Source organism: Marmota flaviventris, chromosome 20 (genome assembly GCF_047511675.1).
Source record: "Marmota flaviventris isolate mMarFla1 chromosome 20, mMarFla1.hap1, whole genome shotgun sequence".
Taxonomy (NCBI): domain Eukaryota; kingdom Metazoa; phylum Chordata; class Mammalia; order Rodentia; family Sciuridae; genus Marmota; species Marmota flaviventris.
Window position 1 is genome coordinate 1646668 of NC_092517.1, and position 140317 is coordinate 1786984.

Sequence of the window (140317 nt, forward strand, 5' to 3'; positions counted from 1 at the left end):
TCCGGCTGCTTGCCCAAGTTCATAGCTAGAAGGTACAAAGCCCGGGTTCCAAACCACAGGTGCATCAGACGGAGCCTTGGTGGAGTGCGAGTTCCTGCCTCTGGAGCCCATGGTGGAGGGAGGCTGTGCAGAGCCCTGGCCCATCAAGGCCTTTTCCTGACCCTTGGGCCACACCTCTCCTCCAGGCCAGGACAAGGACCAGGCACCCTTGGGAGAGCCTGAGGGACACACCCCATGCTGGGTCCCTGGGACCTCAGCCTGGGCTTAGCCCTGCTGCTAGCTCAAAGACAAGTTCCTGCCTTTCTGTGGCATAGACAGCTGGCCAGAACAGGCCAAGGGAGGTACAAGAATCCAGTTAAATTTGAAAATAGCTACAACTGCCAACCTTTTATAATTTATTTATTTGAAAGCTGAATACAGGTCACTGAAGACATCCTAGAAAAAGCTGCATGCAGGGGACCAAACACGTCTGGTAGATACGGGACACTGGGCAAGACAGGTGCCAGGTCCCTGCAGGGGCAGCCGGGACAGTAGTCCACACCAGAGAAGCCCCTGGGGGTCAAAGGTGCGTAGAGACAGGTGTCCATCCATGCAGAGCTGGGCCCTGCTCAATCTCACGGCCTTTCTTTGGAGCAGAAGCTTCTGGGTCAGGCGGGGCTTGGTCTGCAGCGTGCACAGAAGGTGCAAGTCCTAGGAGAGTGTGTGGCAAAGACTTTCCTGACAGCCTCCGGCGGCCTCCAGCTCCGAGCCCGCAAAATTGGTTGAGGAGGACACCTAGTGGCCGTCCTGGGTTACTGCAGGCGGGAGTTTGCTGGGCTGACCTCCTTCTCCTCCGGCAATGCTGTGTGCACAAGCAACTGTCCGTAGCCCTGCAGGAAACAAAGGGAGAACAAAGCTCAATTCCTAATTCCCATCGACTCCACGGAACCAGCTGTCTTCTTGGGGAAGTGGTTTCCGTGTTTAGAAATAGCATTTTTTATAAAACAGACATAATTGTAACCATCTCATAGAATTACAGGATTCTGTGTGGCTGGGTGCTTCAGGGGTTAACGGAGCGCCCGGAACAAAGGAAACCCCTGGAAATGTGTCATCATCACTGTTTCTCAGGTGGCCCAGCAAGCCGATGGACCATAATATGCCACAGTATCAAATTAAAATACTAATGAAATTTAAATGCTAAATTTTAATAACATTTCATAGTCATTGGGTGGCAAGGGAAAAATTCAGGTGAGGTGAGGGAATCTCTCAGTGCCCAAAAAATGCCCCCATTGGCAAAATGAACCTTTTAGAAAACCCAAATTTACCCTAAAAGACCATGATGAACAGAATAGAAAAATGGTGGAGGAAGACAGGATCAGGTTACCGATTTCTCCTCCACCTCAGACTCTGAGATGGCTCGGCTTGCTCTGCCCTGTGCTAAGGCGTAGCAACTGGAGGGGACAAGTGTCACATGTGCTCTCTCCAGAAGAGGACAGAGCCCAGAGGAGCTGCCTAGACACTGCCCACGGCCACATGGCCAAGGCCAGGCCAGGAAGCCCCTCCAGGTGCCAATGGTCACGGGCCTCACGCTCCTCTTCCTTTCCATGCCCCTCCGCGGGCAGGTCAGGGTCAGGTCTCCTATTCCAGGGGGCAGTTTTATTGGTGCTGTGTTTTGCAAATAAAAACAAACAATGCCCGGTTGAATTTGAACTTGAAATGGACAGTGAGTGATTTCTAGTGTGCAGCTGTCTGTCCCATGAATGTGCTTTACCTGGCTGGAGTGTCCCCCTCTGCCCCATCGCCCAGGCAACCAGACATTACAATAAATAGAGCTTGCAGTTTCAGAATGGTGTGGGTCTGCTGGATTAGGCGGCCATGCCTGCACAGAGCACGGGTCAGGAATAACAAATGGCTTTAATAGAGCAGGAAGGGTCAACACTTAGGATTTTAGGCTTAAAGGCAAAGCCCCTCTGTGGCCCTGGCTGAGGGGCTGTGGTATAAGAAATGACAGGTCCGAGTTGGAATAAAATAAGGGAACTGCTTCCGGTTTCTGGGCTGCCGTCCTGCAAAGGTCCATTAGTTTGAGATCTTCAGCTCCAAGCAACGTCAATTATTTCTTTGGCAGAACAATATTCTCAGCCCCAATGATTCGCTTCCACAGTGTAATGGGAAAGGCTGAGCACGTGTGAAATCCGTCCTTTGGAAATATTAAGGATCACGTTGCCCACCTGGAGCCCAAGCGTCAGCAAGCCACAGCGCTTGGAGCTCAGGGGGTGGAATCCATTGTCAGTGACTTGTTCTTCTTAATGCTGCTGCACACAGACGGAGGAGAAAATATTTCAGGGCTGGTCTGAATAATTCCTATAACTGGAGAAAATTTCAGGAACGAGTCTCTCTCTCTCTCTCTCTCTCTCTCTCTCTCTCTCTCTCTCTCTCTCTCAGCGGGGAATGGGGCTTAACCACTGAGCCACATCACCAGCCCTTTTTATTTTTTATTTAGAGACAGGGTCCCACGAAGTTGCATAAGGTCTCACTAAGTTGCTGAGGCTGGCTTTGAACTCTCCATCCTCCTGCCTCAGCCTCCCGAGTTCCTGGACTTACAGGTGTGTGCCATGGCATCTAGAGAGAGGAATTAGCTTTTGAATGATGGAAGAGCCTAATGCACATGTTTGATGGGGGTTAAGGTAACTGCCCGATGTGAGCAGCCATTGCAGTTGGTGATCCGAACCGTCTACCCAGCGAGATGCCTCCAGGTCCCTCCTGAGTAGACAGACGCAGGGCACCAACCACGGCCTTTAACAACTACCACTCTCAGCTGGCTGGTGTGGACCTGGGGTTTTCCTCCCCCGAAGGACTCCAGGCTCCCAGGGACCGGGGACCTGCCTACGTAATCACGTGTTCCCTTCTGAATGGAGACAAATCCCTTGCCCAGCCGGGTGGTGGAACTGCGCGGGTCGTACATGCTGCTTCCGTCGGCTGGCACTGCTGTGGATAGAAAGCCACCAACCAAGTGATCTGAGCCACAGCAATGGGCACCAGGTGCCAGTGTGGGTGGAGATGGAGGCACCGAGGGCAGCCCTCGAGGGCTGAGGTGGCTCGGTGGCGCCCTGCTTCTCCCGCTGGCTGTCCATCTTGGTCTTCCTAGGTGTGGGGCACCCCCTCTCTCCTTGTCTTCACGTGGCCCCTCCCTGCCTGTTTCCCGACCCCAGCTCCCCCTCTGGTGAAGACAGGGTCGTATTGGTCCAGGGCCGGCCCTCATGACCTCTTATCTGTTAAGTTCCAGCAGAACTTTTGGGGGACACACAGTTCAACCTGTCACACGCCCAGGGGAGAAAGACACCCACACCCACAGGACAGGTTGAGGTTCTGCAATAAGATGGAACACAGAGTGATGGAGGCAGACCCCAGAAGAGGGACAGCCAGGTGACCAGGGACACACCTGCAGGCCAAGAGTGCCGAGGCTGGTGGAGAGTGAGCCAAAGCCAGGCAGAGAGAGGTCGGACGGCTCCTTCCTTCGAGGTGCCAGAAGGACCCACCTGGCCAGCTGCCGGATCCAGAGTTAAAGTTCTGCTTTGTTTCACATTGTAGACTAACGGGATCTGGCTATTTTAAAAACCCTTCTCAGCACCTTTTGGCGTTTTTTCTTTGGGCCATGCTGGGTGGAACCCAGGCCCTGCACATGCTAGACCCGGGGCTGTGCGCCTAGCTGCACCTCCTGCCCTTTATTTGATTTTGTCTTGAGGCCGAGTCTGGCTAAGTTGCCCAGGCTGCCCTGGAACTTGTGATCCTCCTCAGAGTAGGGACCACACAAGTTGCGTGGACCGTGGGCCTTTAGCTTTCTTCTCTTTGGGGGACGGAAGAGGAATTCTGGGAATAAGTCAAATCTGGGAAGTGGGAAAAGGCTCCTGTGCGTGCTGAGCTGTGCGACCATCACATGCAAATGGCTGAAAAGCCGAAAAGCCCAGTTCCCGCTGCGTGGAGGCCTGGGCTGTAGAGAGAGAAGGTGGCCCAAACGGTGACGGGAGACCACAGAGGGTCTGCCTGGCCGTGCAGAGAGGCTCCCTGCAGCTCTCCTTTCAACCTCTCCCTTCCCCGGAGGAGGTACCGCGACCCTCCCACTTCACAGGTGAACTCACTCTGGCCTTGTGAGGTCCCTTTCCCATCCTGCAGACAGGAATGAGAAAGCCGGTCCCTCTGAGAAGGAGGCAGGGACCGTGCAGGTCCAGTACCACACAGAGCCGGTGACCCATGCCCACGGCTGCCCTCCCTGGGAGTAGTGCCACACAGCCACTTTAGAAATGAGCCCTGCCTGTAAAGATCCTCTTTAGTTACTTATGGTAACCAGATCCTTTGACTAGAGTCCCGTTTGGAAAACCCCCCTGAAATCCATGTTTTTAATAAGCTAACAGTTCCAGCTCTGGCTACCACCAGCACCTGGCTCATCAAATGGTCATTTACAGGTTAGATGCATAAAGTGCTAGCCCAGCCACCAAGGGCTGGCTTTTCAAAGGTCATGGGACATCTCCTGTGGGATAGGACTGGCTCGGTCTCAACAGGGGGATAAAGTGGCCTGGGCATCTACCAAGACTCTCAACGGGTGCAGCCCTGTGTCCCCGCCAGGCAGTATTGAAAGCTACCTTGGCACAGACTAGCCAGCTAATCGCAGAGACTCTGAAGGAGAAAGGAAAGAGTTCCAAACTCAGAGTCCCTAGATTCTGATCAAAAATATACTTTAAAAAAATACATGTACTTTTATGTGGTGCTGAGGATCAAACCCAGCGCCTCACATGTACTAGGCAAGCACTTTCCCGCTGAGCCACAACCCCAGCCCTCAACAACGGACTTCTAACAAGTAGAACAATGACTCCAACCTGGCCCTCTGCCTCTGGTCATTCATTAGTAATTTACTCATTAACAAAGCTACTGTTATCCCTTCTTATAATCTGAGAAAGACTGTACGTGCATGTATCATTTTAAACAGGCCAATGTATCAATGATCAATAAACATGTACTGATTATTAACTCATTATTAAAGACTGATTTATCAATAATGATTCCCTGGCATAGACTGCTCTTGAATCAACAACAAAAAAAGCCAGTCTGAAAAGATCAAATTTTGGGCATGTTTTTTTTTTTTTGAGGGGGGCAGGTACCAGGGATTGAACTCAGGGGGACTCAACCACCAAGCCACGTCCCCAGCCCAGTTGTGTATTTTATTTAGAGACAGGGTCTCACTGAGTTGCTCAGTGCCTCCCTTTTGCTGAGGCTGGCTTTGAACTCACGATCCTCCCGTCTCCACCTCCCAGAGGCTGAGATTACAGGCGTGTGCCACTGTGCCCGGCTAATTTTGTGCATCTTGATTTTGTAAAGTCACAGCAGCAAGAGGACTGTGGCAGATGGCTGATCCAAGGGAAACACCTAGCTGCTGTCATCAATCTGACTTCTCCACCTGTGTGTGGTCTAGTACAGTAAACGTTGCCGTGTTCCTTGGGTACGTACGGCCACAGGTTTTCGACCAATAGTTGCCTGATGGCACCAAACATGCTCTAGCAGCTTCCAAAGTTCCTGGTGAGCGCGCTGGTGCATGGGTACAGAACAGCTCCTCCTCTCCCAGACAGACGTTAGGGGAACCTCATCACCTGCTGCCTTTGTCCTCTGGTACCTGGGTGTTCCCTGGGGGCCCCTCCATGTGTCCCCTCGTGTCCTCTGGATTCCCAGTACTGCTGACATTTTGGGTTGGTGAAGCCTCAGCACGGGAGGCAGGGCTGCCCATCTGTCTTGCTGAGCCCTCACTGTCCGCTCTGCCCACGGTTAAGTCATGGAGGTTTGGGTTCTTTGCCACCTGCCTGGGTGGACGCCTGCCCCACCAGGTGGAGCTCTGTCTTGTGCCCCGGTGCTGAGTCTCCCATCCCCCAAGGAGGCTGCCTTTTACAGACCACGACAAAGGGCCGGTGCCTGCTGACGTCCACGGGGGTTTGGTCCTTGGAGACGTGGCAGGAACAGGGAGCTGGAGAAGGTCTTCTTCCTTGCCACCCCCAGCAGCTAGGCCAGGTGCACTCTCCGCCACAAGCCACACCTCCGGCCAGATGGGTCCTCCTCCTGGGTGACAGCTCCTTCCCTGAACTCCACAGCCCCCCTCCTGCTGCCCCGTGGGTCTGAACGTGTGGAAACCTCTCTGTGCCAGTCCCCCACCTCTGCCTCGAGGGTACCACGTTTCCCTGTGATCCGATTTGTTCATCACCTGCCTATTTTTAGCCGCCACAGTCCCTCAGAGGGCCTTGGGATCATCCAGGTAGATGATGGCATCGCAGTCAGCCAGCACCTGCCACACAGCAGGCACTAAGAAGTCGTCTTGCCAGGAGCAGTGACCACGCCTGTCATCTCAGTGGCTCCGGAGGCTGAGGAAGGAGGATTCCAAGTTCAAAGCCAGCCTCAGCAACGCAGCAAGACCCTGCCTCAAAATAAAAAGGGGCTGGAGATGTGGCTCAGGGGTACAGCACCCCGGGTTCAGTCCCAGCACTGCGGGAGGAGGAAGAGGGAGAGGTTGTGCTCTTATTTGTAAGGAGACGGGGTGAAAGCAGCAAGCTAGTTTTCTTGGGATGTGACCTGCCTACTCGTACTTCCCCTGTCCTGCCTCTTCTCCTTCCTGTACCTCCCCCTCTCTCTTCGCTCCACCGCCAGCCTCTGAGGAGGCGCCAAGATGCAGAGGGAGCGTCAGGAGCTCTGAGCTGGACCTGTCAGGGCCTCGTCTTGGGCACGGTGCTCTTACCTAGCAATAAATATACTCGCTCTTTCCTTGCTGTTGATGCTGCATCTGTACTCCATGGGTCAGAAGTTTAAAAGGAGAAAAGGGGTGAGGGGTACCCCAAACTCCTAACGGTAGTTGCATTATGGCTCTCCACAAATGGCTTTCATGGGGCTGAAGACCGGCTTCACCCCAGACACCAGCTTGATTGACAGTAGCTGCCGGCCCGAGGCTTGGTGAGGGAACACCATGATGGATTGGAAATGTCTGCCTCAGACATGACAGAAGCCCCTGGCAATCCAAGTGCCGCGTACTCTCCATGCCTGATCTGAAATACAAGCCTCGGCCGCTGGTCGCAGTTGATTTTCTGCTGGGTCATGCCCTGACCTGGCCCTGGAGACTGAGCACACACTCTAAAAGCAATTGGGAAGTTTTGCTGCTTATCTATCTAGACTAATGTACAAGAACTAATTTTATACCGATTGGAATTATTATTTGATTTAAATAACTGGACAATGAACAGACAGTATGTGTGTATTTGGGCTCCTAAGAGGAGTTTGAGATCATACATATATTCTGATGCCAAGAAAGGAGAAATAACTCTTAGGACCAATGCAAGAGATTTACACTAAGTCAAAACACACTCGTGATTGTTATTTTTAGGTTTCCACGAGACTTTGGAATGCCATATCTCTTCATTCTTGAAACATGATTCAAAAAGAGGACGATCGTGATGATAGACATCTACAGGCTCTGACACGTAAGAGCCCCAAACGTAATTCTAGGCAAAACCACAACAGAATAATTTGTCCACCCCAAGTATCATCTGCGCTAACGTTCAAACCCTGTGTCCTCCGCCCCGCCTCTCCCCTGAGCCTCTCCCGGTGTTGCTCTGGTTGCTGGGTGGTGGTTGCTAGATACCATCTGATGTTCTGTAATCCCCAGATTGCATTTCAATGGATTGCAGTTGGACACAGATTTTTTTTTTTTTCAATTTTAGAAGCTTCCATCATACCCATAAGTATTTTTTAAGGTGACACCAGTTTGTGTTCCTTGGAAACCTTTGCTGGGTAGTCAGGGCATGTCTGTAAACCAAAGGCAGGAAGCGAGGGTTATAAATCCACCTCTTAATGATGTTTTCTGGGAGAAAATCTGAAGCCAACGGGGCAAAGTTTGTTTGGAGGCGTCTAGCATATGCCACTTTCATTCACTTAAAAATAGAAACCAGGAACTATGTGAAGTACTTAGGGAATGACATCCGTCACAGGATTAGGGACCCAGTGACAGAAAAAAGAAAATGGCGGTGGGGGTGGGGGGGTGACCACAAATAACTCTGTGGTTCTGATTGTCCCCGGTAGTTCTCGTGCCGATTCTCCTTGGGAGGGTTCAAGTCTGACCTGGGAAGAACAGACATTTCCAAAGGTGGAATTCTGAAGATGGTGAGGGCTGTGTTGTTAGAGGTTGGCCGGGGCGTGTAATATGAGCCAGCAGAACTGGAAAGCTCCGTGATAACCTTGCCTTCTGACTGCGCCTGCAGAACACAGGGAAAGGGGCTCAGACTCTCCTCTGTGGCATTTTGTCACCTCTAATTCCACAAGTTTATCTGGATCGACAGGAGCACGCAGGGTGAGCCAGCGCGACTTTTGCAGCTCAAAGCCTAGCTACAGTAAGGCTGGCATTTTGGGGCGTTGATTGGTTATGTGGGGTCCGAGCTGTTTAAACGAGGTCACACCCGCCCGCTGTGTAAGCCGACACTGGCTCCTCATGTGGCACAATTGCAAGGTGAAGATGTGTCTGGATGGCGTGGGAGGTAAATTCCAACACGCGCTCAGCGGCACCATTGGGCTCTGAGAAGGGCAGAAGCTGATGCAAGGGGTGGATTTCTTAGTGCTCCTCCTGAACTTGCAAACATTTTTTTTGGGGGGGGCGGGAGCGGGGGTACCAGAAATTGAACTCAGGGGCACTTAACCACTGAGCCACATCCCCAGCCCTATTATGTATTTTTATTTAGAGATGGGGTCTTGCTAAGTAGCTTCCACCCTGATTTTATGGAGGCTGGCTTGGAACTCACGCTCCTCCTGCCTCAGCCTCCCAAGCCACTGAGAGGACAGGAGTGCACCACCATGCCCAGCCTTGATTTTCAAACTTATCAAATTATTTTTTCTATACATATCTTGCATTTCTCCTCAAAACTCCTGAGTGACTCATTCATCTATTCAGGCAGAACATTTAATTAATTTTTTGATAGTTTTATAACACGTTCAACCTTGTTGCTGCTGTTCTTTGGCACTGGGGATTGAACCCGGGGGTACTTTACCACGGAGCTACATCCTCAGCCCTTTTTATTTTTTTATTCTGAGACAGGATGTTGCTAGGTTACCCAAGTCGGCCTTGAACTTGTGATCCTCCTGCCTCAGCCTCCCGAGCGTCCGAGATGACAGGCCTGGCTGCTGGATGACTCTTCGTAGGTGCTGAGCTGTGCAAAGACTTAAAGAACTGGTCTGGCCCTTGTTGTTAGGAAGCCTTCGGGTCCTTGAGACACTGGCAAAACTTTTGTTGCGAAGAATGCAAGAAATGACCAAGAAAGATGGTTTTGCTAACCGTTTTCTTCTATCTGTTAGAATGTCATCTCTCCTCCCTTTTACACCGTGAGGAAACGGGGCAGAGGTGTTCACTGAAGTCACTACTATTCAGAAAACATCTGCTGACCAAGGGCACGCCTAGGGCTCCCTGTCGGGAGGGGTAAGAGGTGATTACCAGTCCACGCTAACAGCTCATGCCACAGAAATCATCAAACATGGCAAAACTGACGTGAGAGAAGACAGCAGAACCCCGAGACAGAACCAACACCCAACAAAACGGTCAGCGAGAGGAGTCCTCGCGTCCACAAAGGTGCACCGTGAAACCCTGTTCTAACAAGTGGACAGGCTGCCGGGTGGGAAGAACAGGGGAGTCTCCTTGGGGAGTGAGTGACCTGGGTCACTCCATGACATTCAGATTGGCCACCTGGGGAGGTGGACCAGTGGGGTGCAGTCCAGAGGCGTGGACAGGGGAGGGCGAGAGAGACGACTTCTTCAAGTCCAAAGCCGTGGGGATCCCTAATCCTGCACCGGTAGCTTCTCACCATGCCCAGGTGCTTGCTGGGCAGACTTCATGGGTCCCGCAGCCCCTAGAGGGTGTGGGCCTTTCACAGTGGGGAAGCTCACTTTGGGAGGTGATTTGCCCAGGGGAGCAGCTTCTGAAGAGGCCCCGCTTAGCAGGTCGCATTAACTGGGAAATGCAAGGTGCTGTCTGCTGTGCTGGATGCTCATGCACAGTGGGGACAGGAAGACAAAGACTGATCCTGAAGCCCTCTCCAGAAAACCTGACTCCACCCACCCACCGGGAGCGTTCCCCTGAGTGCTGGAAAACTATTAGATTTAAAAGTGCCACCAAAGGGACTTAAACCTCAACAAAAATGTGGTCCATTTGAATTTGACATTGGGAAAAAAAATTAGGGATTCGCATGTGCACTCATTTCTTCACTGTTATTTTGCTTGGGTGCTACGTTGATGCTACTGAGTTCAATAATCTAACATGCCACCACCCTTAGTCTAGAGGGAATGGTGTGACGATAAGTGGGTGTGCATGCAGAGGACACCTGTTGTACTTTTGACATTGAGCAGGGTTTGCTGCCCGACATGCACAGGAGCCCAAACCATGGCACCAGGCTCTGCAGAGAAAGGGATTTGCACACACTATTGGCAAGGAGGCCAGGAGTGCTAGGCTCATGTCCGCCTCCCCAGCCAGCCAGGCAGGAGTGAGGGAACTGATGATAGGAATCGGTCGCCCTCGGGCAGCTGCAGGTCACACCCCATCAGTCCTGCTAACCAGGCTCTGGGAGCCCCGTCAGCTACTGCCTGAGAACACCCAGAAGCAGCCCACTCTCCTTTGCATGGTGACCACTGCAGCCTGCGGCACCATCTTCTCCACAGCAGTCTCCTAAAGCTCTTCCTGTTTCCACTTTTGTCCCATGAAGCCCGTTGCCTCCCTGCCGAGGGCTGATTTGTTCATTTTTGCAGTACTGGGGGTTGAACCCAGGGGCGCGCTAGCTCTAAGCCACACCGCCAGCCCTTTCACTTTGTTTTTTCAGTTTTGAGACAGGGTCTGGCTAAGTTGCCCAAGCTGGCCTCTACCCTGCAATCCTCTTGCCTCGACCTCCCGAGTTGATAGAAATACAGGCGTGAGCCACCACACCAGGAGGATTTTCTTATACAGATCATTTTGCTTCTTACGGTGGCTTCTGATGGCACATAGCATACAAGAGGACTTCCTCACCATGTCCTCCAAGGTTTTTCATGGTCGGGCATCTTCTCAGCTCCCCAAATTTGCCTCACATCGTTGTCGTCCTCACTTAGGAGCCCCCACTGTGACTGGAGAGAGGTGGGAGGGAGGCACAGGAACAGCTACACTGGGAAATGACAGGTGCTGTCAGCATCAATTGTCCCTCAGGAGGTGGAGATCCACCCCACTCCAACACATCCGCTTTGAGCCTGTTCCTTCTGGGAACATTGTTACTGGGGGTCACAATGTCCTGGGGCAGCCACAGCCTCTGGAGAATATTTAACAGAATACACCATCCGAGGCTCAGCGTGGCTCTCGGGCCTCAGGACAGAAGGAGGGGAGCGGCTCAGCCGGGTTTGGGCTCTGCAGCAAGTGGACTTTCAAACTCCTGTCTGCAGGGATCCATGGCCATGCTTCACACACAAGCACAGCCAGGAAGAATTCATTCCCAGGAAAGTACCACTCCCTGGGGCTCACAGAACACGCGCCTCGTCACAAATGAAAACCCAGGGCTGGTCTCCCCGTCCGACCACGGATTCATCTTTGCAGAAGGAGAAGCTGAGCAGAGCCCTTGCGGGGGGCACCATGGGTCTGTGCACAAACTCGATTAATCACAGAGTCAGAACGCTCACTCCTCCCAGGAAAGACGGCCACGGGTTCCCCAAAGTGAGAACAGACGGCACGGGGACAAGATTGGAAACAGCCTTGAAGGACGAAGTCGTGACATTGATTAAGAGCATGGCGGAAAGCACTCCAACAGGTTGACAGTGAGCACTCTTGTGATTTTAATTTTTCCTTTTTGCTTATACGCATTAGAAGATATCTTTTTTTTTTTTTTTATAATGAACATAGGTGACATGTACTTAAAATCAAGTTATTTGAAAGACCGAGGAAGCTTGCCTCTGGTGACCTTATCTTTCTGCCACGTCTCTGGAAGTGGACCAGAGGAGGGTTACAGGTCCGTTGGTAAGATTTGATAAAATTCCCCAGACGCTGCACAAGCGTCAGGTTACTCTTCTAGAGTTTCCAGAAGCTTCGGCCTTTTCTCCAGTGTCTTGGGTGCTTCTTGAGTAACACAGTTGGGTGGCTCCAGCCCTCTCCTTGTGTTTCAGTTGACTGAAGTGGTCTCGCCCCGGGTCCTCGGGTGTCTGTGCCAACAGCCTTGAGATTCTTTTTTTTCCACCTGTCAATCGCCTACTTTTTAAAAAGTTTCACCTTTTGCTTACAGTTTTATTGTCCCTTTGCCCTGCTTGAAGTGTCCGCATCACAAGTGTGCAGATAGATCCATCTGGCAAACGTGCTCACCGCTGCAGCCGGCACCCCAGTTAAGACTTAGCTGGTGCCCCCCCCAAAGCCCCAGTCAGGTGCCAACCTTCCAGCCCATCCCAGCTCTGGGAACAGCTGCTGTGTGCATCTCCGACTCCAGGGTCTCACTTGCCCGCTCTGATCTCCACCTGAGCCACACCCTGCCGCCTGGGCTCTTCTGCCTCTGACTTGGCTCCGTCTCACTGCTGCAGATCCACGGTTGGTTTTAATCGCTGAGCAGTCTGCCCTTTTACGCCTACAACACAGTTGGTTTCTCCATTCCTCTGTTGATGGACTTAATGCTATCAAATTTTTATACGAGTTTTTCTATTCTGAAATAATATAAAAATGAATAGGACTTCACTTATACAAGCAGACTGATCACCTGGCTTTGCTTCAATCATTTTTGTTCAACATCTTTTTCTGATCTTTTTTAATTTCAGTGAAAGATACATAACCAAAAAATGGACTACCTTAATTTTTTTAAAAAAATTTTTTAGTTGTCATTGGACCTTTATTTTATTTATTTAAATGTCGTGCTGAGGATTGAACCCAGTGCCTCCCACGGGCTAGGTGAGCGCTGTACCACTGAGCCACAACCCCAACCCTTTATCTTTTATTTTTCCCTTCGGTCCTGGGGCTGGACCCTGAAGGAGCTTGCTGTGCTCCAACCCCGAGCTACACCCTGGTCCTGTGTTAATCATCTTAAGTGTACAGTTCAGAGGTGTCAGGTCCAGCACTCTCATCGCTGTGCTCGGATCTCCAGAACCTTCTGCAGAACTGGAATTGCACACCCATTAACTTCCCCCCAGCTCCCCACTCCCCGTCCTGCCACCCACCATGCTACTTGTTTTCTGTGTGGTTGACGGCTCCGGGGACCTCGATTCCGCGGAACCATCTGGGGTTCCTCTGGTCTATCTCACCCAACGTCCTCACGTTCACCCACGACGCTGTGGCAGGTGACAGGGTCGGCTTCTGTTTTGAGACAGAGCCCTATTCCATCCCCTTTACTTGCACGTTTTGCTCATCTCTTCATCTGTTGATTGACGCTTGGCCGCTGCCCTGCTGGCTGTCGTGAATGACTTGCTGGGAACATGGACGTGTGCGCTGGGGACCCTGGCTTCAGCTCTCGGGGCTGTCTGCCCAGAGTGGGGTTGTGAGGGCACGTGGAACCCTCATGCTTCATTTTTCTGGCAGAATCACCACACTGATGTCCAGGGCGCCTGCACCCTCTGTGCCCCCCCCAACTGGGCTCAGCTGAAGGGTCAAAAACCCCAGTGAGGGTGATATCCCGCCCGCCCCTTGCTCTGCCCAGAAGGAGCCGCACCTCGCATGCTTCTCTGTGGACGTTTTATGTCCCTCTGTTAGCCTTTTATGTCCCTCTGTTGACTTTTTATATCCTTCTGTTGACTTTTCGTCTGTCATTGTGGGTGAAATGTCTGCTGCCGCTCAGATTCTTGATGTTGTGGAAATGTGTTTTCTCTTTGGAGCTTGCTTGGAAGTTCTGCAGATTTACTCCAAGGTGTCTAGGTATCACCAGGCGGAGGTGTTTTAAAATTGTATAAATGTACAAATTGGTTTTGCCTGGAATGAACAAATGTTAAAATGCTAAAAATACTGTTTTTGTTGATTATCAGTTTTTGTGACCATATAATTTGAACTCCTGATCCACTTTACTTACTGTCTTCTCCTTAAAAAAAAGAGAAAGAAAGAAAAAGAAAAGAAAATGAAGAAGAAAAAGAAAGAAAGAAAGAGAATAGCAAGTATTGGAAGAACATAGAGACTTGGGAATGTGGGGTGTTGCTGGCAGGAATGTAAAATGGTGCGGCAGCTGTCTGAAGCAGGATGGTAGTGCCTCAATAGAACTGAACATAGCTGGGTGCCGTGGCACACACCGTGACCCTAGCAACTCAGGAGGCTGAGGCAGGAGGATCACAAGTTCAAGGTCAACCTGAGCAGCTTGGTGAGGCCATGTCTCAAAAAATTCAAAGGACTGAGGATGTAGCTCTGTGGCACAGCAGCCCTGGGTTTAATCCTCAGTACTGAAAAAAAAAAAAAAAATATATATATATATATATATATATTTTTTTTTTTACTTAATTCTTGATTTCATTTAAAAGACAATAAACAGAAGAACCCACTAGCTCCCTCATGATAACACCAGAATGGCCTACATTTTAACAACATCAAACAGTCCCTACAATAAAATCACCTGTATGTGAACACACACCCTTAAAATATGGTTTCAGGTCTTCCTCGTCTTAAGAGCACATCTCCATCAGAAAAATATCCAAATTACCTAAAAGGTTTAAGAGGAAAACCAAGATCACTGTTAAGGAGTTTGCCGGGCCCTTCACTGTGCTCAGGTGTGACATAAATTAACACATACAGACTATTTTTATTTTTGTGACAAAATATCCCATTTTATAAAAAGCAATGTTTACTTAAGTTGCAGGTGCCATTTCATGCTGAGTAAAGCTCAGTGTCAGTGTCACCAGTCGACTTGAGGGCCTTAGGGGAGGGACTAGGACGAGGTTCTTTCCACCTGTCCACCGTCGTCCAGGGTCATTGCCGTGAATGTGGTGAGCACCCTGGGAACGCCCAGCTTGTGAGACCATTCAGAACGGGGCATTCCTCTAAGTGCGTGGGTCACCTTGGTGTTCAAGCTCACAGGTTCTTCTGATGCCACCAGGTACGTTGGCACTGTTGCACGGCCACCTGCTGAGTCAGACGTGAATGCACACTCATCTCGCAGCTCCACAGAAGCAGCTCGTCCTGGTGAAACGTGTTAGGACAGCACTCGAAAAATCAAAGGCTTGCCAAACATTTAAATATCATTTTCAACTATTTTAGCATCTCCGCCTTTGAGAAGGTGACCTGATGTCCAAGTAGTTGGGAAATCCTTGTTTGTCATATCCTTGAGGTACCAAAAAAAAAAAAAAGTTGGATGTTTACCTGCTGGGTTTACAAATGTCATAGAAACATCATGGGTTGTTTTAGGAGATGCTGAAGATTTAAGGGCTAAACTATTTGAATCTGCAAATCTGATCAGATTGCATCGATTTTTCTCCTGTTTTCTTAGGATGCTCATAAGCCCAATTTGGTAAGAAAAGGCAATTATTCTGAAATTGACTTAAAGGTGATTTGGGGTTATTTTCTGTGTATTAAAATGTAAACAACATTTAAATGTTTGGAAACACAAAAAAGGAGTGCATCAAAAAAATGAATAAATTAAAAAATATTGGTAATCCCTTCCCCTGGGGTTTTAACATCTTACAACATTTCCTACCAGTCCTATTTTCTTTTTTTGAGACAATATCTCAAAAGTTGCAGAGGCTGACTTTGAACTTGTGATCCTCCGGCCTCGGTCTCTGGGGTTGCTGGGATTATAGGTGTGTGCTATGAGTACATGTACTATGAGTACATAATGTAGATATTTCCTCAGATTATTTACTTGCACTGACATTTCACAAAATATTTTCTAAGAATTACTGGTCTTATGTCCTGTGGAAAAAAGTTGGGGGTAGCCGTCAACCTGAAGATGGTTTTCTTGCTGTAGAAACGTACACTTGCTATTGACATCAGCAAGCCCTGTGGTTGAGAGCACTCTGACTTCCTTCAACTCTACACTCTCCAGACTGATTTTATCCAAGAATCATTTGTCTACAGCGGGTCTCTCGACAGACAGGACTTGATGGCGGTAACATTGCTGTGAATGATTGCTTGACTCCATTTCCGCTGACCTGTGACACTTCTTGTCTGCCCCAATAAGCAGAGCAGTCACATTAGGTGCTTTGTGGCTCCAGCTTGTAGGCAGGCAAAACGCCGAGTGGACTGGACAGATGGGAAGCCATAGGGGATGCGGATGAAGAGCACGGACCTCAGGGGCAGTAGTTCAAATGCCTGTGGCCCACCTCTGGTTCCTGCCAAAGGCAGCTACCAACGGCATGCATTTCAGGTGCGTGTGAGAGATGGACGAACATTTAATTGTCATCCCATGCTTAGCGGTGTCGGCCTCAGCAGTGCAGTGGGGCGTCCACACACACAGGAGCAGCAGTTGCAATAGTTGTCGCGGTTGCGTGGTTGCAGCGGTAGCAGCTGCAGCGGGGCGAGCCGTGGGGGTGCTGACGTGTGGCAGTGACCTGGTATTTGATCTCGTGGCTGTCTTAGGAGCACTGTAGTAACATCCTCACACCCCACAGAAGCATATAAAATGAATGCATTTGATGTTAAGACAAAATCAGACTCACTGAAGGATTTTGAGATGACTTACAAATCAAGGTAAAATAATAAATTTCCTCTTGCAACCTCAGCTGCCCTGGGGTCTGGTAGGAGCAAGGTGGGCTGGGTACGCAGGCTGTAAGAAGTCTTCCTGTCCCAGACGTAAAGCCCATCCCGGGGCCTTGCAGCCAGGGGCCAGGGAATTTGAGGAGGGAGCCAGGCATGTCTACACTCACGGAGCCTCCGGGCCATCTGCGCCAGGAGGCAAGCTGTGGTGACCCAAGTGGAATTGCACAAGAGAATAGCCGGCCACCAACAGGACAGAGCGGATTTATTTAGTGCCATTTGGAAACCGTTCTCGTCATGTCCATTTATAGCCAGTGGATGGAGCTGAAGGCGGAGATGGAGTGGCTCACGGTCACCCTTCACAGGGTGGAAAAACAACGGGCACCCAGCAAGGAGGCCTGCTTCCCCACCAAGGCCTCCCTGAGTGGGTCAAGCTGCCCCGTGTTTTGGACCTGCACTGCCGGTGACGTTTTAGAAAACAGAAGAGCCGTCATTTTTCCGTTCTGAATATCATTTGGTGTTGGGCATTTTCTAGGCAGAAGAATATGATTATTTATGAAAGTATAATAAGGGCTGATGTTTACTATTTTCCATGGATTATCTCATTCAGTTTTTTCAAACACCCTTTGAAGTAGAACACGCCTAACCTCATTTTTACAGGGTAGTAACTGAGAGAGAGCTTGATACCCCAATTCCCACTGCAAGGACAGGGCAGTGCTGGCGTTGGCAGTCAGGCACCCAAACCCGAGCGTCCTGTGAACCACCGGCTAGGCTGCCCGGCTCCGATCATGTGGGGCACCTGAGGCAGAGGGGAGGAGGAACTTCCAGTTTTCCCCATCCATGATGCAACCAGGATTTATACCCGGATTGCCTGACTCCCAAGTCCTGTTGACTTCCCGAGCTCAGGCGTCCAAGGCAAAGGCCCAGGGAAGCAGATGTCTCATGTATCCGGTTTCCAGGTGGCAAGACCAGATGAAGGATTTACCCTGAAACGCCTCCTGTTTTGTGCAAAAATTTGGATATTCCTATGGTGGAAAATTTAGATATTCGCTGAAAAAATTCTGTTATCACCAAATACTATGTGAAGTCCCCTCAGTACAGTGACAAACAAGGCCACCCTTGTCCTAAGGCAGTTTCAGCCCTGAGAGGAAAGATTGGCCAGTGAGCTGGCAGGGGTAAGGCCATGGGAAAGTGCCCAGTTCTCAGCAAGGACATCAGAAGAACCCCACGCCCGGTTCTCAAGATCAGGGAGTCTTCCTAGAGGAGGTGACTCCAGAGCCAGATGAAAGATGGGGGGCAACAGGTTGGTCCACCCAGGGGAGACGGTGCGTGAAACCTGGGCGTGGCAGAGAGCGGCACCCCCTGGAATCCTCAGGTCGGCTGTGGATGGGAGACGTAGATTGATGAGAAACCGAAGGCCCACGTCAGGAACCGCGGATTGACCCTGTGGCCGCAGGAACTCTTGAAGGGGCTTCAGCAGAGCAGCAAATGGCATCAGGACCCCCCCTCAAGCTGCAAGTCACCAGCCAACCAGTTCACAGGAGCGACAGCGAGGGAAGCCCTAGGCCCACGGAGCAGAAGAGACAGGCAGCTGTTTTCAGAACCCAAGGGGTGGCCAGTCTCTCTCTCTCTCTCTCTTTTTCTTCCCCAATAATTAAAATTTTTTTTTTTTTTCCCAGAACTGGGCATTGAGCCCAGGAGTGTTGTACCAGGGAGCCACCTCCCAGACAGGGTCCTTGTGGTCCTCCTGCCTCAGCCTCAAGAGTCGCTGGGATTGCAGACCTGTGCCACTGTGCCCAGGTAGAATGGCTCCCCTCCCTCCCTCCCCCTCCCCTCCCTGCCTCCCCCTCCCCTCCCTCCCCCTCCCTCTTCCTCCCTTCCCCTCCCCTCCCTCCCTCTCCCTACCCTTCCCTCCCTCCCTCCCTCCTCCCCCTCCCTCCCTTCCTCCATCCCCCCCACCTCCCCTCTCCCTCTCCTGTGAGTCTGGTGGACTCTTTGCTGGGAGGGTGTGGAGGAGGGATGTGGCAAGCAGAGCAGTCCACACAGATCGGAGCTCTAGATGGAAACACCGGGGATTTTTTAAGCTTCATGTGTGCCTTGCAGAGTGACACGCCCGGACCTCTGAGGTCCCACACACTGCACTGGCTTGACCGTCACAGCCTTCAGAAGCCTGGTCTTCACTTACTCCCTGGCTCTTCTTACCTGCCACCCGACTTCCCAGCCCTTTAACCAGCAGCCAAGGCCACCTTGCAGAAAGGCCACCCACACTTGCTTGTGTAGGAGCCTTGTGGGGGGGGGTCCCAGCCACTCTCAGGAAGACTCAGCTTCCCCAGGGCAGGATGGCCCACCTGACCCAGCTCTGCCCACCTCCCTGCCCGTCTCCTGGTGGCACAGGACAGTCTGGTTCCAGGACACCTCCTAGAACATCCCAAGGCTTTGCAGACCTGGATGCGCTCTGCTGAGGGGAGGCTTTCCCTGGCTCCCGGCAGGGGCTGCAGTCCTCGCTTCTCCAATGTGCTGTGCCCGTCTCAGTGTCCAGCTACCAGCAGCTCGTCCCTGCTTGCCGCCTCGTGAGAAGGGACTGTTTCAGTTGCCCCTAGCCCTACCCTGGCACCGTGTAGGGCTCCGAGCCCACTCAGCAAACACCGTCCAGTGGGTGAATGAAGAAACCTATGCCCATTCTCCTAAGCTGTCCAGTCCCGACCCATAATGAGTACCTGGCACCCCATTTACACATCAGGATCCCCTGAGAGCTTTCCAAATATACGACCCAGGTTGAGAATTATGATTCCGTAGCTTCTGGGTGGGTCCAGGGGGTCGATTCACTATAACTGCCTCCAGACACTCTGGCACGAAGCCCGATGACCCCTGACACCCTCCCGGCCTCCTTCCTGCCATCGACTGTCCTCCAGCCCACCACTGCCTTCTGCTGTCATAGCCAGATTCTGATGCGAGAAGCTGCTGAGGCGGCAGCAACAGAGCGTCTTTAAGAGAAAGCACGACTAAATCATCTCTGTCAAAGGAGGCTAACTACACCAGCGAACCCTCCAAGGCAAGATGCAGAGGGAGAGCAGCTGGCAGAGATTGGCCCTGCGTAGCTGCCTTCAGCAAGAGGCGGTCCCGTGAAGCAGCACCCGCAAAGCAGCACCCTGAAGCAGCACCCTTGCAGAAACTCCCCAGTCAGCTTGGCCCGCAGGAGCAAGGTCGCGCTCAGAGAAGCGCAATTCCTCAGAGCAGACCTGGAATTCGAAAGCACCCAAGCAAACACTCAGGTGCTGTTCTTGGAAAGATTCACATTTATATGCACATCGTGGGTTTCTATTTTCTTTATATACCATTGCCTCTAAATGCCCCTCGGTTGTTTTCTGTAAAAGCAACAAGATTTTAAAACATTCTTTTGTTTATTGCTGTTTATAAAATGGTTTCTGTCATGGAAATGTTTTTTTCTATTTTTTTAGTTGTAGATGGAAACAATTTCTTTGTTTATTTATTTTAGTGCTTCATGCATGCGAGGCAAGCACTCAACCACTAAGCTACAACTCCAGAAATGTTTTTTTTTAAATAATTGTTTTTGTGTTTCTTTAAATGCTTCTGTGGTTATCCCTGAATTATGAGAATAACAATATTTAACATTTATTGAGGGCTTGTTCTGTGCTGTGCACTTTCCTACTTAATTGTGTATGCATATATTGCCTCATTTAAATCTCTCCATAACTGCTTATTGTGTACATTATTATTAGCTATGGACCCATAGGTTGCTCAATAGCAGGAAGTTAGTTAATAAGAGGTGGAGCTGGGATCTGGCTCCAGGTGGACTCCCCCCAGGTCCTCTTCATTTCTATTTGGATCAGCATTTCCCAAAGTATAGATATTTTGGAAAGTTAATGACATGGAATATTAGTAGATGATTTTAAAAGGTTGGGAATATCAGTTAAACACATGGGTTTCTTTAGTGTAAGGTTTCTTGGAGTCTCTAAGTGCAAATGCACTTTACAAACGTCTAAAATGCAAAAAAGCAGAATATAACATTTCCCAGATCTCTTTTCAGCTGAGCCTCTATTTATTTGTGGTGCTAGCAACTGAGCCAGGGCCTCAAGCATGCTGAGAATATATTCTAAACCTTGAGCTACAGCCCCAGCCCCTGTGGGGTCTCTCTAGACCACTGTTCTGTGAGCCAAGTCTGTGAAATGATAGTCTACACCACGGTCCACAAACTCGGGTGCCTTCCTGCCCCCCGAGGTATTAGAATTTATTTAATATCCACTTACAACTGCTTACATTCTTTTTCACTTTTGCGAGTTTTGAGATTATGTAAATGCAGCTGTCCCCGGGTATCTACAGGGACTGGGTCCAGGATCCCGTGAAAATACCAGGGTCTGCAGATCTCGACTCCCTCTCATGAGACAGCACAGCACTTGCACATGACCTGTGCGCTTCTTCCCTTTGGCCTCAGACAGCGTCGCTGCTGTGTAAATAGTTGTTATGCTGTATTGTACAAGGAAAATAAGTCTACATGTGCAATTTTTTTCCCCCAAATAAATTTTTATTGTGTTTGGTTGGCTCGGTGGATGCAGACCCCTCTAGTGTGGAGGGCTGCCCATACATAATATCGGAACAGTAATGTGTGTGTAATGTACACAAATGATTTCCACATCCTGGGGATGGGTGCAGTAACATGAAGGGGTGTCTTACCATACACGTGTGAAGTGTTCACTTTCTTCTTATTCTTTGACCCAGCAACTTCACCTTTTGGCATTTATCCAGTTTAGCCTAAGGAAATAAATTGGCATGTTTTAAACATATTGGCTACAAGGATATTTATTGGAGAACCAGGCTTGTGACTAATGAAAACAGTCTAAATATTCAATAATTAAGGACTGGTCACATAAACTATGCAGTTACAAACAATAACTCTTAAAAACTCTTAAACAGGGAGATCTTAAAAACTAGTAATAGAAAATATAATGGCATAGAAAGCCGATTCCTGATTTTTGTCAGTCAAAGTCAGACAGGGCTCGGGTGAGCTCTATGGAGGAGCACTTGCCAAGCAAACAGGAGGCCCCGGGTTCAGTTCCCAGTCCTGCAGAAGAAAGCAAAACAAAAACACATAGAGGATCACAGAGTTGGCTGGCCTAAAACAAACAACTGGAATCATAAACTGAAATGTCAACAGTAGGCTCAGCAGTGAGATAGGGGAAACTTTCATTTTTCCGTATCTACCCTTATCCTAACTTCTGTGTAATAAATGCATATTTCTGAATAAATATTATATTTACAGTAAAGTTTAAAATTTTAAAATAAAGGGCTGGGGATGTGGCTTGGTGGTAGAGTGCTTGCCTGGCATGCATGAGGCCCTGGGTCCACTCCTCAGCACCACAAACAAACAAACAAAAAAGATTTTGTTTTTTTGCATACCTCTTCTAGATGTGTTATGTTGGTGTCTTTTCTGTGTTTGCATATTTTTTGTTTTAAGTTGTAGGTGGACAAATACCTTTATTGTATTTATATGGTGCTGAGGATGGAACCCAGGGCCTCACAGATGTGAGAAAAGCGCTCTATGGCTGAGCCCCAGCCCCAGCCCCTCACATTCTCCTTTTTATCCGTTGACACATAAATACCATGTAACACACAAGCCTTTGTGCTGTGCTACATTGTGTCAACTTCTACACCTGCGACTTCCTGTGGGTGGGAGCCTCCTGCATTTCTAGAGGTAGAATTCCAGGGTCAAAGCAAATGTGCACTGGTAATTTCGATAAACTTTGCCTCCTGAGGTTACCAAAAAATAATAATAATAATAATAATAATAATAATAAAAATGTTCTCATGGTTTCTTTGAGTATTTTAATTGTCTGAGATTTTCTTTACATTTCACTTTCAATCCATTTTAATGTATCCAGGCTTCATGAATGCTGCATAAGAAAAACAAATAATTTAAGACATTAAAATCCTCGCCGGTCGTGGAAATTCTAGCTCTGGTTATCCGCATCTGTTGGATCACAGGATCCTGGTGCAATAAGGACACCTCGCCAGGGTTCAGCTTACACAGGGTGGAGAGCTGCTTACTCTCCCAGGCTGCCCGGCTTCCAGGGTCAGGCAGAAGCAAAGCCCCAGCCCCGAGGACCCCATTCACCTCCTCGTGAATTTTCTACTCCAGGAGAATTGAGGTTGGTGGATGGGTTTCCCTTCGGACAGCTTGTAAGTTGTTTTCAGCACTTAAATACAGAGGAGTGGGCTCCCTGGAGGCCCAGGGTGCGCAGCTGAAGCTGCACTGAGCCCCTGTGGCCATCTGAGGGCTCCTGGGGAGAGGAGCTTATTCCTGCAGAGACTTGTGGACCCGTTGCTCAGTGGCGGGCTTAAGCAGCTGTGCTGAAATGTCAGACGGATTTGCACAGCTGACCGAGTTGCCCAAGAGAGAGCAGCGTAGTAACCCCATCAACTGACCCCGGGCAGCCCAGCCCTGCTTAATATAGATCTGCCGGGGCTGAGCTGCAGTCACGCCGCTCGGCAAACCCACTGAGGCTCCTGGGGAGAGATCTCAAGGTGGGTTGACCTGCTCACCTGTTCACCAGCAGGGCTGCTTGGAGTGCCTCTGTGTTCCTCTTCTTTTTGAAATCAGCTTTGATAATTTCTTCTCTTCTAGTGAAATTAGAAACAAACAGGAAAAAAAAAAAACAGACCATGTCGGGCCACGGCAGGAATTCGGATCAAGAGGAGCTGGGTGAGCTGGACGAGGATGAGCTCTTGGCCAACCTGTCCCCCGAAGAGCTGAGGGAACTGCAGTCGGAAATGGAAGTCATGGCCCCGGACCCCCGCCTTCCCGTGGGAATGATCCAGAAGGACCAAACCGAGAAGCCACCGACGGGGACCTTCGACCACAGGTCCCTGGTGGACTACATGTACTTGCAGAAGGCCTCCAGGCGCATGCTGGAAGATGAGCGCGTCCCCGTCACCTTTGTGCGGTCTGAGGTAACCAGCACCTGTCCTGACAGGTGGCCCCTGGCCGGCTGTCGGCTGTCCGTGTGTCCCCTGGGATTGCTCGGGGCGGCGGCGTTGGGTCCTGCGGTTTTGCCCCATCCTAGCGTGTGCTGTAAGGTTCGACCCCACTGCAGACTGGAACTTTCTGAAACCCCTGGCACAGCTGCAAGGGGAAGGCGGGTCATTTCTCATCGGCCTCTTGGTTTTGCTTGCTGGAAGGCCGGTGGATGTGGCCCCGTGCTCAGGGGCCCCAACTCGTGACCAGGAGCAGGTGTTCTGAGCACCTACTTTATTGAATTTATTTATTTGGCGGGCAGGCCCCCTTGAGGGGCTCACGGGAGCTCTGGGTCCTCTCTCTGGCACGTCCTCACCTATGCAATACTCCACGCACAATGTCAAAGACCTCACGGTACCCCAGAGGTCTAGCCCATACCCTGCAAGTGACCAGGTGAAACAACCAAAAATGTGTAACGTTCCCACCATGCACTGGGTATCCGTGACGACACTTAGTAAGTGTCATGGTAGTAAGCTGTTTCTAGTTTTTCTCAAAATTTTTTAGGTCGAAAAAATGGAACTGTTACTGATTCTAAAATTTACTTTGCATTAGCATAATTTTTTTAAAAAAAGTTCCACTTAAAAATAATTTGGCAGAAACAAGACAGTGGCCATCCAGGTGAAGTCTCTTTCAGGTGTGCTGGCTGACAGAGCTGTGCGTTGTCACATTACTGTCCCACTGGCTGGCATTCAGGGAGGTGGACAACGGGTTTCACATTCAGGAGAACTTGGACACGCACTCAGCTTTGGAAAATGCATGGCTGGCTTGATGAGGTTAGAGCTGAAGATAAAATTCATACGCCTTTTACGTCGGAGGTGATTCTATGTGAACACCAGGGTTAGAGGGAACAAAAGGAGGACTTTCAAACACCATTCCTTCTGCTGGTGTACTTTAAACGGCTTGGTAGTGGCTCCCCCTGCTGGGACAGGTGAGAAGTGCGGGGGAAGGGGCCTTAGGTGGTGAAGGGCAGGGGTCAATGGTCCATCCCCACCGGCCACATGTCATGAGATGGAGTTTGTGCTCAAAGAAGCCTGCATCTCTGATTGCTGCACTCACTGTCAAAATGACACCCATGAGGTACACATCTTGTACAGAAAAGCACAATAATGCATAAGTCTCTAAAAACACTGACAAGGGACAGCTACTTTCCTCCCCAAACCTGCAATTTCTAGATCTCTGCACAACACTCTTGCTTGTACAGTGGCTCTTCCTTCTAGGCACTGTTCCTCAAAAAAAAAAAACAAGAACAGTGAGCTGGTTTCTGGAACAACCAGGGCAGTTTTCACAGAGCTGAGCACATGAAATCCAAATCAAGGTTTCAAAAAAAAAAAAAAAATACGTATTCCAAATTGCCAAACTGCTCTCATTTATCCCACATTATGTTATAGTCTCAGGGAAATGGGATCTACACGTTATATAATATTTGCAGACATTTTAGGCATGTAAATTTTAGAGCAATAAGGAAACTACTGTGTAACCCAGGGTTATGGAATACAAAGACCCTATTCAGCTATATGTCAAACAAAGACTTCAATGTGTTGATAAAAACTGTATAAAGTTTGCAAAACAAATAACCTTTACTGCTTCTGGAACTGAAGATTACTTTAAAAATAAAACAAGGCTGGGGTTGTAGTTTCGTGGTAGAACAGTTGCCTAGCATGCACAGGGTCTTGAGTTTGATCCTCCCACACCCCAGCACCACACATTCAGATAAAAACCATAAAAAATAATTTTTAAAAATCTGACAATAAAGTGAGCTAGGTTTTATTTTTATTTTAATTACAATTGGCCCTCACTATCCTTGGGGGTTCACCTTCCTGGACTCAACCAACCATGGATTAAAAATATATATATATATTAAATTGAAGCCAAAAGTGGCGGCACAGGTTTGTACACCCAGCTACTTGAGAGGCTGAGGCAGGAAGATCACAAGTTGAAGTCCAGCCTGGATAACTTAATGTGATCCTGCCTCAAAGTAAATACCACATCCTCCGGTGGTAGCGCACCTACCTAGCATGTGCCGGGCCCTGTGCTCAATCCCCAGCACCACAGCAAGGAAATTTTTGCAAGTGGACTGAACCGGGACAGGTTCCTTGGGGTCATTATCCCCTAAACAGCGTAGTATAACGACGACTGATACAGCGTTTGTGTAGTGTTAGTTATTATAAGTAACCTGGGGAGGACGTGAAGAGCCTGTCCTTGGGAAGATCTGCCTAGGTTAGGTGCAAGCACTACGCCACTGTATAAAGGATGGTGCACCCCACCTCCTGGAACCCTGGTGTGGGTCGCCGAAGGATACCCAAGGACCACTAAGTAGGAGATGAGACAGACACAGCTGAAATCGTCACTGAAAATGGGTCTTTGTTTTGGTTGCCAAGAATATGTGAGGTTTCTTTACATAGAAAACTCAAACACTCTAGAATTATACAAGGTAAAAGTGAAGGGCCCCCAAATGCTTCTCCTCCTTGGAGTTTCTTAGGGGTCGCCTCCTTCCTTAGGAGCCTGCCGACTGTTGCTCTACCTACAGTCACAAGCCTCTGTGCACAGGCAGGAGAACCCCGTGCCTACCAGCGCTCTGTGGTCCTGCGGGTTTCACCTCGTGGTTTCTGACGGAGCCTTGTCTCTCTCCTGTCTTTCCTGGTTGCTGTGGGCTCTAACCCACGTGAACTCTCTCTTAGGAAAACACGCCAGGACGGCAGGAGGCCAGAGACCCAGGGAATAAAAACGTGCTCCGGTTCCTGAAAGAAAAGCTCAATGACGAAATCGCGGCACATAAAAGAGAATCCGACAGCAGCGACGGTGTGCAGGAAGCGGATGAGGAGGATGGGGAAGAGGAGGAGGAGGAGGAGGAGGAAGAGGAAGAGGAAGAAGAGGAAGAGGAAGAGGAGGACGACGGTGAGCCGGGAGAAGCACAGAATCCGGTCGGAAACGGCGAGAGCAGCAGCCCCCAGACGGCCACCAGAGCTCGGGAGGAACACGGAAACCAACCCGCAGCCCAGGGAAAAAGTGAGAAGAAAGTCTCCAAGCTGGATCCCAAGAAGCTGGCTCTGGACACCAGCTTCCTGAAGGTCAGCGCGAGGCCCTCGGGGAACCAGACGGACCTGGACGGCAGCCTGAGGCGCGTGAGGCAGAACGACCCCGACTTGAAGGAGCTGAACCTCAACAACATCGAGAACATCCCCCGGGAGATGCTGCTGGACTTCGTCAACGCCATGAAGAAGAACAAGCACGTGAGGACGCTCAGCCTGGCCAACGTGGGCGCCGACGAGAGCGTGGCCTTCGCCCTGGCCAACATGCTGCGGGAGAACAGGAGCATCCGCACGCTCAACATCGAGTCCAACTTCATCACGGGGAAGGGCATCGTGGCCATCATGCGGTGCCTGCAGTTCAACGAGACCCTCACGGAGCTGCGCTTCCACAACCAGAGGCACATGCTGGGCCACCACGCCGAGATGGAGATCTCCCGGCTGCTGAAGGCCAACCACACCCTGCTCAAGGTGGGCTACCACTTTGAGCTCCCGGGTCCCCGGATGGTGGTCACGAATCTGCTCACCAGGAACCAGGACAGACAGAGGCAGAAAAGGCAAGAAGAACAGAAACAGCAGCAGCTCAAGGAGCAGAGGAAGCTCATAGCCATGCTGGAGAACGGCCTGGGGCTGCCCCCAGGGATGTGGGAGAGGCTGGGGGGGCCCATGCCCGACCCCAGGATGCAGGAGTTCCTCCAGCCGCCTCCCGGGCCTCCCGGCCCTCACGGCCCCCACGGCCCCCATGGTCCCCATGCGGTCCCCTTCGGCCGCAGAAACGAGATGGCGAAAAAGCCGTCTCAGCCTCCGCAGTACAAGACGGACCCCGATTCCTTCCGGGTGGTGAAGCTGAAGAGGATCCAACGCAAATCCCGCATGCCGGAGGCCAAGGAGCCGCCCGAGAAAACCAACCTCAAAGACGTGATCAAGACGCTCAAACCCGTGCCCCGAAACCGGCCACCCCCCCTGGTGGAGATCACGCCCAGAGACCAGCTCCTGAATGACATCCGTCACAGCAACGTCGCCTACCTTAAACCCGTAAGTAGAAGGGGGGACGGTGAACCCGCCTCGCATGACCTGCGCCCCAGCTCCCGTCTGTCCCCTGCGCCCCAGCTCACGTCCCTGGCATCTCCACCCTCGCAGACACCAGTCCCAACTTCCTGGGGAGCACAGGGAGCTGCCCCGTGGGTCTGAAGCACCAGCCCTCCCTCAGGACTACACCTGAATGAGTGAGTTCTGGGACACGAATCCGAGCAGCTCTGTCTACAGAGCCCTTCCCATGAGCCGGGGCTGAGTCACAGAGTCATCTTCCTTCTGTAATGTAGGTGCCGTTGTCCTCCCCACTTTATAAAGAGGAGACGGAGGCTCAGAGATGCTCAGCGCCTGTCTAGGGGGTTCAGCTCGGAAGTGGCAGAGCCAACTTTGAAATCACTCCCCTTCTGAGTTCAGGGTCAGGCTTTGATTCACCCTGCTATTGTGAACCCCCAAGTACAAACACAGAGCTCACAGAGATCCCCGAGGACCTGCTGGGAGGCACAAAGAGGAAAGAGGATACGAGGTTAGGCTTCTGGGTAGCTGGGGAAAAGGCCCCGGAGTCGATGCTTTGTACAGATGAGGAGACGCCACTTGAGCTGCATTCACCCTGTTGGGTGGGCAGAGACGGTGGACTTCGGCTGCTGTCCGTGAATCCCTGCAGGTTCAGGAGATCTTGCCAGCATTTCAGTTTGCTGATTCAGTCTCCCACTAGGAGAAGAAGCTGTATTCCTTGCCGCTGAGGTTGCACAAACGAGAGTTCTTTTGTCATGATGCTGGTATTTACACAGGCTCAAGAACATTCCACAGACGGATACGGGACTGCATTATTTCAAAAATCTTGCCTGTGATTTAGCCAAGAGGTCAGATGTATGATTTCAGCCTAGAGGGTCACAGTTTTTTGTTTTTTTTTTAAGATATACATATCTTATATTTTTTTATATAATCTTGTATTTTTTAGGTAATCTTGTATTTTTATACAGTCTTGTTTTTTTTTTCCTGCTTTAAAGAGCTGTTCTAACATAAGACAGTGGTTACTTCCCTAGCCCTGCATTCAAAAAAGACAACTGCGGCTTATTCACATGCACACACACATGCATTTCTTACTTTCATCTCTTAGGAGCACAGTGATCAGTCCTTCATTTTCTAAATCCGACGTGAGTTCCCTCTGAGTCTTGGAGGGCACCTGAGTCCTCCTGGGGCAGGCACCCGGGGAGAAGAGAGGTGGCATGGAGTCAGGCGGGCTCTTTGCCTGACTTCACCTGCCACCCTTCGCTCATTGACATCCCTCACTTGGCCCCTGTGGAAGTTCCTATTTTGCTCCTGCTACTCAGGCCTTGTCCACAGCTCTGGGTCGCTGTGGCCCCAGCACAAAGCAGAGGCGCAAGGCTGGCCTGGGCTCCTCCCTGGCGAAAGTCAATCCCCCCACTCTTCACCCGGCTGCGCTTCAGCCCCTGCCGCCCCGCCCCAGGAGTGTTGGCACCTTTCACTGAGATTCAGAGCCCACTGAGGCCAACTCGCATTGCCAGGAGCCCCCAGGTTCCACGCGGGGCAAGGACATTCACTCCAATTGCCTTTGGCCTCATGTATCTAGTTCACCTCTGAACTGCTCCCAGGCAATTGGCTTAAGGACCCTGCAAAATGACTGCAGTATGTTGACGTCCCCTGCAGCCTCCCTCACCCTAAGGCTCCGGAGTGAACGAGCACCTGCTGTGATTGTTGACTTCAGATTCCAGACTTGTGTACGTAATCCCAGCGGCTGGGGAGGCTGAGGCAGGAGGACCGTGAGTTCAAAGCCAGCCTCAGCAAAAGCAAGGCACTAAGCAACTCAGGGAGACCCTGTCTCTAAATAAAATACAAAGTAGGGCTGGGGATGGGGCTCAGTGGTTGTGTGCCCCTGAGTTCAATCCCTGGTACTGCCCCTGCACCCCAAAAAAGATTCGAGACTTGAGCCTTCATCTTTGCCTCTGGCCCTCCTTGTTCGCCTCATTTGTACGATCTTCTTTCTCTCCTGGCAGGTTCTGAGGTCCTATCCTTTTGCCGGTTTGTTCCCATCTTCTCCTTTTGTGTCAGTACCACGTCATCCGGGACGGTCCCCAGTGCCCTTTTCCCTGCAGGTCCCCAAGGTTCCCTTAGCATTCTTGTTCAAAGCTTCCCCAAACTGAGTTTTCCTGTTTGGTCCTGGATATTGTATCTAGTTCCCAAATTTTCTCGGTGTCATGCTTTGAGCCTGCAATGTGTCCCCAAAGGCTCAAGGTTTGACAGTATGGTCCCCAACGCAGCCAGTTTCTGAACTGGGGCTCTGAGGAAGTGACCAGATCCTGAGGGCTGTAACCTCACCAGCAGATCCAGCCCTTGTGGACTTCTGGGGACTGTCCCCTGTCCCTGGCCGCCTCCCTCTGCTCTCTGGCTGCCGTGAGTTGAGCAGCTCTCTTGACCACACCCTAATTCTGCCTCACTTGAGCCCAGAGCAAGGGAGCCAACTGCTCGTGGACTGAAACCCCTGAGACTGTGAGCCAAAATGAATCTTTCTTCCTCTGAGCTGTTCTGCCAGGTGTTTGGTCGCAGTGGCCAGCATGTTTGGTGTGTGCGTTTTCTCTTGCATTCAGATCTAAAACCTTAGAGTTACCTCCAAAGTCCTTTTTCCTGCCCCCACAACAGAAATCAGGAGAACCTACGAGAGCCAAAGCTGAATGTGAACCATAACTGTGAAAATGCTGTGATCCTTAAAAAGGGAGATTGCAGGAAAAAAAGGGGGGGGGGTGACATTTCAAGGTCACCTCAAAAGAACATCTATAATCCAGGAACCATTTAGACCAGAGGTTACCTTCCCATAATAAGTAGCGGGAAAGGTTTTTGATATAAAATCTTCTAAAGTCTATGTGGAGATGCTCAAGATTTAATAGACTGCTGGGCCCACCCCAGAGTCTTGGATTCCATAGGCCTTAGGTGGGGCCTGGGGATTCCCAGTCTTCGCTGGTTCTCTGGTGATGCTGGTGCAGCCTTTTCCTGGACCCCATTTTGACAACCGTGACCTTACGACAATGTTGTATAGTTAAGTGCCTGACCTCTTTGTTGCTCAGTGCTCTTAATGATCAGTGTTTTCCATGGGTGAGCCCCACGAGGTACAGCCAGTCCCACCCCTCCCAAGGGCACAGGGCGGCAGTTCACGGGGGACCCTTGGCTTGAAGCTGGGCAGATGGCAGCACATACACCTTCCTCTCAGGTGGGCAGGGTGCTGGGTAACTCTCCTAGGCAAGGTCGTGGGCAGGACCTGGCTGCGGGAGGAGCCTGGGTGGAGATGGACCGTCCAGAGAGAAACAGCCTTGGTCATTGCACAGAGCATCCCCTTAACTTCTCTTAGCATCTCCTGGAAGGTATGTACATGAGTCACCCTCCTGAGACGTGGGTCTCCAGTTGGTCTGTCTCTTTCCGATGATCATCATCACCAGGGACTGGAGTTGAGAAGGGTGAGGTCTTTTAATCCCCCGTCTTTACTGGTGCAGTTTAACTACACATAACGGTGGGACTCGCTGTGACATATTTGTACACGTGTGTGAGAGACAGAATGTAGTCAGCAGCATTCCCCAGTGCTTCCCCATTCCCTCCCCAAAGCCCTTTCCTCTGCTCCGCTGATCTTCTCCAGGAAACAGGAGTAGGAAGCAGGTTGGCAGTTGGACTTACATTACTCTTTGTGAATTTTTGTAATATTTTAAAATTTTACTGAGCAACAAATGTGTACCTTTCCAAGAGGACAAATAATATATCTTGTGGCGGCATGTTTATAGACAGAGTTGGTCCAAATCCTGATCTTGTACTTCCTAGCTGTGTGTCCTAAGGGAAGTGACTTTCTTTTCTGAGCCACTTCCTTCTGTGCAAGGACATCGTAGGATGTAGTGAGATGTTTTTAAAAGTCAGTGTTACTATTGAGGACTCTCTTGTATTCTGTAACTTAATCTTTACCCTTGTGAGTGGATAGTTATTGTCACTTTACCACTCAGGAAATTGAGGGCTGGGGCTATAGCTCAGCGGCAGAGCAGTTGCCTAGCATGCATGAGGCGCGGGGTTTGATCCTCAGCACCACATATAAGTAAATCAATAAAATGAAGGTATTGTGTCAACACAATTAAAAAATATTTATAAATAAATATTAAAAACAACAACTACTAGGGAAATCGATACTCGGCACCACCCGTACCGTAAATGTGGGTGACAGCTTTGAACTGAGGCCCAGGCCAGCCCTGGTCCCCTTGTTTCCTGTGATGACATTTTCCATGTGCCCAAAGACCCGGACACACTCCCAGTTGTTAGAAAGAGCCCAATGCGTGGTGGCCGAGGCCGCTGCCGTTTTATCGTGATTTGGTTTCTTTCCTTGTTAGTTTTTGGTGGCGCTGGGGACTGAACCCAGGGCCTAGTGCATGCCAGGTGGGCACTCTACCGACTGAGCATGTCCCCAGCCCCTCTATCGTGACTTTGGAGGGCTCTCGGGCCAGGATCTCTTATCCATTCTGTATCCATGGAGGCCTGGGTTTGTGACTTTTGCTGTGAACTTCTTGAATTTCCAGGATTCATTCCAATGCTTCAATCACAGGTGCAACTGCCAAAAGAACTGGCGTAAGTGGCAACAGAACGATCTAGAAGAACAAGAGACGGAAGCAGCGGCTGTGGGGTTGGAGCTGGGGGCTGCTTCAGCGGCACAGCTGGGAGCATGTCCCCGAACACCTGGGGCCCGCGTAAGAGACTCGAAGCTCGGGCCACGCAGGAAACAGGCAGAAGAGGAGGGTGGATGGAGAGAGAATCTAATATTCGCGGGCCACGCTTTCTACTGCCAATCAGCCCGGGTGACTGGGGCGGGATTTGAGTCTGGCTTCCAGAAGCAGCAGTTTGAGACGTTTTTGTAAACATTCGCTTTCTTGTGGTTGATAACAATAAACGTGACAGGGGTGTTGTCTTGGTGCTCACGCTGTTCCTCCCGCCAGCCCCTGTGCTGTCACCCGCCACACACCACACAGGGAGGAGGCCACCTCTCCCAGACCTGTGAAGGGCAGGTGTGTTCCTGGCCCACCCAGGTTTGGAAATGGCTCTCTCCCATGGAGACCCCTCCATGCTCTGGGCTATTCTTCTGAGAGGGCTATCTCAGGAGCACCACCCCGAAGCCAGAGGATGTGGACCGAGTGTCACCAAAACAGTAATACCAAGAGTCACCCTTGCTTCTGTGAAAACGCTTCCCGACAGCCTTTCCGTATGTGGCAGCGGGGGACAACCTGCAGCTCTGTAGAGAAAGAAATAGGGAGATGAATAATAGAGGTGAGGGCTATTGTAGGTGTATGCACACATCCGCTGCCTTGACTTCCATCTCTGAGTCTGACTTGATCTTGCTCACCTCCAGACCTTCTGAAGGAAGCTGACGGGGTTGAATTCCCCAACCTACCCTTCAGAGCTCCCTTGACTCGCCCCAGAGGGCTACCAGTCTCCTGCCCCACAAGCCCTTCATGCTCCTCTTGGTAAAGACATCTCTGTATGCTCCAGGGCCTTTGCACAGGATGGTCCCCAAAAGGCTTTTCTCTGCCCCCACATATGAAAGCCCCATCCGGTCTCCAAAGCCGGTGCCCAGTTCCGATGATCTCCACAAGGACATCCCGGGCTGCTCCAGCCCCATTCCCAGAGCCCTTACCTGTCCATCCTGGTCACTAGGTGCGTAGAATCAATCTGAGGCTCTATAGTAATAGGACTGACCTGAGCTGGGAATCAGTCGGCTCTTTACCTGGGTGGACAGACTCCGGGCACGGCCTTCCTCCCCCTGTGGGGGTCACGGCTGATGCCCAGCAGGCAGAGCAGGGTGGGAGAGGACAGCTTCAAAGGGGGCAAACAACACGTGATTTGGAAGGATGAGCCAGGATAAAAAAAAAACACGGCGCGTCTGTTTTGAACATAATTTGTGCAAAAGTAGCCGAATTCAAATAGTTTCCAGTCCAGTGTGTAACTTAAAATAGACAACAGCCCACAGCTTTGTTCTTAACAGGATTGTTCTTAACAGGAGTGTTAAGAAAGGGCTGCAAAAATAATGCTTCCTAAGTAGTTGGCACATTCTGTACCAAGACGAACCTCTGAGGACCAGCCCTGTAAACACGCTTAGAAACAGTCTGGATGTCACAGGCAAAGTTCTGGGAGCCCCGGTGCCTGCTGACCACAGCAAGGTCCAGGCTTTCAGAAGGGCTACCGGTAACCCGAGGATGCTCCAAGAAAAGATGATCCAGCTTCCCGATTCCCTGCCTCAGTACCCAGGTTTGGCAAGAAAGGAACAGCAGCTCACGGGATGGTTTTTCTGCTGACCATTCCCAGGCTAAAGAGCCTGGTTGAAGAATTTAACCTGCTTTTAAAATGGGATGCTAACTGACACCATGTACATGTCATGGTGTTCTGCATCTGGGATCCTAGTGGTATCACAGGGCTAAGCAGACGCTCCGGGATGGCTGAGAAATTTGCAAGAAGAATCCAGAGCAGGAAAATGCCAGTGCTCTTCACTCTAGGACATGCAGAGAATTTCCCCAGCAAGTGCCTCCCCCATGTCTGCACAGTTCCAAGGTAGGAAAGCCTCAGGGCTCGCTTCACGGATGGAGTTGTCCCATCAGCAAGCCCACATCCTTCGTGATCTGTTTGTAAATACATGGCAGTAAAGGGACACCCAGACTCACGCTTTCTTACCCCTAATGTCTGTCAAAGCACACGGTTGTCACGATTGCTATCCCAGATTGTTATGGAGTGCAGAAACCAGTGACCATTTCTCCTTTTAGAAGCCTCTCACCTGGCTGTCTGAAGACGCTTTTCAAACTTCAAACAGAGGAGTTATCCTCGGCTTCTTTGTGCCCCCAGGGAATTGATAAAAACGCACGTTTCTTGTGTTTTCCTAAATGTTCCAGTTGAAAACGAAACCATGGGAAACTTACAAGAAACATGATCTCGGGCACCTTTTTCTGTGTGTTATAACAACAACAAAAAAATGTGCAGGGCTGGGGATGTGGCTCAAGCGGTAACGCGATTGCCTGGCATGCGCGGGGCGCTGGGTTTGATCCTCAGCACCACATAAAAATAAAATAAAGATGTTGTGTCCACCGAAAACTGAAAAATAGATATTAAAAATTTCTCTCTCTCTCTCTCTCTCTCTCTCTCTCTCTTTAAAAAAAAATGTGCAACACACGGAATCCAAGTTCGGTTTTATTGTGTCTTTTAACAAGTCTGTCAAGAGTGACACGGGCTACCCAGTGTAACCACCTTAGGGAAGAGGACATTCAGTTTGCAGCAACCACCTGCTGGTGAAAAGAAACAGGACGAGCGTTTCCAAAAAAATTTTACAAAACTTTAACAAAATATCCTAAACAGCTATCTTTATATTCGTAAACAAAGTAGAAAGAACTGGCTTGACCAGCGTTCACTGCACGCCCAACAGGTGGCCAGGTGAGAGAGATCGCCTCTGATTTCAGAAGAATAACAATACAGACTAAGCTAGTTTGCACCCCACGCGGGGCCATCCCGGGGGCTCTCGAGGGGTGCGGGAGGGGACACAGGCTAGCGCGGCGGGGTCGGCCGGCCGTCTGGACGCTCTGCTGCGCTGGCTGGCTGTGGAGTCCACGGGTGTCTTTCACAGACACTTGGGAAACCCCGAGGCCAGCAGGAGGGTGGTTTTCTATGGTGTCTGAGAGCCTCCCTGGGTACCGTCGGGGCTGGTAGGAGGACGCCCGTGGAGCATGCTGCCATACAGAGCTGGCTGGTAAGACGGGCACCTCCTGCTCAGACACTGAGGAAAGTGGGCGTGGACCGGGGGGACTGCGGCCCAGGGCAGCGGCCCGGAGCCTGGCTCCCGGCTACTCCTTCACTTTGCTGATGAACTCGGTGAATTTGCCGATGTTCTCCTCCTGCTGTTCCAAGGCGTCCAGGACGATGCCCATGGGGGTCCTCTTCAGACCGATCCCCTCCATCTTGTTCTCCACCTTGTTCTTGAGGTTCCGCAGCCGCAGCGAGGCGTGGATGAACATCACTGCGAAGAAGGGACCCACGGTCAGCACAGAGCCAGAGCCCTCCTCTGCCACTCCTCTGCCGCTCCACGCCCCACGGCGCGGCCACACTGCAGCCAGCCCTCCCTGGGCCAAGCCCCCGGGGCCGCTCCGACTCCCTGCAGCTCCCATCTCTGCGTGTGCGGCAGAACCTGGAATTCAGTAGCGAGGTCCAGCACCTGGCAGCCACCCCGCTCCCTTCTTCCGGACACCCTCTCCTTGCAGATGCTACTTAAATGCCACGACATTCAGCGTGAATCCAACCCAACAGAAACCCGCGTGGCCGAGGTGTTCCAGGCAGGGACTCCTGCTCCCTCAGGGACGCCGCATGCTCCCTTGGGGAGGCACACAGGGCAAGCCACCCTCCAGGTGTCTCCTGGGGTCAGTTTTCTGGGGCTGGTGAGCATTAGGAGCTGCCCACTCCCTGCCAAGTATTCATCATCAGATTCGTCGGCTTCTCTCCTGGACCTGCTGACCCAGAGCCTGAAGTTAAGGGAACCTGTATTTTAAGCCAAGGCCCATCTGACCAGCAGCTGTCATGTGACCTGCACCAGTGACCTGCACATCCAGGCACGGCAGAGTCTGCAGACAGACAAGCCCCACTCCCCACACCCCAGATTCCAATGGAGAATGAGGTGGGGCTCCAGAATCTACCCACATATGATCATATTTATTTAATTTTTGTGGTGCTGGGGATGGAACCCAGAACCTGGCTCGTGCTAGGCAAGCGCTGACCACTGAGCAGCATCCCAGCCCCGGGGTCTCGCTCACAGCCTTGGGCTCGTATGTGGAAGGGTGCTAAAGTGAGGGTCTGGTTCAAACAGAACCACTAACACGAGCCTCTACCACATAAGGAAAAGCTGAAGACACTTCACAAAGTCTGAATTTACTCATTCTGTCCTCCAAGGTTCAGAATCCATCCGTAGAGGCTCTGAGCTTAACCTCACCAAACCCCAGATCAGCCGGTCACGGTGCACAGGTAAGATGCTATTTTAAGTTCAGGGGACGTTCCTGCCATTCTTCATGCACTAGAACTTCCATCAGATTTCTGCTGATGAGACAGGGTTCTTATCCCTCCGCTACCTCAGGCTGCCAGTGTGTGGAGTCCGAGTACGGGATGCGCGTCTAGTTTAGAAAATGGCGGGTGCTCTTCCCCAGAACCAGAGTGCTTGGGTCCAGTATTCTCGTGGACTCACCCACCCTCGGGCACTAATACTGATCTCAGTAAGAGGGGAAGTCGTCCACTTCCTCAGGACAAGCATGTTCAGAGCTGCGTCAGGCCAATGTGAAGGGTGGGCAGGCTGCGGCCGACCGCAGAACCAGACACACCTGGAGCCCCGCGAGGCTGCGCCAGGTCCTGCTGTAGGACTCGGGGCTGGTCACGGTTCTGATGGGAGGTGTCCCCAAAAGCTCATGCCTGAGGCAACGCGAGAAGGTTCAGAGGAGAAACGACTGGGTGGTGAGAGCCTTTACCCATCAGTGACTGACTGGGCATTAACTGGGTGGCCACTGAAGGTGGCCAGAGGAGGTGGGCATTGGGAGGTGTGGCTTCGGGACCTATTTGTACCTGGCAAGTGGGGTCTCTCTCTGCTTCCTGATCACCACGTGAGCTGCTTCCCTCTGCCACACTCTCCCACCACAATGTCCTGCCTCACCTCGAGCCCCGAGGAACGGAGCCTGCTGTCTGGGGACCAAGACCGCTGAAACCGTGAGGCCCTAAACAAACCTTCCTCCTCTACAATTGTGCTGGTCGGGTCTTTAGGTCACAGCAGTGAAAATGGTGACTACAGCAGGGCTCCTGGGAGTGTGGTTCATTCTTGTGTCCCCAAAGAGCAAGTGTCCACGCGTGTTAGTGGGCACGAAGGAGCCACTGGACCCTGATCTCCCATTTTAGGAACCTCCAGAGGGGGTGGGCCAACGGGTTAGGTGACCCCACGGGACAGTGGTGCTCGTTTTCCTTATGACGTGGGAGAAAGAACACTCAGGGGTTGGGGACAGAGCTCAGTTGGTCGAGTGCCTGCCTCGCGGGTCCCAGGCCCTGGGTTCCATCCCCAGCACCACAAAAAAAATTTAAAAAAAAAGAAAGAAAGAAGGAAAACTCGGGCCGACTTACGCAGCAGAGGGAAAGTGATCCCGAACACGAAGACCATGACTCCCCCGAACATGGAGATGAGGAAGTAGCTGGCCACCATGACCACCATCACGAAGGCCGTGGGGTACTGCTTCTTGGTGCGGCGCAGGACGTCCTTATTGTGGGCCGCCCACACGAAGACCGTGAACACCAGCACCACCACCAGTCCTCCCAGGATCATGTTGAAGGGGCTCAGGAACCTGCAACACGGGGGGCAGGGGGTGAGCCAGGGGCCCAGCACCGGGGGCAGCGGAGGGGGAGGGGGTGGAGAGCAGAAGTACTCACCGAGCACTGCCCAAGCCCTTTACCTGAATCAGAACCTTAGCCTTCCACCTCGTGGAGTGGACACGGTTAGTACTTCTCTCTAATAAGAACCCATGACGCCCAGCTCCCTGCCGGGCCTCTGGCTCCCACTCACGCCTCAGGCTCCCAGCCAGGGGCCCCCACCTTCCTGAGGCCCAGAGTTGTAGTCTGAGGCCTCTCTGGGAGGCGGCGTGCCTGGCTATCATGCCCCCCTGGGCCGAGGATGCAGGGCGCTGTGCTTCCCAGCTCTCGGGGCACCTTCCAGTCCTCCCAGGACGGGCCCCGTTGGCTGAATGTAGACTAGCAGCCACACTAGGGCCTCCAGGGGCCAGATACACTCTGCGGGCACATTTTTGTTTCTCCTATACAGTGGGTTTTTTTTTTTTTTTTTTTTTTTTAGTTGTAGATGGACACAATAGCTTTATGTATTTATTTTTGTGTGGTGCTGGGATTCGAACCCAGTGCCCCACACATGCAAGGCAAGTGATCTGCCACTGAGCTACAGCCCCAGTCCCACCGATACAGTGTTTTTTAAAACTTGTACTTGAAGCCCCATCTATGTATTAAAAACACATCCAGACAACCTGGCATGCCTGGCTCCTCCTGGAACGAGACGATCTAGGTGCTCCGGGCCCACTTTCCTCCCTGCCGAGAGCGGGCTGGAGCACCTTCCACCTTCACACTCAGAGGGAACACATGCTCCCCACGTGGCCGCAGCCCTCACCCTCTCTAGGGCTAGCTTGCGGCAGAGGCCCGGGGCAGACTGCCACCTGCCTGCGTTTCTCTACGAGCTGCCTGAGTGGCCTCTTGGCTACGACCTTCCTGTCCAGGGGGCACTCGAGTGCCGACTCAAGAGTCAAGAAGAGGCCGTGGTTGTTACCGATTGATTGATTCGTCTGTTCATCTGCAGGGTTGGAGGTGGAGGCCAGCACCTGTCACAGGCCAGGCCAGGGTGCCACCACGAGCCACATCCCAGCTCCGGTACACAGAGCGGTTCTAAGAAGCTGAAGTGTCCTTAATAATGTGGGAAGACACTGACTAGACTACAGCAATCCCTCTTCTCCATGAGAGGGAGTTATCATCCAGGGGAGTCAGTCCACGGGAGGGACAGCTCTCATTTGTATACGACTTTGTAATCAGAAATAAAGTGAACACTTAAAGAAAACACAAAAATAAGAAAGCATCCATTCCTCAACCCGCAACCCAGTAGGCACGATGGTCCCCACCTACCTGTCTGTTTCTCCAAGGTGGGATTTAGCTCATGCACCACCAGGAAGCTGAGCCTTCTGCAACCCAGACCCAGTGCCCCAGCTCCTCGGCAGACCCTCTCAGAGCCAGCCTGCAGCACGTGGCCCCCCAGGATGCCCAACACCCCACGCCCCGAGCTCCCTGTCTGCCGCCTCCCTCGCTCCCACCTCTGAATCACCCCAGGCCACCTGGCCTCTGCACTGCTATTCTTATTTTATCTTATTTTAACCTGGTTTATACCTTGTCTCTGATGTAACCCTGGAACTGATTTGAGAAAGACAAAAATTTCCTAACAGGCCTGAAAAACGTCAGGAATGACATCCTCATTAGCAGGGGCCGGAACCTGAGCAAAAGAGGCCCAGCAGCCTCCCCGACCCATCCCTCTCCTACACGCAACATACGGAGGGAGAGAGCAAAGAGACCAAAACACGGCGGTGGGTCCTGGGTAGGGGAGCCAAGGGGTTACTCCCAGTTCGCCTGATCTTTAAAAAATGACAGAGAAACACAGCCCTTTATAGAAGCCTCTTGACTTGGACCTGGCAACGACCTAGAAATGTTTCTCAGCTGTACTGTAAAGCAGAGATCAAGTTAACACAAATCGGAGAATGGGGGTTAAAGTTTAGGAAAAGCCTCTGTGTAAACTGCAAACAGGGGCTGCCTGGCGGAGGGCACCAATGTCCCCCGGGCGTCTTTCCAGAATACTCACTGAAACAACCGTTCAGGATGATGTCATGAGACCCATGTCAAGATTCTCCTTTTTCTTTCTTTTTTGGGGTCGGGGAGGTACTAGGGATTGAATCCAGGGCGTTTAACCGCTGGGCCACATCCCCAGGGTTTGCTTGCTTTATTTATTTATTCATTTATTTATTTATTTATTTAATGGGGTCTCGCTAAATTGAATTAGGACCTTGCTAAGTTGCTGAGGCTGGCCTCACACTGGAGATCCCCCAGCCTAAGCCCCCCAGGTCACTGTGATGACAGGCTGGCCACCCTGCCCAGCAAGCTCCCCTTTCCCTCTGCACATACAGAGTGGACATCTAGGCTGAAGGTCTGTTGGACAAAGGACAGGAAAAGTCCCACTTGACTCATGCGATCCCAGACTGGCTTTCCACCTGCTCCTGTCGCTTGCGTTCAGGGGAAGAGCAGAGCGAGCCTCCTGTGGGCTGGAGTCAGCTCACCGCGCGCCCAGCAGCAAGCTATGATTAGAAAGTAACTGAGTTTCCAAGATGGAAGAAACTGGCCAAGCCACTGGATTTTATTCCACGTTCTGATTACATGCAGCCTCATCCTGAGACGGGAAATGCACACTGCACCACGCCCTGGGACCCGCTCCTGGAGCAAGATCACACACACACGTAGACACACACGTGTAGACACACCACACCACAGAGACACACCACACACAGACACACACATACCACATACAGACACAGACACACACCACACACATACACATAGACACACACACACACATGTAGACAGACACACCACACACAGAGACACACCACACACAGACACACACATACCACATACAGACACAGACACACACCACACACATACACATAGACACACACACACACATGTAGACAGACACACCACACACAGAGACACACCACACACATACCACACACAGACACACACCACACACATACACATAGACACACACACACACATGTAGACAGACACACCATACACAGAGACACACCACACACATACCACATACAGACACACACCACACACATACACATAGACACACACACACATACAGACAGACACACCACACACAGAGACACACCACACACAGACACACACATACCACATACAGACACAGACACACACCACACACATACACATAGACACACACACACATGTAGACAGACACACCACACACAGAGACACACCACACACAGACACACACATACCACATACAGACACAGACACACACCACACACATACACATAGACACACACACACATGTAGACAGACACACCACACACAGAGACACACCACACACAGACACACACATACCACATACAGACACAGACACACACCACACACATACACATAGACACACACACACATGTAGACAGACACACCACACACAGAGACACACCACACACATACCACACACATACCACATACAGACACACACCACACACATACACATAGACACACACACACACGTAGACAGACACACACACACACACCACAGACAGACACACACACATAGATCCTTCAGCCTAAGCCTCACATAGAGACAGCTCACAACACACCACATACAGACACAGACTCACATATCACACACATACCACACACCACACACATACACACTCACCATATACAGACACAGACACAGACACACCACACACCACACACACACACCACACACAGACACACAACACACACATACACACACACCACACATAAACACTACATACACAGACACCACACACAACACACACAGACACACCACATACAGACACAGATACACACCACATACACACACCACACACACACACACACACACACAGACACCACACACAACACACACACCTCAGACACCCCACACCACGCACACACACCACACGAGTCCATTTTCCAGTGCAGGAATTTGGGGCGCAGTTCTTGGGTGAGAGGCTTTTAGCCGCAGTTGTGCTGTTGGTCACACCCGTCCAGACAGCCCCAGCGCGTCAGGGATAGGAGTTTCCATAAACCCGGCCTCATCCTTCCTGAGGACGCGGCCACTGCGCTTGGTCAGGAGCTTCACTCACTGGCAGTCCATGGAGGAGGGGGAGGACGAGAGAGGGAGGAGAGGGGACAGGGAAGGGAGAGAGGGAGGAGAGGGCAGGACACGGGCCTCCTCCTGCAATTCCAAGCCGGCAATGTGTTCTCTATTGAGTCAAGAGACTCGGGTATAAATCACCCCATTCCGATAAACCACTGGTGAGTTCCTTTCTGCAATAGTTTTAAACTCTGGTGGAATCCTTCATGGTTGCAGAAGTGGTCAAGGTTCCATCACACTTTTTTTTTTAACTGGGTCTTAAAGGATGAGTCAGCCCTACTGTGACACCCACCAAGGCCCAGAGAAGTGAAGAAACATCCTCCAAGGGACCCGGGAGGAGGGAGAGAGAATCGGGGTGGGGCCACTTGCCAACTGTGACCGCGGTTCACAGCATGACCCATCTGCAGTCAGCTCTGGGGCCCCCTCCCTGTTCCAGGCCACCTGTCCCTGCAGTTGGGGTCAGCAGCTGAGGATCATGCTGGGAAGTCCCGGGGCCAGCTCATTCCTCCCAGGGAAAGTGGCTGGGAGAGGGTGTGGCCTGGGAGAGGCTGTGGACGCATGCCCTCCACTTGCTGGCATGATTCAGCTAGCCTTATCTACCGCACCGGTGGCCCTGGGGATCTGGGCCAGTCACAGTTTGAGAGCTTGGAGACATCTTGAAAACTCACCTCCATTTACACACGAGCAACCAAGGAGTCGGTGCCCAAGGCCACCAACCCAGAGCTGAAAATCAAAGCTCAGCGATCCTCAAGGCCACGGCCGACAGGAGCTGCCCAGGGCGTATTTCCCAAGCACAAGCAGCTCTGCACAGAGGTCACTTCTCCAACCTCAAAAGCCACTTTTGCAATGCGGTTCCTGGGGAATCCTGACTCACTAAGTTAAATAGAGGCTGGCCAGCCTCCACCCTCCACCAGCTCCTGGCTGTGCTCAGCCCACCGCTCCCCAGAACTCACCTTCCTGTGCCCAGGAGTCACCCCCATCCCCTCCAACCCCCTTCAAGTCTCACACAGCCAGCCTGCTGTCCGTGTCCTCCACAGGGACAGCACACAGGCCTCTTCCCCAGGTGCTCACCAGAGCAGCAGTTTCACGTTTATTTGTGTGTATTGAACAGAGGTCTCTGGCCCCTCCTAGACACGAAGCTCCGTAAGGCCAGGCACCATGACATATTCGGCCCCAGCACCTAGCACCCTGCCTGACACAGAGCAGGTATCCAGTAAGCGTGTGTTCAGAGAAAGAAGCTTCAGAATCCAGCACATTTGCATACTATCACATATGGTCAGCGAGCCAGCACAGGGGCCCAGGCCTGCAGTCCCAGGTACTCAGGAGTCTGAGCCCAGAGGATCTCACATCCGAGGCCAGCCTTTAGCAAGACCCTGCTCCAAAATGAAAAAATAAAAAGGGCTGGAGTGTCGCTCAGTGGTAGAGTAATGTCCTGGTTCAACCCCCAGTAGCCCCACAAAAGAATTTCCCTTAAATAACTCGGCTAGCTTCTCCAGCCATGGGTCAGGTGACATGAGGTTCACCTTGGACAAACTACAATTATTCTCATTGTGCACTAACAAGTGCTAGGGAAAGAGCCCCTGTCTCTGTCCCCTCCCAGAGCTGTGATTAAGGGCAACGGTGAGAATTAACAGTGGGGAAATCACCTGAATTCCCATGCAGATGTAAGGGGTGACCAGCGCAGGGGAGTGGATGGGGCAGGGTCTGTGGCAGGAAGGGGCACTGAGGGTCAGGGAGAGTCCTGCCCCGAGACCCATCCCTCTGCAGGCGCCTCTTGGTCCCTCCATGGACCTCAACAGCCTCCTGTGTTTGTCCTGGTTTCCCAGGGCAGCACCTTGGCAAGATCGGCCTCTGACTGTGAAGGATAAATGTGGCTCTGGACGCGAATTACTCTTGAGTAAATGGGCCAAGGATCATGGGGTAAAGGAGACTTCAGAGAAGCTCAGGTGGGACAGGAACCCGGCTCTTTAGTCACAGCTGCATGAGGGAGGCCCAGCGTATTTATTGTGTGCTCCATATGTGCAAATATTTAATGGCGCCCTAGGTCCACCGTGGCACCACCAAATTCAACACCCACATCCAGTGACCCACGGCCCACAGCAGCTGGCACCTCAAGGCACTCTCATACGGGACATAACCTCCAAGTTTCGTTTTGCGCTTATCTCTCTAACTGCTTGTTTTATTTTTAATAAATGACAACTTGGATCTGAGTCAGAAGAGGTGGCACATCCAACACCTGCCCTGGCAGTGGGCATCAGGACCCTTACCAGGCTGCAAAGGTCCTTCTGAAACTTCTCGTCACAGCACATTTGGAACACAGGCAAAGTCGGAAGGCTGGTACGCTGAACCCTCCAGAGTATCTGTCACCGCCTGGGCTCAGCGTTACTCACGACCTGGAGTTTTTCAGAACTAGTGTGGGAAGACATTTGTTTGTTTACAAACTGTTCTCCCCGAATGCTTTCAGCAGAGTGAAGTTTACAAAGGAAAGCTCTTGAGAATGGTTACTGCACGGCAAGTTCTTACAGAGCCACAGAGAACACAGGGGTTGGACAAATGCTCATGAGCCTGGTGACATGTGACACCCTCCCATGAGAGTTCCTGTTCCACCTGCACCCACGCTCACTTTTCCTCTAAGACAAGAAGTTGTACCCACAGCAGCAAAGCGGATCCGCAGAAGTAGGAACCACGTTCTGGTTTTCTGCTTTACGTGGGCGTCTGCCTGCCCGGTGCCTCCGTTAGCCAGTGCTTAATGGAAGGGAAATGGAGAAATCCTACCTACTTGGGTAATGTTTGCAGAATGGAAGCTGGCCTGCAGATTTCGTCTACAGTCTCAGGCCTTGAAAGCATTCTCTGAACAGAAAGCCAACTTACTGCAAGAGACAGAGGAGGGGTCAGGGTGAGCATTTTGAAGATAAGTGACAAAGGACAGAAACCCATTTGTCGAACAGGAAGTCTTGATTTCTAATAGTGCCTCTCTTCAGTTTGGTTTGAAGTAGACAGGCCGAGAACTGGACCTTGACCTCTCAGATCTGGATTCCTGTTCAGAGTTCTGTACCCCGAAGTCGACCGACAGCTTCTGCCTTCTAAGAGAGGGGTTTGGGAATCCCGGCGATGTGTCGTTCATTTGCACGCTTAACCTAGAAAAACCGTAAGCCCTTCCCTACGGAACGGAAACAGGCACTACCAACCAGAGTAGGGCTGGGGTGGGGAGGAGCCAAGAAGAGTGAGCTACAAAGTGTCAGAAGATGATTTAATGAAATCCAATTCTTATTCGATGAAGAATTTTTAATAGACCCAGTGTTAATAGACCTCTCTTAAAGCCCTGCACTCAGAAGAAATGCATGAGCTATCAGAAGGAATCCGACCCATCTCCTGTCACAGGGCAAGTGCAATTAGAGAGGCTGGGAGGGGGAGGGCCTTTACCAGGGAGGCTGGGGAAGGCTGGGCGGAGCTGTTCTCCCTGCTAGCTACCCTCCCAGGCCTCACTGCTGTGTCAGGCACTAGATAGGTGCTCAGTAGCAGCCATCTGAGCTGTGGGTGAGAAAAGTAAAATTGAATAGCCCTTTCCAAGGTCCACACATTCAGTGTCCCCTCTAATACCAACACCCAGGAGTTCTGGAATTTGGAATTGCACGGGGTGAATCAGGTGGGAAAAGGTGTGTGTGTGTGTGGGGGGGGTGTATTTCAGTGTGCTTGCTGTATTTGAATGAAAATCCATTCTAATGTTTCCAGTGCTGCCTTGCTGCCCCTCTAGAGGAAGGAGGCTGGGATCATAGTCTTATTCTCCCCCAGGTCTCCTGGCACAGGTCTGGGAAGTTGAATGAATGAAGGAAGGAAGGGAGCAACACACGTGAGGGTGATAGAGTAAAAGTGCAGTTGCAGCTGGTGAATGTAAAGGGCTTGCCTCTGGCTTCAGCCTGGACAGACTGCGACTCCTTGGGCGATGCTTCCCGCAGGCCTGTCCGGAGCCCCCCGGAGCGGCCTTGTCCTTCTCTTCCCCGGCCACCTGGGAGCCTGGTTCCTCATCCTGGCAGCATTTAAAAGCACAGACCCTGGGAGCACTTCTCAGTGCCAGACACCCACAGCCGCCGGCTGCGACATATTGCAGAGCCATGCTCATGTTGAAGAGCACTGCGGTAACCTGGTTTTAAACCCAGGGTGACGAGCCCTCCAGAAACCCCTTGCCCCCCGGGTGACAAAGCAGCAGCTGTGGAGCCCACCTTCCTGCCCACCTGCCCAGCCAGACCACCCCGTGGCGGTTTCTTTGGCTCATTCACGGGGCAGCGACACTGCTCTGTCTCAGGGGAGACCCGAGGTGGCCCCGAGGATAGGTGTGCCCTGTCTGCGGGAGGAGCAGCGGAAGCACTTACTCGGTGCAATTCCTGTGTGTGGTCGGTGATTCTAGAGCTGCACCTCTCTTCCGGTGGCAGAGAGGAATTTTTGAGAGTGAGGTGGGCAGGACGGGGCGGATGTTAAGGGTTGGGTATTCTGTTAGATTTAGCTCATCAACAGCTTCAGAAAATGGGCAATATGGTTTAAATGAAAAATCATCTCACCTCCTAGCAATGAACCCAGCTACTGTTAGCACCTTTAGCCACCTGAGCTCGAGCCTTTATACTTCTTAGGAGGGCCGATGGCTCTCCTCCTGAACTTGGAGGCATGTGTCTCAACAGTGTGGGCAGTTAGGGGAGGAGACCAGCCGATCGATGGCCGGAAGTACGCGTTCAGAATCTCTGAAGGTTCACCTGGACGTACGGTGTGTGTCTTTAAGTTCTGCCAGTCTTTCTTTTCATCCAGATCAGTGCTTCTGAAATTTTAACGTGCCCATGAATCATCTTAAAAGGTGGGGTCTGACCCGAGAGGTCTGCTGTAGGGTCAGAGAGTCTTCATTTCTGACAAGCTGACAGGTCAGGCTGCTGCTGGTCCTCGGCCCGCTCTGGATAGGATTTTCCAGTTAAAATCTTTTGGCTTTCGACCAAGCACACAGAAGCTCCCGCAGCGCGTCACATGCTCGTTTCTTACACTGCAAGTACAATTAACTGTCGCCTTGATTTTTCACTTTACAAAAAGAGGCAGCGGCTCGGATTGCTGTGCACAGTGTGAACGCAGCATGTTGGTGCCGAGACGTCCCATGCCCAGGACGCAGAAGGCGTCACATTCTCCTTCGTCACTGGAAGGAGCTGAGGCTGCTTTCAGCAAAACAGCACTGGCTAGCTTGTTACTCCGGCTGTTTCTTGTAAGTCACTCAGTCCCTTCTGCACTGAGGCCTGCAGCCCCCGACAGGAAGGAAGTTGTATAAGGAACATAGCTTGAAGTGGCAACAGACACACCAAAGGGCACACATCCCCCCACTCCCCTGCCTAAGGGAGCCCCCGAGGCATGGGCAGGAGAGGGGCTTGCAGCCTGGGATGTTACACAGGGACATCAGCAGCAGGGCCGGGGCTGCCCTTGCTCACTACGCCCTAATGTTCTTGGTCTTGATGAAGTCTTTCCTTCCATCCCTGTTTTAGAGCAGCAGAACTCCAGAGCAGTCAAGGCCAGCATTCCGTCAGAAAACAAAAAGACAGAGCCTCAGAACCAGGAGAGACCTCAGGCAGACTAAGGGAAGGGAGAGGACATGACAGGTCGGAGCTGGGTAAAGCTTCAGGCCACTCACCCCTCCCCTACGAGAAAATTACGAGCTGCTTTTGTAGTTTGTTACGAAGAAACTAGTGTTCAGTGGACGGCAGGAATCGCCCGATTTTTCAGGTGGTTCTCAATCACCGGCAGCATCTGCAAGCACCTCTGCTGTGGTGACTGGAGGGTGTGTGGCTGGGAGACAGCGGGCAGAGGTCAGGGAGGCAGCTAAGCACCCCACTGCACGGCACGCACCCTCACAAGTCTACACGGTGCAAAATGTCCACAGTGCTGAGGTGGAGAAGCCTGACCGCAGAGTACCTCACCAGGATCTTAAAACAGAGCAGTGCAGTCTGACATAATCTCCTTAAGTTAATTTTGACACAGCTGCCATCACGCTGACCCATGCGTATGTACGTAGCACAGTGCCCAGGCAATGACCCAGTGGCCATCCGTGTGGGAGCATGCTGCCTCAGCTATGTGTTGGCATGCTCCTGTGAGCTGCCCCATGGCCCTGCGGAGGTCTGGCCTCCACACCCTGTCTGCACTCACCACGTTGGTATGTGCAACACGGCAGCCTCAGGATGCAGAGAACCACAATCACAACCATAAAACACAAAGCAAAGGAAAAGCTGTCACCACCAAAGCCTGCGGCCTGGCCTCCGAAGAGTCCAGAGTCCAGAGCAGAGAGACACTTGAAACCCCGTGGGGTAACAGGAAGCTGTAAGCACAGGTTGGGGCCCCATGACACTGGTGGGAGGGAGAAAGAGGCGTGGCCTCTGAGGGGTGACCCAGAGGAGGCCGCAGTCTGCAGGTGCGTGCGTGAGGAAGCTGAGGCAGGGCTTGGGGTGGATGGAGTCTGGGCTATAAGAATGCTGTCTGGAGCAGGGCACAGGAGCACACACCTGTAATCCCAGTGCCTCCCGAGGCTGAGGCCGGAGGATCACAAGTTCAAAGCCGTCCTCAGCAACTTAGTGAGTCTCTAAGCAACTTAGCAAGACCCGGTCTCAAAATAAAATCTAAAAAGGGCTGGGGGTGTGGCTCTGTGGTTAAGTGCTCCTGGGTTCAATCCCTGGTACCAAAATAAATGAGTAAATAGAAGGCACGCCTGCATTTCTCAGCCCCCTCAGTTGGTAACGCCGACAGAGACAACCATAGGGGAAAACATTTTCTGGAGCAGAGTCCTGCTCCAGACTGGACTGGAGCAGACTCTCCAGGGCAGCTGGCCCTGCTCTGAGAGCATGGCCTGCATGCACTTGGCTGGTCCTCAGAGTGGGCCAGCTGCGGCAGCACCATCAGCCACGTCAGAGGCTCGGCTCAGCACGAGGCTGCATAGCTGGCGTCCTGCAGCTGGCACTTGAACTCAGTCTGGTTTCCAACCACTACCTGACTTCTCAGGGAGCAGAAGAGGTGAGAACTTCCAGGAGGGCTAGGCGCTAACAGGCTGGGCTGGGGTTCCTCTCACACACACAGTCCGCTGCGCTGCTGTGGCTCAGGTGCCTGCCCAGCCTCCCTCTTAGGAGGAAGACCAGGCTCACCAAGCCCCGCCCAATAAGGACCTCACACCCAGATCTGTCCCCTCCTGAGCCCTCTCAATCTTCACCGGGGAGCAGAGTCCTCCCGGTGTTTCTGGGTCGAGTCCTGGGGCTGCCTCTCCCTTCCTGTGATCCTGACCAGTGGTCTCCTCCATCCTCTCCTGACCTCCTTTCCAACATCAGAGAGTCACCCAGGCTACAGGCCTCCAATGCTGCTCCCCAGGCTCCTCCAGGTGAGCACCTCCAAACAGTCCTGGCCTTGGGCAACAACTGGGTCACGGGAACTATCAAGGGCGAGTTCAGGAGCTAGGCTAACAGCCTCCAGCAGCTCTGACCCGCCCATCTGCTGCCCTGCAGAACAGGAGAGTTCTCTCCAGCATGTGAAAGGCCCAGAATCAGCTGAGCAACCTGGCCCTGAAGGTATTGGGTTTCCTCCAGCTTTGAGCAACTAGCATGCCAAAACTCATGACTGCGAGAGAGATGTCACGGTAGTTAAGAGCACATGCCTGGGTCTTCGACTTTGAGTAACTCATTTAACTTCTCTGAGCCTCAGGTTTTAGAGTAGTGATCCTTTACTTATTAGGTCCTCTCACATGATGCAGATGATTGAGTAATCAACACGCAGACCCCTCCATACATGTTTATTTTTGTTGTTTTTGATTGTAATGAAAGAAAAGAATGATGGGGGAGGACTATAGAGTACGTATTTTTAGGTGCTAGAAAACAGTTAAAGGTTATATACCAAAACTTTTGTTAGGTTGTGAAGGGCATTTACCATTTTACATACACTCAATTTTTAAAAGAACTTTTTACTATGACTGCCCTAAATCTATCGTAAATTTTAAAAAATAAGAATAATAAAAACTGCAATGGGTACTTTTCACTTTTTCCTTTGAAAATGTCACTAGCAATTAACATCTTCTACTTGGAAAGAGAAGAGCCAACACCCCCAAACTGGAGGCACCAGTGCCCTAAGGCACCACAAGGAGGGAGCTATATTTAGTCAAGGGGCTGGCCCTGGCCTTCGCAGTGAGTCAAAGCTGCAAGGCTGCCTGAGCTTGCGGCTGGTTTGGTCAGCATGACTTTTTGGGAAAAAAAAAAAAAAAAAAGATAAGAAAACTGCTCTTTGTTTTTGTACATTTGATTGATGTGTGTCAAACTTTGCCTTGTCTCTGTTCTTGGAGTTGCCTGAAGAAAACACCCACATAACTAGATCACCAGATAAGACGCCCTGTCTTCTTTACCAAGGAAAAGGACGCAAATGCAAAACTTACTTTCTACTTTTTTTTTTTTTTTCTTTTAAATGAGTTTCAGAAAAGAAGCACAGAGCTGGGGGGAGGTCCACCTCAAGCCATCCCCAGGGAGGAGCCCACAGACCGCTGGGCTCCCACCCGTTGGCCTTCTGCTTCTGCGGGGTGACCACTCCGAGCCACACCGGGACACTGAACTCTCCCCTCCTCTGTGCTGTGCCTTTGCTCCTTGAGCTTCTCAGAAAATGCCATGTGTCCCTGGGACAGGATTCAAGTCTGATTCATCTTGCTGTGCTCCAGCTTGGTGTGGGGCCTGGTGCAGGGACGTAGCCAACTCACAGCGCGGCGCCAACTTAACACCCCATCCTGCTCACCCTTTCCCAAACCCTCCAACTGCGAATTGCTCACTTTCCTTCCAAAGCAGAGCTGTAGAAGTAGAGATGTCAGACACTTGTTTAAGGGCAAGTGAGTCCTTGCATTTTAAGTCTTGGGATGGCTTTTTCTTTAAAGATGTGTAGGAGATGATCACATGGAGAACACTGTCTCCCATCTGGCAAAGGTGGGAGAAGCATTTTTTAGAGGGCGAACTGCAAGGCAGTGTGGTTTCTAAAGAATGTGTGTGTGTGTGTGTGTGTGTGTGTGTACCCGTGTGTGTGCCACCTTAATTAAACCAGGGCAGTTTTTCAACATCAGATACGCTGAGACCCCAGGAAAGGTGGCCAGGCAGGCAGGGAGAAACTGACGGGCCTGCCTGCTCCCAGAGCTGCCCCCACGGGGGTGTGTGCCCTAGGAGACAGGCACCCTCTGCTCCCGGGTCAGCCTTGCCCTAGAGTCTGGCAGGCCTAGGGGACAAACCGGCGGGATGCCCCTTTAGGACACACTCTGGGTGTGTCCTCTCTGGGTGGCGCCCAGGCAGCCCCAGGACAAGGTTACACCACTTTCTTCTTATTTTTAAAAACCTGTACAAATATCTCCTCAGCTAGAGCTTGATCCCAGCACAGGGGGAGAAGAAATTTCCCTGCCCCCGGTGGGCAGCGGTGCCCTACCAGCTCCCAGGCCCCAGGCCCAGCCCTCCGGGGAAGGAGCCCAGGCCCCGGCAGGTGGCAGGGCCTCCAGAGAGCCAGTGTCTGCTCGGAAATGCCTCGCCTGGCCTCCAGCCTCTCCGCTGACCCGCAGGGAGGGCGCACCCGGTGGCTGAGGGCGGTGTCCCCTCGCAGCTGTGGACAGACCTGAGCCAGGACCCCAGGCCCTCCGGACTGGCCGGGAAGGCACACCCGGTGCTGAGGGCGGTGTCCCCTGGCAGCTGTGGACTGTCCTGCCCTGGCCTGGCCCCCCAGCCCTCCGGAGGCCTGCAGCGAGGGCAGGGCAGTGTCCGCAGCCCCGTGCCGCCCCGCCCGCCCGCCCGGCCACTCACCCCACGACGGAGACCATCAGGGCGGCCACCACCAGGTAGTTGGTCTGGTAGTAGAGCAGGTTGCTGACCACACGGTTGTTCCATTTCGAGATGTCCCTGAAGTCCGGGCGCGCGAAGCGGTCGGAGCCCGGGAAGAAGTCGTCCCAGGCGCGCAGCGGGGCGATGCTCACGTCCATGCTCGCGGCCGCCGCTCCTGCCTGCCCAGCGCGCGCCGGGCCGCGGTGACGCCGAGGTGACAGCCGCGTCGGCGCGTTGGGCTCTGCGGCTGGCGCGCGGCGGGCGGGGAGCTGGGCGGGCGGTGCGCGGGGCCCTGCGCTCCCATTGGCTCCGCGCGGGGCTTCGGGCACGGCCGGGCGCAGGGCCGGCCGCGGGGCGCAGGGGGTGGCCGCGGCCTCCTCCGCCGCCCGCTCCGGGTCCAGCCCGCAAGGGCGGGTTTCAGAATTCGGGGTCACCGTCCCCGCGCCTCCGCAGGCGGGTCCCCAGCTGTCTCTGCTCCGCGGTGCGTCGCCGCAGGAGATCAGAGTGGCAACTCGGGAGGGAAACCCTGCACAGCACGAGCCCTGGGTTGGCTTTTCTCTCTCTTTGTCCTCCCTTCTCTTCACCCACGGCGGAATGACCGAACTGCTGTGCCATCTTAACCAAGTGATAAGCCACTCTGTTCGCTCCAGCTCCCCAGTATGTCGTTTACATCCTAACGTTAACAGCCTCTTTTCAGTTAAGGGGCCAAATACTACAATAAATATATTTTTCCTTTTCTTTCTTTTTTGCTACTGGAGATTTTAACCAGGGAGGAGTGTGCTTCAAGCCACATCCCCAGTCCTTTTTATTTTTTGAGACAGGGTCTTGCTAAGTTGCCCAGGATGGGTACCCTTGCAATCCTCCTGCCTCAGCCTCCTGTATCACCGGGATTACAGTGTGCACCACTGTGCCGGGCTTAGTGGATCTCTTAGGTCAAGTACATGAAATAAAAGTACAATCATCTCTCAGCATCTAATTATTTTCTGCCCCCCCCCCCCCCGGCCATATTTAAATTGAAAGCTGCTGAAATTTTTGTATTTAAAAGAGCATAGTATTTACACATACTCCTATAGGCTTTAGATCATTTGTAGATCACTTATAATACTGAAAACAATAAAACTGAGCATGGTGGTACACACCTGTAATCCCAGCAACTTGGGAGGCTGAGGCAGGAGGATCACAAGTTCAAGGCCAGCCTCAGCAACTCAGTGAGGCCATAAGCAACCTGTAAGACCTTGTCTCAAAAAATAAATAAAATAAAAGGACTGGTGATATGGCTCAGTTGTAAAAAGCTCCTCTGGGTTCAATACCCAGTACTCAAAATGGAACAAAATAAAATAAAAATAAAAATAAAAATAAAAAGGCTTTATATTTTTACATTAATGCAATGCATTACATAAATAGTTGTTATACTGTATTGTTTAGAAGATAATAACACTAAAAATGTTCATACATGTTCACAACAGATAAAATTTTAAAATGTGTTTTCTATCTGTGGTTAGTTGAATCCACGGATAGGACGATGGGGATAGGGTGGACTGTATTTTGATTAGTTTCATGGTGTGGTAGACAGAATTCTAAGATGATTGTGCCCAATACAACAGTCTCTAAACCTGACAGTCGGACTGTTTCAACACATTAAATCCACTCTACTCAGATTGCCAACTTTCAAAAAATTGAAAAGCAAAAACAAAAAAGCAAAGTCTACAAGATATATATATATATAATTGCCTTTGTTTTCTGAAAGCAGCTAAGGAACTTAGAGTGTAGGAAATCACTACTGCTACTGATGTTCAGGACTTTGGTAACTGAATCAAATCAGTGCTAAGAGACATCTTGGTGTTGCTTTTTAATAGCATTTAAAATGTGTTCATGTTATCATGTTCCTGAGTGTTCACGTTTTCTTGGATATGAGAAAATAAGAGAGTTTAAGTCAGAAGAAGCAAAATGATCATTCCAGATCCTCAGTCCCTGACAGGCAACCTTGGGGACTTCACTCAGTCTCCCCCCAGCCTCAGATTTTCACGTGTAAACTGGGCGAGAACATCTCTGTCACACAGGTGGGGCTGTTGGGGAAGTGCCTGGTGTAAAGTAGATGCTCAGAGGTAGATGCCACTCATTGGTAATGACATCGGGTCCGTGATTTATCTGGGTGGTATTCATAGTGCTTTAACCTGCTCTGTTTCCTGTGCTTTTTAATAAACATCCACATTGTCATTTTATTGGGATTGCATCTGGGTGTACAGGGAGAAAAGGCGGAAGCTACGCAATACAGGGTCAACCCATCTTTGGCGTCTTCCAGGTTCTGTGAAAGCCCGGTGGGGGATAAGACAGGAGAGAGGTGCTGCCTTGCTTGGCCTCCAAGGACCCTGAAAGGTGCGGAAATACTCCTCTCTGTGGGACTGTGAGGAGGAGAGCTAAACAGAGATGTTCCAGGCCTCCTGCTCAGTTACAGGAAGTCAGAGGGAGGGGAGGGATCCCTGGGCTTAGGGAGTCCAAGATGCCGCAGTGTGGGCAAGCTGAGGGAGAGATCTTGGCCAAGACCAGGGCAGCAGCCCCAGGGCTGGGGCTCTCGGATCTTACCAGCCCCACACCTGCAGCAGAGACCTGTGAGCCTGGGAGTGTGACAGGTGCTTTCACCCCTCGCTGCTCAAAACCGCATGACCAAAAGCTGCTGTGGAGTGTGCATTACTCACAGTGTGATTGATCCAGGGCCATTGGTATCCAGCAAACCATTGGTATTCAGCATGTTTTCTCTGATTTGCTTAAACCTGCGAAGAGGTTTAAAAGCAAGCAACAGAGAAGGCCCATAAAACTGTCTGCAGCAAGATTCCCTTCTGCCTCTCTCCCAGCGTTAACCAGTGTTAACCTCGCTTCTTGGCACTGGGGATTGATCCCAGGGGATTTAACCACTGAGCCACATCCCCAGCCCTTTTTTTATTTTGAGATGAGACAGGTCTCACTAAGTTACTGAGGCTGGCTTTGAACTTGCCATCCTCCTGGATCACCTTCTGCAGTCTGTGCCGTCACAGGCATGTGCCCACTAGGCCCAGCTTAGAACCCTTTTAAGTAAAACGAACACATACTGAGTCTGTTTATCACTGTTTGGAAGTGACCAGTACTCCCCATTCTTTCTCTCTCTTTTTCAGGGGTGGGGGAGGCAGAAGTGGACAGATTTACCATAGAGGTCTTCCTGGGGCTTCTATGGGGGACATGGGCTTCTAGATAGAAGCAGCCTGTCTGTCTATAAACCTAGCGGATAGTCTAAAAGTTTATTGTATGTTCCTATCTCTGTTGCTGTCAAGGGCAGATGGCTGGTTCTAATCAGTCAGCTTGAGCCAGTGTGTGCCTGGTGTCCTCTATCAAAATGCCTCCGCTGTGAGTCAGGGTGTCAGTCCACGGCAGGCAGATGAAGGGCAGGTGCCTTTGCATCATCATGGCCCAGCTCCATACAATCCCTAGGCCTGTTTCTTCTTCTGTAAAATGATTATGAGAGGATATGGGATTCCTGAGGTTCCTGCCCATAGGACAGGGGTGTGTGTGATGCTCACTGCCACCAATCAAAGGGCATCCCCAAACCAGCTTTGTTACAGGCCTAGCCCACAGGAGCTCATTTTGACAAACAAATGGTTTACTCTCAGTGGTTTCCTTCTGTGGAATTGTCTGGGCAGGTAAAAGAGGTTTCTGAGTAGAGGTTGAGAGACATGATCCAGAGGGGGCTGGTGTCTCCTGGCATGCACCATGAGCTCTGTTCCTGCACCCACCACCTGGCATGGGCTGATCTCAGCTCAGTGAAATGCTCTTGGTGAACCCAATTGTGGTTCATAAAGGATAAGCCCTCCTTAAAGTGTGATGGAGAGTAGGACAAAGAGGAGATTAAATATCACATCCATTGGAACAGCTACCTTCACCAATAGGCTTTGCTTTACTCACACCAGTGGTTTTCAAAATTTACATCTGTACAATCATCCCACGCTTTGCAGGAGGCTGGAGCAAGGGCTGCAAATTTACATTTGTGACATATTTCCAAGAGGTGCTGATCAGGGACTATATTTCGAGAACCAATATGAATTTCATTCAGTTCTCAGTCTTATAAGGCATATGTTGTCATGCTCAATTCACAAATAAAGGAACAGAGGTGCCCAAGATTTCATTGTTAATAACTGAGGATTTAAGTTCAGTTTTTTTTTTTTTTCTGACTCTAAATATCATTTTTGTCCCACCCTTAAGTGCTGGGATTATGGGTGTTCTAAATCACGTTTCAATTTTTGTGTTTTCTGCTTGACACTTTTCATCTACGTATTATATATATCTTCCTAAGATACATTTATCACCTGTATGCCACAATTCTGGTACTGGACCGAATGATGCGACGCTGAAGTATTGATTTTCACAAAAATAGGAGCCCTGCCTCTGCAGGCTGCCATGCCCACAGAGGCCGACCGGACGCGCCCCATCCCGGGGTCGGGCAGTCGTTTCCGCGGTCGGGATCCACATCTTGGGCGGCTGCCGACGAACACGGTAACGCATAGACACACAACGTCCCACGTCCGCATCTTTTGCGGCACAGCAACATTGCAGACGGCACAACCTTGCCGCCTCCTGCGGCCCTCCCTGCCTCGCCTGCCACCGGCCACGCCCTTGCTCCAGACCCCCCTCGCCCTCACCCCTCCCTCAGGTCCCGCCCCTTTCTCCCGCCCTATCCTCCTTTCCTTTCCTGTAGGCCACGCCCCTTTCTCAGACCCTTTTCTCCTTCTCTTCCTCTCTGGCCACGCCCTTCCTTTTCTCCCCGTAGGCTCCGCCTCTTCCTCCAGCACGGCCCTCCCTTTCCTTCCTGTAGGCCACGCCCCATCCTGAGACCCAGTCGTCCTTCTCCTCCGTAGGCCCCGCCTTTTCTTTTAAGCATTTCCCCATTGGCCCTGCTCCTCTCTCGGTCCCTGCCCTTCCTATCCTCCAATAGGCTCCTCCCCTTCCACGCCCCGCCCTCCTTTCCTTCCTGTTGGCCCCTTCCCTCCCTTGGGTCCCGCCCCTTCCTCCTCGCCGCGAGGGTCCCTGGGAAGCGGCGGGAGCAATATGGCGGATGGCGAAGAGCCGTAAGTACCAGGGTTGGCTGGCCTGCGCGCCGGGCTGGGCTGGCTGTGAGAGCGCGGCGGTGGGCGGTTGCCGCCGCCGCCGGGGTCCCCTCCCCCGCCCCGTCCCCTCGCCCCATCCCTTCGCGGCGCCAGTGTGCGGCGTGATGCTGACCCTTCTTTTATTCTCTCTTTCTTTTAGGGAGAAGAAAAGAAGGAGAGTAGAGGAGCTGCTGGCTGAGAAGTTAGTGCTGCCGGGAGGCCGGGGCCTCTCCGGGGACCCCCGCCTCCCGCCCCGGCGCGGGGACAGCCGCAGCGGCCGGGGGGCCGGGGCGGGCCGGGGCGGGCCGGGGTCCTGCCGCCGCGCGGGGGCCGCGGCCTGCGCTGCAGCCCGGGGAGCGCAGGGGGCCCGCGGCCGGCTCCCCGCGCTGCGCGCCGGCCGGGCGGGGCGGGGGCCGCGGGCCGGGTCTCGCCGGCCAGCCCCGCGACCTCCGCGCGCCTGGAAGGGGCCGCGGCCCTGGCTCGGTGGCCATAGTGACAAGCCACCCCACCCTTGCTGCCCCCGCAGCTTGTGCATGGAGTGACAGTTGCAGGTCGGGAGCGCACTGTGTGCCAGGCCAAGTGCCAAGGCCTCTGTGGTCGACCCCTAAAAGCTAGCTAGACCGCCTGTAGATGAGGTCTGTGGCTGTCAAGGGATCTGCTCAAGGGGACAGCGTTAGTTGTGCAGCCGAACCCAGCTCTGCATAAGAACTGAGATGCTTCCATCATCATTATTATTATTTAGTTGTTGATAGACCTTTATTAGTGGAGCCCCATATTCAGTATCCTGGAAGGTTCTAGGTGATACTGCCTCTCGAAATCCTTTTCTGTGTGTGTTTAGTGACAACCACCACCTGACAGTGTGATTCTTTTGTTTTTTTGAAAATTGGAACCTCTGTTTCTTTCTGAGAAAAATGTCTGAAAGTTCCTCTCGTCAAAAATGATCTTTAAATCACACCATTCTGACTCAGAAAGGTACATAAGCAATAGTATAGTGGAAACAACACAGTTCTGAAAGTGCCCCCAGGTATCTCATACCTCCTGATCCAATGTTGAAGGCATAGACTGAAAGTTTGCAGTATTCTTTTGTAAGTGCCAAATGCAGAGAAGTCCATTTGTCATGGAGAGATCAGTTTGAGCCTGGGTTGCTCTAGGAACCCAGAAATAGGCTGATCTGTTTCATCAAATGGATAAAATAAAAATAGAAATAAACATCCAGTTCTTAGTTTTAAATGAACCAATATAATAAGCAAGACAAACATAACCACATTGAACATTTCCTATTCTATTTGAGCAGGTCTGGTGTGGTTACCTTTTCATTCCATAAAACCATAATAGTTATAGGTGTGACTTTTTCATACTGATCTTTGCAGTTGAATTTACTGTGTTCTGTGCAGAATGGCTGTTGATGGTGGGTGTGGGGACACTGGAGACTGGGAAGGTCGCTGGAACCATGTAAAGAAGTTCCTCGAGCGATCTGGACCCTTCACACACCCTGATTTCGAACCAAGCACTGAAGTGAGAAACATTTATTTTTAAATAATTGCTCTAGTAGTTTACATTTTGAAAATAATAAAATGCTTCCTTTTTAATTTGCTCTTATAATGCAAATGCTGTTTGGTGAAACATTTATCTTGAAGTATTAAATAGAATATTTAAATGTTTTTATTTGAATGACTAATACATGAGTCACTTTCATATTATGTAAGTTGAAAATTTTCAGTTCATAACTTCATTCAAGTTGTTACACTTTAAATTCTTAAAGCTCAAAGTAATTTCTTAGACACTTTTCCCTTTTGTAGCCTTGTTATGAGAAATTAACTTTTGATAGGAATATAGATATGCTTGTTTAAGTTTTGAAACTGGGCTGGAATGAGCATCTTAGCATTGACTGTAATGAATTGCATGTTAAAATGTTTGTGCTGTAATAGAATTTTGAACTGATATGTCTGACTTGAAGCTAATGTTCAATTAGATACAACTTGCTTTTCATTATGAAAAAAGGATTCTTTACAATAAATTTTTATGTACTTTTGTGTTCAGAAGAGGTATTATTTTGAAATAGAAATATTGTGCTACTCCTAAAATTTAGTGTGCAGAATTTTGAGTTTGGCCCAGGGTCTCATCTTTGAGTAGTTGAACAAGAATCGATAGAGTTACATCTGCTTTCTTTGGATAATACACCATACTTTCTTGTACTTTTAAAGTTTTATTTGTTTTGCTTGATAATTTAAGATTGTCCCTTCTGTTAAAATTATTGTTTCAAATTATTTTTTGCTGATAAGGAATTTTCTGAGTTCCTTCTGTTTTTTCTTCTGTCATCTCATGTTTTATTTCTCTTACTGTGTTCAAAAGCATCTGTTATTCTTCTTATTTCTTAAAACTTTAAACACCTTATTTAATGCTCTATCATCGCTTTGTAAGATTTTTAAACTTTTCTATTATTTAGGAAATCAATTAAGTAACTGAATTTGATGCTTTCCCTACTCTTTCAAAAGTTAAAGAAAAAATAATTAGGATAGCTTTTCCTGTTAGAAATAGCCTTTTAACATTACACAGTAAAAGTCAATTTAAAACTGTGAAATCATTAGTATTTTAGAATTTCTGGATCTGATTCATAAATTTGAAGTAATTGGTCAAATGAAAACTGCTCTTTATCCTTAATTGTATTTTTCTTGGGTACATCAGAAGCTATCTTGTGGTTTGTTGCTTTATTGATGGTAATCATCAAGATTTTAATATGCCTTTCCATTCTTTACAGTCTCTCCAGTTTTTGTTAGATACATGTAAAGTTCTAATCATTGGAGCTGGTGGCTTAGGATGTGAGCTCCTGAAAAATCTGGTAATATATGTGTGTGTATATATATATATATATATATAAAGTATTATTGTCTTTGGTGATGAGTAAATCTTTTCCTTTTCTGTCATACTAGGAAATTTCTCTATTGTGACTGTTAACTTTTTCTTGAGTCCTTGTTAGATAAGTTTAGTAGGTCATATTCTACACAGTAAATTCGATTTAAGGACATCACTTTGGAACGTTTTGAACTTTATAAAATTCTCGAATTTCTTATACTTATTTTCTTCTCTGCTCTTGACCAAATTTTGGCATATATTCTTTTGCAAAGAACCCACTTTATTTTACTGACACTGAAATAAATAAAAAACGAGTAATTGGTATTTTAATGTGAGTTTCAAATAATTTACTGTTTCTTTTACTTTTCCAAATTAACCAGCTAGATGAGTAAATATTGTATCATTTTATAGAGTGAAACACTGAGGTCAGGGAAGTTCCAGATTTTTCTGGATTATAGTGAATGGCCTGGAATCAATTGTGAGACTAGTATCCTTTTTCACTGAAGCGGTAAGCATTATGTGACCTAATAAAATGGTAATTTTTGATGACCCATGATAAACCCCTAAATTTAGGATGGCTAAACCTGTGCATATTTTATGGAAATTCATAATTTGTTGTATAATTAATTGGTTTCATTAATTTTTTTATAACCACACAGTGGCTTTTTCAGTCTTTTATCAGTTTATTTAACAAAAATAGGTAAGGGGAGAATTGATTTAAAACTGTTACAGGTGGGCTTCTCATTGCTGTGTGGACAGTGGAAATGCTTGAGAAGATAAAGCAGGTCAGAGAACAGGTGGGGGTTCTGAGTAGTTGCCCAAGGCAATTAGAGTTTCAGTATAAAAGCTGGGCACAGTGGTGCCAGGCCTGTAATCCCAGCAACTAAGGAGGCTGAGGCAGGAGGTTTGCAAGTGTGAGACCAGCCTCAGCAACTTAATTTTGAGAACCTGTCTCAAAATTAGAAATAAAAAAGGCTGGGGATGTGGCTCAGGGATTGAATGCCTCTGGGTTAAATCTCCAGTACCAAAAATTTTTTTCAGTGTAAACCCAGCTGTATTAATTGCACTAAGAAACACTAATGTCACTCCTATTGAAGTTGTAGACACTTAAATGTCCATTGTACATAGTGTTATGCTGGCTTCTCTGGGAAGTACAGGTCTCCATGGTCTCTACAACAAATTTACATTTTTACTGGGGAGACAAGTCTCATACGTATGAAATAGCAGTGTGATATTCTGGGTTAGAGTGCCAAAATGATGGCACCTTGTCAGACTTAGATGCTCCTGCAGTGTGAAACCACAGACTTGTGGAAGGGAAGTGCTCCTGGAGCTTAGACAGTGATTTTGTTAAACAATACGTATGTCCAAGTCTCTGAAAGCTTCACTTCCATTTCGAAGCCCATTGTTTCTTATGTGGTATGTACTAACATTAAATGTAAAATAATTGAAGATTAGATCTGAGGATTAGTCAACAAACAGCTTCAAGGAGTGGTTGTTATTTGTTACATCATTTACTTCTTACACACAGCAAAAAAACTTAGGACTTCAGTTTTCTCCCTGTTACTTTGCTTTATTTAGCCATGGCACATAAGAGATACATGTTTTTTTGTTGTTCTTGTTTTTGTTTAGTGACTGAACAGCCTACATTTCTTGAGCCTCCTCTGCATGTGTTGAGCACCACTTTAGATGGGAAAGATGTAGCATTGAGCAATACAGACAGGTGTGCATGCTGCTCACATTTTAGCTGAGGGGAAAAGACGAGCAGAATTTATAGGTGGCAACCAACCTGTGAAGACAGGAAGGAGGCAAGAGAGGAAGGCTGGCGTTGGGGCACAGGCTGCAGAGGGTGTCTTTGAGCCAGGCAAGCAGTGTGCCACGCAGGTGCCTGGGGGACACCCATCTAGGCAGGGAGCAGCAGAGTCACAAGCCACAGAGGCCTGAGCTGCTGTCCTCTGGTTCCAGGCTGGTTGAAGCTGGGCCAGTACACACTTTTACCATCACAAGTTTTGTGTGCCTTTAAGACTTCTTTTAGTCATGGAATGCAGTTATGCAGAGTTTGTTACCAAGAGTTTTGGGTGTGGGCTGCACTGAAAACAAATCTTAAATTTCCACAATTGTCAGGACACTTCTGCTTAATTGGATTGTTTTTGTTCCCACAGGCTCTGTCTGGTTTTAGGCAGATTCATGTTATAGACATGGATACTATAGATGTTTCCAATCTAAATAGGCAGTTTTTATTTAGGTAAGTTTTACTATCAGAGTTTTTTTCCTTAACCCTGCAAAACATTTGAACTTGTGTACATTGAAGTTTAATAGATTTTTTAAAAACTAATGGAGAATATATGCAAATTTTATTTAGGAAAAAAGAAAACTAGTGCTTAGTTTTACGAAAAATTTTGCAAGATAATTTGGAGCATCTGAGTGAAAATAGTTCTGTAATCAAATATATTCTTTTTTCTTGGTATGTGGACCATTTCTAGTATGACAAATTTTGATTATAGAAATGCTCTAAAAGTCCACTGAAATGATTGATTATTGATAACAGGCCATGCCCTTTAATTTGTGGCTAAAATGGTTGAAGAAATAATGATAGTTGACATTTCTTGAGTGTTTATTAGGTGCTAAGCACTTTCTAAACTCTATATGTGTTACCTTATTTAATTTCAAAGTAGTTCTCAATTCTTGGTTAAGTAATTCGGTGAAGATGTCTGTAAGGATGTGTGCAAAAGGCCATTTTTTATAAGGCAGTCCTGTGTGGAGCAGTCAGATCCCAGTTAGCATGTAAATGAGCCAGCAGTCTTCCAGAAACCACTATGGGGTTCTTCTGCTTGGTATCTGCTGTGAAAGCCTAGGATGCACAATCCCTACTACATACCCAAGGAGCTTCCTGTGTACACAGCAGTTGGATGCAATACTGAAATCAAGTGCTCTGGTTTATAGTCTTATGCAAATTAGGACAAATTGACAACAAAACTCTTAGCAGATTTGAATGTAAAAAGAATATTGTTGTATGGAGAAGAGAAAAATTGACCTGTTAAAGTATTTTTCTTTGAAATTCCAATTTTAAATAAAATATACCCTCTAATAAGCTAATGAGATGTGTTATTTTCATTTGTTTTAAAGTGTTCATGTTAGACATGAAGGAATACAAGAGTAAAAATACAATTGCTTTTTTCCAGGTGTTTAAATCTGGTGGGTCTGATAGGTGTGCATATGATAAAATGTGTTATGAAGGTAGGAATCATGAGGCACTTCCTGAGTACATGAAGGAGTGAGTCATTGTATGAGAAGGATAAGGAGGCATTAGGAAAAGAAATGCCCTGGGTCCTGCTGGAAGAGGGAATGGTGTCCTCTCCTGTTACGTGGTTATTAGCTAGGGGTGACCTTTGGGGCTTTATGTTGTTGGCTTCTTGAAAATGTTGATCTATTTGCACTTTTTAGGTAATGCCTTTGAAAATTACTCTTTCTTTAAAAACATGAGTAAAGCTGCTTAAGGGACCCAGAATTTATTAGTTAGCACACACTGGAAGAAGGCGATAATAAGTAGAAGGTTCTTGTGACCCTAGAATGAATCTCTTTATATTTCAGGCAAGGCTTGCATAGTAGGTAAGTAACCTCTTAAGGTTCTGGGTTCAGGCTATGTACCTGGAATGTTTGTTTGGATATTTAAGTTCTTACACTGAAAAATGTCAGAGTGATAACTGTCCAGGAAATAGGGCATTTTTATGCTTTACCTGGAAAAAAAAAAAGCACTGTTCATGTTTTCACTTAAGTACATAATTAGATGTCATAGTAAAGACCATCAGCAGGGATTGAAATTTAGGGTTGAAAGTTATTATTGGTGTAAAAATACTTAGCTAAAAAATTCTAAATATTCTATAAGTAAATTCACTGTGTATTTATATTAATGTTTAAAAGTTAATTATGTGGATCATCTAGATTTATATTATGAATGATCATTTAAATATGATTTTTCCTGTAGGCCTAAAGATGTTGGAAGACCTAAGGCTGAAGTTGCTGCAGAATTTTTAAATGACAGGATTCCTAATTGCAATGTAGTTCCGTATCCTTTTGTCAAAAGCATTGCTTACTTTTTGAGATCAAATTTTATTATAACACATTAAATAAAGAATATAGATAAGGGGAAAAGGTGGCATGATTTTATTACTGAAGTAATAGACAGTAACCTTTTGTTTTATAATCTTTCCATTTTTTCTTTATAGTTATGTAAATATGTTTTCATCCTGGTTTTTGCTTTTATTTTTTGTATTAGGATTGAACCCAGGGCACTCTACCACTGAGCTACGTCCCCAGCCCTTCTTGTTTTATTTATTTATTTAATCTATTTAAAAAATTTTATTTTAAATAAGAAAGCATTTCTAATGCTACAGGCATCAAGGTATTTAAAAGGCATCAAAAATTTGGTGCATAGCAACTCTGGATCATATTTTTGTTTTATTTTCAGATGGTCTGGGTAAGTTTCCCAGGCTGACCTAGAGTGTGGGTTCCTCCTCCTGCAGCCTCCCTAGCAGCTAGGATGATGGGTGTGGCTGTTACACCCAGCTTTGCCCTGACTTTCCAGTTAAGCTTATGTGGACTGTGTCATCATCTACTTTCATTTTGAATAATTGTTCTTAGTTTCAGTCTCAGTCACATATGTTTGCTACTAGACTGAGTTCCTAGGCCAGTGGTGTCTTCTAGTAGTTGACAGAGCAGACAGTTGGCATGTTGGTAGGTAAATGGAAGTTGTATCATGTTAGAAAAAATTTACTTTTACAAGAATCTTTTTTTTTACAAAGGAGTATTCCTAATGTGGTAGGAATTTAGATCTGGGAAACTTGATATTTTATAGGCAATCAGGAGATTGGATTTAGATGTGAGAAAAGCTTCAGAAATCAAAATCAACATAAAAATCAGTTGTTTCCATGCCTTAACAGTGAACATCTGGAAACTGAAATCCAAAGTACAGTGCCATGTGGAACTGTCAAAAACAGTAGGATTTAAGTGGAAATATAACAAGATAAGTACAAGGCCAGTGTGCTGAAAACCGTAAAGTGCTCATGAAAGAACCAAAGAACAAATAAAAGGAGAGAGATTCTGTGTTCAAGGATTGAACAATTTGGTAATGTCACTTCTGTGTGACATTACAGTTCCTATCAATATCCCAAGAAAAGTTCTACAGATACAGAATTATTCCAGAATCTGTATGGAAAGGAAAGGAATGGCTAAAACAATTCTAGGGGAAAAAAAGAATAAAGTGGAAGGAGCTGCTGTGCAGTGTCCAGGCTTCTCAGGCACTGTCAGAGGGACAGTGCACAGATCGGTGAACAGAAGGGCAGGGACAGGAGCTGGGCTTTAGAAAGGCACAAAGACAACTCAGTGGAGGAAGGGCCGTCTGCCGTAGCTGTGCTGGATTAGCTGGACTGCCCCGGCCTGACCCTCACCCCTCCTGTAGAATTGACGGAGTGGGCATGGATGCAAGCATACGGTGTGAAAGGGAGAAGCCTGACGATGGCAGAGTGTCTTTGGGACCTGGGCTTGTTGACCAGTCTTTAGATCACATCAGCAGCATCCACAGAAGAGACAATTGACAAGCAGGACTTGAATAAAATCAGAAACTTTGGGTCTGTGAAAGACCCTCTCACAGGGAGGGAAAGGCAGACCACCCGACTGGAGGGATGATGAAGCAGCTGCAAGGCAGTCCTGTTTCCAGTACAGTTCCTTCAGTGTCCATGGAAGATCAAGTCCAGGCTGCCAGAGAGACCAGTGTCCAGGGATGCTGAAGTCCTGTTATGTAGAATGGCGTAGTATTTATACTGAATGATGAGGTTGAATCATTTCCAGATTACTTACAATACGTAATGCAATTTAAATGCTATGAAAATAGTTGAACTGTTTAGGGAATAGTGACAAAGAAAAACAGTCTTATTATAAATTCATATTATTTGAACATAGTAAGGTGTGATTCTTTTTTTTTTTTCCCAATACTATCCCAAATTGTTGAACCACGCCTGTAGAACCCATGGATACAGAGGGCCAACTATATATAAAGAATTCTGAAAACTCAGTAGTAAGTCTAGTACAGCAGTGTACCCCTATAATCCTAGCTGCTCTGGAGGCTGAAGCAGGATATCGTAAGTTTGAGGCCAATCTGAGAAACTTAGGACACCCTGTCTCAAAAATAAAAAAGGCTGGGGATATAGCTGAGTAATAAAATGCTTGCCTAGCATGTGTAAAACCTTGGCTTAAATCTCCAGTATCACCAAACAAACAGTTAAACAATCCCATTTAAAAATGGATAAAAGATATAAAGGGATATTTTATTAAAGAAATGGCAAAAAACCCCTTAAATATTCAACATCAAGTCAAAACCACAATGAAATACTACTGTGACACATCTATTAGAATAGCTAAAAGAAAATATGGCAACTAATGCTAATGGAATTACAGAAAAACAAGATCACTCACATGTTACTCATGGAAATGTAAAATAGGGTAGCCATCCTGAAAAATAGTTTGGCTGATCCTAAAATTGTAGGCATAAACTTGCAGAGCACCTAATAGTTTCATTGTATCAGAGGAAAGAACACGTTTGCATAAAAGCCAATTTTTGTGACAGTGTCATGGCTGTTTGTGGTAGGTAGCCCAAAACTGCAAACAACTTCCCGCGATAGGTCAAGTGTCAAACTGTAGTATACCTGTCACGAAATACTACTGACTAGTAAAAGCACCTTGTGAAACGTCTAGACTGCTGAGTGAACAGTGTTACCCTTGGAAGGTCAGATTCTGGGGGCTCCCCTTACATACCATCTTGAAATGACAGTGAAGGAGATGGAAAGTGAGTGACGCCAGGGATTAGGCATGAGGTCAGGGATCAGCTACAAACAGGTGTTGAGAGGCCTTTATGGTGGTAGAACAGTTGTGAGATGTACAGTTGTGTCTGAATGTCAGCTGTATTCACATGGTAACAATGTTGTAGTCATGGTTATGACATTGTGATAATGTGAGATGTAACCATGAGACCTTTCTGTACTCTGCTTGGAACTTACTATAAATTCATATTATTTGAACATAAGTTGGAAATACAGCCTCTTTAGGGCAAAAAAAAGCAAGGATATTTGTATTCTCTCTGGGTCATTATTTAGATCTGAGAAACCTTGTGTATTTTATAGAAATCCAGGATGTGGAGCCATGCTTGGTAACACACCCTTGTCTTCTTAGCTACTCAGGAGGCTGAGGCAGAAGGTTTGCGAGTTTGAGGCAACTTGGAAAGATCCTGTCTCAAAGTAAAATAAATAAGGGCCGGAGTTTGAGCTCAGTGGTGAGCAGGTGCCCAGGCTGTGCAGACTGTCCCCAGCACCACACACAGGCCTGAGTGAGTGATCTCTTGGGGTAGCCCCTGGCTCCCCCACTGCCAGTTTTCCAGGCTTGCTGTGTTTCTTTTGTTGACCTCTTAGCTATGGCTCAGGTTCCTACTTGCCTAGTGTTCAAAAGGAATGGAGGTCTGAATGGGTGAGAAAAATCATTTATTTTTCACAACTATTTGTAGGCACAAATTAGAAATCTTGCTTTTTAAATGGAGGCTGTGCTGAAGACGTTGCTTACTGGGAGAGCGTTTGCTAGTTGTGTGTGAGGCCCTGGGTTCAATCCCCAGTACCAAAACCAAACACAACCAACCTACAGCCAGGTAGCCTGCAGACCTCCCAGAGGGCATTGGTTTGGTTGATGAGAGGTGCTCAGGGATGGGGAGACCAGTGGTTAGGGAGGGAGGAAAGACTGCCAGGAAGTAGGCTTGTGTGGGTCTTGTCAGGTTTCTTGAATCCCCTGCTTTGAACACTGTTTCTTGTTTAAATATACACTTATCATTTGTTCTGTTGGCATTTTAAGTTCATTTTAGAAATTAAAATTTTGGCCGCTTAAGTTCCTTTACCTGTGTTCAGACACTTCAACAAGATTCAAGATTTCAATGACACTTTCTATCGACGTAAGTTGTTCGCTTGAAACTAAATTTCCTCGGTTCTTAGCTTTTTAGTTGCTGGCCTTTCCACAATTGCTGGCTGCTGGAAGGCTCTCTCAGCTGGTTTTTCTCAGCATTGGCTTTTCAGTCAGGTTCTCGATCAACCAACTGAAAAGAGTGCCACGATTTTAGGTCATAGTTGATCGACTTGCTGTATTGTTCCGTGCTGACTGAAATAAGGATTACTCAAGGGTCAGAAGCTTTGAGAGAGAGAGATTGTGATAAAATGCACTTTATCGTTGGTTTCTAAGAAAGCAAATCATTTTGTAAAACTGCCTTATTTAAATTAATAAATATATATTTTGAGAGCAGTTTTAGGTCCTCAGCACAGTAGAATGGGAATCCCAGTTTCCTGTCCCTTCTCCCTGCAACAGCCTTCTCTGCTATTAGCATTCCACACCAGAGTGGTGCATTTGCCAGCGTAGGGGACTGCCTGGGAACGTCACGTGGAACTGAGTCTTTAAAAATTAAACCTGGTTTGTCTCTCTTAGAATTTCATATTATCGTGTGTGGCCTGGACTCCATCATAGCCAGAAGATGGATTAATGGAATGCTGGTAAAGACTTTAGTGTCACAGTTCTCTGAAGGGTTTGCCTCTGTTTTTGACATACCAAGGACCAGAATTGCATATCCTGTTTTTGGAAATCAGTTTATGCAATTCTGGATTAAGTGAATGTACTTCTCTGTTACTTCCCAGTCAGTGGTTGAGGGGAGAACACAGACTGTGAACACTATCACCCTGGAGTGTAGATGTTAGCAGTGTGACCCTCCCAGAGTTACTTGGAAGTGTGCTGCTGGTTTTCAGTTTTTAATCCCTTCTCCCTTTCAACATTCAAAACGCTTCCCTAGATCTCTCTCCTAAACTATGAAGATGGTGTGCTGGATCCAAGCTCCATTGTCCCTCTGATTGATGGGGGAACAGAAGGTTTTAAAGGCAATGCCCGGGTGATCCTGCCTGGGATGACTGCGTGCATCGAGTGCACGCTGGAGCTCTATCCACCACAGGTAACTAGAAGGACCTGCGCGTCTCTCATAGCATCTTACGCTAAAGTGGGGTTGAATTCTTACATCTAGTCAGGACTTAGGATTTCTAATTAGGGGTGAACATTTTTAATTGTGCTAAGAACTGGGGTGTCGTGCAGTGCTAGAGCATCTATTTAGCATGCATGAGGCTTGGCTTCAATCCCCAGCACAAAATAAGTAAATCAGTTTTGAAAAATATGATTATTTTAAGAATAAAACTTGAGGTTCTTGTCTATTTAAGGAAAGTTATAGACTGAATATCATAGTTCTGAACGGTTTTGCTTTTATACTTCATTTGTACTAGTTGTTTATTTGGGAGGTAGGGATCGAGGAGAATTACAGAGTGTGCTGAGATAAAGCTGTGATTTATTTGGTTTTCAGTTACACAGTATTCCTCCTTTATCCATGTTTTTGATTTCCCTGGTTTTAGTTACCTATGTTCTGAAAACATTAAATGGAAAATTCTGGAAATAGACAGTTTGTAAGTTTTAAATTGTGTGCTCAGTATGTGATGAAATCTCATGCCATGCCATTCTGATCTGCCTGCCCAGCTTGTGACTCGCTCCTTTGTGCAGAGTCCATGCTATGTGTGCTCGATTATCACATCAGTGTCCTATGTCACTGGTGGTGTGGAAGGTGCTCCTGTCTCAAAAATGGTTCCAGAGCACAGGAGCAGTTTGTACATGCCAAAGAGAAACAGCAGGTGCTTCCCTTCAGTGAAAAAGTGAAGGTCCTTGACTTAATAAAGGGGGAAAAAAGATGGCTGGTGCAGTCACCCACGCCTGTCATCCCAGTGGCTCTAGAGGTGGAGGCAGGAGGATCACAAGTTCAAAGCCAGCCTCCGCAGCGTAGAGAGGCCCTAAGCAGCTGGGTGAGACCCTGTCTCAAAAAATAAAAAGGGGTGGGGATGTGGCTCAGTGCTCAAGGGCCCCGGGGTTTAGTCCCTAGTCCAAAACATCAACAGCATCTTCAGAAACAGGCACGACAAAGGAACAGTGGGCTGCAGAAGCCAAAGACAGTGATGCCTGTAGGACAGTGATGCTGAGAGGCCACGCTCACATGACATTTATTGTATTGTGTTTCATTCTTTCATTTTCATCATTATTATTCCTGTATTTAATTTATAAGTTAGACTCTTTCTTACGCTAAAGCATGTATGTGTAGGGAAAAACAGCATGTATAGGGTTGGGTATAGATCTGCAGCTTCAGGCTTCTATGGAGGGCCTTGGAATGTATCCCCCCAGATGAAAGGGAACAGCTGTCCTTATTTTAGGGAAATAAAAATACCAGCAATAGAATGACGTTTCCAAATGGGGCTCTTTAGTCTACCTGCCCACTTTAAAGGACAGTTAAAATTTGGGAATTTATATTTCATATGACTTAAAAGTTGGTTTCTCTCAATTTGTTTTTTTTTTTTTTTCTTTCATACCTTCGTATTTAAATATCAGGTAAACATAAGTGATTCATATTTGAGAACCTAATTCAGCACTTCTCTTGTTCTAACAGAGCTTAAATTTACATACCATAAAAGAATAGGGCAACCCATCTTTATAGGAAGATGAACCTAAAGTAACTGAGCTACTCCGTTAGTTTTAGAAATATTAATGGCATACAGTGTTTTCCTTATATAAATGGAGTTCTGAGGTGAATGTTACAACTAAATCGTAACTAGAAGTTGCTTTTTAAAATAATTCATCACTTAAAATTCACTAAAAAAGACAAACTGTGGTTTTAGGTTAATTTTCCCATGTGCACCATTGCATCTATGCCCAGGCTACCAGAGCATTGTATTGAGTATGTAAGGATGTTGCAGTGGCCTAAAGAGCAACCTTTTGGAGGTAATTAACCTAATTTAATAATCCAGAATTATATAAAATATGTATTTTCTACATTATTCATTTGGATAATTTCATCAAAAAATAAATTGCTTATGATTACATATTTCTGTTTTCCTTTCTCTCTCTCTCTCTTTTTTTTTTTTTTTTTTTAACAGAAGGGGTTCTATTAGATGGAGACGATCCTGAACATATTCAATGGATTTTCCAAAAATCTCTAGAGAGAGCATCACAATATAATATTAGGGGTGTTACATATAGGCTCACCCAAGGTAAGTTAGTGAATTGTCAAGGAATTATGATCTTTGGGTGATTCCTTTTTTAAGGGCTAGGAATGCTTTGGGGAAATTATCAGTAAGTAATTTTAGACAGTACCATCCATTTGAGATTCAGTAAAGGCACATGGAAATGACAGTTTCCAGGTTCCCCCAGAGTAGAGAGAACCAGGTCCAGCAGAATTCACACTATGTATTACTAGGGGGTTAGTGAAATGATAGGATTGTGCTTATTTAGGCCCTGAGTCATCCACTTTCTCTCTCAATGAAGACATCCATGGCTCCCTGTGGACATCTCTTTCACATTTGGACAATGCTGTTGCACGATTATTTTGTGTAGTCTCTAAGTCGAAGATAAGACATCTCTACTTTTCATCTCAGTCTAGTGCTCCTCTGCCTACCTTTGCAGGTACTGAGGACCCAGGTCTGTCACTCTGTAGACCTCTCTCATGCTGTGTGTCCTCGAGTCCTCATTGCCTGCTTCTGCTGGGGCTATATTCCAGTTGTCTGTGCCGTCCTGACTGCCTGGCCAGAGCAGCATTCTGGGATCCGGCTTATTGTGAACCAGACTTGGGACAGATGGTGCACTCTTAAAGATGAGAGTAGAGTTTTTGTTTTTCTGCCGTTTGTTCTTTTGTCCTCGATGCTGCACTTTGGATTCTCTTGTCTCCTGTCTACTGTTTATTCTGACTATGCAGTCGCGAAGCCAAGTCTCCCTATTACAGACTTGGCAATTTGGGGTGTTGTTTTATTTTATCCAAGTATAGGTTCTTAGACATTTATTCTTAAAATTCAACTTCCTATTTTTTTTCTCTCTCTATTCTTCTACCAACTTCCATTGATCTTCTGTTTTGAAAAACTTACTATTTATTTCTTCTCCAAACATCTGATTGAAATTTTAGCCCAACATGGTGGTGCATGCCTGTAATCCTAGCTACCCTGGAGGCTGAGGCAGGAGGGTCAAAAATTCCAGACTAGCCTGGGCAACTGGGCAAGAGAATAAAAAGGGCTAGGGATATAGCTCAGTGGTAGAGCACTTGCCTAGCATGTTCAAGATCCTGGGATCAGTTCCCGGCCAAAAAAGAGGAGGAGGAGGAAAAAAAAAACAAGACTTAGTTGCCTGATAGCAGACATGTGATTCAGACCCTTTCACATCTAGATCATTCTATTAATTAGGCCTTCTTGAGTATTTCACATTTCTTTTTATTGCTGAAGGACCTTTCTGCTCTGCGTAAGCCTGGACACAATGTCTTCCCTGTGTCCCTGAGTTGCCCAGCTGGTCATAGTGGCTAGATGGGACTGGTCCTATAAGACTTGCCTCTGAAGAGTCAGCTCAGTCGCTGTGAGCAGGGCTCCTGGCCCACCTACTACAGGCCATCCATCCTTCCTAGAATTTTGCCCCAGAGTCTCAGAGGTTCACCAGGAAGAGGTTTTTCTTTTTGCAAATTGCCCGTTTTCCTTCTTGATTATTTCCTTATATTCACTGGTGTGCTAGTGACGTTACTTGAAACTTCCATTCATACCTTGTCCTCCTTACCCCACTCCCTTCCCTGTGCTGACCAGCTTGGTGTTCCCTGAACACATCATGCTCCTTCACCCCTTGGTGGTTTAATACCCCCTGATGCCTGTGCCTGGGATATTCTTTTCATTGATCCCTCAAGACTTCCTCCTTCCCTCAGGTATCCATCAACCAGGTTCTTTCATCATTCGGCCTCCACTGATGTCTAAACCGTGCCTACTTTACCTGTTTTTCCTTGCACGACACTTTACTGACAGCCTCATTTTTTAATGCAAAGAGTATTTCACACTTACGCTGTTAAGCATCCGAATCTGGGACTGAGGCCATTGCTGTTTAGAGAAATCACTGCATGACTGACTGGGTCCTTGCCATGGTTCCATCCCCTCTCCAAGGAGGCCTCAGGGCCATCTCATGGGGACTACCCCCCACCACTGTTGTCCTAACACACACTGTTTCATTTAATTGACTGCTATGTCCCCCCTGAAAGGTCTGTCAGAAACTTTCTTCACTGCCACAGTGAACACCACCTGGAACAGTGTCTGGCATATGGGATGCACTTGGCAGTCCTTAAAATTAACAAATAAGTGTGCTTTGTCTTAGAGAACAATAAACGCATTTCAGGATGTTATTTCCTTCATCCATACTTTTTTTTTTTGGCAACAGGGATTGAACCCAGGGGCACTTTACCACCATGGAGCCACATCCCCAGCCCTGTTAATATTTAATTTCGAGACAGAGTCTCCTAAGTTGCTCAGGGTCTCACTAAATTCCTGAGGCTGGCTCTCCTTCATCCTCCCACACCTTTCACCAGAACATGGTGTACACTTTGCAGCTTGAGGACTGGAGCGTCCATAGGGAAGAGAGAAACCAGAGGACCTAGAGGAGCACTTCTGTACACCAGAAAAATCTCTTTGTTCCTGTAGATTAAGATTCTGAGCACATTATAAAATGATAGGAGCGCAAAACATTGTTTCATGATTAACCTTTACTCCATGGCTTTAAAGCCCAAAAATGGCATTAATAATCATTTTAAACTATCATTTTAAGACAAATGACTGTATTTTAATTGATATATTTTTTCAGGGGTGGTAAAACGCATCATTCCTGCTGTTGCTTCCACAAACGCAGTCATTGCAGGTAAGGAGGAAAGGCTACCTCTTAGTTGTTTCTTTCCTTTGGTTTTTGAATCGGTGTTTAAATTGATGTTTCTGCAGCTACTAGTGTTCCAGGAATTCAGTATCTTGGGTGAATTGTGTAATTAAGTTATCCAAAGAAGAACAAGCTGTTGAACCCTGCATAATTTTTGTCCATGCTATGTCTTAATGTGCTTTTCAGTGGAGGGACATTTTAATACCAGTATAACAGGCTGCTCATTAATCTGATAAAGAAGAAGAAAAATAAGTATGTTACTCTGTTGCTTAGATCTCAAAAAACAAATGAAAATTTGTAGCTTTTTCAGTTTTTAAAAGAGCATATTTTTAAAAAATCAATAGCCATTGTAAATGTATTCTGATTTATAACTAACCTTTTAAGTGTCTAATTTTCAAATGAGTTAAAGCATCTTTATTTTCTCCCCTTTCAGCTGTGTGTGCCACTGAAGTTTTTAAAATAGCTACAAGGTAATGGTTTTCATCTTTAATATATATATAAATCTATGTTTTGACATGGTTTGATTGTATAAAGATGAACCTCTTTTCATTACAGTGCATACATTCCCCTTAATAATTACTTGGTATTCAATGACGTAGACGGGCTGTACACTTACACATTTGAAGCCGAGAGAAAGGTTGGTACTGTTCAACTAATGGGAAGGTTTTTGATCATGCATGCTTTGATTTTTACATATTAATTTCTGATCAGCAATTTGAACAGAATGGCCCAAATCATGAGTATTTTACTTGCCAACTACCAGAGCTCTACTTACACATCTATTGATGGGTAGTCTCAAATAAATACTCTACAGCAAAATAATTTAGAAGAAATAGTCTATTATGAGAAACAGCCTTTAAAGCATTAAAAAGTTTTCGTAGGAAATATGCCTGATCATAAATAACTTGATTTCCATTTCCTTGTTTACAAGGAGACTAGTATTGGTTCATGTACCACTGAAATTTGTTGTGTTTTCTGTACATAGGAAAACTGCCCAGCTTGTAGCCAGCTTCCTCAGAACATTCAGTTTTCTCCATCAGCAAAACTGCAGGAGGTTTTGGATTATCTAACCAATAGTGCTTCTCTGTAAGTGTTCTGTGCTTTGGTTATATTGTAAAAATCCTTTATTTTGTATTTTAAAACTTTGAAAACAAGAATTGTTTTTTAAGCAAATGATGTTATATTTTTCTCATGATCATATTTAGGCAAATGAAATCTCCAGCTATTACAGCCACATTAGAGGGGAACAACAGAACACTTTACTTACAGGTGATCAGTGCTCATTTTAAATTTTTTTTCAGAAAATTTTAGCAACAGTTTAATTTCACTTTAATGTGATTTATATTAACGTAAGTTTTGTTTTCTAGTCAGTAACCTCTATTGAAGAACGAACAAGGCCAAATCTTTCCAAGACGTTGAAAGGTATTTTAAACATATATTAATAGTTTTATTTTGGTAAAAATAGTAAATGTTTATTCTAGATTTGCACTTAATGCACTTAATACATGATCAGATCATAATTACTTATATCTTTGGAAAAAGAATTAATTGCTCTTTTAATAGAATTAATAAACTCCAAAAAAATAATTATTATCTTGCTTAAAGAGAACTTAATTTCTATGTTTATCTGTACCATAAAACTATATTTGTGTGTATATTGTTATCTTTATCTCTCTCTCGTTTTTTTTTTTTCTTTTTTGCTGGGGACTAATTATGCTTCTTTTATTTTAAGAATTAGGACTCGTTGATGGACAAGAACTGGCAGTTGCTGATGTCACCACACCACAGACTGTACTATTCAAACTTCATTTTACTTCTTAAGGAGAATAAATCTGCACATAATAGAACACTTAGGGAAATAAGATACTTCATGGATGCTAAGAAATATAATTGATGTCATTTTTAGCATTAGTATTGCTGGAATTTGTTTTTTTTTTTTTTTTTTTTTTAATATAATGAACTACTCTTTTTTAACTTGATAACTTACCCTGAAGACAGAGTTTTGGGGTTGGTGCTTACAAGCATCTTCCTTGTATGGATGATGATGCCTGGAGGGAGAGGGTACCTGGACTAAGCGGGTTGCTTCTCTTGAAGGAGGAGGCAGGCGCCCTCCTGTGTGTGAGCATTGTTATTTTGCTTGAAGAACACACTCCTCGGCCTTCACTTGAGCACCACATACACAGAGGACAACCTTCAAGGAAATAAGGAATTCAGTTTTTAACATTACAGCTTGACATGTAGAGTATCCTGAACATAGACTGTTTCTTGATTTAATGCTCATTTCACTGTGGCTGTCCAAATGAATGTTAATTATTGCATTTTATCTTGTCCATAATAATTTGTAAACAGTGTTATAACTGAATACCTGTGCATGAAAATAGGAACTATTTTCATGTATTTATTTGTAGTGCCATAGAGGCCAATATGCACAGATTTAAGCCAGGACATGGCTGTTTAAAAAATTTACTGTTTAAACAGTTATCGCTGATGCTTTTGCACTATTTATTAATAAAATCATACATTGTCTTCCTTTTTCACTGAAATTTTAAAAAGTAGATTAAGTTGAACAGTAATTCCAAAGTAATGTAGGAATAATTTTTAAATGTTTAAAAGAATTACTATCGCCAGATTTTTATTGCACCTGAATTAATACTTTTGCTACAGTGATTTCCACAGTAAAGATCTACTGTTTTAATCTGACTTGCCTCTAACATAATAATGTAATGAAATTGAATAACTATATTTTTATATTAAGGTCACAACATATTTGTTTCTTCAAAGATACTAAAACCAAAATTAAGCATATGTACTAAAAACCTGGGTTGTAGTATTTTAATGTGGGAACATGTAGTCCTTGTTGTTGACTTGGATGACAGTTTTTTTGTTTTGTTTTTTGGTTAGATGGCAGTTTTCTGCTCAAAAGCTTTGTAGTTATGTGTCAGTGGTTTTCATTTATTCTTCCCAGCTCCATGTTGACAAATTGTTTGATTATCAATCCAAAGGGGGTAAATTTACATTCTATACCTAAAAAGTCACAGAGCCCGCCTGAATTTTTGTTAGTTTATTTGGGATACCAGGGATGGGACTCAGGGCCTTGAGGACTACTAAGCTAGAACTTGGCCATGTCCCCAGCATAGCCTCAATTTCTGAAGGTGAAGAAACAACATTTAGCATCTCCTTTGTTCAGGTGCTATACTTCTCAAAAGTAGCCTTCTGAAAAGGTAATACTGTCTCCATCTCACCGCTAAAGAAATAGTTTAAGGAGGTTTGGGTCTTTTATACAAAGTTGGTCTGCAGACTTTCTGTTGATTTATCCTGTAGCATACACAGGTACAAATCTTGTACCAACAGTGCTGTAGCTGGGTCAGGAGCCACTGGTAAGGAGAGTGTCACCTAATGCTAAGCACCAGCTCAAGGTGAAAGCACAGGGCCTGGAAAAAATCCTGGCAGGGAACTCAGGCTGCCACACGATGATTGAAGAAGCCAGAGTTGAAGGCAAAAGGGCCCTAGTGGCCCCTGCCTCCATGCTGATTTTCTGCTCATCCCTTTGGGTTTGGGGCCAGCACATCCTGCAGGTGTCTGCATGTGGTGAAAGCTGCCCATTTGTTTTTTCCTTATCTCTTCCTGGACCCTCTATGCATCTGTACAGTTTCTCATCTGCTGCTCCAATGCCTTTACTCTGGTCCTACTGAGAGTTACTGGGAATATCAGTGTGGCCCATCCATTTCCCTTCTGCAACAGGGCACATAACCCTTCAGTGGTGCTTTATGGCTTGACCTCACCTACGGTTTGCCCTCATCACCCACGTTCCCTGCTTTTCTGGCTCACCCTGATCTTCTGGTTGTCCCTTATCACATGGCTTCTCTCAGCCTACATACAGCTTTCCCTGGTGTGCTGGCTTCCCCTCCACATCCAGCTTTTCTTCCTTGTCTGACTTCCCTTCATCTCAGGCCCTGCTTTGGTCTTCTGGCTTTTCTTCATTTTGTTGTTGTCCTTTCCTTTCACCGGAGTCTTCCATGTGAGAGTTACCTTCATTTCCTGTTTTACACGGGTTCTAGGCAGGTTGCTCCCTTTCCAGGTCTCAGAGACTGGGAGGACCTAGGGCAGGTCCAAGATGCTTTTGAAAGTGAGTGCCACCATGGAACCCTGGATTTTTGTATGAAGTCTGTCTTTTAAGTGTTGGTGGATTTTGTCTTTAACATAAGTGAGGCCAAACAAAACAGCTGCTGACTGGAGTAGGAACTAGGCTATCAACTTAAGATTTCTTCCCAAGGCCAATCTTTGAAGATAGTGCTTACAAGAAAGTTATATATACATATAGCACAACTGAGACTAAACTTTTAGCCTTTCATCCTTCACAAGTTCTTAATATGCTTATAAGTAATACAAATGTATTATTAACTTTCAAAATATATTCATATATTACATAGTAACTTTCATTTTTTATTATGAACTTACACAATAAGTAAATCCTAGTAAACAGGATGGGCTGAAAATACAGTAAACAGTGAGATGCAGGTAAGAGAAGAAACATCTAAAGCCACTAACACCAGCTAGTTAAAAGTAGAAAGATGGATATACCTGCACGTTTTATCACTAGGAAATGCTAGTAAAAGATATACTAGGAAAGATATATTAGAAAAATGCTAATAAAAGAACACTATACAGCAATGTTAATATCTTGATGAAACGGAAATAAAGGTGAACAGGGGCAAGGCTGGTTTCTAACGTTCCATCCAGGAACACCCTTAGGTTTGTTTCTAATTCTCGTCTATTTCTGTTTTTCTATTCTTTTTTTGATGTTGATGAACCTTTATTTTATTCATTTATAGTTGGTGCTGAGAACCTAGTGCCTCTTGCATGCTGGGCAAGAGCGCTACCCTGAGCCCAGCCCTCCTATTCCATCCACCTCATTGCCCAAATGCCTTTGCACTGTGTATGTCGTCTTTAAATTACTGCAGAGAGTGAATCCGTCTTTGTTGTCTACTTTTCCCTCCTGTCCCTCCTCTGGCTTTTCTCAGACTGGTCTTCCTTCTGGTTTGCCTTTTTTTTTTTTTTTGGTAGTTTTCATCTTGTGCCTCTTTTCCTTCCTTCCTGCGGATTCTCTGGATGCAACTGCCGGTACCGAGAGGGTCATTCTCTTCTATTTTTCTGGATTTGGGCGGTCTCTGAAGTCCCGCAGTGGTCCCGCAGGGCCGAGCGCTGTCCCCGGGAATGCGGGGCGGACGCGTAGTTCCACGCAGGCGGCCACCTCGCTAAGGCCCCGTGCGTGCGACGGGCGACAGTCTCGGCGCTCCCCAGGTGTCTCCGTCCTTTTCTTTTGGGGTGGTCCGAGCTTCATCCCCGTCCCGCCCTCCTGCGCTTTCACGCGGACACAGTCCAGCTTGGCCGAGGCTGGCCTGGCACTGGCGCGCCTTCCGCCCCGGCCTCCCAAGGACAGTGCTTCTGAGCTCGCCACCGCCCATCAACGAGGCGGTTCACCCACAACCTCGACGGGCCTCGGCCCCGCCTACTCGCGAGGGCTTGGCGTCTGGCGCCGACGGCCGCCCACGCTTCTTGCGCGGTATACAGGCCAAGGCTCGCCCTGGGGTCCCGGTGACAGGCGGCCAGGCGCCACCGGAGGCGCGAGGCGTGGGCTCCCCTTTGCCTGGGGTTCCTCACTAGCGGACCGACTTCCGGGAGGAGCAGTCCCGGCCGGATGTGTCGGAGAGGCGCTTCCGGCGCGGCTGGTTATCCGGCCGCGCGGTCCCGGACGTGACGTCACGCCGGGCTGCACTAACGCACAGGAGAACCCGGACCCGGCACTGTGGACGTGGAGGGGGCCGGCGCATGCGCACGGGTCGCGTCTCGGCCGGCGGGAGGGAGGGTCGTGTCCCGGCGGGGCCGCTGGGCCATGGCCGCCCACTGACCCACCCCCAGCGCAGAGGGCGAGGCTGCCCACTCGACCTGGCGGCCTGAGGCGGCCGCGGCCTCCGCCCCGCTCCGCACCAACGCCCCGCCGGCCAGAGGGGCGATGAGCTGGTTCAACGCCGCGCAGCTGTCCAGCTTCGCCAAGCAGGCCCTGTCCCAGGCCCAGAAGTCCATCGACAGGGTGCTGGACATCCAGGAGGAGCCGCACGCCTGGGCCGAGGCGGCGCCCTACGGAGAGCCGGGTAGGCTGCGCGCCGGCGGTGTGGACGGAGCGGGTGCTGCCGGCGGTGTGGACAGGGTCCTCCCAGAGTGTGCCTTTCCCTCTGCGTGGTCTCCCTGTTCCTACCCTCTCTCTCTCCCCTCTGGCCCAGGTCCTGAGCACTCTGGTGACCAGGACTGTGCTGTCTGCTGTCCCCATGCCACATCCTGCAGGGCCTGGTTCAGGCCGTTTGCATATCAGATCTGGGGTGTGTGAATGGACTGGCGCTGGCATCCTGACCCCTCCGTGTCCCTGTAGGTGCACTGCTGACTTCTGTGGTTTGGTGCCCCAGTAGGTCACAGGCTCGAGTAGGGCACCACTCTTGGCTCTGAGTGCTTCCTGTCCAGCACTTAGGCTTTTTAATGGGCTTGTCATCTTCACAACTGCCCAGGATCTGTCAGGGTTGGAGCAATGAGGACAGGGCCCTCTTCGGATGTCCTCTTTTCTATATCCACCACCCCAAGGCCACTGGCCTGGAGTCATACCGTGGGAGGTCTAAGAACAAAGGAGTGTGTAGTTTATGTACACAAAACAGCAGTTTGCTGTGCGTCACTCAGACATCCCGGGGCAGAAGACATTGGATTATGACCAGTGGAACCTGGCCCAAGGATTTGGGTTGTTATCAATTTTATAACTGCAGTGCCAAATCTGTCAGATTCTATTTCCCCCTGGAAATTTTATTTTTCATTTATTTTTAAAATTTTAAATTGTTCTTTAGATATGCATGACAGTAAAATGTATTTTACCACCACAAGAATGGGAATTTAACTTCCCATTCTTGTGGTGGTAAAGATGTGGTGTTACCCTGGTCATACATTCATGTATGAACATAGGAAAGTGAAGTCCGATTCATTCTACTGTTTCTTAAGTCTGTCAGATTTGCTGAAATGAATCGCTCATCTTCAGCTGCTTTTGTGTTGTAAGTCTAAGAACAGGAAGGAGGTCAGCATTCTGATGTGTGGAGTAAAGACTGGCAGATTTAGGGAGTGTGAACCAAAGAGCAAGTTTGGTGAAAGAGCAAGTTATTCTTGACTATGTTTGGTTTCTATTTTAATTTTACATTGTTGAAAAGTTCTGGCTCGGGGCTAGGGATGTGGCTCAGCGGTAGAGCACTCACCTAGCATGTGCAAGGCTCTGAGTTCAATCCTCAGCACCACATAAAAACAAAATAAAGATATAGTGTCCAACTACAACTAAAAAATGTATTATTTAAAAAAAAAAAAAAAAGAAAAGTTCTGGCTCTAATCATGAGGTGCTTCATTGTCATCTTACCACTTTTTAAGATGGTGTCTGACCTTCCTGGAGTAACTCTACTTACTTTTTTCACATGGATCCCACCTTTTGAATCTCTGAACTTGAGATAGAATTTAAGAATATGTTTTTGAAATCTGGGGCATGAATCCTGCTATATAATTTATTTTTAAAAATAGCTTATTCAGAATATACTCAGGTTTTAGTAAATGTCATAAATGTTTGCTGATCACTTACCATGTTTTAGATAATCAAAAGGACCATTATCTGCAGAACAGAGTAGTTTAAGTGGATGTCAGATAACTGATTATATAAAGCATTCTTCAAGAGACAAATTTTATTCCTGTCATTCATTAGGATGATGATAAACTAATCAGCTGACCTAATAATCTTGCTTGTTCATTTCCATCTTTAATTTTGGTTTTATGTTTTTCATCATTTTCATATATTGAAGGAATGAATTTAAAACTATGTCTCCAAACTAAAGTTTCTGGCATCTTTATCCCATCCAACTTTAAAGTCACAATAAAGGAGAAACTTTAGGGCTGGGGATGTGGCTCAAGCGGTAGCGCGCTCTCCTGGCATGCGTGCGGCCTGGGTTCGATCCTCAGCACCGCATACAAACAAAGATGTTGTGTCTGCTGAAAAAAACTTAAAAATAAATATTAAAAAAAATTTTTTTCTCTCTCTTTAAAAAAAAAAAGGAGAAACTTTACTGTAGGGCTTGATGATTTTAGGAACTTTTAGTTATTTGTGCTCTCTCCATTAACTTCTAATTGTGCAGGATTTGTGATAACTCTCCTCAGCCACTTTTTAATTTAGAAAAACAAAATATTTAAAAGAGATGCTGGAAATAATTTAGCAAATATTTCATTTTAAAATTTATTATCAGGTTTTTAGAAGTTGCTGTTTCTTTGACTGATAATTACCCTTTTGCCCAGAATGTTCTTTTCTTTTTTAAAATTTTTAAAATTTTTTTAGGTGTAGATGGACACAATACAATGCCTTTATTTTTATGTGGTGCTGAGGATTGAACACGGGTCCCGCCTGTGCTAGGCGAGCAGTCTACCGCTGAGCCATAATCCGAGCCCCAGAATGTTATTTTCTGTGAAGTATTTTTAAAAGTCCTAGGGTTAGCTGGCATAGTGGTGCACACCTGTATTCCCAGCAGCTCTGGAGGTAGAGGCAGGAGGATCACATGTTCAAAGCCATCCTCGGCACTTTTAATGAGGCTCTAAGAGACTTAGCAAGACCCTATCCCAAAACAAAAAATAAAAAGGTCTGGGGAAGTGGGTCAGTGGGTCTGGATTTAATGCTTAGTACCAAAAAAAAAAAAAAAAAAAAGGTCCTAGAGTTAACTATTTTTTAAATCAAAACGTAGTAGTTCTAAAAATGGTACATTTCCTGAATTCATAATGACCTTACTAATTGATGTCATAATTTGAAACTTGGGAACACATTGTAAGAGAACAAAACTTTCTTTTAGAATGGGTTTGGAGAGTGGAACTTGGAGAACCGGCTTGTCATTAAGTGGATGAAAATGAATAATGTTTGTTTGAACTTCATGTTCTTATCAGTTTGGTTTGATCTTTGGAAAAGAACATTTGTCTCCAATGTCTTAGGTTCAGTTTTTGAATGTTGACCTCTGTGTAGTTTATAACTGTGTTTTACTATTGCAATCACAAGGATAAAATGAATATGAAACTGATGGAATAGGTCATTTTGTTATGACTGAGCATGACCCATAAGTAAGGATTTTGTGAGATGAATCAGATGTATTTTGGACTCAACATGGATTGTTGAACATACCTTGGTGGCTGGGGTTGGAGCTCAGTGGCAGAGCACTTGCCTAGCATGCACAAGGCCCTGGGTTCCATCCCCAGCACCACAAAACCACCACCACAACAAACACATGCCACGGCGGTGTTTATTTGCTGTGGAGTGTGTAACATACCTGCCTTTGCTGATGCCGCCCAGGTGCAGTCTACCGATGCTCCTGGTTCCTGTGCAGCAGGCAGAGCTGGTTAATGATGCAGTGAACCAGGAGTTTAGCAGGTGCACATTACAGTCACATTCCATAGCTTCTCTCTTCTCTAGATTTACATTTGTATTGGTTTACAATGATGATTGAAATATTAAAGTAATACGTATTTTTTATATTTGTATTTTATCAAAGGAATAAGTCCTGCTGTCAGTGGAGGATGGGATACTTCAACTTGGGGGTTGAAATCAAACACTGAACCTCAGAGTCCACCCACAGCCTCTCCTAAAGCAATCACAAAGCCAGTTCGAAGGACTGTTGTAGATGAATCAGAAAATTTCTTCAGTGCCTTTCTCTCTCCAACCGATGTGCAGGGCATTCAGAAGAGCCCAGTGGTATCGAAGCCCCCAGCTAAATCACAGCGGCCAGAGGAGGTAGAAAGTGGCCTGCATGAACCCTTGCGGGATGCACAGTCAAGACCTGAAACCAGTGACTCGCAAGTGAAGGACCCTCCTCTGTGTGTGTCAGGGGGAGCTCAGGCGGCAGGCACTCCGTCACCTAAAGCTGAGGGCAGGCTCGAGGAATCTGTTGGTGGAGAGTCTGACCTGAAGGCGCCAGCTGCAGGTGTGGAAGCATCAGAGAGTGCCATAACCGTGAAACCAGCTACAGAAAGTGTGCCCCATGGCTCTCCGCAGGCTCTCAGCGCAGAAGAGAAGGGCGTGGCTCTGGAGCCCAAGGAGCCAAAGCAGGAAGACAGGCAGAGCAACACCCCGTCTCCTCCCGTCAGCACCTTCTCCTCGGGCACGTCCACCACCAGCGACATTGAGGTCTTAGACCACGAGAGCGTGATGAGCGAGAGCTCCGCGAGCTCCAGGCAGGAAGCCGCAGACCCCAGGTCTAGCCTTCCCCTGATGCAGACCTCGTTCCAGCTGCTCTCCACGTCCACCTGTCCTGAGTATGGCCGCCTAGATGAGCTGCACAAGCTCAGTGAGAGCTGCTGCTCCTCCGATGCTTTTGAAAGGATAGACTCCTTCAGTGTGCAGTCGTTAGATAGCCGGAGCGTGAGCGAGATCAATTCAGACGACGAGTTGCCAGGCAAGGGGTACGCCTTAGGGCCGGCTGTGCTTGGCTCGACTCCGAAGACGAAGACCGTGGAGTCTGTGGAGGGAAAAGCTGAAGGGGAGGCCGATGGAACACTGGTCGCTCCTGCCGAGGAAGCGGAGATGGAAGAAAGTGGACGGAGCGCCACTCCCGTTAACTGTGAGCAGCCAGACATGGCCGTTTCTCCTGCGCCAGTGGGCGAAGGACACGCTGTCCTGCACAAGGTGGCTGGGCAGGGGGAAGCCGCCGAGGCACAGCCTGAGGCTCTTGCTGAGAAGGAAGATGTTTGCAAGGTACTGTAGAAAGTAGGAGAGGACTTTGGAATGTGCATTTCAGAGAGAGAATAATTTGTTTTAAAACGTTTTTATCACAGCAGGCGCTGTGGCACACACCTGTAATCCCAGTGATTTGGGAGCAGGAGGGTCACAAATAGAGGCCACCTGGGCAATTTAGCAAGACCCTATCTCAAAATAAAAAGGACTGGGGGTGTAGGTGAGTGCTAGAGCACCCAAGTGTTCAATCCCCAAAAAAGTCTTCTTTGATACCAGTGACTTGTGCTGATTTAAAAAGATAGATATTTTGCCATTTCAATGTAACATTAAGGACCTTAAAATTGAAAAATTACCGATAGATATTAAGTTATTTGAAATTTCTCCATAACAACATGGTAGAATAAGTTGATATTTCAATATCACTAAGCATAAGAATTTCCATCTTTTATCTTTGTCATTTAACCCTTGTGGCTTTAAAATCCCCTCGTATGCTATCCTCCTCAGTATGCCAGTTGGAAAGTGCTTCTCTCATGGCACGTGTCCTCAATGCCTTTGCACATAGACATGCTAAAATGAACCTGACTATATTGTTCTTAGAATCTTTTTTGCATGTTCACATTATTTGAAGCAAATTTTAAAATTAATCTTTATTATTTAGGTTTAGATGATTTTAATATTAATATTTTCATTGATGCATAGGAGTACAGTCCTTATAATGCCTTAATTTGCTTTCTCTTTATGTTATTACTATATATTTGTTTATTTTTAATATTTATTTTTTAGTTATAGGTGGACACAATATCTTTTTATTTTATTTTTATGTGGTGCTAAGGATCGAACCCAGTGTCTCACGCATGCTAGGCAAGTGCTCTATCTCTGAGTCATATCCCCAGCCCCGTGTTTATTTATTTTATTTATTTAGTTTTATGATATTACCAGAACCCAGAGATTATGCATTCTAGGCAGCCACTCTACACCGAGCCACATTTCCAACCCCTCTTTATACTTATTTTTGATATCTCCAGTGGGTAGGTATCTTACATGAATGAGGAAATAATTTTGTTTTTCCTTATAATTTTTAGGTATAGAAATTGAGTTGGATCTGGAATCTTTAATAGACTCCTGAGATACAGGATGTCTTGAAATGTCTTGTAACTGCCATGTGTTGAGTTATTTAATAGTTTTAAAAGTGCCAAATGCTGTTACCAAGTTTAACATCATTCACAAATAGAATGCCATGGGGTATATTACTCAAATTAATAATAGCAGTATACTATAAAATTCATAACAGTACATTGAATTCCTAGAAACCAACACTCTCATTCTCAGGAAGATACTTTAGGGTATTTTCAGTGTACTTGAGAAGGAAAGTCACCCCGCAGTTGACGCAGTCCTAACTCAGGTCAGACTACTGTTTGGTCCAGCAGGTCCTCTTTTTCCCTCGGGTACCTGTTCACCTGTGCTCCAGCACAATCTGAGGGGTGAGATGCCTCAGAACCACTTTTTGTTTTGCTTTATCCGAGGAATTCTGGAAGCCTTAGAAGTACATGCCTATGGGCTTCCAAAGTTACTTCTGTTTGTTAAGTGCAGAGTGTCATGCTAAAAAAATCGACATTCGGATTATAGAGTAGTGAAGAAAGCAGAGGCTCCCTGATCTCTTCCAATGCATCTGCCTTCCTTCCTCTTTTGGTGGACCTACAGGCTGTTCCAACTTTTGCTGTTACAAACAGCCTGCTGTGAATATGATCACATGTCACCAGGAACCTTCTCCTGTGAGGTGGACCTGCATGAGGCTGTGGACCTGCTTGAGGCCGTGGGCATGCACGGCTGGTCTGCGGTTCTGCCCCACAGTGTCTGGCTCTGCACTGGCGCCAACCTGGGCTGTTCTGATGAGCACTCTCCTGCTAGCTGCACAAGTTCTTGTGCCCCTGCTGCTCTGAGTTCCCAGTGTTGTTTTGGTTGTTATGAGATAGTGTTGTCTTGTTTATCATGCTGACTGAGTTCATTGCCTGCATATGTTCAGTGCGCTTTTAAAAATTCAGTGTTTTGACTTTTATGTATTCTCTTTTCAGACAGTTCAATTTCTGAATGAAAAATTGGAAAAACGGGAGGCTCAGTTATTATCTCTTAGTAAAGAAAAAGCACTCCTAGAAGAAGCATATGACAACCTGAAGGAGTAAGTACTCTGTGAACGTGAGTGGCTTGCATGTTCTGTGGAGCCCCGTGTGCATTGTGTGACTCAGGGATGGTTTTGAAATTAAAATGTCTTGTGATTTAACTTGTTTACAATTACTGAAAATTGAATAGTACTTCAGCCAAAACCTTACTCAAAGGTTTCAGATTTTCTTTACCATGTTCCCTTTGGCATAGAAGAGAGAGATTAAAAAAAGAAAAAAAAAACCCACCCAAAAATAAAATTCTTGCACTGGGGATGTAACTTGGTGGCTGAGCCCTTGAGCCGTTTTCCTGGATCTGTGAGGCTCTGGGTTCAATTGCTGTACGTCAAAAACAAACAAACAACAAACAGAAAAACCCCATCTTACCTCTTTTCCCTTATTACCAGTCTTCTAGTAAAACATGTTTAAACAAAATTGTAATAACCTAGTCAAAATACTGAGTGTTGATTTGCTTTAAGGAGATTGGAGAAATGAGACGGAAGATTCAGAATTGAGACTTTATATTTGAGCTGCTTTAAAATAAACTAAGCAAGTAATTTTTTTTCTAAAAGTTACTCAACTTAAGCCGGGTGTGGTGGTGCACGCCTGTTATCCAGCAACACAGGAGGCTGAGGGAAGGGGGGCTCCAGCCTCAGCAACTTGGTGAGATCTGTCTCAAAAGAGAGAGAATAAAAAGGACTGGGGATTTAGCTCAGTGGTGAAGCACCCCTGGGCTCAAACCACAGTCCTCCCCCCTCCCCAGAGTTATCTAAACCTGATCCATCTGAATCAGGTACATGCTAAAGAAATGTCTTCATTTTGAGAAGTAGGCTGATCTTGTCATGTCTGGGCTATGCAAGACAGTGTCTTCATTCTTGTGTTTAAATGCAGCGAGATGTTCAGGGTGAGGGAGGAGAGCAGCAGTGTGTCTTCCTTGAAGGGTGAGTTCACTCAGAGGATCGCAGAAGCAGAAAGGAAGGCTCAGCTGGCCTGTAAGGAGAGAGACGCTGCCAAGAAGGTAGGCAGACACACTTTGCACGCACCTGTTGTATGCTGGTATTAGAAAAAAGAAGATTAAAGGATATGTGTAGTATATTAACAACTGGGTTGTAAGTTTTTATACATTTAAATTTATCGTTTTTAAATATAGTATAAGATGTAAAAAGATGTTGGTTTCTATAATTTTTATGTTAATATCTGCAAGGTATATAGCAAAGATGATCAGAATGATTTTTGTGAATTATAATTCCATCAGAATAAATTAACACTTAAATCTAAATGGTATTATTAATTTTAAAAAATTATCTTTACTCTCATTTATTAATTTCCAGCTACTTCAGACATACTATCTGTGTGTGTGTATGTGTGTGTGTATACACACACACACACACACACACACACATATATATCAAAGTAATTTTAAGATCTAACTTTCTACTAGTGATTCCTTTTGGGGATGGTGTTGACATATTCTAATGCAGAGTCTCTCACCGTCCGTGTTATGGATACTGCATGTTGTGGGATCTGTTCTGAGCACTGCAGGCTGTTTGGACAGCACCCCTGGCCAACCCATGACATTCCAGTGTTGTACCCTCTTCTTCCTCCCCATCTCCCTGCCTGTCACTGTTAATGCCAGATGTCTTGTTGGGGGCAGTTACTCTGGTTGGGAACCAGGTTGTAATGCTTCTAATTTGGAAAGCTGCCTGTTTCAGACATTGTTTACAACTGAGGTAGTAATTAGTGCTTGAGACCAACTATTGCTCATAACATTGTCTCTGCACTTGCCCTTTCCCAGTTAGGTTGCTTTCCCCCTCGTTGAGCAATGTTAGTATGAATCCACCATTTTCCTACATGTACTCCTCAGAAAGGAGAGACGCCATATCAGGCCTTTGTGTGCTTGGTTGCTTTGATTAGCTGGCTTGGTCCAGGTTCCGACGTCAGCTTGACACTACCTAACCAACCCTCCTGATTGTTGTTCTGAAGTGACGTTCACCTGTAGAGTGGATGTCTGTAGATAGTGAGGGTACTGCACGTGAACTTACAGCTGGGGATCCATGGCAGATCACTAACATGCATGGGGGCCTGGATTTGATCCACAACATGGCCCCCTCAAAAAGGTGGTTCACTTATTTGCATTTATATTTCTATATTAAAATCTACTTATATATCAGAATTTAGATTCTATATGGCATGTTCTAAGCTGTTTTATTAGTCTTAGTTAACCAAGATAATAGGTCAACTGAAGAAAACTCAAAAATGTATTATAGAACTGTGATTATGGATGGCTTCTTCGGGTATGGGGAAAATGGAAAAATATGCCTAGATAAAAGTAACTTTATAGTACTTACATATTTGTTTTTAAATCAGGAAGTCAAAAATATAAAAGAAGAACTTGCTACTAGACTGAATAGTAGTGAAACTGCAGACCTTTTGAAAGAGAAAGATGAGCAGATTCAAGGATTAATGGAAGAAGGTATGTAATCTTTTGATTATGAAAAATATTTTAAGAACAGGGAAAATCCTTGTCATGTGACAGGCAGATGTTTTCGAATAAAAATTGCTGAGCTGGCCCAGCCACTTGGGAGGCTAAGGTGGGAGGCTTACTTGTGCCTAGGAGTTGGAGGCCAGCCTGGGCAACATAGCGAGACCCTGTCTCAAAACACAAAAGACAAAAAAGTAAATAAATAAGAGCAAGGAAGGTTTGGACGTCAGTGACAGGAAATGCCTGTTATGGAAGCAGGAGAGTAGGATGCATCGGGACAGATAAAAGTATACATGTTTTTGTTTCTAGGGAGGTCAAAAAAAATTTCAAAAATAGGCAAAACTCGGGTTGCCTTGTAAAAGCTGTGACAAGTTTGAGGGCCATTGTTGAAAGATGGCTGTTGCAAGAATAGGAAAAATACTGTCTCTGGCTGGGTACAGGGTGTAGGGGTTCACATTCAGTAGTGATGGTGATGTTCTCATTGTCTTCATGTTTTAAATTTTAAATTATTACATTTGACCAGGTCATAGAAAGTAAAGGTCCATCATGAGATAGATCACTTCTAAGGGACATTGATGGATTTCTTGTGCAGAGAGGAGGTTTTGGATGAAGTGGTTAAGTCAATTTGTGTTTTTCTTTATTGATTAAAGCTTTTCAAGAGGTAGGAAATAATACTTGCAGAATTGCTTGAAGTATAGGAAAGTGTGTGAGAAAGAAACAAGAGGTGATAGAAGGAAGCCTGATTGCTTGTGGTCTTGTTCAGCGCAGTGCGGAGAGTTCAGATCACATGGGCCTTCCCGGCTTCCTTCTGTCAGTTCCCGCCTTGCCGTTCGCCGTGAGTGGCTCTGTCTGGCTCTCTTGCACGGGTAGACCTAACTGGCTTCACTGTTGTCCTAATATTGGACATTTTCTTTCTAAAACACTGATGTTCCATATATTGTAAGTTGGACATTTCTGGGCTAATGTTATTGAACCTAACTGCATTTCTAGAAAAAAAACACCTAGTTTGAGAACAGTTGGAAGCAGTCAGTTCATTTGAGACATGGAGCTGTACTCATTGTTTTCATGTGTTGAGCTGACATTCGTCGAGCAGCCCGGTGTAGTGTTCTGGTGCAGCTCTAGTTCGGCCTGTCTTCCTGTCCTTCAGGAGCTTGCTGCAGTGGGAGGGAGGTATCCCTGCAGATAGATGTGGGGCAGAACTCCAGGCCCTGAGGGAAGGGAGTCACAAGACCCACCAGCAGGACTTCCTCACGCTTGTGAAGTCCTCCAGAGACTGCAGGGAAGGCTAAATGCATGTTTTATAACTTAAGGAAATTATTTAAACATTGTTAACAAATGCCTCAATTTGAAAATTTAGTAACTTAGTCTGGGGGTGGGCTGCACTGAGTGATCTCCCACAGGAGCACTCAAAGTGCCCTGTCCCCCAGAAGTGCTTTTAAGACCCACACCTGAAAGCTCAAAGCCACAGGCAGACTACAGGGAACGTCTGACCCCTTCATCACCTAAATGAATCAGGTGGTACCGTCCTGCCCTGTCCTTCTGCACACCGAGCACTGCCCTTATCCAAGCCACTGGACAGCCATTGTAGACGGCTTACATTGTGGTTTTCAGTCTCCTAAGGACTCACCCATTTTCCTTCTCAAGTACCCTGTGCTGCCTTAAGCCTTGATTCTGAGGCGTGGTCCACTGGAGAGTCCATGGCTTTTCATAGCTATCGTAGGCTCACACTCGGGCACTGTCCTGTCCCAGGACCCAGGGGAGATTGCTGCATCTGGCTCTTAGGTCTCGGGCTTCAGAATAGGGGATTCTGCCCTTCTTTATGACTTAAAGACTAGAGTCCAGGGCAGTTTTCCAATAGCATGTCCATGTTCAGAATTTGCTACTTATTTTAAGAGAAGCTTCAGATGAGATTATTAGTGAGAAATGCTCTGGTCAGCTCTGCACCTCTCCCTCCTCGCATCCCAGGCAGCCATGTCAGGAGCTCCCACCTAGAGGGGTGAGTGCCCTGGTCAGCACTACACCTCCCTATCCTCACATCCCAGGCAGCCATGACAGGCACTGGCCTTCACAGGAGCTTCATACTCCGCTTGTTCTGGGGGTGATACCAAGGTTCTCATTGAAGAGCACGTGTTTCTCCCTGAAATGCATAATATTTTGGAGGAGTTCTTTAAAACTGTCAGAGTCCTCTCCTGCAATTTTCACCTAATAGGTTTAGTCTTTGATTATTCCTGTCCAAATCAGTTTTAACACTTTGTTTTTAAAATTTTTATTTAAAAATTCCCTTATTACATCACTAGTGAGATAAACAAGCTGTTTAGATTCTCAGAAAATCATCACCAGATTGATTTCTAATTTTTTACTGTTGCCAGGAGAAAAACTTTCAAAGCAGCAACTACATAATTCTAACATCATTAAGAAATTAAGATCTAAAGACAAAGACAATGAAAATACCATTGCAAAGCTGAACAAAAAAGTGAGAGATCTGGAAGAGGAGTTGCAGCATTTAAAGCAGGTGAATGACAGCCGTTCTCTACGTACCTGTTGTCACCACTTCTTGTAGGGACAGCTGGCCCTGGTTTTTGGAGTGTTGGGAGTGATTCGATCAGATGTGTCATGGGAGAAGAACTTTTCAAAGAATTTACTCGATGTATTGTTAAGAGTTTTCTCCATTATTTTAATACCTGAGATTCATGGGATACAATTATTTACCAGGTTGTTGTTAACTAAAAAAGACTTTTGTGTGTTTTTATAACATAGGTCCTTGATGGTAAAGAAGAGGTTGAGAAACAACATAGAGAAAATATTAAAAAGCTAAACTCTGTGGTGGAACGCCAAGAGAAGGATCTTAGCCGACTTCAGATGGAATCGGGTGAACTTGAGGAGAAGAATCGAAGTATTCAGGCTGCTCTGGACAGTGCATACAAGTAAGGATCAAGCCCAGCGCAGCGGGTCCGCTGTCAGGGGGAATGAGGACAGGCCTTTCCTGCTGTCGGAGCCCGAGCAGCATTTGACGCCTGTGTGGGAGCTGGCTGTGGTCATTTGACGCCTGTGGTCAGCAGGCTGCAGAGCCCTCCCGGTAGCCGGGTTTGCTGTGGGGAGCTCTCCTTCATTCTGCAGCCTGCTGTGCTAACAGAATCTCACCAGCAGGCTCCTAGTTAACTGCACATTATTTTAAATAAAAGTTGTCGATCTAATTTTTTAAGAGAACTTACTGATCTTCACAAAGCCAATGCTGCAAAGGAGAGTGCGGCCCAGGAAGCGGCTCTGAATCGTGACGTGAAAGCAAAGGAAGAGCTGTCCGCAGCGCTCGAGAAGGCCCAGGAGGAAGCCCGCCAGCAGCAGGAAGCGCTGGCCATCCAGGTGAGCAGCGGGTGGTGGACGGACGGACATGGCCGTCTGTGCCTTTGTTGATACTTTGCAAGTCAAACAGCTCTTGCTGGCCTGAATCAGACCTTCTGTGGTGCTACGGGGATCTTGGTGGGCATTTTGAAGAGTGCTGCATTGTGCAAAATGTGATTGTGTGTTGTGTTTAACATTGTTATTAAAGAGAGATGTTTACACTGTGCATATTATTTAATTTTTTGTGAGCTTCAGAGTTATTTAAGAATATTATGGTGTTGGGGATGTAGCTCATTGGGAGAGCACTTTCTTACCGTGCATGAGGCCCAGGCTTCAAACCCCAGCTTTGCCAAAAAAAGAGTAAAGTATGATGGAACTAAGTGCCTTGTTTCCACAAAATGTATATATGCACATAATTGTTATGTACAATTTCAAAAGAGCATTTATGTCACTCTTTAGCTCATTCATGATAGCTTTGGCAATCCAGGGCCTTAGATGAAGGAGGGAAAACCAAGTTTGGGAGGCTTTGTCTTCGGAGCTCATCAGTTGGTGGACATTTTGAGTTATGTGTGCATTTTAGCTACTATGAATGTTGCTATAAATATCCATATATAAGTTTTTGTATGAATGTGTTTTCTTTTTTATTATTTGTTCTAATTAGTTACACATGACAGTAGAATGCATTTTGATACATCAAACATAAATGTAGTTTAATTTCTAATTGTGGTTGTACATGATGTAGAATCACATGGGTCATGTAGTCATATATGCCCATAGTGTAATATTGTCCAATTCATTCTACTGTCCTTCTTACCCTTATGCACCCCTCCCTCACTCCCCTCTGTCTAGTCCAAAGTACCTCTGTTCTTCCCTAGCCGTCCCCCGTCCCTATTGTGAATTAGCATCCACATATCAGAGGAAACATCCAGCCTTTGGTTCTTTGGGACTGGCTTATTCTGTGAGCCTACTATTCTCCAGCTCCATCCACTTACTAGCCAGTGCCATAATTTCATCTTCTTTAGGCTGAGTGATATGTTGTTGTGTGTATGAACCACATTTTCCTTATCCACTGTATGCCTATGTTTTAAATTCTCCAGGATGCATACCTCAGGTCGTATGGTAAGACCACAGTTAACTTTTCCCCAGTTTCCTTCAGGAGTAGATCAGAGCTTCGTGCCCTCTATTCTCTGGCCCACATTCGTTACTGTCTCCCTGTTTTATTCCTGTGACCCTCATAGTGGGCGTGGAATTGGCATCTCAGTGTGCTGGGTGATGTGGAGCTGCTTCTCCTGTGCTGATCGGCCACTTCTGGGTCTTCTTTGGAGAAGTGTATTGACATATTCTAATCCTTTGTCGCTTTTCCTTTCTTTTACTTATTTGTTTTTGTGGTGCCGGGGATGGTGCCCTTCTCTTAAATTGGACTGTATTCTCTTTATTGTTGAGTTACTAGAGTACTTTGCATATTCTGCAAACTATCCCTTGATACATACAGGGTTTGTGAATGTTTTCTCGATTTTCGCGATCGCCTCCTTTGATTCACAAGGTTGTGATTTGACGACGTTCAGCTTGTGTGTCCTCTGCTGTTCCACGTGTTTTGGTGTCGTGTTTAAGAAGCAGTCCTTGCCCCAGCTTCTGCAGGCTTCCAGCAGGCTGCCGAGGAGTTCCTCCGATGGCTCTCCAGTACGTCTTCTGCTACGATGTCAGTTTTCCCCATTGATTGAAAAAGCTAATTTCTCCTCATTGACCCCAGACGCTTTTGGTTCAATTTTACATTTTGGATACATAAAACATGTACACAATTCCAAAGTGAGAGCTATATAACAAAATATATTCTGGCAGCACCTGCTTCCAACTCACCTGTCTCCCTTTCGCTCCACTGAGCGCCTGCTTTTGTAGCGTGTCCACTCCTGTGGCATTTGGCCTGTGTGGCGGATTCAGCAGACGTGGCGTCTCTCCTCCATGCTGTGGAGGGCTGAGCCTGGCCCCCTTGCTTTCCTCATAGGTGCTGGATGTCTGTCGTTTTGGGACTGCTTGGTAAGGGGTGTGTGGCAGTTGCGGGTGGAAGCTCTTCGGACACTCCGAAGTACATCGCAATGTGCGTGAGCAGCCAGTCACCGCGGCATGACTCACGTAGTTAGCAGGACGTTGTAGATGACGCATGGGCAGGGAGATGACTTGCTCTCCTCTCCAGGTGGGGGACCTCCGGCTGGCGCTGCAGCGGGCAGAGCAGGCCGCTGCCAGGAAGGAGGACTGTTTACGCCACGAGATCAGTGAACTTCAGCAGGTACTGTCGCAGCTTTCCCCGACAGTCAGAAAGGGTGGTTCCTGGAAATACATATGGACTCCCTGGTGTCGCGTGGAGCTGAACACATACTGTGGCTGTGGCTCAGGTGAACAGAGGGGCACCTGAAAAACAGATCCAGGAGAACATCCAGCTTTGTTTTGGAGGAAATAAATGTATCATGATAGATCTGTTAACATTCAGTATTTTTGGTTTTATTTTACTTTTGTTTTATGTTTTTGCAGTGCTGAGGATTGACCCCAGGCCTTGCCTGTGGCAGGCACTGGCCTCCCTCTGAGCTACAGGCCCAGCCCGTCATATTGCCCTTTGAACCGTGATGGCTGTCCTCCTCACGGGGATCGGTCTTCCGTGACTGGGCAGATAGCCATTGCCTGGCTTCTGTTGCTCTTCCTTTTCGTCAGTGAACGTACCTGGGAAAAGGGAGAGGAAGTAAAGTTCCCACCGGTGCTGTTTTCTTAAACACTTAGACGTACCTGAGCCAAGAGGCAGCTCCGAGGAGTCTGGGGGCCCTTCACCTTCAGACTCACCACGGCTGTCTTTGCAGTGCTTTGCTACGAAGCACCCACTTGGATTCTCTGTGCAGCTTTTTCCAACTGAAGGATTGAGTAGAAAAAAATAGTTTCATAAAACAAATAGTTTTCTTTTGTAAAAACAGTTTTTTCCCAGACATCTCTGATGAAGTTCAGGTTTTCTAGTGTTTTGGGGATTTTTATTGTTGCTAGTCGTGATGACTTGTTCTCTTGATTCAGAGGCTCCAGGAAGCAGAGAATCGGAACCAGGAGCTGAGTCAGAGTGTTTCGTCGACAACAAGGCCATTGCTTCGACAAATAGAGAATTTGCAGGCAACCTTAGGGTCCCAGACGTCGTCGTGGGAGAAGTTGGAGAAGAGCCTTTCTGAGCGGCTTGGTAACTGCCTTGGCCTCCTGTCAGGAGCAGGGTGGGCTGGGGAATCACGGTGGCTGGCCGTCCCGTCGTAGCTGGGCAGCGGGTTCTGAAGGAAATGCCGACAGCTTCCTTGTGCAAGCCCTCCCCGCTGCCTGCCTGCCCTGGCTGGCCTCTGCTCCTGGGCCTTGTCCTCTCCCTCTTTGGGAAGGCAGGTGGCCCCATCTCAGTAGGCTGTCTGTGTTCCCCTGCACGCCTGTTGGGCGCTCTTCCACTCACGTGTCCTTCACATGTCCTTTACGCTCACGCGTCTCTCGCGTCTCTGTCCCTGCTCTAGCTGGATTGTTGGTGTGTCCAGTTTTGCGTTGTGAGTCTCCCACCCTGTGGACCTGGCCTTTGTGAGTGTCTGGCAGTCCTTCCTCCTGGTCTGCAGTGTCTCTCCCTTCTCCACAAGAAGCCAAGTGTGACGCAGTGGAGGAGTCTGTTTCCCTGAGTTTTCATTCTGTGACTTGCTTCTGCTGTCCGTGTCATACTCTCTGCTTGGCCTAGAGCCTCAAGATCTTCAGTGCTCTCCTGAGCTTCATGGTTCTGTGTCGTACATTGACATTTGTGATGCATTTTGAGTTAACTTCCATATGTGATGTTTTGATAGAGATCTTTTTGTTAAAACCCTGCCTATGGACGTCCAGTTGCTGAAGGACCATTTGTTATTGCTTCTCTTAGTTGCTGTTGCAGCTCTGGGAGGGAAGCCAGGGCTTTGCACTGCTGGTCAAGTGCTCTCCCATCAAGCTGTATCCCCAGCCCCAGTCTACTGCTCTCTGAATGCAAAGGTTCATTTTCAAAGCATTTTACTTTGGGAAATGAGTGATAAAGCAGGTTTCAGTTCAGATGGCTCATTTGTGTCAGCGGGCAGTGCTGGCTTAGGCAGGAGATAACTGTCGGTTGAGCTGGCCACAGGCCTCGCTAGCTCCAGTTTGGTCAGCTTGGCGCGTTGGTCGCGGGTACATGGTCCTTCTTCCTCTCCTACAACCAGCTGAGTCGCAGACCTTGTTGGCAGCAGCAGTGGAAAGAGAGCGGGCAGCCACTGAGGAGCTCCTGGCCATCAAGACCCAGATGTCTTCCGTGGATTCACAGAATTCTCTCCTGAGGCAGGAGAACAGTCGATTCCAGGCCCAGCTGGAGTCGGAGAGGAGCAAGCTACGAAAACTGGAGGACGAAAGTAATCGGTGAGCATGTTTGGTGGTGTGACCGTGCGTGGTATTGTTGGTAGTTTCCTGATATTTTGAAGCCATAGTTAAAAGCGTCAAAAGCATCATAACACTAAGAACTGAGAGCAGGATTCTCAGCGTTTGAAGTTGGGATAACTGGTAAAAACATGTCAAGATGGTGCTGGGACTCTAAAATTAGGTGATATAGGTTGTTTGTATTTACATTTTTCCAGGGAAAGCATTCATATGGTTGAATCAGTTTTGTTTTTTTTAAGTCATTAGTAAAAACAGACTAGTGTGTGTGGAGACCACTTTGCTGGAGTCATTTTGACATTGCAAGGTCTCAGCAGCACTGCAGGCTTCCTGTGCACTGGAAGCCACCGCTGTGAGGTCACCTGAAGTTGTGATCAGTGTGTTTTCCCCACTGAGCTCTTCTCGGAAATCCTGCCTTTAAAAATATAGTTAAGTAAAAATGATTTACAAAGAAAATATCTGAGCTTTCATAAATATCTTTTCTTTCGTTCAGTACTGGGGATTGAGCCCAGTGTCACTTTACCACCAAGCTACGTCCCCAGTTCTGTTTTCTTATTCATTCATTCTTTGTACTGGGGATTCAGCCCAGGGGCTCTTTGTCGGTGAGCCACATCTCCAGCCCTTTGTATTTTTACTTTGAGATAGGGTCCTGCTAGGTCATGCAGCCTGGCCTTGAACTTCGCATCCTCCTTTCTCAGCCTCCTGAGTTGGAGTGATTACAGCTTGGTGCCTGGCTTCCCTCTCACGTTTTTTTGAGACAAGGTCTCACTGAGCCGCCCAGGCTGGCCTCAAACACTGGAGATTCCTGCCTCAGTCTCCCAAGTGGTTGGGATGGCAGGCGTGACCAGCATTTTCATAGAAGCCCTGCTCTTAGAGATTTGAGTGCACTCTAGAACAGGGTGCTCAGCCTCCCTCTAAAGGAAATCCTAACAAGCAGGGAATAAAAGGCACAGGGCCTCTTCCCACCAGTACCGCCTACCTTAGGGTGCCCCTGAGTAGGAGTTCTGTGGTCAGTCCCTTGCCTTTGAGTCTTGCTTAATTCTCTCTGCTTTACCAGGTACCAGGTGGAATTGGAAAATCTAAAGGAGGAATATGCAAGAATGCTGGAAGAGACCAGGAGAGAAAAGGTGCTACTCTGGGTGCTCCCAGGGCACATGGTTCTGGGCGGAGGGCGGGGCTGCTGGCTTCCCCAGCTCTGCAGCAGCTGGGCCAGCAGGAGTTTCTGCTTGGCCCTAGCCTGCCGCGGATGTCTTAGGAGAGCATCACAGAGAGAGTCTGACCGTCTCTCTCCTCTAGACGCTGTTGAACAGTCAGTTAGAAATGGAAAAAATGAGAGTCGAACAAGAAAGGAAGAAAGCCATTTTCACTCCAGAAGCAGTGAGAGAGAAGGTATTGGATTCTGTTGACTTTTGTGTTTTGTTTTGGTATCACCATTTAGGAGCTGTTGTAATGAGTATTGTTTTGTAATTCGGCTTATCTGTAGTGCCTTTTTTAATGTGTAAAATCAATGTAGTAATGAATTTTAGTAGTATTACCAGTGTCCTAGCAGAGTGGATCAAAACTAGTTTGAGTATATCCAAAGACATTTGAATTTCTAGGCCTTGAATTACAGAATCTCTTCCTCTTTTTAGAATGAGTTCTGTAGTGTCTCACTGAAACTCAAGTACCTGATTGACCCACAGGCAGCTTAGCAGTAGAAGTGTGGTCATTTCCGCAAAGTGAGTCTCCTATGTTTGAAGGGTCATGGTGCACTTGAAGTTCGCATAATATATTAGGAATAGTGTATGTTAGTGGAGATCACCTTTTGAATGTATTTGGAATTTTTAAAGAGATACAGTAAAAAATAAAATATATAACTCAGAGTCTTCCTGGTTTGTAAGACCCAGTGGTAATTTTATTTTAAATAAGTAGGTTTAATTGGTGGTATGTTACCTAACCTGAATCAGTTCTTCCAGTTGTTTCAACAAAAAAAATCCTCATTCCATTTAAGAAACAGCAGTGGGTCCCCTGGTGACTCGACAGGTCTGTCTGTCTGGTCTGAGATTGTCCTGAACACGGGAGGGGCGGGGTCTGTCTGGGCCGCTCTTGTCAGGTAACAGAGAAGTGCCCCCCTGACGCCGTCCTTCCTCCCCTAGGAGCGAAAGCCCCTGTCTGTTTCTAGCACTCCCACCCTGTCGCGCTCCAGCTCCATCAGTGGCGTGGATATGGCGGGGCTGCAGACCTCTTTCCTGTCCCAGGTAACGTATGCTTCCTATGCACGCCTCTCTCCGACACGCAGCGGCAGTGTGCCGTGTCCGTGGCCTCGTGCTCCGTGGCGTCTCATCTGCGTGTGGAAGGGTGGGTGATGAGTCCTGCCTTTGTGAAAGTCCTAGCCTTCTTTTTCAAATGTGGATGGTCTGAGTGTTCCTCCTTGAAGTCCTAGACCTTCTAAAGCAGTAATCGACAGGATCGCTCTGTTTGAACCTGGTAACGCGACACATGTGCTTTCCTTACTTAAAACAGGATGAGGCTCCCGACCACCCGTTTGGACCCATGTCGGCCTCGGCAAGTGGAGGCACGCTGTACGATGCCGTGCGGCTGGGGGCAGGCTCCAGCGTCGTGGAGAGCCTGCAGTCTCAGCTGAAGCTGCGGGAAGGGGAGATCGCTCACTTGCAGGTGTGGAGAAATTGAGTGCGCTGTCCCAGGGAGGGAAGCGGGGGCCCAACAGTGGCACCTGAATCCCAAGAAAATCGACAGGCAAAATGAAAGGGTTCCACACGAAGCAGACAAGGGATGTCACATACCTTAATGGTGACAGCTAGGGACAGATGAGCCGGCCACCTGGCTGTCGGCACCAGGCTGACTTGTGTCCTGCCACAGGACAAGCTGGCTGCAGCAGGCCTCCTCATGGGCTGTGGCCTGCCCAGGGGACCCTGAGGAGCCCAGGGGTCTGCTCCTTGGCACAGCCCTTTCCATGCAAAAGGGGAGGTGCTGAGCTGAGCCCAGGCACTCCTCCCAGACTTTCCACCCATGTCCCCAACACCCCTGGGGGAATGCGGAGTGAGATCCTGTGGGCAAGGGGAAAGAGGCAGCATATGTGGACAGCAAGCAGCTTTCCACTGCCCTTCTTGCTTTCTAAAAATTCCGCGCACTAGGAAATGTGGACCATTTTACGTGCTTTCAGTGTGGACCTGACGTACACAGAGTGTGGAGGACTTCTTCTACTTCCATCATATGCCTACAGTTCCAGGGTAATGGACTCCATTAGGAGAACTGGAACTGGCAAGCAGTGAATCAGAACAGTCTTCTGCTCGGTGCTGGTGTAGCCAGGATGGGTGCCGGGAACCCTGGCTAATCTATCTGGCAGTGACCACAGCCTCCCTCCCTGTGCGGTTGGGAGGGAGTCCCTGCAGTGTTTCCATTCCTGTTGTTCTTGCAGTAACTAGAATACTGAAGGGTGTGTCACCTCTGAGATTAGAAAAACATACGGTTTTCAAACAAGTGTTTGGATTTTCTTTAGCTCTTCACGTCTCTCTCGCTCATAGTCATTCCTAAATCCGACCCTCGGGGAGGTGGTATTCTTTCTCTGCTGCTGTTGGTTTTACTGAAGGGGTAGCACAGGGTTGTAACAGCGACACCTCTAGTTCATTGAGTGTTTCTACATTAGTAAGTGTATTAAACAAGGTAAGATGGATTGGAACTTTTTCTGGTGATATTCCTCAGCTAGAAATCGGCAGTCTAGAAAAGACCCGATCGGTAATGGCTGAGGAGCTTGTTAAACTGACGAGTCAGAACGACGAACTAGAAGAGAAAGTGAAGGAGATTCCCAGGCTTCGGGCTCAGCTCAGGGTAAGTGTCCTCACTCCCAGGGTGGGGTTGAGCCCTCGGCTGTCACTTTATGTAAAATGGGTGTATGAGTTGGGCCACGTCTTTGAAAATCAAAGGGTTTTAGTATCTGAGTGAAGAGCTTTAAAGAGGACTGTGTCCTGCTCGCATCCTCATCCACAGTGCCTTTCACTCCTGCCAGTCCCCATGCAGGACGGACGGGGTGGCCTGGCCGAGGCTCACTTGCAGTAGCCGTGCTCTGGGGCATCTGCTCCTCCACGGTGGGCACTTCCTCCTGCTGTGGACACTGCTGCGCCGTGGTGAGAGCAGGTGTTCTGGGCCTGTCCTGTGGGCCAGTGCTCACCCCTCAGTGCGTCACAGGCTGGAGTGGCATCAGGCGTGCCGAAATTAATGGGAAAGCGACTCAGTCACGGACGGGGAGAGTTCCAGATTTGGCCAAGAGAGAGTCAAGATTCACATTCAACTAGGTTTTTTTTTTTTTTAATCTTTTTTTGCTATTTATTCCAACCTACATAGATTATGGTGCGTGTTTTGTTTTTAAAAGAGGTATTATATACTTTTATTAAATCCGTCATATGTTTAAACTGTTGATTTATTTGTGATAACCGAAGATGCTCTGTATAGTTATTTTAAAAATTACAAACATATTTTTCAGGATTTGGATCAAAGGTACAACACTATTCTGCAGATGTATGGAGAAAAAGCAGAAGAAGCAGAAGAACTTCGATTAGATCTTGAAGATGTGAAAAATATGTATAAAACTCAAATAGACGAACTTTTGAGACAAAGGCTCAGTTAACTTCTGAAAATTGAATTCCCATCAAACTGAATGTAAACGTTTACTATCTAAATGTAGACTTCCAATAAATTCTTTTATAGAATTAGGAAATGGAACTTCTGTAGAGTGCAAAAATTTTTTTAAAAACTGTTTTACAGTATGTAGTAATATTTGCAGTTAAATTATTTTATGCAATATTTGAACTTTATTTTTGAAACTATTCTTTAAAGATTTTATTTTTAAAGGCATTTGACTTTTTTTTCCCCTTTTTCCTTTTTCTTTGTTTGCCTGGAATAGCACAGAGGTTTAGTACTTTATGTATTGCAGTATGGCCAGGGAAGAAGAGGGGTGTTCATATATTATTGTAAATATATAACTAATTGTATCTATGATTTATATGTTTGTATATATTGAGAACATTTAAAAAGTAATATTAACAAACCAAAACTTTGAAATCTTTCAAACTTAAATATTCAACATCTGATTATTACTTGTGAAAATGTTTTAATTAAGTGTTCAAGGAAAAAAGTTATTAAACCTGTGGTTATTAAATTTTAAACTAATTTTTTTCTTTAAAAGTCACACTGACACTGTCTCAAATTTAAAGTGAATGATTTAAACTTTCAAACTTTTTTTTGTGGTACTGGGGATTGAACCCAGGAACACTGAGCCATATCCCAAGCCCCTTTTATATTTTCTTTTGAGACCGGGTCTTGCTAGGTTGTCCCAGCTGGCCTCTAATTGCGGTCTTTCTGCCCCAGCCTCCCCAGTAGCTGCGATTATAGGTGTGCACCACCCCACCCAGCTTGATTTTTTTTTTTCTTTTTTAATTGAAAACTTACTTCACCCAGCTTCTACACAATTAAGTGTGAACAAATTTTGGCATCTCTTGGTACCTATCTATAGAAAATTGTATATATTTAATTTATCTAGGCATAATCTGATAGTGGAAAATTTTACTTACAACCGTCTGGTGGCATCAGTTAAGACTTAAGTGATTTTGGAGAGGTGTTATTTTACTACCCTTTGAAAAGAACCAAAAGTAATAAAATTATTAACATAATTTACTCTCTAAAAATTGCTGATTTACATTTTGTAAAGCCATATTTTTGGCACATTGAAAATGAATGATATTATAATGAAATAGAATAATTACAGGACTTGAATAAGGCATTTATGAGTTGGTGTAATTTGTTTTTTTCTTAAAGCTTTAAACAAACAAGAGTGGCGTGGATTTGCTTTAGAGACTTGCTGTGCCCTCTTCAGCTGTTGTTTTGTTCTGAAGCTCACTAGGTCGTGTACTAGACCTTTGGAACACTTTGATCCCTTCTGTGGCAGGAAGTGACGGAGCTCCTCCACAGCTTCCCTCCTCAGCTGGGGCTGCTCTCTGAGGCTCCAGTTGCCCACAGTGAACCACAATCCAAAAACACAGATGGAAAAGTGAGAGAGAAGCAGCTTGTTGTTTTAAATGACGTCTTTTGTGAGTGGCATGATGAAACCTGCTGCTTGTCGTCCTCCTGCCAGGACTCGACTCATCCCTTTGGGCAGTATGTTCAATCTGGTGGGTGGTCACCTAGTGGCCAGTTGGCTCTTACGGTGCCACGGTGCCTTGTGTTCAGGTGGCGCTCGCTTTACTTAATGGCCCCAAGGCCCTGGAATAGTGGTGCTGACAGTTGGGTGTGTCCAGGAGAAGCTGGGAGTGCTTCCTGAGAACGGCAGGTGTAGATCTGTAACTGTCTGTGGTGCTAGGCTTCCACCGAGGGTCTCAACCATTCCCGTGGATAAAGTGGGATTACTGTCCTTGCAAATGAACACTAATCTTTAGCTACATTCTAAACATTTGCACTTGAGAATACAGCCCCAGGTGAGCCATGCTGAAGAACTGGAGAGCTTTTCAGGGCAATGCTGGTGACCTCGTTTTTGTTCTTTTTGTATTCAAACTATTTCTGTCACTGGATCTGTGATTTATAGCATTAATAAATATCCTTTAGGTGCAAGTTACATTCATAAGGCTAATTTTCTATATTTTGGTGGTAAAAAGCAGTCTAATAGCTTTTTGTGAGCTTTTATTTAATAGTCTGGGGTCTGATGACAGGACTGCTAGCAAGAAGTAGAGTGTAGGAATAAGAAGATACAGGAAACATGATTTGTAACATTCTTGTGGAGTGTTTGAAACCAAGAGTTTAGGAATTATCAAGTAGGTCTTTAATATATACAATATAAGAATATTCATTAGTTAAAAAATAAACCATTACAGAGAAAGGATTAAAATAAAACTCCTATGCTTTTCAACTTAATAGTATCAACATTTTTTAATCCTTATTATTAATAAATTCAGGTCACTTAAAATTTTGAAGTGTTCTCAACTGTTTCTTTGTGGTTTTCTTTTTTTCTTTCTGCTACCCCGGATTGAACACAGAGGACTTAAGCACTGAGCCACATCCCGAGCCCTTTTTATTTTAAATTTTGAGACAGGGTCTTGCTAAGTTGCTGAGGCTAGTCTTGAAATTCCGATCCTCCTGCCTTAGCCTCCTGAGCTTTTGGGAAAACAGGCATATGCCATCCGGCTCAACTCAACTTTAAAATGACAAGTAGCTGCTTAAGTCTCTGTATAGCACTACTATTTTATCTACAAATTAATAGCTGATATTCACACTGAATCTTATTTGGATGATCATTTTGATACATACCTAAGTTGAGAAGGGATACTAAATCCATTTCTTGAGAAAACCTCTAGGAGGCAGCAGAATGTCTTACATGTTGGTTGCCATATTTTGTTTGTCATGAGAACTTCTCTATCTGTGTTCTAGTGAAATGAGAGTCATATCTAAATTGACAAAAATAGTTTGCAAATAGAGGTTTCTGTTCTTGAAAGCAAACGGGCACAACAGCAGCGTAGAAGAGGCCTGGGCTCGGTCCCTGAGCGTATGGACAGGTCAGCAGACTGCAGCCTCCTTCCAGCCCCGGAGGCCTCTCCCCGACAACGGGTGCCAAACCCTGGGATTCAGGTGTTCTGAGTATGGACGGTTTCTGACCTAGGGAATCAGGAGCTTTTGCAGTTGAGTAAATGAAAAGAATATTCAGGAAAAAAATTTTCCTCATGATCCCTCACTTTGTCATTAGATTTATTAACTAAAAGTTGTATTTGAACACTTACTAAAAGCCTATGATTATGGTACTTAGAAAATAGCAGGAAAAAAAAAGAGAGAAATTGACTGATGACTTTAGATATTTCATCTGTGTTCTAATTGTCGTTCATTTCCATAAAAACAACAGTTGAACTAATTGTCCCTATTCTAGGTCAGTTTTCAACTCTAAGAACTTCAGTCACATGTTTTGTAGAGGATTAAGAGTATGACTGAAACTACAGAGGAACATAGTTAACAGTACTGAGTACTAGTAATGAAGACGGCATTGTTTTATGAAAATCATATTACTTGGGAACTCATGTTTTAAGGAAATAAGTATAAGGCCAAATTTTCTTTGAGTTACTCTGAATAATGAGACATGCCTGAAGATTTTCTGCTGTGTCTGCATTCAGGACCAGCAGATAAAATGTGTCCTCTGTGCCTCAGTTCATATTGCTCTGTCATGAAGCTCTGCAACTTCAAAGTGCTTTTTATGTCATGCTGAGTGAAATAAGCCAGTCCTCAAAAACCAAAGTCCGAATGTTTTCTCTGCTCTGCAGATGCTAACTCACTCTAAGGGTGGGGGAGCTAGTGAAGACTCGAGTTACTTTAGATGAGGTGGAGCGGGGAGTGAAGGGGGAGGGGAGGGGCCTGGGGATAGGAAAGACAGTAGAATGAGTCAGGCATTATTACCCTATGTACATATAGGACTTTTAAAATACATTCTGTTGCATGCATACATCACATTTTCTCTTATCTGTTCCCCTATCTATGGACATTTGGTTGTTGACCTTTCTTGGTATTATTTCTAGTGCTGCAGAGTTGGTGAGATTGCTAATCTCTCTTCTATTCCAGATTCTATTTTCAGTTATCTTGGATAAATACTGAGAAGTGTAATTGTTGATCATATAGTAGCTGTATTTCTAAAATTTTTTAGTATATCCCATATTATTTTTCATGATTAGCTGTACCATTTTGAGTAGCTGTTGCCACATCTATCCCTTGCACCTTCTAGCAAACCAGATCCTCTTCCAAGATAGAATGGAAATTAAACTCTCTCTTCTCAGTACTTAAATAATTTTCCTCAGAAAACTCAAAATGCTCTAGTAATCTGCAGTTGTGATACAAAGAATTTACTCTTGGAGCTGTCTGGAATTCCCCTATACTCCCCCAAAGAGGGCTCAAAGTTTAATATTTTAACCTCAAGTAATATAATACTAAGCAAGAGGTAATGAGAGATTTTCTGTTGCTATAATGTTAAAAATTCTTCCTGCCTTGATGGATCTTGTTGAATGAGGTGTTCCATTTGTCTTTTTCCAAATTATAATCTTAATTTTTAAAACATATAGCATTCAGAAATCTATGTTCAGATGATAATAGGAAACAGTATTGCATTTCCCCAAGCGCTGCAGGAAATGCACTTAGGTAGGACAACCCTTAGCCACTGCTCTGAAACCCGCATGTCTATGTTTGCCATCAGGTGGACTTTGGTGACAAGCTCTGACCTGCAGAGCTTGGGCCCGCTACGTCATGCCCTCAGTGTGCATGTGCATGCATTTTGCTACAGAAGTGCCATGTGAGGCCATGGGGGTGTGACCTGGGTGGGGCTCAGTTGGGGGTGGGGGTAGTAAATGGTATATAGCCGTATTCCATAAAAAAAAAAAAAATGGAGGAATATATATGGTCCCAAGAATTTTAGGGAAGGAATTACGTGCCTGCAGTTCATCTTTAAACCAACATTTGAAAGTTGGTACCTTTGTCAGCCCCATTTTTTTTTTTTCAATGAAAAAAAGGTCAAGTAACTTGCTCAAAGTCTTATGTCAAGTAAATCACAAAGATGGAATTCAAATATGTGCTGTTGGTTCCATCCCAAATCCGGGCTTTGATGGGCCCATAACTGTGAGTGATGCTTCTCAGTGTTTTGCTCTAAAATCTTAAGCACAGAGATAAACTATAGCACAAGGTCAACTTCCGCCAAATTTTATTCCCTTAAATCTTCAGTAGTTTGAAGTTGGGACTGAATCAGCTGCACCAGAGAACCGAAGCTATGTTCCGCTAAAGCTATCCCAGGTGCCTGGGGCTAGCAGTGAACGGTAGCCCTCTCAGCGGACTTCTGATGCAATTGTAAGAAGTTGGATCACAACAAAGTTTCAAACATGAATGTCCAAATATTCAGTAGCTCTGGCCCATCCTGTTTCATTCACACCCCAGTGGGCGGCCGTTTCAGCCTCACACATATTTCGAAGCAAGATTCAAACATAATTGGGTTGGTTATATTTACATATGTTCCCTAAAATCTAAGGACTTAAAAAAAATCACATTATCATACCTGAAAAACTAATTCTTAATATTGAATACGCAGTCAATGCTAATATTTCCCAAGTTGTCTAAAATCATTTTTTAAAGTTCATTTTTGAATCAAGATGCAAAGAAGACTTGCTCATTGTGGTTGTTGCTCTGTGTCTTGAATCTCTAAACTCATGGTCTCTCCCTCTCCCTCTATTTCTAGCTATTAGTAGAAGCACCTGAGTCCTTTGTTCTTTTTTCCTGAAGAACTCGAGTTCCCTGCATCTGGATTGTTGCTGGTTGTGTGTGTGATCTATGGGTTTGGTCTCCTCTACCTGGATCTAGAGGCCACTGTTACTTGACTGAGTGCTTCATTAGGTAGAAGTGTGCTATTCCAGCAGCACATGAATGGCGCGGAATCCTGTCCTTCCGGTGACCACTCCTTAAATCTGTGACTTCACGGAGTTTGTAGGGTGGAGTGCTGTTTTGCCATTCCCTTCCCATCTTCGCAGCCTGCATGTCATTGTAAAAAGAGACACTCCACATCAACCATGCCATCACAATTCACTTAGAAAGGGTAGGGTTCTTCTTTGTTTAGGGTCGGTTGTCTTATGTCATCAAAGGTGGACAGGGCAGACTTTGGCCTGTGTGGCTGGTTGGCTGTGTCTTCTTCAGTATGATTATTTGAAGATAGCTGGGCTTCAGTCCACAACAGTTAATCTGTGGATGATGATACGTCTTGTCTGGGGGCTGTTGGCAGATGGCTCCTCCCTTGCCTAATACTTTTATTGCTTCCCTGCGTCCTGAAGTGGGATGCTTCCAGCTCTTCTGCCCACTTCCTTCCCAGACCCAAGATCATCCTTTTTTTTTGGTGTTTGCATTTCTTTTAGTGGGAAATGGTTTGTAGAGATCACAGCCTGAGAATAACAGGTGCCTTTTCTGCGGAGTACTTTACACTTAGGCCTTTGTAATGTGGTTATGGGAGACACTGGTTTTCATGAAAACTTTCATAGAAAAAGTAAGTCTTCCCATTGAGACTCCCAAGTGAGATCCAGAACTACAGGATGCTTGTATGACCTCATCAAGCTTTCCTCTATATTGCTAGGTCCCCAACTTGAGCTTCAAGGGTACCACCTTGATACACCTACTGGGTTTATTCCACAATACCAACGTTGCCAGCAACAGTTTAATTACTAAAGAGTCCACACGGTTTTTGTAATTCCTCCAGTCTGGAGGATTCAATCCACTAAGGATGTAGAAATGACGCTTCAGAGTTGCTTGGGGTAGTTCTCTGACAGGCCACAACCCTGGAGCATTTAGATACAGCTGATTAATCTCTCCATCAATTTTTAAGGTTGCTTTTTAAAATTGTGTTTTATAATGTCACATATTCACATGGTCCCAAAGCCACATGTAAATAAGGGGTATTCAGTGAAGCTGCCTTCTATGTGTGCCCTGTCCTATATCCCTTCCTTTCCCTACTGGTGATCACATTGACTAGTGCTCGTCCCTCTGTGAAATGATATCAGGTACAGGTGTGTGTGTGTGTGTGTGTGTGTGTGTGCGCGTGTATTCGCCTCTTTGCTAGGTGCGTGCGGGTTACACTCCCTTGTACCCTCAGTGACATCTGGCAGTGCGTGGACACGTTCCTCAGTTCTCACACCTGTGCAGCTCTGCCTTGTGTTGTGGAGACCAGATGCTGTAGTTTGCATCTGCAGTGTCCCTCAGAGGCCTGTGGGCCAGAGGCTTGGTGCTAGCATGGTGCTTAGAGAGGAGGTGGAAACTAAGGCAGTGGGGTACGATGGGACCCCAGCCCTTTCCCCTCCCCTCACTTCCCAGCCATGGTTGAGTGGCTTTGCTCTCCCCACCATGATTGGCTGCCTCACCACAGGTCCCAAAGCAGCTAGGCCAATCAGCCATGAACTTGAAACCTTCAAAACTGTGAGCCCAAATAAACCTTTTGTCTTTACACCTTGGTTATCTTAGGAATTTGTTACAGTAACAGAAAGTTGACACCATAGTTTCAACCAGTCTCCTATTGGTGGACATTCGAAATTATGTTAGATGTAAACTTGCAGAAAAGTTAAAAATTAAATGTTAACATTGATTTTGGGGGGTAAAATGCAATGTTGAGAATGGGTGTCATAGTAACATGGAATTCAGTCTCATGTTCTAAAAGCTTTATCATGTTTCCTCTAAGTCTGAGTGACCATTCAATATGTAGCCATTTAATATAGCACCATGTAGATATCACAGTAATTCGATTGGTCTGTGTATTTTTGCAATTAGACTAATCTATTTTTAGAAATGTTTCCTAGGTATTCATACACACGTTTTAACTGTACATCACTCTAGTGTAAAAGCGGCTTGTTTACAATGATTTATTTAGAATGAACTCACAGGAAAGCCACATTTCCTGTAATGACTAAAATAGCAGGGTAGCCAACAGGCTGAGAAAGCATTTTTTAAAGAATCCCAGTCCTGGACTGGGGGTGTGGCTCAAAAACAAAAGAAAACCAAAAATACTGGCCTGGCACCAAAACAAAATTACTGTTCTTATTGATGTGGGTAGGCAGAGTATGAAATAATGAAGTAGTAGTTCTCTTTGGTGTTGGGGATTGAACCCACGGGCTTATGCATGCAAGGCAAGCACCCTACCACTGAGCTATGTCCCCAGCCCCCAGAGACTCTTCTTAACATGAAGGAGAAATGGATCGCCACTTGTAAAGTGTTTTAGAATAATGCCTGGCACATGTTAAATACTATATATGCTTTTGCTATTCTTTGAAAAGAGAAAGAGCTCTGCATACTAAGTTCCTGATTTCGCGCAGTACTGAGGGAACTCTTAGGCCTTTGGGGGCTCACGTTACCTAACACTAGTGACTTTATGTCTGGGCGTGTTTATTTTTGCCGCGTCAACTTCATTTAGTCGGCCCAAGTTGAGTCAGTGCTTAATGGTCCACTTCACCGAGCTCCGGGGGCGCGGTGCCAGGAGCAGAAGGCCGCGGGGCTGGGCCTTCCAGCAACCGGGGAGGGTATAAGTAAGCAGTGGCCCCTGAAGTAAAATACGGAACCTGGAAAACGAACTTCAGGAGCAGCTCTGGACTCGCTGCCGACGGGCAGCAGGTGAGAGCCCCCTGGGGACGCGCCCGGGCTCCTGGCCTCACCCCGGGGGCGGCTGGGTCAGCGGCGGGCGGTCTCCGCGTGGAGCCCGCGAGGGAAGGAGGGACTCCGCGCCGTGCACCTGGAAGGGCGCGAAGCCCAGGTCGTCCTCCAGCCGGGTCCCCGAGCCCGGGAGCGCGCCGCCGGCCGAGCTGGGGCCAGGGCGGCGGCAGGGGCCGGCCGGGCGGTGGCACTGGCCTCCGCTGGGGGGGGAGTGCGGCCCGCGCGGGCCCCGCGGGGTGGGTCGCGGGTTCCTCCCCGCGCCCGCGCCCCGCGGCCCCGCCCGCCGCCTGCTCCCGGGCGCCCCCTGGCCCCGCGGCGCACCGAGGTTTCCGGCGAGCGCGGTGGCGGGTGTGGCGACTCCCTCCTCCCCGCGGCCCCGGTCTGCCGTCTCCGCGGCTCCAGGTGGGCTTCGCCGCGACCCCCGAGCTGCGCCCGCGCTCTGCGCTGCCCGGCCGCGGCCTCCGGGAGGGCCGAGCCTCCGCGCGCCTCCCCATTCCCTGCCGCAGGGACGGCGGCGGGCACCCCTCCTGGCCCGCCCGTTCCGCGCCTGGCCTCCCCGGCGCCGGCTGGGGCGCGCAGGGCCCCGGATCACGCGGGCCGCCGGCTGCGCCCAGTCGGCCGTGTTTCCCAGGCCCTCCCGGGTGCGCCCGGGTCCCCGGGTCGCCGCGCCCAGGCGGTCCCGGGAGAGCCTGGCCGGGGTCGCCAACAGGGCGCCGTGTCTGCGCGGCGCCAGGGCGCTGGCTGCCGGGCCCGCCAGACTGGGGAGGGGGCTGGTGTGGTGGCAGACAGCTGGGGGACCCCGTCCTGGCTGCCAAGCCCTTTCTGAGCCCTGCTCATACCCACCGCGGGACTTGGCGACACAGGTGGGGACCCGGCAATTAGGAGTCCTTGCATCTCAGTTGCATCTGGCTCAGAGCTCTGTCACAGAGCGCTGCGTGTGTCGCCACTGTGGCTCCGTCCCCCCCAGGTTTCATCTCTCGTCATTTGTTAGATTTTGCCGTTTTCCCTCTCTGCTTCTAGGCCTGTGGAAGTCCCATCAAGGGACCGGGAGGTGGAGGAGGCCAGCCCTGCTGGCTGGAGATAGGCAGCACAGCTCCCAGCGCTGCCCACCGCTGGACCCCCTGGACCATCGTGGCTCCCCTGCCAGGCACATGCAAGAGGACAGACCCCAGAAAGACTCTGCTTTCACACACCCGCAGCCGCCATCCAGTTTAAGCCAGGGGTAGGTTTAGCATCTGCCTCTTTACATTTTCCCTAAAATTTAGATGCCCAAGTGTTACTTTTCTCCTGGGATGGGGTTCACTTAGGGCCAGAGCTCCCTCAGGGCAATGGACTTACATAACCACAGTTTGGGCCTGGGTCAAGACATTGAATGACTTTGTTACCCCAAGGGCCAGCCAAAGGGTAGGATAGCCTGTCCACACACCTCCAGGCCACTGGCAGCTCTGCAGAGAGCAGGACGAGTTTGCCCTGCTGAGGGATGTCCTCTCTTGGCCTGTACCATCCATAGCTGTGCAAAGTGGGCAGTCACCTTCCTGCTCAACAGCCCACTTTGACGACCAGGTCACTGTATTGAGGGCTGGGCCTTGAGTTTGCTTTGAGACCTGTGGCTTTTAGGGACGAAAAGAGAGACTGTCCCAAGCTGGGCTTCCTGGCTAAGCCTCGTGAATTATTTTCTCTCATTATATTTCCTTTCAATCAGGTCATCTCCCAAACATCAAAGTCTACGTTAGCATGCTCTTGAGGTGATGTTTTTTTTTTGTTGTTGTTGTTTGTTTGTTTGTTTGTTTGTTTTTTCCAACAGGGTTTAGAGACCTGAAACATCAATAGCTTCTGGGTGGTTTTAAGGATTCAAGAGGTAAGTAGCTTCAATATAAGTCAAGTCATTGTTTCTGTCACCACATCTTCTTAAGTTTGATAAAATCCCAACAACAAATGTCGGTTCAGATCAGATTTACAACAGGCAAACAAACACCTGTTCTTCAGGGCTGCCTAGATGAAGACCCCTGTGATTACCGTTCTCAGGGAGGAGGGATGTCTTGGTGGGGGCCCGATGTGCACTCTGACCCCTTGGCCCTGAAGCTCCCGGTGTGTGGACCTCAGCAGCGTAGGCTAGAGGCCTGGAGTCAGTGGAGGCTGATTTGAAAGCTCTGTGGTCCTGCCCCCCGCCCCGTGAGCAGCAGATGCTACTGAGGAGCTGATGGCAGGGTCCTTAAAAAACCACAGAAACCAGAACAATGGGGCAAAGAGGCCTCTGAAGGAGCTGAGAGTGGAGTGCTCACACCTGGGTTTGTGCAGGAGGTGTTTGAGATCTGCCCCTCCTCGGGGGCTGAGTAACTCAGAGGCTTTGTGACCAAGTCATGTTCCACAGTGTTACGGCTTTTAAGGCCAGTGTGAGTCCAGGGCAGACCGCTTGGTTTCACTCCTGCTGTTCCCAAGGCATGCCGCTCCCAACGGGTGACCTCTGTCCCTGCTGGAAGGTGGGCTCAGGATGTTATCGCCCTCGCTGTTCCCAAGGGACTCCTAAAGTGGGTCTGACTTCTGCCATGTGCTCTTGTGGTGGCTCCTCGTCCCCAGACACTTCCCTAACACTCTGTAACGCTCCCTATTCTGTCTCGAATGCTCAGAAAGCTCTTGTTTTGTTCCAGGTGCATGTCTGAACACTGTACCGTAATTCACCCATCCACACACCGGCCCTGTGAAGGAATGCTTCCTGTTATTTTTATTTTACAGGTGGGAACGTTGAAGCACAGAGAGGTTAAGCAACTTGCTCACCAGGGAGCTACAGACTGGGGTTCAGGCCCAGGTGACGAGGTCAGTGTTCACGTTCCTGCGCTGTGCAGCTGCCATATTACCACATTACCTTACTCAGTAGTCAACTTGGTGGTTTTTGTCAATGAAGTCCTATTGGAACACAGCCACACTCAGTCCCTTATGATACTGTGGCTGCCTTCTCAACAGAGGCACTGTTGAGGTACTGCCTCGGAAATCCTGCACCCAGCAGAGCCGGAAGTGTGTGCTTTCTTCTTTTAAAGGTAGTCTGGGGCCCCTGGCCTCATCTGCAGCCCTGTTGACAATGCCTCTCCACTCAGAGGTTTCTCTCTTTGGCACTAGGGCACAAGTTATGAGAGCACTGGTCTCTCTTGTCCAGTTTATCTTGGTCTGGGGGAAGTTTTCAGTGTTCTCTTTTTTCCCCTCAAGATTTGGTAATTTTATTCTGTAAAATAAGCCATAGACAAAAGGGAAAAGAACATACAGATCTTCTTAGGTGCTAATCAGCACGGCATCTGAGCCCAAAGAGGGGTGAACCTCGTGTGGAGCTAACAGGGGTGCGGGGTTGGGCTTCTGGGGGGGGACGTGGAGCCCCAGGGCTGCAGGGGAGGCTGAGCAGCTAGCAAGGGTGGCCTTGCTGTGCAGGTGGGGCCTCTCCCAGCCACCTGTGTGGATCCCTGCAGGGGCCAGGCAGCAGACCCACGCAAGCTCTAAGAGTGGTCCTAGACCCAAAGGGGAGTGGTGGGTTGGAAAGCCAGGACCTGCCTCCACGTCTCCTGAGGTGGCTGTGCACACTTCTCTTTACAAAAGGACAGCTTCTCAGAGTCTGCAGAGGTCTGCAATTTCTCTGAATATCCAACCTTACGTATGTCAAATAAATGTATTTGGGATGTGATGTTCTCCTCTCCCTTTGTGCATAGCGAGCTCCTACCACGATGCCGGGCACAGGGCAGGTGTTCAGCGAGCATTTGGCAAATGAGCTTCACTCAGTGATGCAGCGAAGGATGCTGTGTTTATGCTCATTTAGCTCTGGACCTTTTCTTTGGCTCTTCAAGGAAACTTCCTTATGGAGATGGGTTTGTTTTCCGCCTAGGTTTGGAGGCTGCTATGTTAATGCTGCTTGTCTTTGGAGCGTTACTGCATGAAGTCTCTCTGAGTGGTCAAGATGGGGCTGCCCCCGAGACCCACAGGGCGCCGGGTAAGCCCCTGTTCGACTCCGCCAGCCTCCGCCTGCATCAGGAGCACATTCCCCGCTTCTTGCACAACAACAGGCACATCGCCACCCTCTGCAAGAAGGACGCACACTGCCCATTAAAGGTAGGCATTAGGCGTCACCCATTCTGCAAGGACACGGTTTGGGCTGGCTTCCTAATTCTGGTGTAACGGTGGGGTGAAACTGAAGGTCGAATTCTGACTCTTGGACGTGCCAGTTACTGCGCCAGTTCATCCCACCACACTTCTGAGTGAACTGAACTTGTCTGAAAACCATGTCCATGCACAGGAGTGACCGTTAGTGTCTAAGCCGCTGCTAAAACGGCACCCAGTCCTGTCTGCACACTGTATAAATGAAGCAAATCAGATTTTAGGCAGAAAAGAACATTCGTCCCAAGTAAAGAATTCGCACCTCTTCCTTTTTCAAGGGCACTTAAGAGGTCCCTTGGCGCTTAATTTCAGTAATCGCTCTCAGCCTCTCTCCCCAAGCAAGACTCTGAGGTTGGAAAGACCTCAAATAGGGGCCCATTAAGACGTCTCAGAGGGCCTTGGAGATCAAAGCTGGGCACCAGGAGACGCTTCCTTTCCCACATGCTGGTGCAGGAAGCACATGAAAAAGCAGTTCCTGGAATCCAACCAGCGCTGCTCCTGGCGCCTTGCAGAGGAACCTGGCCCTGCAGTCCCTTCCGTGTCCCTCCCGGGCCTCAAGGGTGTGACCTTGGGACCTTGGGGGTTTCTGCTGATCTTGATTGATGAGCGAAGTTCCTGCTCCATTCAAGTTAGCTGTGCTTCTTTTAGTAACAAATTCCAGTGTGTGTATCTGCTCAGTTTGCCCTCTGAGAAAGGCCGTTTTTGAAGCCAGAATTTAAAGACATTCTAAATCAAATGGTCTTTGGTGGTCTAGCTAAAGAGCCTGTACGTTTGGTTAGGACAGACGCAGGCGTGATTAAGGCAGCCACTGAGAAGCAAGACTGCTCTTCTCGGAATTTACTCTGGGAACGTGAACCCTAGGGTAAAATATGACAGTTCTGTAAAGGTTTGTTTTGCGAATGGAAAAATCTGAGCATTCCCTCTAAGTGTCAGAAAGGAGACCCGTCTAAGTGTGCGTGTTTCGTGTCGCAGGAGCACTTGGAAAACCTGAACTACTGCTGGGGTTACGAGAAGTCCTGCCAGCCAGAGTTCAGGTTTGGTTACCCCGTTTGCAGCCTGGGATGGTAAGTTGCCCCAGGGAATAGATACCCTGCTCCCCGCGAGACTCCTGCTCTCTGGGCAGGGCCTGCCAGTACCCCGCTTGCCAGCGAGCCGTTTTGACTTAGATAGTCATTCTTTAGGTATTAATTTGCCAGTCCAGTCTTGTACTCAACTGACTGTCTTCATGCTGGGTGGGGATATCGGTCACTTCCTCTGCCAGAGGGAGAAGACAGTGCATGGCCCTGGACAGCACCTCCCCAGGGTAGGCAGAGGAGACAACGGAGAGTTTCCCCGGGATTCTGCAAGAAGCTTCCCGTTAGGGCGAGGTGGGTAGGGTGCTGTCTCTCCTCGTGAGCCCACGAGTCTGTGAATATCTTCTGCTGGTAGCTTCACCTATAGAGGAATAGTTATGGGGAAATGATGATAGTATATGCAAAAAAAAAAAAAAAAAGAGAATTAAAGTAAAGCAGATTTCTACAACTTAATGTTTAGACAGAAAACTCCAGGCCCGGAAAGAGGTGAGAGGTAAAAGCAGCTTTTCTTTTGCAAACAGGATGGACAGCGTGGAGGCGGCCCAGGACTTGTTCTGGAAGCAGGCCGACTTTGGGTTTGTCAGGGAACGGCTGGAGGAGGTGCGCGTGCTGTGCCGGCCCGAGAGCACGGTAGGTGCCTGGCTGTCTCACGCACCAGTGTGCTTCATGTTACTATCAGTCGTCAATGGCATTGATCAGGTTGTAATGTAAATAAAAAGAAGTGGCACCATCCAAGGAATCCCCTTCTCTTTATAGACTTGGAGTTTTATTAGCATCCCCAAAGGCGGGATTCTGTCTCCTTCAGAAGCCCTGTTCTCCTTTCGCATGTAGGTCAGATAGGTATATTTTGAGGCAGTTAAAATAGTTTTAGATTCAGAATCTCCTCCCACCACATATGCTGAAGAAGAGAAACTGGTTGTGGTGTCTTTACAGATCCCTTCTGTGGCTGCGCTCTGAGGCACACACTGTCATCCCAGCAATTTAGGAGGCTGAGGCAGGAGGATCACAAGTTCAAGGCCAGCCTCAGCAACTTAATGAGACCCTGTCTCAAAAAAAAAAAAATATATATATATATATATATATATACACATATATATATATATATAAATAAAACGACTGGGGACATGGATCAGTGGTAAAGTGCCCCTGGGTTAGATCCCCAGAACCAAAAAAAAAAAAGTCTCTTCTCAGGTCATCTGGGGCAGAGGATACACCTGGTCCAGGTTTCTCTTTGCTGGACTTTGCAGCGAGCTCTCCGGAACGCTGTCCAGTTGTCTCACCAGTGCTGCAGCAGACAGGCAGAGCAGAGATACCGAGCCACTTTCCTAGAGCAGAAAACAGGGTCTTCAAAGCAGTTAAGCGACTTCCTGAGCCCTCAAGCTGCCTTCCAGACTGTAGAATTCAAGGGCAGCTGGTTTTCCAGTGTGTTTCCCTCCATTCCACACCACACCCCCGTGGGGAGGACAAACACGAGGTCAGGAGGTGGTGTTGATCGGCTCCTGATCACAGAGTTCAGGTCCTGACTTGGATGGACAAGGCACTCGGCCGTTGGAGTTTGTCTCCTCGGCCTTAAAGCCATGCCAGTTTTGTAGCTTGTAGGGAGGATGAAACGAGGTTCTGCTTATAAAATTGCTCAGTGCAGGGCCTGGCTCCCCTCAAAGGGCTTGGTATTATTTTTAAAGGTGGATGATATTGTGACTGCTTATTGCTGAGGTCCCCTATTCCCTAGAAGCTAACGGTCCTGAACCCTGGCTAGGGGGCCTCTGTCACCTCCAGGAGTCTGGCAAACGAGAAAAATTAATTCATGAACTGAATACATGCTCTCTAGTACTGTTGGAGTGTCCTTGACTAGAGCTGTTAGCAGTTATGAGAGGGAGGGAGGCCTGGAGTTGGGAGGCTGGGCCCTCAGCTAGACTGCTGCCGGCACCTGCAACAGGCCTCTGGCTAACATTGCCACAGTGGCTGGGGCTGGCGCTTGAGGAGGAGAGGGCTGGGGAGGAGCCCGGCCCACCCCGCACAGCTCTCAGGGCAGCTGTGGAATGCCTTCCATGTGCCTGTGCTGAGTCTGATCCCCGTCCTAGTTTGGGGCCGCTGTGATACCGTAGCTTGGTGGCCCACAGCTGCAGAGCTCCCTTCCTCCCAGTCCAGAGGCAGGAAGTCCAAGACGAGGAGGCTGGTGCCGTTGGGTTCCCGTTAGGGTCCTCTTCCAGCTTGCAGAGAGCTGCCCATCTTTGTACCCTTGTCTGGTGCAAAGAGGGTGAGGGTCCCTTTCAGAGGGGCACTAACCACGCTCACCAGAGGCCCCACCTGCTAGTCCATCACACCGAGTGTTGGGAGATGGAGTCTTGCAGACAGGAACATGACACCAGTCCCCTGGAATCTTGGGCTCACTGCAGATTGCAGAACTCCTCGCAGGTCCTGTTTAAGGCCCTGTGCTCATGACAAGTTTTAGGAGAAATAACACATCAGCGTTTGAATCTGCAAATAAAACCCAGAGCGGAACCATTGCAAGGTGCTCCCTCCTTCAGCGCAGACCAGTGGCTGGGGCAGAAGTGGGCTGTGGCAGTTGACTCTGCAGCTCCTTCATCCAGCTTTTGGGAGGATGTAAGGGATGTATAAAGACCCGCGTAAGGAACCTCAAGTTCCCATGACCCAGACTGGCAGCATGAGGGACTCGTGGCCAGTCCTGCTGCTGGTGAGGCGGACTCCGCAAACTGTGGGAGACTCATATTAAAATCGTCATCACCAGGTGTCTCCTGTGTGTGTGTGTGTGTGCGTGCGTGTGCGTGTGTGCGTGTGCGTGTGTGTGTTTGCGTGTATGCACTTCTTGTTTGGTCTGGCTCCCTGGGAGAATGCTTTTCTCCATAGCTATGGGCCGCTTTGGTTCCGAGCACTTCTTTTTGGGAACTGAACTGAACCAGCTCAGCTTGACATCTGAGGCCATGCAGAGAGCCTCTGCGGGTTCTGCACAGGAACCGCACCCCGGGAGCTGGTGAGGTCCCTGCAGCCAGGCTGGGAGGAGGGATCCTCAGACACGCAGCTCCGCACCCTTCCTCCCTGTGTCCTGTGGGTACACCTGCCATAGACATGTCCAGCCAGTTTGGCGAGTCCTCAAAATGGTCATACTAAGGGCCAGGCACAGTGGCCACACCTGTCATCCCAGCTGGTGGGGAGACTGAGGCAGGAAGGTCATAAGTTCGAGACCAGCCTTAGCAATGTAGCCAGCCTGTCTCAAAATAAGAAAACAGAAAGGGCTAGGGATGTGACTCATGGTAGAATGAGCACCCCAGTACCAAAAAAAAAAAAAAAAGTCAAAGTTGTGTTTTTTCTTTTTCTCGACCTTATTTCAGAGTGACTCCAGTCTGATGTGCTCTCGTTACCTTCAATACTGCAGAGCAACCAACCTCTACCTTGACTTCAGAAGCATCAAGAGAGACGAGGAAAGGTACGTGGAAGGTGCTCGTAGACGTTCTGAGAGGTCTTGGGTCGGGACTGTCTGGGACTCGCTTCACAGGGAAAGGGTCAGGCTGGGTGGCAGGTGAGGCAGGGATGCTCCACCCGGGTCTTGATTTGATCCTGGTGGGAATTAGGCCACAGGCACCTGGAGACCCTCATGGGATCCTACTACTTCTGCATGATTTTTTTTCTTCTGCGGTGCTAGAGCAGCCAAGCAAGTATCTGCCACCGAGTTACACCCTCAGCCCGGCTTTTGCAGCTGTCTTAAATTTTCTATCATAAATTCAGTCACATCTCACCAAGTGGTGGGGATGCACTCTGAGAAACACATATCTAGGCGGGTTGATGGCTGTGCAGACGTGGTAGTCCACTGTAGTCTTAAGAGCCCCGTCATCGGTGTGGTTGCTCCTTGACGGGAATGTCATTGCACAAGCACATGGCGTAGATTCTCATGGACTATTAATTTTGAAATTCGCAATTGCTTTTATTCACAGCTCATGGGCTTGAGTCTTGAAAAAGTTTTCGAAACTCAAGTTTTTTTTTTTTTTTTTTTTTTTTGGCTATATACTAGATTCAAGGAAGATTTTTTCCGGAAAGGTGAAATTGGAGGACACTGTGAACTTGACTCGCACTTGTTGTTGTCTGAAGGTCAACGCAAAAGCCCTCTGCAGTCTTGGTAACGTGATTTTTTTTTTTTTTTTAAAAACACATGTCTCTAAAGTGTTTGCCTTTACTTTGGACACTTGCAGATTTCAAAAATATCAATTTGTAGATAATTTCAAGTTGTGTTACTGAATTTGCCCAGGCCTGAGCTGCTGAGGAGTGATGGTTACAGAAGAATCCTCGGTGGCATCTGCATCAAATATATATGCTTATAGAATAATAGAAAGTAAAGGAAAAGTCACTCAGAAGTGAATTTTATTCACTCATAATTGCTGCATACATCTTGGGGAACACATTTTCTTAAAAATGCACATGCTTTGGAATTTATCACTGCATGCAAAAAGGGGGTACAGTGTGGTTTGAAAGAGTGCACTCACCTCGTGACCCTTCCTCCAGGCCCTGCCCTGGCCCCTGAAGGGTAAACGCTGCCCTGACTTCCACACTTCTTATTTTGAGGCACTTTCAGACTCATGGAAGTTTAAACATTAAGCAGGGAGCCCCCACTGGGCTGTTGCCCCAGCTTCCTATGGCAATGACATCTCAGTGGCACAGCACAAGGGTCAGAGCCAGGAACCTGGCATTGCCACAGAGCTACTCCCTGCGCATACGTGGATTCACCAGGCTAGGCAAAGGTGTGCACTGTAAGTGTGCGTCACTGTCTAGGGACCTGTGGCCACCACAGTCAGGATGTGGGATGTTCCTCATTCGGACAACCCCGGGCTCCACCTCAGGGCCACGGAGGCTGCTCTTACAGATGGTCAGCTTTTGTGGTAGAGCATTCATGCTGGCACACCCCAGAGCATAACCGGGGGCCTGTGTGGTGTTCTGCAGTCTGCAGCCAAGTTTCTCCTGTGACTTAGCAGGTTTGTGCAGTAGGTGGCTCCCAGCTTCCGTTCCTGGTACATTTTGGTGTCTGACTTCATATAGAGGTGCCCTGGGTATCACTGGGTTAGTATCTCTTGCTCCGTAGCACATCCTTCCAAAACCTCCCGAGGGCGTATTTGTATGTGTTGTCTATTGCTTTATAACAAATGACCCCCAAACCTAGCAACTTACCCCAGTGAACACTTCCTACTGAGATAGAGCTGCTTCTCAGAGCAGGACTGGGAGCAGCTTGGGGTGTCCCACGAGGTCAAGCTGTTGGCCAGGGCTGTAGCCATCTGGCACTCAGCTGGCCTCCACAGTCCGCTGCTGCGCTCTCTTGGGTTTTAACAAGCCTCAGCTGCTCTCCGGCTCTTGGCCAGAAGATCCAGTCTTCACCCTGTGGGTCTGTCCCAGAGACAGAGGCCCACTCTGTGCGTCTGCTACCCACAGAGCACCAGCGGCTTCCTAGGTCCCAGAGGGGCTTCGTGCCCCAGGATGGAAGCCACAGTGTTTGTCTACCTGGATCTCAGAAGGAGGAGCTCTTGCTTCTGCTGTGTCCTGGGTGAGCCCCTGAGCCACCCCACTCTCCAGGTGGGAGGTAACCTCCACCCCTTCGGGGGGGGAGGCTGGAGTGGAGTCCTGCTTTTTTTCCTGCTCTGTGTTTTTAAAGGACCTGTTTGCTGTTTGTTTTGCGTGAGACGTGATCTCAAGGACCAGGAGGACCCAAGGCTCTTCCTGTTCACTGTGAACGTCTCCTGCCTCCTGCCTGGGACTGTCTCTTGTTTGCAATCAGGAAATGTCTTCTGAGAAATAGACTTTCCATGTTTCAGGGGAGCTGAGCTGTGTCTGCTGTCTTTCTGGGTACTAGGTGATTTGGGGAATTTGATCTCTGTCAGCATTCTGGAAGCCTCCTCTAGGAGTTTCTCTGCCCGTTCTTCTCTTTGCGCCTCCTAAGCTACTGCAAATCCTGCTGGATCTTCCAACTGCACTGGTAGATCATTTTGTCCAGCTTGATGTCCATTCTTTGTGTGGTAGGTTCCCGGTTTAACTTCCTCGTACATTAAACTGAATTTTAAAATCATCTTATTCCTGTCTCAGTGTTAAAGCTGATGTTGATTATATGAATGTCTTTCTGGGTACCAGGTGATTTTTGGAATCTGATCTTTTTTAATAGGTTTGAAAAGCTGCTTGTTGCCATAAGAAGGCTTCTAAACACTAGAAACAGGAGCTACCCAGTGAACAGATCCTAAGTTAAAATGTTGCAATAGGGAGTTTGGAAGAATCCTTTAGAAATTATATCCCAATTCGTAATTCCAGGTTTGCTGAGCTACGAACCTATACTCAGCTCAACTTCAGACCCATAGAAGATGGTAAATGTGACATTGTAATTGAAAAACCAACGTATTTCATGAAATTAGATGCAGGTAAGAAGTTAATTTTTCTGTAACTTAAATAATGGCTAATACGGCTTTAATCTTTTTTTGATATATATGTAGTCATTTTCTGTGAATTTTTAAAAATCAATGTGACTAGTGGTGGATTTGCTTTTTGCTTCTTACTCTGAAGTCAATGAACTAGTTTGACTTTCCTGTTACTTTACACTTTTGATATTCTAGAAGAAACCCTCACATTTATACCAAGTGACTCATTCAAAAATCACAAGAAGTAGGCGTACTTTCACCTCTGTAACTAAATTTACCCCATCTGGATTCTCAGTCTCCTGACCTAGATTGTGGGTTTTTTTGGTTATTGTTGCTGGTGGGTTTTTTGGTTTGTTTTTTTGTTTGGGGGACTGAGGATTGAACCCAGAGGTCCTTAATCACTCAGCCACGTTCCCAGTCCTTTTCATTTTTTATTTTGAGACAGGGGGCTTCTAAATTGCACAGGGCCTTGCTACACTGCTGAGGCTGGCTTTGAACTTGCGATCCTCCTGCCTCAGCCTCCCGAGTTGTTGGGATTACAGGCGTGCGCCACCATTCCCAGCTGGATTATGTTTTATTACCATTTTTTTTAAAATATAGAGGCCAAGGATGTACCGTGAGTCAAGGAGAAATGTCCATAACCCCCCCACCCCGTCAAACTTTCTAATATCGTTTCCATGACTAAAGTGACCTTAAAATTCTTTTAGAAGTTACCACGGCAGTGTATTTTGGGGGCAGAGGGAACACTAGCATTCTTTTCCCATTTATGTCTGCTGGCCTGCGTCTCAGCTGGCACGCGTAACTTTGACCCGGTGAACTGGTTGCCCTGGAGAGGAGAAACACAGGCCCTAGTGCTGTCACTGTCCTCCACACTGGGTCGTGTGGACTCTCACGAGAGGCAGGGCACATGGTGAGGCGTGGAGAGCCCGCCCGTGAGTTTTCCCGTCTCTGCCGGCACACGTCGTGATTCTTATGTTACAAAGCCTTAGATTCTGCCATGGGGCAAGTTTGGGTTTTCTGAAATAAGAGCAAGTAAATATGCCACGTCCGAAGTTCTGGCTCAGTGAAACGGGGCCAAGACACACCTGGCCTGCCTGGGGAGGAGGGGCGGGTGAGCTGCGGGATTGTGGGGCTCTGTGCAGAGCTGGGAGCTGGGAGCGACAGGCTGAGCAGGCATGTGCCTCTGCTGTCCTCACCGCAGCCTCACACTCTGCCCTCTTCCCTGTCCCCTTCACTCTTAGCCAGGGAGGATGAGCGTTGGGTAGCAGGTGAGGCCCTGGGCGCATTTCCCCAGGGTACAGCCTGAGTCTGCCCTCGTCCACACGTCCTCCTTGTGCCGAGCATTGTCCCTGCATGCTCCGTCCCTCCATCAATATCCAGAACTCCCTAACTGTCACCTGGGAGCTAATGTGGCTGTGTGGATGACCTGGGGGAGGGGCACGCATTCTTCCAGAACTTTATTTTTCTTGTTAATTTGACAATATGCCCTTTGCCAAAATTTTTCTGGGTGGAAAAAAAAAAATGAGCCTTTCCAAACATCCTCCAAGATGCTAGGTTGCAAAGAACTGAGTGGTTTTGCTCTTATTTTCTGGCACGCGATGTTGTCATTCACTGCGGAGAACTCAGAAAGTTGTCCGGCTTCTGCTCCTGAAACTCCCTGTTTTTCTTTCACCCGGCTTTTTCCTTCCTTGAACCTGCATGTCTTCAATGCCCCTCCCTGGGACATCGCCCCCTGTTGATTGGCATGTTTCAGGTTGAGTGCTGGGTGCTGCACACCCACATCTCGAGCAGAGGTTTTTAATGACTGCATGAGAACTCGCAGGTAGTGGCAGCTGCAGCCCCTCCACTGTGCCCTAGTGGGCCCTGGCTGGCTGAGGCTCTCACTCTGTGCCAGACACCGGGATGGACACTTGGAGGTGCCTCCTCTTTGGATTCTTAGGGCAAAGCAGGAGCTCAGGCTTAGCTGTCCCTGTTTCCGGTGGAGAAGCCACGCTGGGCCCCCTGTGAGCCCTGAGCTGGACTGCCCAGCCCTGTGCGCCTTCAGCTGGAGCATCCCGGGTCACCTCTTCTCAGCAGGAGCTGGCTCGTGTTTTCCCAGCAATAGTGTGGGCAGTAATTAAGCAGGGCAGAAGGGACATGAACAGAACCTACCGAAATGCCAGTTGTCCCCCTCACTACCCGGACATTTGTGAATGGGACCTGCTGAATTGATGTTTTAAAGAAGTGATCAGAAAGAATAAGGGTTAGTCTTCGTGTTCCTGGTTCCTGACCTGTTTGATTCCCCCACTTATGTCAACTCAAAGTCCCTCCCAGGGTTGGAGACGGGGTGAAGGTGGCTTCATGCTTGTGCTTGAGGGCTGGTTGAGGTGGATGTCTTTCCCGACACCAGGTATCAACATGTACCACCACTTCTGCGACTTCGTCAATCTCTACATCACCCAGCACGTGAACAACTCCTTCAGCACGGACGTGTACATCGTGATGTGGGACACTGTAAGTACCCGTGTGTGCTCCTCCTTCACCCTGCCGCTCAGGGTGTAACCCGAGGCAGAACTTCCCCACACAGATGTAACTGTTCCCACATACGTCGTGTGCAGCACACGTACACAGCCGAGCAGCTTGGGCACACTTGATGGTGATGATGGCATCTCCAGGGGACGATGCCCACACGGGGGAGTTGGAACACCGTGGGGGGTTCTCTGTGGTTCAGCTGAGCATCCTGACTCCTGCCCTAGATGCACCCAGGATGATGTTGCAGGCGGGTGGCAGCCTGTTGGCTGGCGGGCCAGCACCTGGCATCTCTCGGGGGGAGTCACAGTAGTCCACACAGCACGGCTCAGGTGCACGGAGGCCAGGTCCACCTGGGGCAGGTACCACTGCCACGGCTGAGGAGCCTCAAGGCCCAGGGGCCAATACCACCAGGAACAGCTGCATTGGCAAGGCCCCTAGATCCCTGCAGGAGCCATGCCCAGTGCCAAGAGTCACGGTGCCAGGGAAGCCTAAGCCTGGGTCCCTGGCTCCCCAGTGCTGACGCGGGCCATTGTCATTTCCAGAGGGCACTGGACACGTAGTTCCTGGCAGACAAGGAAGAGCCCGGGTCACAGGGCTCCTCTGTGGCTGTGGGGAGGTTGTGGCCATCGCCCCCAGGCCTTTCCTGGAGTCCGTGGGAGCGGGCACTGTGTCCCGGGGCCTGCGCTCCCCTTTCCTGCTCCCCCACATGCGCTCTCTCTGTGTCCCAGCCTTGCTGCCCCCGCCCCCATCCATTTCCTGGAAAGGTCTCTGAGCACAGAGGAAGATGGTCCCTTCCTGTCTTCTTTCGGTGCGAGTGCTCGCAGGCCGGTCAGGACATCCGTCAGAGGCCCTGCGTGGCTCGGAAGGCGGTTTGGCCCTTTACAGCAGGACACCTGCCCTCGCATCCCTGCCTGCCCTCCTCCCCCATGGACGAGGGACTCTGCTGTGGGCGTGTGGGGACGAGGGTTCTCACTGCGGTTTCCAGAGGAAGGGAGGGCCGGCCAGCAGGGAGTGCTGGAAGGTGCACGGCCAGCGAGGGGCCAGGGTTCCGCTGTGGCTTGGAACCCCCTGGGTGCCTCGTCGCCTTTCTGTGCAGTGTGCAAGGACCCACGAGTCCACAGCACGCTTCCCCCACACTTTCCGGAGGCTTCCGTTGGGTCTCTCGTGTCTCCTCGGGTGGCCTCGGGCAAGCTGAGCCAGCCTCTGCACCTGGCCTTCTGTGCACCCAGTGGGGTGGGACGAGGCATGTGGCCATGTGAAGATCATAGCCACCTGGTCTCTGGACACATGAGGTCGGGGCAGTCTGGCCCTGACTGGTGTGGACGAGCAGGGCAGGCGAAGCCATGGGCTGGGTGGCTGTCCTGCTGTCACCTTGCTTCTCCACTGCCCCGGCATCCATCACTACCTGTGCTGTCAGTCGAGGGCCCTTGCTCATGGCTTGGGGTGTCCACCTGGGCAGCAGGCAGCCGCTAGTCACTCCAGAGTCCAGGCTGCGGGAGCTCAGGGCAGGTGTGAGGAGCAGTGGGTCTGGTGGGTGCTGAGCTCCTCTGTGCTGGCCGGGCCTTAGATAACCAGTGCGTGACCCGCAGGCTGTGACCTGCATCCTCCAGGTGGACGGTATTGCCAGAGTCGGTGCTGAGGACCTCAGGGGAGTCCTCTGCCGTGGACAGGAAGGTGGCTGTAGCTACCGGTCGGACCTTGGTGACACTTTACATGCCGCCACCAGGTGGCCCCTGCTTGTCCAGTCCAGCAGTTCAGCCGCTCCCTTCAGGCACACACAGAGGCACTGTCCTCCAGACGCCTCTCTGGGGACACCGACGGCGGGGCTGGCCTCTCACAGACTAGGAGGTTTGTTATTTCTCTCCAGCTGTGAAAGTCACACCCGATTATAGTGGCCTGGGCGAGTCCCTCGCAGGACTCTGTCTTATTCAATCAATGGGGAGAAGTTCAGTGGTGACGTGTGACGCACGACTGGATCAGTCAGGGTCACTGCAGGTGAATTGGGCTGGCTGCTAAGTGACCACACAGAGACAGGACAGACCTTTCTTGGGGTTCAGTGACGGCTCTTCCACCTCAGCTCCCACAAAGCAGGCAAGAGAGGCAGCAAAGGAGAGACCTCACCTGAAACCCTCCTGTTTATTAGGGGGAAGACATTTGAGAAAGTTCCACCCAAATAAGGCAAGGGGTTATGTTTCAGGGGGTGGCTTGGTGATGTCTTGGGGTCAGCAGATTGACTGACGTCTTGGGAGGCCACACCCATGTCACGTGCTGTGTGGGATCATAGGCAGAGCAAGAGACCAGGACACACAGGTCACACAGCCCAGTCAGAGCAGCCATGTCAGTCCAGTCCCGTCCTGTGCTCAAATGTGCACAGCTCACACACACAGCCCAGGCTGGCTCGTGACAGTGACGTGCGTTGTGTTGTTGTTTTTTTTAACACCAAAAAACCAACAACCCGATTCAATAAATGGGCAAATGAACTAAACAGGCACCTCCCAAAAGAAAAAAAAAATGAGTAACAAACATATGAAAAAATCTTCAGCATCCCTAGGAATCCGGGAAATACAAATCAAAACTGCACCGTGACTCCATCTCACTCCAGGCAGAAAGGCATCCATCAAGAATACAGACCACAGTAAAACCTGGAGAGGATATGGGTCAAAAGAACACCCCCCACTGTTGGTGGAACTATAAACTAGCACAACCACCATGGAAATTGGTCTGGAGGCTCCTTAAAAGACTGGGTGTGGAGCCACCACGCCACCCAGCCATAGCACTCCTCGGTATTTATCCCAAAGAATTAGCTGGGCATGGCGCACGCCTGTAATCCCAGCAGCTCAGGAGGCTGAGGCAGGAGGATCTTGAATTCAGAGCCAGCCTCAGCAACGGCAAGGCGCTAAACAACTCAGTGAGACCCTGACTCTAAATAAAATACAAAATAGGGCTGAAGATGTGGCTCAGCGGGTGAGTGCACCTGAGTTCAATCCCCGGTGACCGCCCCCCAAAAAGAACCAAAGTCATCCTACTACAGAGATCCATGCATACCCATGTGTATAGCAGCACAATTCACAGTACCAAACCATGGCACCAGCCCAGGTGTCCATCGACGGGCGCATGAACAAAGGAAATGGGGTCTATACACACAATGCAGTTCCACCCAGACATAATGAAGAACGAAATCCTGCCAACTAATCCTGAAAAGTAAGAGGAGACCAGTGTGTGCCATTCTTGGGTTTAGTATTGATGTGGTTTCTGTTTTAGTCGGGTTCATCACTGCTGTGACCAAAAGACCTGACAAGAACAATGTTAGAGGAGGGAAAGTTTATTTGGGGCATTGTACTTTTGACTTTAGGGTTTTGGAACCCTTTCTCGCTATGACGAGTCTGTAAAGCATGATGCCGCTCTGACAGTCTTTGCTCATGGAGCGGGTGAGCATGCATATAGATGGTGCCATATCTGTGCTGAGTGCATCTGTGGCACACATAGATGTGGCACAGAACACGCCCCCGGCAGCTGTGGTTTCGGAGACGTGCGAATGCAGGCTGGGGGTGAGCAGAGCTGTTGGCAGCTGCCATGCAGCTGAGAGGACGTCTGTCCTTCCTGTGCAGCGTGGCTCGGCCCCTGTGCAGCTCTGCTTGTCCTGTGTGTGTGCGGCTTGACTGGGATCCCAGCGTGACTCTGTACCAACAGGCAAAGTCGGGTTTTGCAGCCATCTTGAGAAGCCGGCCGTGCCCTTCCCTGACCCCCTCTGTCCTGTTCCTCTCCCAGAGCTCCTCTGGATACAGGGACCTGTTCTCCGAGACCTGGAAGGCCTTCACGGACTATGACGTCATACACTTGAAGACCTACGACTCCAAAAGGGTACGGGAAGCCTCTCTGTGAATAGCTGCGGCCTGCAGATACATAATGGGAGTCTCTGTGAGCGCTCACCGTTGGCTTCTCATGTCTTGGTCTCTTTTGTTGTAACTAGAGTTCTTGTGTCATTGACCATATACTTGTGCAAGCCTTTTTTTTTTTTTTTTTGGTAACTTTTCAAAAAAAAAATGTGAATTGTATTCTCTTGGGAATAGCTTGCTGTACAAAGTATTTTAATGCAAAACGGAGATGAGCTTTCCAAGATGACAGTGCTCTCTGTTCTCTTGCCTTTTAACGGGTCTTCCTTCTCAGGTGTGCTTCAAGGACGCCGTGTTCTCGCTGCTGCCCCGCATGCAGTACGGGCTCTTCTACAACACCCCGCTGGTAAGTGGCTGTGGGTGGCCGGTGCACAGCGCAGAGCCCCTGGGCCGGCAGAGGCGCTCACGCCATGCCTCCTGTGCATCCCCTAGATCTCCGGCTGCCAGCACACGGGGCTGTTCAGGGCCTTCTCCCAGCACCTGCTCCACAGACTGCATATCAGGCAAGAGGGCCCTCAGGTAAGGGTGTGTTCCCTGTGGGTCCTGGGGGAGGCCTGACCTTTGCGACCCAGTGAAAAGCAACATGGCCTTGGCGGGGGAAGAAGGACCAGGAGACAGCGTAGCCTGGGCTGGGATTTCAGACGGGGCCGTCTGATTGTGGGCGTCAGCAAACGTCCACAAAGAGCTGCCCCCTGCACACCTCCTCCCCTGCTCTGTCCCCTTCTGTGGCCACATCTCCCACCTTCTCCCAGATCCCATACACACACACACACACACACACACACACACACACACTCATGACCCCGGCCAGAAGCCCACCCTGCCCAGAGCCCAGCCGCGGGGTCGGGAACAGGTCAGTCTTGGTGGCTGAGGTAGAGGTGGTCACTTTGAACTGTCACAGCACGACGGTGCGTATTTGGGGGCACATTGTGATATTTGGATACATGATACGAAGTGTGATGATCAAGGGACAGAATGGGGCACGCCCTCCGTCTCTCCCAGGTGCTATGTCCTGGAGCGTTCTGGTCCTGTCTCCCAGCACATAGCGATGGCCTCTTGTCAAGCTGGTCACCTGCAGTGCTTCAGAGTGCTGGAACTTAGTCCTCTTTCCTGGCTGATTCACTGTACACATTTCTTCCATTTTCATCCAAGGTGTCCCCCGTGGCAAGGTGACATTCCTTCTTGGGGCTGAGTCACATTCCACTGTGTAGACATGCCACTTGTGCTCCTCAGGGGGACACCCTTGTGCTCCCCGAGAGCCAGGTGGGGAGTCCAGCCAAACGTGCACCGTCCCGGGGGCGTCCTGGTCGGGTTTCTCCTGTGGAAAGCACATCTTAGGTCTGGGTGTCCATCGTCCATCCAGACACGTGTGCCATTACTTTCCATTCTCGTTTTGATTACAGGATGGAAAACTTCGAGTCACCATTCTCTCCCGGAGCACAGGGTATCGCAAAATACTGAACCAAGACCAGGTTAGTTTTCCACGCGCTCGTTCAATATCCTCCCACGGAATTCACCGCCTGACCAGTGAATGGCCGGTGTGTTTCTACATCGCTTGAGAATCTTCAGTTTGAAACTCTGCTGCCAGGGTTTTGGACATCTCGACGGCCTGTCCAGGTTTAGTTGCTGGACTTGACTGGTGGGTGGAAGTCCCCACACCACCCTCTGCCCGAGCCAGCTTGCCGTGCTGCGAGTGTCCCTGAGCCCTGGCTGAGCCAGGAGGGCGGCAGAACTGGAGTCCTGCTGCCACACCACGGCCGCAGTGGTAGCTCTCGCCCTCCAGGAGAGCCAGTGGCAGTTTGCAGGGTGTCTCTGGGAGATGGTTGATGGCATGTGGCAATACTGTGGCCCTGGCAGCAGATACAGGTGCAGAGTCTCCGTCCACTTCTGGGACTGTCTTAGGAATTCCTCGCCTCTTGGCATCCCAGTCCCTTTCCACAGCTCAGGTCACGAAACTGTCTTTCTCCTCAGTGAGGTGGCCGCGTCAGGCCCGTGGAGCTGCAGGCCCCGAGGGTAGCCAAGGGTAGCCGTCAGAGTGCAGCGTGGGCCACGAAAGCCTGTGGAGGGCTGGAGGCAGCTCAGGGCAGGCCCTGGGTTCGGTCCTAGCCCACACAGGAAACCCGCTGAGCAGCTGCTGTGAGCCTGGCTTTCAGCAATATAGGGAGGGTCCCTGCCCCGTGGAGCTGGAGAGACAGAGGAGGAACAGGCAGGTCAGCCAGTGGGGGGACCTCAGGAGCCGGAGTGTGTGCAGGAAGCTCTCCAGGTGCTGGGTGGAGACCGGGAGGTGTGAAGGGAAACGTGGAGAGGGGCCGCCCGCGAGGAGCCTTCATCAGAGTGGAGTCCAGCCAGGGAAAGCCTCTGCCCAGAGGTGGGGTGCTCCAGTGGAACAGGCTTCTGTTGTTCTGGAAATGGGGCAACCTAATGTGGCTGCAGCATCTCCAGGAAGCTGGGGATGTCACAGGAGCTCAGAGGAGCCGGGTGTGGTGCCGCCTGTGGACCAAGGTCAGGACCTGGACTTTGTTCCAGTGTGAGTTGAGAGCCCTGAGCAGGGTGTGGTGGGCAGGATAACGTCCCCTGTCCCTCTGCCTTGTGCTCAGCTCTGGGTCCTATGAATAGGGCGGGTGACATGGTGAGGGCTGTTGCAGCAGCAAGTGGACTCAGCGTCCCGGTGCTGCCTTAGAATAGGAAGGCCACCTGGATCCCTCACTGGGCAGCTATCCCAGATGGCCTGGAACTCTGTCCACCGTCCACCACAACCTCTGCCCCTCCCCGGGGAGCTCTTCCCTTGGCTGGGTTCAGATCTCAGCTTATCTTTCCTTGCAGGGGAAGAGGAGGGAGAAGGCGAGGGAGGGGAGGAGGATTAGGGAGGCTCAGGGGTGCTGGCTGTGAAGGTGGGGGAAGGGCCTAAGCCTCAGCCGTGGAAGGTTCCAGGAGCTGGGGAGGGGAGTCTCCCATAGGGACACAGCCCTGCCAGCACCCTGCCTTAGCCCTGCGACACCCTTGTTGGGTGCGGACCCTACAGAGCTGTGAAGGATGCACTGTGCTGTTTAAGTTGCTGGATTCCTAGTAACTTCTTGCAGCCCTGGGTTGAAGACAAACACACCCCAGAGACACGGTGGCTTGAGTACCCGAGAGTCACTCTGGCTGCGGGAGTGTGTGTGGGAGTGTGCGCAGGGCAGGGGGGGACAGACTTTGATGGATAAAGTATTGACATGGGTCCATCTGATGTGAGCAGGATGTTCCTGGGGGTCCAGGGGCTGTTGGGAGAGAGGACCAGGTGTGTGAGGGGCTGGGGTTCTCAGTCACTGCCTGTGGCTTCCGTAGCAGCAGAGTAGCATGCGCTGGGTAAGAGCACGGGTTCTGGGGGCAGAAGTCCTAGACTTGAGTTTGCCTCTGCGTTTGCCAGCCGGGAGAGCCTGAGGAAGTTAACTCTCATTTATAAATGGGCTTCGTCTTCATAGTATTTACTGATTTTTTTTTCCTTTTTTTTTGGTGCTGGGAATTGAAGCCAGGGGTTCTTTACTACTGAGCTACATCCCCACTTAGTTACTATATCCCTCACTTAGTTACTTAGACTGACCTTGAACTTGGGATCCTCCTGTCTCAGCCTCTCAAATTGCTGGGATTACAGGCATGCACCCCTGTGCTGTGCTAGGCTTTGGTCTGATTTTTTTTTTTTGTGTGTGAGAATTAAGTAAAATGACTTAAAGTACTTACAAATGCCTGCATAGCTGCGTGGGGTGGCACACGTCTATAATCTCAGTGAGTTAGGAGGCTGAGGCAGGAGGATCGTGATTTCAAGGCCAGTCTCAGCAACTTGAGGAAACCCTGTCTCAAAATTTTAATAAAGGGGTGGGGATGTAAAAGAGTGGTAAAGTACCCCTGGGTTCAATCCACAGCACCATAAAAAACAAACCAAAGACAAATGCCTGCCCATCAATGCATTTTTGAAACCTTAGTTTACGGTACTGGTTGGTCTGGGTGCTGAACCCTGGGCCTCCTGCCTGCTGGGCAAGCTCTCCCCACGGAGCCAAGCCAGCCGTCTGGCGCCCTGTAAACGCTGACACTGCTGTGGAGTGTCAGCTGTGCCCCAAGGCCACGTGACACAGGGCAGAAATCACTGGACGGGGGGACCCACAGCGTTGGGTCACTGTGGCTGCTGGTGAGGGACCGAGAGAACCCTGGCCATGTTTTGGATACACGTCAATCATGCTTCCACATTTTTTTCCACCAAAACATCAGTATTTCCAGAGCCTGGGCTCCAGGGTGCCACTGATGATTGGTTCTGAAATGAGACAGTGGGAAGAAAACCAGCAGAATGTCTGGAACATTGTAGGTGCCGGCTAATACTGTAGCGGTGGGTGGTGGCATGTGGCACTTGCCCGTACTGAGCACCTGTGCCCCGGGCGGACTCCTTTCAGCCTCAGACAAAGCTCTACAAAGCTGGGGTTGGGGGCGGGTGTGGGTGTTCAGCGGGTGGAACCAGGATTAGAGCTCAGGTGAGTTCCGAGCAGTGGCCCTGAAGGATACTTCTCACCTGAACGATGCCACGTGCAAAAGCAAGAAGCTTCAAAACCGATGGAGGAAAGTGAGACAGAAGGGAAGGAGGGAGAAAAGTCCCCACTGTTTCCCGTTTTTCCAGCTCGCCAATAAGCTGAGGACGGTGCCTATGTTTGAAGTCCGGGTTGTGGATTACAAGTACGGGTAAGTGGCAGCCCGCGTGGCACACGCTGTCCCCCGGGCTGTGGTGATGGAGAGCCCTCTTCCAGGGGAGCCGTTAGTGCTCGGAAGCCTGGCGGGATGTCAGACCCCAGCGTGAACACGGGCATGGAGGCATGGTGATGGTCAGGGCACAGGGCATCTCTGTGAAGCCCCCTGGGCTTGCACTGTGACACCACGGTGTTATCCAGGAGAAGCGAAGATCCAGGTTTTCATTTGGCATTTCTCACTTAGAGCTTCATGGTTATGTAGCTGGGTCCATCCCCATTACACAGTTTTGAAGGAAATGAAAATGCTGATGTTAGGGCTGATGTTTGGCTCAAAAATTTGAGACAGGGTCTCCCCAAGTTGCTGAGGCCGGTCTTGAAATCAGCGGCTTTGGGCTGATGTCTGGCTCGGAGTTTGCACATCTGTCGGTGTTGAAAGAATGCACATGTGACTTCATGTGCGAGGTGTGTAATTGGATCTATTCCCATGTGAAGTGTCAGGTGTGCCTCCAGCAAAGGCAGGAGGGTGCGCTGGTGGAATCCGAGGGCATTTCCGTGGTCCAGATGGCACAGAGGAACTCGCATCACACAAGGGGAAATTCATTTTCATTTTTAGAGAGCCCTCTTCTTACCCTGAGGCAGTTTCAGTTTGCTGATGCTGTGTGATGGCATCTCTAACCCTTGTAATGTGTTTTTCGTGGTAACGGGAGCAGGCTCAGGCTCAGCCTTGCCCTGCAATACCATCTACCTGTGTGTGAAGGATGCTTTTTTGATTATATCCATTTATATAATTTTGTTGATATCATGCATCACTAGTTTTCTGCATAAGGTAGCTAACAAGGTTCTTTTTAGAAATGAAAGTCCCAAAAGACCAGTGAGGGGTGGGGTTGTAGCTCCATGGTAGAACACTTGCCTAGTATGCAGGAGGCACTGGGTTCGACCCCCAGCACCACAGAAAAGTAAATACATAAAGGCATTGTGTCCATCTACAGCTAAAAACATATTTAAAAAATAAAAAAGACAAGCGTACTTAGAATAATGTTGAATTATTAGGAAATTAAGTTGTTGATTACTAGAGTATGCTTGAAATTGGCAAAAAGAAAAAGAGAAAATGGAGGGGTGGAGTGTGACTTCAGTCAGGAAAGGCACGTGTACAAACGTCCCCAGGAATCACGCGCCAGCCCAGGGCTCCTCCCTGCTCCTCACCCTCTTGTGTTCTGCACGTTACAGAAAGTTCGCGTTCTTGGATCAACTGAGGTTCACGCACAACACCGACATATTTATCGGGATGCACGGAGCGGGTCTCACCCACCTGCTGTTCCTCCCGGACTGGGCTGTCGTGTTTGAACTGTGAGTGTTGGGGCTTCTGGGGGGTGGCTACTGCTGACTGTCACTCTGAGCGTCACAGGGTCTTCCCAGGCACCTGGTGCCCTGCGGGAGTCCGGGAGGTCCACGGCAGCCTGACGGTGTGCCTCTGAGCAGCTCACCTGCTCACCCCCGGCTCGCTCCCCAGGGTGACCCCAGTTTCCTTCCTGCCTGCCTCTCCCACCGCGAGCGTCTCCAGCAGTCAGTGTAATGACTGTGTTGAGAGAACCTAAAGCTGAGGATGTACTGCTTTAGTTGGTCGAGCGCTGACTCAGCCTGTGCAGGGCCTGGGTTGCATCCACTGCACTGGAAAGATTTTACAAAAGAGGGAATCTGTATGTCTCCTGCACGACTCCACCCTCGCCTGCCGCTTCCCCTAGTACTCGCTGGCTACCTGCTCAGGAAGTCCAGGCCACAGAGAAAATGCTTATCAGGGCGTGCCTGTACCTCGGTGGTCACCTTGGGACATGGTCTTCCCTCCCACAATGTGGTCAGGACCATGTCCCATCATTGCTTCCAAACACTCTAACACCAATCCCTGTTATTTTATTTCTCCCCTTCGTGTCTGAATATCTTGGCGGAATGGCTTCATTTTTAAAAGGAAGTGACTCGGTATTTAAACAGGAGGCTCTTATTTAAGAAGCCTTGTCATAAACTTCCAGTGCTCTGCAAGACGTTTTAAATGGTGTGTGTTGGAGAGGTCTCCAGATGGTTGTGAGTTCGATAGCAATGCATTTCTCCTAGTGGGGGCAGCGGGATGGAAACAGGAGGAAGGAGAGGAACGTCACCAAGGAAAGGTGGACGTTGGCGTCCTGAGCCTGGCATCAGGCTCCGCTTCCTGCCTTGGCTAGCTGGCTGCCTGACCTGGGGGCTTCCACCTGTGCAAAGACGTAACATGTTTCAAGACAGTGTCAAGTTCACAGGCAGTGGGTCCCACTGAATAAGGCCAGTCCCCTCCGCCCCTTGATCTTACTCTGCTTTGTTAAGGTTAAGGCAAGCTTCTGAGAATTTATTTATTGAGTTCGTTGTTTTGTTGTTTGTGCTGGACATCAAACCCCAGGCCTGGTGCATACTAAGCAAGCACTCCACCACTGAACTACAGCCCCAACTCTGAGAATTTTAAAAATATCATCATTTTCATTGTTGCTGTTTACAAAAGCTTTTGCAAGAGCGTATTTGGGTGCTACATGGCTTTTCCACATAGAATTGTGGACCGGGCAAAAAACCCTGGTGTTGTGACACCCTTGTGTCCCCAGATACAACTGTGAAGATGAACGCTGTTACTTAGACCTGGCCCGGCTGAGAGGCATCCACTACATCACTTGGCAAAAGATGGACAAAATCTTTCGTCCGGAGAAGGTAAGATCCATCATTTTATTTTATTATTATTTTTTAAATGAATTTATTTATTTATTGTAATTAGGTATATATGACAGCAGAATGCATTTGGATTAATTCTACACAGTTGCACCATGACTTTTCATTTCTCTGGTTGTACTTGATGTAGCGTCACACCATATGTGCAGTCATCCATGTACCTAGGGTAATGATGTCCATCTTATTCCACCATCTTGCTGCCCCCATACCCCTCCCTCCCCTCCCTCCCCTTTGCCCAATCACAGTTCCTCCATTTTTACCATGCCCCCAGCCATTATGGATCACTATTTATTTATCAGAGAGAACACTTGACCTTTGGTTTTTTGGGATTGGCTCAGTTTGTACTTAGCATGATATTCTCCAACTCCATCCATTTACCTGCAAATGCCATGATTTTATTCTCTTTTAATACTGAGTAATATTCCACTGTGTATATATATACCACAGTTTCTTTATCCATTCATCTATTGAAGGGCACCTAGGCTGGTTCCACAGTTTGGCTATTGTGAATTGAGCTGCTATGAACATTGATGTGGCTGTATTACTATAATATGCTGATTTTAAGTCCTTTGGGTATAGACAGAGGAGTAGGATAGCTGGGTCAAATGGTGGTTCCATTCCAAGTTTTCTAAGTTATCTCCATACTGCTTTCCAGATTGGCTACACCAATTTGCAATCCCACCTGCAATGTATGAGTGTGCCTTTTCCCCACATCCTCACCAACACTTATTGTTCTTTGTATTCTTGATAACTGCCATTCTGACTGGCATGAGATGAAATGTTAGAGTAGTTTTGTGTTTCTCTAATCACTACAGATGTTGGACATTTTTTCATATAATTGTTGGTTGAATGTATATCTTCTGAGAAATGTCTGTTCAGCACCTAAGCCCATTTATTGATTGGATTATTTGTTTTTTGGGTGTTATTTTTTTTTTGAGTTCTTTATAATTCCTGGAGATAAGTACACTATCTGACATGCATGTGACAAAAATTTGCTCCCAAAATATAGGTTGTCTATTCACATCACTGATTGTTTCTTTTGCTGAGAAGAAGCTTTTTAGTTTGAGTCCATCCCACTTACTGATTTTTGTGCTTTAGGAGTCTTGTTAAGGGAGTCGGGGCCTGATCTGATGTGATGAAAACTTGGGCCTACTTTTTCCTCTATTAGGGCTCAGGGTCTCTGTTCTAATTCCTAGGTCCTTGATCCACTTGGAGTTGAGTTTTGTCCATGGTGAGAGAGAGGGGTTTAGTTTCATTTTGCTGCATATGGATTTCCAGTTTTCCTAGCACCATTTGTTGAAGAGGCTATCTTTTCTCCAATGTATGTTTTTGGCTCCTTTGTCTAGTCTGAGATAACTGATGTGGGTTTGTCTCTGTGTCTTCTATTCTGTACCATTGGTCTACATGTCTATTTTGATGCCAATACCATGCTGTGTTTGTCACTATTACTTTGTAGCATAGTTTAAGTTGTGATATTGTGATGCCTCCTGCTTCACTCAAATCATTTTAAACAGTCTAAAGTGACTGCTAATTAAAACAGAGTGATCATCAAATGTCAATAAACTGTTCTTCTCCAACTAGTGAGTTATCATATAGGACATTTGCAAACTGGATAAAGTTCTAATATCTCTAAGACAGTTTTATGAAATCTGGGCAGAGAAAGGTCGAGTGGATCAACACAGCAGGAATCAGCAGCTGGCCCTCTGCTGTTTTGGGAAGTAAACTTTACCAGGAGTGGCCACGATTGTGTTTGGGTCATCTATGTCACCTAGGTCTGCCTGGGCGCTCAGTGGAGAGCTGAGTGACAGACTGGGAACCTGTGGTCACACTCACACGGTCAGCAGGTGGAAGATGTTGATTGCCACTGGACCGTTCTAGAGTTTGCCGACCTCTGATGTGTAGCCTCAGTGGAAAGAGCTGCCTTGGCTAAAGTCCAATATTTCCCTGGGTGTGAGGAAAGCCCACCCTCAGTAGTTTGTGGATCTGTGTTCTCTTGTTCCCACAGAGTGACCACCCAACTCTGTCTGATCACGAGAAGTTTAACAACTACTCTTTCGACGCAGAGGAATTCTTGCGCCTTGTCCTTCAGGCTGCCGACCAGGTACTGCAACACCCCAAGTGGCCGTTTAAGAAGTCTCACGATGAGTTATGAAGGGGACGGGTCTGTCGGCAAGAAGAGGGTCTGCCCAGCTCCCACACCCGACACACCACCTGGCAACACAGCGCCACGGGACCTTTTCCAGGCCAAACTACTTCCAGGACGTTTTGTGTTTTCTAGTCTTTGTTTCATGTGTTTGTTGTGTCATTGCTACAACAGCAATAACTTTGCACTGAAAAATGGACTTTTTTTATAGTTTAAAACTGGGTGATTGAGCTTTCTTCTTAGGGATACCAAAGTTTTCAATTTTCTCAGCTTTAAAAACTTGTAAATGTTTTTGTAAAATTTCTTGTGATTGTAACTGCAGAATATTCCGACCTGTTGGTATGTGGGCAAATTAAGAATGGCTCCTTTTGCTTGCCGTCATCTGTTGATAACACTGTCAGGAAAGGACACACACACGCACACACACACATGGTGATTTTCAGTGCCAGGCTACAGGAATGTCTTGCAGATCAGTGTCTAGCCCACTCCAGGCCGTGGGCACTGAGCACCTGAGCGAAGCCTGCCACTGTGTTAACAGGTCCTCAGACATTGCATATTGCAATTACATTTTCCTCAAACGTAACAACTCTGTGGTGAACCTAATCAGTCCCTTGTGGCTGGTTTGCACTGACTCCTGTGGCTGCGGAGAACGTCATGTTGAATTTGCAGGGAAAGAGTGGTCTCCACTGTGCAGGTATCTGTGGCTGCATAAGTGAGCACATCTACTTAAATCAGCAGCAAGTGTTCCTGTCTGTACAGATTTCAGTGGCCAAACAGAGAGGTTTTTCCCTAACAAAATAAGACAATAAAAAGGTAGACATGTGAATTATCCAATCAAATGAAATCCATAAAAAAAAAAAGTGACATCGATGAAAAAGAATACCAAAATGAAGTTCAACTCCAGGAACCAACTCATTACTTCCTGTTCATGAACTACAAATTTAGCCGTGAGAAGCTGTGGACTTTTTTTTTTTTTTGCACCGCAGAATGTGAAGTTCACATTTAAGAACACTTGAGTCATCTAATTGGAGAGTAGTTACTTCTGTTTTTTAAAGTGGGGATTAGCAAATTACAGCAAAACGAAAGAGTGTTTTTTAAAATTTTAGACTTGTTAAAAAAAAAAAAAAAAAAGAACATGCAACGGAGAAGTGATGTTCCAAACAAAATGTTTGTATCTAGAACTTGACAGAAGTTTGCTGACCTTTCCTTTAAAGGACTAGCCCAAGCTTCTAGAGTAATGATATGTATTAAGGTATCTGTGAAGAAAACAGTGCATCACTCTGGGGAAAGCTCCGATTTGATTCTGAAATTGTATGAAAGGAACGATAGCATTATGCATTTTTAAGTGACAGGTATTGCCACAGTTGCTGGTGCGGGACACAGAGTCCCCACATGGGAGGACTCGGGTGCCCTGCACCACGCCCTGCTGTGCCCGCATCAGGAAGGTAGAGACCTCTGAAATTGAAGTGTCACCATTTATCTTCTTACCTGCTTTTACAACATGTGGAAATGGGACTCCCCAGACTATTGAGAATTTCAGAAATCTAGCATAATTTCACAATAAAACTATTTGAATATTTAGCATTTAGAATACATTTTATACCAATAAGAATGTACATTTGACACTTTCGTTATGAAATTCGATCAGACTTTTAGGAGGGACCAAAGAAGGTCTTCAAGTTGTTATAATATTTAAAATGTCAAGTCTGATGTTTTTTTCAAGACTTTGAAGGGGAAGCATTTCATTGTCCATTTTGGGTATGGCTTTGGAATAAATTTTCTTATATTTCAATTAAATGGCTGAACCATTTTCATTTTCAGGGTTTCCTGTGTCTGAATGTTATCGACTTGCTTCTTCAACCTGGTAGTTGGTAGAATTTAAAAATTTAGGTGCTCACTGATGAAGAATTCAGTTTAATCGAATATTATACCTTACGTTTATTTCTAGCTTTTTATCTGATGCTTTCGGTAAATGTGGATGGAGCCACTGCCGGGTCCTAGCTCCTGTTCTAGGTTCTGGGGGAGGAGACAGATGGGGACAGCATTAGTACAATAGGGTGCCCCGCCCTGATGTGGGTGCGGAGGAGACCACAGCCAGAGAGGGCGGCGGAATCTGGGTGAAGCTGGCCCCGCGCACGGAAGAAGGGGGTCAGCGAGGTCCTCCTTGAAGATGTCACATGGCAGGACTACGGAGAGGCACAGAAGGGAGCAGCGCGGAACCCGAGGCAAAGAGCATTCAGGAAGCCGCATGTGCATGGCCCTGGGGCAGCAGCAGCTGGGGGGCCTGCTGAGGGGAGGTGACTGGAGCAGAGGCTGAGGCTCCCCTCAGTTGGTTCTGATTAACCTCGGAGAGATCCGGACCAAGGGTGAAGACCCAGCTCTCCTAAAGACAGGGCAACTCCAGCCCCTGCTGGGAATGGGCTGTAGGGAGTCCTCTGGTCACTGCTGCCATGGTGGGTGGTGTGCTAGGAGGTGCTCAGGATCAACACCATGGGGAGC

At 48.2% G+C, this 140317-nt stretch overlaps 5 protein-coding genes and 1 long non-coding RNA gene across 10 annotated transcripts; 4 read left to right on the forward strand and 2 right to left on the reverse strand.

The window, feature by feature from the left end:
* Positions 1-426: 426 nt before the first annotated feature.
* LOC139703028 (uncharacterized) lies at positions 427-23417 on the reverse strand. Its single transcript, XR_011705557.1, has 3 exons — positions 23198-23417; positions 21332-21409; positions 427-869 (listed from the first exon to the last, which is right to left on the reverse strand). It is a non-coding gene; the product is annotated as an uncharacterized lncRNA (long non-coding RNA).
* Lmod3 (leiomodin 3) lies at positions 23318-32342 on the forward strand. The gene is made up of 3 exons (XM_027931761.2): positions 23318-23605; positions 26348-27730; positions 32316-32342. The coding sequence occupies exons 1-3, from the start codon at positions 23318-23320 to the stop codon at positions 32340-32342; spliced, it is 1698 nt and encodes a 565-aa protein (XP_027787562.2).
* Positions 32343-34926: 2584 nt separating this feature from the next.
* On the reverse strand, positions 34927-52301 carry Arl6ip5 (ARF like GTPase 6 interacting protein 5). Its single transcript, XM_027931817.2, has 3 exons — positions 52055-52301; positions 37889-38106; positions 34927-35759 (listed from the first exon to the last, which is right to left on the reverse strand). Exons 1-3 carry the CDS (start codon positions 52228-52230, stop codon positions 35587-35589), a joined length of 567 nt encoding a protein of 188 aa, XP_027787618.1. The 5' UTR covers positions 52231-52301; the 3' UTR covers positions 34927-35586.
* Positions 52302-57083: 4782 nt separating this feature from the next.
* Uba3 (ubiquitin like modifier activating enzyme 3) lies at positions 57084-76380 on the forward strand. Of its 4 annotated transcripts, XM_027931829.2 has the most exons (18): positions 57084-57165; positions 57344-57385; positions 58578-58698; positions 59942-60022; positions 62196-62278; positions 64019-64099; positions 67977-68020; positions 68545-68609; positions 68903-69058; positions 70812-70914; positions 71070-71183; positions 73789-73842; positions 74288-74324; positions 74410-74491; positions 74840-74940; positions 75060-75123; positions 75222-75276; positions 75587-76380. In XM_027931829.2, the coding sequence occupies exons 1-18, from the start codon at positions 57146-57148 to the stop codon at positions 75673-75675; spliced, it is 1392 nt and encodes a 463-aa protein (XP_027787630.1). In that variant the 5' UTR covers positions 57084-57145; the 3' UTR covers positions 75676-76380. The 4 variants fall into 4 exon arrangements, with proteins under 4 accessions (XP_027787630.1, XP_071462029.1, XP_027787631.1 ...); XM_071605928.1 differs by lacking the exon at positions 59942-60022; XM_027931830.2 differs by lacking the exon at positions 57344-57385 and having other exon boundaries at positions 57086-57165.
* A 3275-nt stretch (positions 76381-79655) lies between these two features.
* On the forward strand, positions 79656-103634 carry Tmf1 (TATA element modulatory factor 1). Its single transcript, XM_027931896.2, has 17 exons — positions 79656-80006; positions 83451-84649; positions 86701-86804; positions 87676-87802; positions 89152-89257; positions 91636-91778; positions 92024-92190; positions 92470-92626; positions 94797-94889; positions 95657-95813; positions 96823-97015; positions 98088-98157; positions 98327-98419; positions 99166-99267; positions 99533-99685; positions 100733-100858; positions 101511-103634. Exons 1-17 carry the CDS (start codon positions 79868-79870, stop codon positions 101652-101654), a joined length of 3273 nt encoding a protein of 1090 aa, XP_027787697.1. The 5' UTR covers positions 79656-79867; the 3' UTR covers positions 101655-103634.
* Positions 103635-109995: 6361 nt separating this feature from the next.
* Positions 109996-139632, forward strand: Eogt (EGF domain specific O-linked N-acetylglucosamine transferase). 2 transcript variants are annotated; one of them, XM_027931930.3, is made up of 19 exons: positions 109996-110173; positions 111233-111434; positions 112017-112070; positions 112946-113026; positions 114078-114301; positions 115319-115410; positions 115941-116049; positions 118770-118864; positions 119447-119551; positions 121720-121826; positions 124213-124316; positions 128103-128195; positions 128502-128573; positions 128660-128746; positions 129631-129699; positions 132870-132931; positions 134164-134283; positions 135555-135657; positions 137681-139632. In XM_027931930.3, the coding sequence occupies exons 5-19, from the start codon at positions 114092-114094 to the stop codon at positions 137825-137827; spliced, it is 1575 nt and encodes a 524-aa protein (XP_027787731.2). In that variant the 5' UTR covers positions 109996-110173; positions 111233-111434; positions 112017-112070; positions 112946-113026; positions 114078-114091; the 3' UTR covers positions 137828-139632. The 2 variants fall into 2 exon arrangements, with proteins under 2 accessions (XP_027787731.2, XP_027787730.2); XM_027931929.3 differs by lacking the exon at positions 109996-110173 and adding an exon at positions 110522-110614.
* The last annotated feature ends 685 nt before the right edge of the window (positions 139633-140317 follow it).

Excerpts from the sequence above, each read along its gene's own strand:
- Eogt (XM_027931930.3), top strand. The coding sequence starts at position 114,092 with ATGTTAATGCTGCTTGTCTTTGGAGCGTTACTGCATGAAGTCTCTCTG. Across the intron at positions 115,411-115,940 it reads CCCGTTTGCAGCCTGGGATG|GATGGACAGCGTGGAGGCGG; the intron begins GTAAGTTGCCCC and ends TTTTGCAAACAG. Across the intron at positions 132,932-134,163 it reads GTTGTGGATTACAAGTACGG|AAAGTTCGCGTTCTTGGATC; the intron begins GTAAGTGGCAGC and ends TGCACGTTACAG.
- Lmod3 (XM_027931761.2), top strand. The coding sequence starts at position 23,318 with ATGTCGGGCCACGGCAGGAATTCGGATCAAGAGGAGCTGGGTGAGCTG. Across the intron at positions 23,606-26,347 it reads TCACCTTTGTGCGGTCTGAG|GAAAACACGCCAGGACGGCA; the intron begins GTAACCAGCACC and ends ACTCTCTCTTAG. Across the intron at positions 27,731-32,315 it reads ACGTCGCCTACCTTAAACCC|GTGCAACTGCCAAAAGAACT; the intron begins GTAAGTAGAAGG and ends CTTCAATCACAG.
- Tmf1 (XM_027931896.2), top strand. The coding sequence starts at position 79,868 with ATGAGCTGGTTCAACGCCGCGCAGCTGTCCAGCTTCGCCAAGCAGGCC. Across the intron at positions 95,814-96,822 it reads GAGCCTTTCTGAGCGGCTTG|CTGAGTCGCAGACCTTGTTG; the intron begins GTAACTGCCTTG and ends TCCTACAACCAG. Across the intron at positions 99,686-100,732 it reads GGGAGATCGCTCACTTGCAG|CTAGAAATCGGCAGTCTAGA; the intron begins GTGTGGAGAAAT and ends GATATTCCTCAG.
- Arl6ip5 (XM_027931817.2), bottom strand. The coding sequence starts at position 52,230 with ATGGACGTGAGCATCGCCCCGCTGCGCGCCTGGGACGACTTCTTCCCG. Across the intron at positions 38,107-52,054 it reads CTGATGGTCTCCGTCGTGGG|GTTCCTGAGCCCCTTCAACA; the intron begins GTGAGTGGCCGG and ends CCCGTGTTGCAG. Across the intron at positions 35,760-37,888 it reads GATCACTTTCCCTCTGCTGC|TGATGTTCATCCACGCCTCG; the intron begins GTAAGTCGGCCC and ends CCTTCTTCGCAG.
- Uba3 (XM_027931829.2), top strand. The coding sequence starts at position 57,146 with ATGGCGGATGGCGAAGAGCC. Across the intron at positions 69,059-70,811 it reads TGGAGCTCTATCCACCACAG|GTTAATTTTCCCATGTGCAC; the intron begins GTAACTAGAAGG and ends CTGTGGTTTTAG. Across the intron at positions 70,915-71,069 it reads TAAAGAGCAACCTTTTGGAG|AAGGGGTTCTATTAGATGGA; the intron begins GTAATTAACCTA and ends TTTTTTTAACAG.